Genomic DNA, 144,179 nt, shown 5'->3' with positions numbered 1-144,179 from the left:
TGAATAAAAGAAAATGCCTGTTCAATTTGTACCTCATCAAGTTGTTCCTCAGTGTAATACTGACATGAGTCCCTAATATGATTAAATAAATTAATCTCTGGATCCACATTATTTTCAAAATCATATGTATCACGTTCTATATAATCAACACTTGCAAAGGCTTCAGTCTTAAATGAGAGAGTCATGAGTTCCTTATAAGAGATCCAATAATCAAGCAGAAAAAAGGAATGATGCACTCACTATTGTCATTTGTACAGATCCAGGTCCTTCATTTTTCTCACCATAATCACCTTGGCTTGTTCCGGAGGTCCATTCGTACGAATGAAAACTTTTCCATTCCTGGTCCAAGTTGATTGAATTTTATTTTCCTTTTTCAGGGTACGACTGGTCCAAGCAATTTCTGCATTTTTCTTTGTCAAGTGCTCATTTAAATACACTCCGGTGCCTTTAAGTTTCTTAGCTTCCTTCAGGATTTCCACCTTATACTTTCTACTTACAAACTTGACAATGATTTTAGGTTTAGTTTTTTTGTCCTTACTTGGAAGAATATGACATGCTGAAATTTGCTGACTGTCCAGAGGAATGGTTTTGCTCTTCATGAAGCGCACCACTTGTTGCTCCAGGGTTTCAAGCTCCTCAGATGGTGCATCCTCACCTTGTTGGTCCCCAGATGGGCCTGTAGCCCGGGCATAACTTTGATGCCTAGTCTCTAGGCCGGTGATTACAAGGTCATCAGCTCTGGAATACTGTTCCAAGTCATCCACCCTTTGTTCCAGGAGCTCAATACGTTCATCCTTCTGTTGGATAATAGTTTTTAGTTGCCTGATCTCCTCCATGAGGCCTGTCAGTTTTCTTTGTTGTCCCACCACTTCACTTATTTCCTTTGACATAAAATTCAGGGAATTTTTAATTTCCGCCATTTCAGCTGCTATTTTTGCAGTATTGGCCATTGTACTCCAAACAGTCTTGACTTTTGTTGGATGTCAGTGCAATTTGATGATTTTAATGGATTTCATCAGGCCTTTGAGCAGAGAGAAACAGTTGCAGCCATCTTACTCAAAGCCACGCCCCCAACTCTGCATGTAATAACCTATTGTAATGGTTTATTTGGTGTTTTTTCTGCACGCTTAATAAACAAACTCCAGCTAGTCCAAAGTGCAGCAGCTAGAGTTCTTAATAGAACCAGGGAGTATGACCATATCTGTCAACACTGCAATGGCTCCTTATCAAACATCATATAGATTTTAAAATCTTGCTTATTACTTATAAAGCCCTGAATGGTTTAGCACCTCGGTATTTGAACGACCTCTAGTTACATTACAGTCCTCCACGTCACCTGCGTTCTCAAAATTTTATAATACCTAGAATAGCAAAATCAACTGCAGGCGGCAGATCCTTTTCCTATTTAGTGCCTTAATTCTGGAATAACCTACCTAACATTGTTCAGGAGGCAGACACACTCTTGCGGTTTAAATCTATATTAAGGACCCATCTCTTTAACCTGGCTTACACATCACACACTAATACACTTCTAAATTTTCCAAATCCGTTAAAGGATTTTTAGGCTGTATTATTTAGGTAAACCGGAACCGGAAACACTTCACATAACACCCGATGTACTTGCTACATCGTTAGAAGAATGGCATCTACGCTAATATTAGTCTGTTTCTCTCTTATTCCGATGTCACCGTAGCCAGCAGATCAGTCACCCGGATCCAGTACATATCCAGACCAGATGGTGGATCAGCACCTAGAAAGGACCTCTACATCCCTGAAAGACAGCGGAGACCAGGACAACTAGAGCCCCAGATACAGATCCCCTGTAAAGACCTTGTCTCAGAGGACCACCAGGACAAGACCACAAGAAACAGATGATTCTTCTGTACAATCTGATTTTGCTGCAGCCTGGAACTGCTGGTTTCGTCTGTCAAGAGGAGAACTGGCCACCTCCCGCCTGAGCCTGGTTTCTCCCAAGCTTTTTTCTCCATTCTGTCACCAACGGAGTTTTGGTTCCTTGCCGCTGTCGCCTCTGGCTTGCTTAGTTGGGGACAATTCATTTACAGCGATATCATTGACTTGATTGCGCCTCCCAGCTCTGCATATTTTACATGTCTCTCTTTGTTAACACATCTGATTTAGATGATCAGCTTGTTAGAAGTGATCTCCATGCATGAACTGTGTGTTCATTGCTCCCTACACCCTGAGCTGGGCAAATCTGTTGAAGTTTACTTCACTTCGGAACATTCATTCATGGATTTGCGCTGCGCAATGTCTTCACACACTGACAAGTGAGACATTATATACCTCTGTAAATAAATACACTTTAAATTCATTTTTCACATACTTCAATGCACTATGAATGGAACATATGTGTTTGCTTCGAGCTGGAATCATGGCAGAAGATCCTGTGATTTTCACTTACGCAGGGCACTTACATTAGAATAGAACAAACTTCTGACGCGATAACAGAAACATTCAAAATGTGCAGAGCAGGGGGGCGCGAGGACTGCAGTTGAGAACTTTATACCGCCTTTTTTTGCTTTGCATTGCACCATGTAAACATAAAACCATGTCTGCATTTGTGATTGGAGAAATGACAAGCGCTACTCTAAACTGCTCAGAACTCGCGTTTGAATCATCAGTGGCAAATTCTTTAAATATGTAAATGTAAATACAGACTGTGAGTCAGAACAGCATGCATTGTAGTCTACTCTTCCAGGATCAGGAAACAGTCCTCCATAAAATGAGCTGCACACATCTGAATATTTGGGTTAAACTGTTCTTGAACAGTGTTGTAAATACAACGTAACCAGTGATTTCTAGTTGTGTCCTCTTTTAGAAGGCCAAACAATTTTTTTTCACTTTCACAATGAACCTGCATCTCCACATGATGGCAGCGGTGTCAACAGAGAGAATAAAAGTTACACCTTCCTTCTTTGCTAGGATATTCGGGCTGTGTTATGCAAATCTTACCATATCGTGACATAGACATGTTGGTGCATGTTAGAACGAGATGTTTTTTTAATTTGAAAGTCGCTTCATATTACCCCTTTAACAATGAACATTCATAATAGAAAACATAAAAAAATGGGTTTGCTTACATAATTGCATGAGAATATATACACCGAAAAAAATAAAAACATAAATCGTCTTTGAATATAAAATTAAAAGGGGAGGGGGGCAAATGTTTGAATGGCTAGTTAAAGATGTAAAGGGAACTGCCCTACTATAGTATCAATTAAAAATAAAATGACATTAGGAATCAATCATTTGTTCTCCTTATGTTAATATATGTGTGTTAACACAATTCAGCTGCAAATGAAGACTGACGCCAGGATGTGGTTTTTCAAAAAAAAACATTTTTACTTTGATTTCAGTTTTATAAGAAATAATTGAAGTCACACAAATTACTGTTTACACAACTCACTTATATTACACTGCTCATTTATATCACATTCCTCACTTACATTACACTGCTTACTTAAATTACTCACTTATATTACACTGCTCCCTACTATCCATATGCATCATTGCTCTTTCGTGTTTTTTCATCTTCTCCGAGAGTTCATGCATTTCAGTGACATCTGTAGTTGTCCATACGATGTCCATCACGCTCTCGCGATGGAACAAAATGCAGCGGTAAATTGGCAGAATACCACATCCTCGAAAATCCTAGTTTATACGACTTCCCGCCCTTTGTAGATACTTGTTTTATGTTTAAATTTGGTCTTGTTTGTCCTAATTCTTTAATTTCCAATTTATCCTTATTGCTACGTTGAATTAATGGTTTTTATTTCAATGACACGATAGAATTAATCTGCGCTGAGATAATGTTCACCGTTATGTCGATCAAGTTCAGCTGACAAAGGCATAGGTGTCCCTGTCTCTCTGTTTTTGTTTTTGTTTTTTTCAGAAATCGCCCAAAAAGGGGAGGTACTACACAAAACGAGACTCGACGTGGATTGGACTATTTAGGCAGCACAAACAGTCTAGAATAGTGAAAGCTATTGTAACACTGTGGTTGAATGTAAAAGAAGAAAAAATCCCTCCCTTTCCTTTGGTGGTGAGTCGCCAAATCGCCCTAATGGAGAAACCGCCACTGTCAACCCAAAATGTATTGTTTATACTGCAATCACAATAATAATGCAGCTGTTTGTCCAACAAGTTTCATCAACGTCAAAATATTTACAGATAGAGGTATTAAACCTGTTGCTCATATATTTTAATTTGTTGCGCTTGTAACACATTAAGTCACATGATAACGTTGACATGGCAGATGATGTATGGATCACATTCATACTCTGCAAGATTTGGCTGTAGGGTAAGTACTCTTTTTGTGCTCGTTAAGTAAATACTTACTGAGATTGAAATTAAGTACCTACTCATTGAGTATGCCTTTTCATACACAGCCATTTTCTTTGTATTTGCAGGGTTTATGAGTGAATGAGATGGGATCAAGGCTGGAACAGAAGACAAACAGGACAGAGAAGGACCGCCCGGAACCTTGCAGAGGTTAGTAGGGATGGGTGAACATTTAAAATTGACCATGAACATTAACCATGAACATTTTTGCTGCTTGTAAACGCTGTCCTCTGTTGTCAACAGCTCACATTGGCTAGAAAAATACTGCAAAATATATTAATGCAAAAGCTTTGAAGCATCAACGCAGTTTGTTGTAAAGCCTCACTGCTTCAAAAGCCCCTCTCGGCACATCCCTAGAGTTCAGATTAAACCTTAATTAAACACACCTGATCCAGTTAATGAAGTCCTTCAGGCTTATTTGAAAATTACATGTGTGAGCAGGGTTGGAACAAAACTTTGCAGGGCTTCGACCCTCCAGGAACTGAGTTTGACTTGAGCCCAAGACCCCACCTTCGAACAATGAGACCAGACAAGGGAGAAGTGGAGAGTGACTGTTTTTATGCCATACTTGAGGCGGTCATCTGTGGCAGGTTTGGTGATCGCTGACTGTGTGCAAGTGTTAAACAGAAGGGAAATGTAGTTCCAAGTGGACTGGGCTGGTGACTGAGGATAGTTATAAGACTGGTGACTGGAGATTTTGACCATTAAAACATTTCACTGATCTTTATTTTAATTTATTAATTGTAATTATTTTGGTCAAGAGACTGTCTATGCTGCTGTACTTTCTAAATGTATTCAGGGAATTAATTGTCATAATGTACACAAGATATAGAACATTAAAGTTTTCTAGATCTTAGAAAATGTGTGTACATTTGTGTCATTTTAATGTAATGCATTTTGTACTTTCTAATATACCATATTAGAATGCTGAAAAATAAAAAAACTAATATTGTACGGTAATGCATTTCTAATGAGCTGAAATGCTATTGAAAATGTTCTTGAAGCACATTAAAGTTAAGCTTAAATATATATATATATATATACTAACTCTACTTCTAGTGAAACTATACTGTGTGAAAGTTAAGATATGTTGTACATTTGAACACAATGCAAAATCTATACACTAGCAACACAACTGCATGAGATCGCTCCTGCTGTAATCATTTAAGGCGTGCGCATTCCAGGATTCTGGTTTTGTCACTTGCTATCTCAAAAAGAACCCAATGAATGCCGTGGCTCCACCCGAAGTGAGGTACACCTCTCCTTGAGAGAGCACTTAACTTGTGCTCACTGTCCACAATCAAATCACTTCATCTCAAGACCAAAAGAAACTCAACAGGTGAAAGTACTCATTTTAACTCACCTGGACGGATATATTATGGATTTTATCTAAATTATCTTGTAAGATAACAGGTAAACTTTGTTTTGTAACACAGCCAGACATTTTAGTAATATAATTTTGATAATTTTGACTTGTTAAATTCAACCAAATATAGGCAAAAAAAAATTGGAACAAAATGAAGGATTTCTTAATTAATATAAATTAAAGGATTTATTAAACATTAATGAAAATAATGTAAATTCAATATAGTGAGTCTTTTTTAAGACACAGAATTCTAGTGTGTGTGTGTGTGTGTGTGTGTGTGTGTGTGTGTGTATATATATATATTAATATATCTTTTGCATTAATATATATATATATAATGCATGTGTGTGTTGTTGTTGGGATTGAGGGATACAAATTTAAGCTTACCCTACAAAAGTTTGGAAAAATTAAAAATGTACATACTTTTTAAAGAAGTATCTTATGCTTACCGAGATTGCATTTATTTGACCAGAAAAACAGTAGATCAGTGCAATATTATTCAAACTTTACAAAAAAATTTTGTTAAATATTATTACAATTTTAAAGTCGTTTTCTATTGTAATATATTTTTACATTTAATTTATTCCTGCGATAGCTAAGCAGAATTTTCAGCATTCATTACTCCATTTTCAATTTGAATTTGAACAAACATGTATTTGTAGTTGCTCAAAATCAAATTGATCTCTTTCTTTTCAATGATCAGGAGCTGAGAGCAACAGCAGACAGGATGAGTTGGGGAGCACTTTATGCCCAGCTGGGAGGGGTAAACAAACACTCCACCAGCTTGGGAAAGATCTGGCTTTCTGTCTTCTTCATCTTTCGCATTTGCATCCTTGTAATAGCCGCTGAGAAGGTCTGGGGGGACGAGCAGTCCAGCTTCACCTGTAACACACAACAGCCAGGCTGCAAAAATGTCTGCTACGACTACTTCTTTCCAGTCTCACACATCCGTTTCTGGTGCCTGCAGCTCATCTTTGTGTCTACACCAGCTTTGCTGGTGGCTATGCATGTGGCATATAGCAAACGCAATGTAAAGAAAGGACTTTTGGCCAAACGAGGTGGCAAAGTCAAAGGGGATGACCTGGAGAGCTTGAAGAAGAGGCGTCTACCTATCACTGGGCCACTGTGGTGGACCTACACCTCAAGCCTGTTCTTCCGGATCCTTTTCGAGGCCGGATTCATGTATGCTCTGTATTATGTCTACGATGGGTTTCAGATGCCTCATCTGGTGAAGTGTGAGCAGTGGCCCTGTCCCAATAAAGTTGACTGCTTTATCTCACGACCAACAGAAAAGACACTCTTCACCATATTTATGGTGGGTTCTTCTGCCATTTGCATTTTGCTCAATGTGGCTGAACTGGCCTACCTGATTGTCAAAGCACTGCTGAGGTGCTCAGCCAGAGCCAAAGGAAGGCATGCTTTTGTTCACCAAGACAAAATGTCAACAGAAAAGGCTCACATACAGAATGAAAAGAATGCAAAGTTGATGTCATCTGCTTTGGACTCCTCAAGCAACAAGACTGTTTAAGATTATACCTACATCCAGTGACTAATTCTAGTAACATGGTAATGAGCTTGAAAATACATTTTTATTTTTTTACTTTTTTAATGCCACCAGGGCACAAATTACAATTACAATTAGCCTATGTTGTGTACCCTGTTTTTGACAACATGCCCTGAGAATAAAACAAAGCCACAAACCTGTCAGCAGGTTTCAAGAATGCTTCATTACAAAACTGACATTACTCCCCCAAAAGACAATTAGGGCATATGACACAGTCTGAAAAAAATGTTGGAGGTTGTTGAACTTCATTTTCCACATTCCTCAAGAGCCTGTCACATTACTCTCTAATGGCATTAAAAAATCCCAAGAGTGACTCCTAGTGGTCACAACGACATAAATGAAGTTTAGAGACCATCATTGTATAAAATAGTGTCCTTTATTGAGGGGTCGTTTACAAGATATTGTATTGTATGTAAATGTCCATAAGAGTCCATAAGATACAATCTAAATGGAATTGGTTATGGGTCATCTGAGCCATGCTTGTCCTTCATTAAATATTTTCCTTCCAGGAAACAGAATATGACCGATTATAGAAGAAAATACTGAGACAAAACCTAACCTCAGAAATGGCTTTAGAGTTCAATTCATTAATTTTTTTTTTTTTTTTTATGTATTACTAGTATTTTTAAAGTGTAAGTTTTGTGACAAATACTTGTTCCACTGAAAAAGACAAATGATAAATGTAATGTGAAAGTCCCAATTAAAGTGAAAATAAAAACAATCTTTAAGTGGAAAGACCTTTTCTTGATTCACCCCAATGATTCACCCCAATTATAAATTAAACACAATTAAACATCTAGAATAATTACATCTGATAGCCCAGCACCAAATCTTTTTCATTAATAGACTTCTGTAGCATACAGTAGGCTGCTGTTTTATCTTCAAAATAAATTTGAAAAGTGTTAGATTTTTCAGTAGATTCTAGTAGATTCGATAGTAGATTTCAGCCTATTCTAATGTTATCACCATCAATTATAATCTATCTTTAAAGTGAATTATTCATTCATTTTAGTTCAATAAGCCCAGTTAAATACAAACTAAATTAGCCAGTTAAAAATAAAATTAAAAATACCGTAAATCCCCAAATATTACACAACTATAGCATAAAAATGATAAAATGTGTTGTCATGTTACATGAAAAATTACACTTATGTTACACAAAATCTCGGATCTTTGAAACTACAGACATTGTTATAACCCTTACGATAGGCTTTCTAGACAAGGCCAAACTTGTTTGTAAACTTGTTTACCCTTAAATGCATGCCTTGTGTCTTTAGCAAACCGAGAGATCATTCACTATTTCTCCCTCCTTAATTTTTTTATAAATGTATAAATTTATATTGAATATATTCATTATAAACAATATAACAAGAAAAAAAAAACAATAATAGAAATCAATGCCTGTTTTGTTTTAGTCGCTAGAGATATGTAAATGTGTAAGTAGCCTATATTTTTCCTGCTGAATTATAGTTCCATATCTGGTGACTCCAATGCATCTTTTTTCCTTGACGTGGCACTGTTTGATACACAATGATGACGTGATGTTTCACTCATAATTACCACAGGCATAAAACAAAAGACTATCATCAGCACAAATTGAACTGGTTTGAATGGCTTTTCTACAGAGGAATTACTGTACACAATGAAATATGAATGTCACTGTCATTTGATGGTGGATGTGGTGAATAAGGTGCCAGTGATCAAAAATTTGATTTGATTTTAAAGCCATTGAAAACAATAGTTTTGAGAATATGGTTGAGATTATGAATATGAGTGTACTGTGGAAGTGCAATCTGATGATGACAGTGATGGTAACATCACTCAAATCAAATCCTTCCACATTTAAAAAAGGTAACAAAATAAGCTTTATTTTATTTTTCTGAAATTGAAGAGAAGTTCCATCTAAAATTGTCATCTAAAATTTTATCAGACTCCAATATTTATGTTTAGTTCACTTTACTGGTGCAGAAAAGGACCTTTATATTGTCATTAAAGTAAACTTACTAGCACTTACTATAGCACTTTTTTACGATACAAATCATTGCAAAGCAACTTTACAGAAAATTAAGTTTTTCTACAATATTTAGTAGTAGCTTATAAGTGGTGACTGTCAGTTTATGTGCATATGACAGAAATTTTCAGAAAAATTAATACAAGACGTACTCAACAAGACGATGAACATTTTTAACAGCAATTATTATATGAAGTAATCACACTTGTAGCAATATTTGGTTGTTCTGTATGTTTTAGGGTTGGCATCATCTCTTCTCAGGTGTTCTGGATCCAGACTGGAGCTTGTGTAAATCCCGTGGGATGTAAATCCTGTGGCAAAACAGGGAAACAAATAGAGTCATAATTAGCGTAGCTGCTGTTCCAACCAAGTCAAATTAATTAGTTTAACCCAAGCTAAAGAATAATAATGCACATTTGATCAAATACAACTGCAGTCACAAATTATGAGATGCATTATTCAAATGCTTGGTGAAAGATATGTGTTTTTAATCTAGATTTAAACAGAGAGAGTGTGTCTGAACCCTGAACATCAGGAAGGCTATTCAAGAGTTTGGGAGCCAAATGTGAAAAAGCTCTACCTCCTTGAGTCGGACTTTGCTATCCTAGGAACTACCAAAATATTGTAAGGACTTTAGCCTCTGCATTTTGGACGACCTGTAGCTTGTTTATTGAAGATGCAGGACAACCAACTAGAAGTGCATTACAATAGTCCAGTCTAGAGATCATGAATGCAAGAACTAGCTTTTCTGCATCAGAAACAGGTAACTGTTGCAAATAAATGCACAGACACTATTTAACTGAACAGAGATGACATCACTGAATTCAATGATGAACTGCATTATTGACAGACTGTTTTCCTAATGAATGTTGTTCAGTTGCTTTGAAGCAATGTATTTTGTTTAAAGCGCTATATAAATAAAGGTGACTTGACTTGACTCTATGACTTGAAATCTATAATAATGTGAAATTTTATGAATTTTCAGTAACAATATACAATACTATACAATTCAAAAGCTTGATGTAAATAATATAAATGTAACAAATAAATGTAACTGTAACAAATGTAACAAACAATGCTGTTCTTTCAGCAATCCCCCCTAAAAAAACTGGAAAAAATATTCTCAGCTCTTTTCAACATTAATAATAATAATTATAATAATAATAACAATATATATATATATATATATATATATATATATATATATATACTTTATTTTTGTAGAAAATAAGATTGTTAAAAGGATTTCTGAAGGATTGTGTTACTGGAGTAATGATGCAAAAAAATTCAGTTTGAAAGTCAGCTTTGATTGTTCCTAATAAACTGTTTAACTGCTCCCCCAAGTGGATATTAAATTATGTTGTGGGATAATTAAATATATTCTAAATAAACTACAAATATAAAGTTATATAGATTTATTTTGTCCTCACATTATTTCTTGTAACTCCTCCCTCTCAGCGGCACAGATGACTGAATGGCTCATTATGCAGCTCATTATGCAGGTCTTTGTCTTCTCCGGTGTAAATCACAATGATATTCATGATAGTTGACGCCTACTCGCATATGACTTTTACCAACAAAAAGTGTCTTAGAAAATTTAAATCAATATATTGTTCAATATATTGTTCAATATATCGACTTATAGTCCAGTGCGACTTATATGTGTTTTTTTCCTCATCATGACGTATTTTTTGGACTGATGCGACTTATACTCAGGTGCGACTTATAGTCCGAAAAATACGGTAAACAGGATGATTTTCACATAATTTAGAAAGAAAAATTCTAGGCTACAAGCTCCAGTTCTAAACAATCCTGGGACCCAATGTTCTGTATGTGTTTTATGGCCTTATTCAAGTGATTTAACATTTTTTTTACTAACCACGCATAACATTTTTTTTTCTCAAAAACACAATCATGTACATACATGCTGCTCACATATTATTATAGCCCAGTGTGTGCTGATTACAGTGAGATTAGACTTTAGCCATTTAGATATTTATAAGCAACTGAAAAAAGCACAAATGTCAGGGCATGACAAAACTTCTCCAGGCCCCAAAAATACCCTTAGACTCCAGGGGTTAATCTAGCCACTGTGCTAAATAAAAACCTTGGATTGTTTTGGTTATTTTCAATAAATTTGTGGATATGCTCGGCCTTGGCAGTTTTTAGGGCCTGTCTATAGCTGGACATACTGTTTTTCCACGCAATTCTAAAAACTTCCAAGTCAGTTTTTTTCTCCATTTGACTCAAGACTACGAGTTTCTTTCTTGAGACAGTGAGTATTACTGTTATACCATGGCACAGTATGTACATGCACTCAAATTTTTATTAGATTTTATTTCGTGCAGCAAATATTAAACAGGAAGATATAATTGATTCACATGCCGCTTGAAAGAAGTCGAATATCTCACTACAAATTAAAGAGCATAAAAAACATTTATTGTTTGTATTTTATCTTAAAATTGACAGAAGACTTTGTTATAATAATAAGTAACAAAGCCCAAAGCTTATTGCGATTAAAACATTACATATTATTTTCAAGCATTTATACCATAATTAAAAGCTTGTGAATAGTCACAAAATTTTATTTACTTCTGAAAAATCTACTTAACTTAGAGTCAAAAAAAATAAAAAGTTAAATATGGACGGGTAAATATTTATGGTTATCAACCAGTGAAATATTATTATTTTTTTCTTTCAACAAATAACAAATCATTTTAATGCAGCTAGCTCATAATCACGATTTAATATGTGGGAAACATGAAGTTTTTCGCTCAGCACAGTGTAGTGCATCGTTTTTTTTTTGTGGTTTATTATTTTGAGTCATTTGGGACAATGTGACACAGAAGACCCTCTCACAACATATTGCTTTATAGATCTGTTGTGTTTGCCACTCAGAAATGTTCACGCATGCTATCAGTAGTTCCTGCTCCGGCGCAGTTAGCGCTCACACTGCATGCATACCTCACCCTAATTAAACTGAACCACACTCTTGCCCACCTCTTCCAACCAACAGCATCTGAGCGTTGCACAGAGCGAGCGAACCGGACTTTGGGGGTCAGATGCATTCGGGCACGGTTCACATCCTTAGAAAATAATCCCATAGCCTAATCGATATTCTGTAATTAAAACAACTAATCGAATATTCGAAAATCGTGACCTATCCCTAACAAATACAAATTATTTTCTGTCTCTATTCGAGTTGTCTACATACTCTGCAAAAAAAAAAAAAAAACCTGTGTCAATAAAATTGGCCCTGATAAATGCAAGATTAGTACTGAAAAAAAAAATTACTTAATGACTTTTTTTCTTCAAATAACCTGGACTTTTATGTTTATTACTGAAACTTGGCCCACTGAAAATGAAGAACTTTCAGAACTTTTCAGAACTTTCTCCCACAAACTGTGGCTTTTTTAGCTCCCCTAGAAACTCTAGGAAGTGTGGTGGAATTGCTGTCAATTTTAAAAACATATTTAAGTCAAGTCAAGTCTGTCACGGCTTATGCTGCTGGAAGGAACACGGAGCCGAGGGATAAACAAAACAAGGATTTATTAAAAAAAAAAAAAAAAACAAGGTAAGTCGTAAATAACAGGTGGCAAGAGGCAAGTGGCAAGTAACAGGTGACAAGTAGACAAGTTGACATTTAGACGAGTAGACCCGACAAAACAGAACTGAAAGGACAAGGCTTTTATAGAAGGGATAATTGGGGAAACACAGGTGGATGGCATGACTAAATTAACAGGGACATGGAACACATGGGGAAATGACTAGACACACCTGGGAACTAATCAAAACCACACACGGAAGACAGAAACTGGGTCACAGGGGAAAAAACACACAAAATAAGTCCAGGTGTGTGACAGTACTCCCCCCTCCCGGTAGGTGCGTCCTCGCACCGTAGAAACAACAAAGGGAGGCGTGGGTGGGAACTTGGGAGGAGGTTCCGGTGGAGGACAGCCTCCCAGGAGGGGGCCAGCAGACAGGGACCACAGAGGAAGGAGATGACGGAGGGAGGAGCCAGGGAGGAGACAGGAAGGATGTGAAGCAGGAGGTACCCAGCAGGACCCAGGGCCACAGCCATAACGGCCCAAGGTGGGGCCGACGGTGGAAGGAGCCATGGAGGAGGAATGGTCACTGACTCCAGGGACTCGACCCACGGCAACGGAGCAAGTGGAGGAGGAGCCCGAGGCGGAGACGGAGAGCCGAAGAGCCAGGGTGACGGGGAGGAGCCGGAGGTCCTAGGCGGAACAGATGGCTCTGGTGACTGACGCGGCGATGTGGATCCGGAAGGCCGCGGTGAGGCCAGAGTGACCGAGGACTGAGGTGTAGCCGAGGGGATGAAGGAGCCTGACGGAGCCGGAGGGACGGAGGGATGAGGCGAAGCCGGAGGAGTGGAGTCCCGAGGCATAGGATGGACGACGCCAGACCAAGGCGGAGCCGGAGGGACGAGGGAGCCAGGCAGAGCCTGCGGACTGCCGGGCCATGGCGGAGAGGAAGGAGCTAGGAGCCATGGTGGAGCCGACGGGTCAACGGGCCGAGGCGGAGTCCAGGCCTCAGAGGCTGGAGGCGGAGGTGAGGGAGACGCCGACCAAGGCGTCGCTGGAGGATGGCGGTCCCGCTGAGCTCGCACCACAATGATGGTAGGCTGAGGGCGAGCAGAGGGGCAGCCAGACGACAGCTGAGGAGGAGGCAGGAGTGGGTGGGAGGGTGGGAATTTTGGAGGAGCAGGCATTGGAGTAAGCTCTGGGGCTGGAGCCCTTCCTGGGCTTAACGGAGGATCAGGAGCCCGTCCTGGGCTTAACGGGGAATCAGGAGCCCGTCCTGGGCTTAACGGGGAATCAGGAGCCCGTCCTGGGCTTAACGGAGGATCAGGAGCCCGTCCTGGGCTTAACGGAGGATCAGGAGCCCGTCCTCGGCTTAACGGAGGATCAGGAGCCCTTCCTGGGCTTAACGGGGGATCAGGAGCCCGTCCTGGGCTTAACGGGGGAACAGGAGCCCGTCCTGGGCTTAACGGGGAATCAGGAGCCCGTCCTGGGCTTAACGGGGAATCAGGGGCCCGTCCTGGGCTTAACGGGGGAACAGGAGCCCGTCCTGGGCTTAACGGGGGAACAGGAGCCCGTCCTGGGCTTAACGGGGGAACAGGAGCCCGTCCTGGGCTTAACGGGGGAACAGGAGCCCGTCCTGGGCTTAACAGAGGATCAGGAGCCCGTCCTGGGCCTACAGGAGGATCAGGAGCCCGTCCTGGGCTTAACGGAAGATCAGGAGCCCTTCCTGGGCTTAACAGAGGATCAGGAGCCCGTCCTGGGCTTACAGGAGAATCTGGCATAGGTGCATTGGAAACCCCCTCATTTTGACCCATTTGGCGCTCCATATTTTGCTCCCTCGTGGTGGGCAGTGTCGCCGGCTCTCGCACCTGGTCTGACGGGATGCTCTCTGGCTCTCCGTCATCGGTGGACTCGGGCTTATGCCTCGTACCGTGGGGAGATTGTAGGCTGGGCTCTGGGTCCAGAGTGGACCTGGCGAGATCCTCCATTGGGCCGACCGTGAGAGGGGACCCATTTCTCACCAGATTCCACTCTATAAATGCGGCGAAATCCTCCCGAGGACCATCTTCGGGCGACAACGCTCTGCACCTAGGGTTCAGGCTGGCGTGATAAAAGGTGCAGAGCGCGTGGTCCGGGTAGCTGGTGGCATTAGCTAGCCAGAGAAACCGTCTGGTATGGTCCTCGAGAGACAGTCCCTCCTGCTCCAGCAGGAGGAGGAGGTATTCGGGGCGATAGAGGGGATCCATGAAACACTACGGAAAGAAAAAAGACTGTGAAAAAAAACGGAAAACAAAACGGAGGGAAAACACGCAGTTTTTAACTTTTTCAGGTCGGGTCTTCTGTCACGGCTTATGGTGATGGAAGGAACACGGAGCCGAGGGATAAACAAAACAAGGATTTATTAAATAAAACATAAACAAGGTAAGTCGTAAATAACAGGTGGCAAGAGGCAAGTGGCAAGTAACAGGTGACAAGTAGACAAGTTGACATTTAGACGAGTAGACCCGACAAAACAGAACTGAAAGGACAAGGCTTTTATAGAAGGGATAATTGGGGAAACACAGGTGGATGGCATGACTAAATTAACAGGGACATGGAACACATGGGGAAATGACTAGACACACCTGGGAACTAATCAAAACCACACACGGAAGACAGAAACTGGGTCACAGGGGAAAAAACACACAAAATAAGTCCAGGTGTGTGACAAAGTCAAGTCACCTTTATTTATATAGCGCTTTAAACAAAATACATTGCGTCAAAGCAACTGAACAACATTCATTAGAGAAAACAGTGTGTCAATAATGCAAAATGATAGTTAAAGGCAGTTCATCATTGAATTCAGTGATGTCATCACTGTTCAGTTTAAATAGTGTCTGTGCATTTATTTGCAATCAAGTCAACGATATCGCTGTAGATGAAGTGACCCCAACTAAGCAATCCAGAGGCGACAGCGGCAAGGAACTGAAACTCCATCGGTGACAGAATGGAGAAAAAAACCTTGGGAGAAACCAGGCTCAGTTGGGGGGCCAGTTCTCCTCTGACCAGACGAAACCAGTAGTTCAATTACAGGCTGCAGCAAAGTCAGATTGTGCAGAAGAATCATCTGTTTCCTGTGGTCTTGTCCTGATGGTCATCTGAGACAAGGTCTTTACAGGTGATCTGTATCTGGGGCTCTAGTTGTCCTGGTCTCCGCTGTCTTTCAGGGCAGTAGAGGTCCTTTCTAGGTGCTGATCCACCATCTGGTCTGGATACGTACTGGATCCGGGTGACTGCAGTGACCCCCTGATCTGGATACAGACTGGATATGGTGGCTAGGGTGACCTCGGAATAAGAGTGAAACTGACAAATATTAGCGCAGATGCCATTCTTCTAATGATGTAGCAAGTACATCGGGTGTTATGGGAAGTGTTCCCTGTTCCGGTTTACCTAATTAATGCAACCTAAAAATCCTTTAACGGATTTGGATATTAAAAACATATTACTATGTTATGTGTAAGCCAGAGATGGGTCTTTAATCTAGATTTAAACTGCAAGAGTGTGTCTGCCTCCCGAACAATGTTAGGTAGGTTATTCCAGACTTTAGGCGCCAAATAGGAAAAGGATCTGCCGCCCGCAGTTGATTTTGATATTCTAGGTATTATCTAATTGCCTGAGTTTTGAGAACATAGCGGATGTAGAGGATTATAATGTAAAAGGAGCTCATTCAAATACTGGGGTGCTAAACCATTCAGGGCTTTATAAGTAATATTTAAGCAATATTTTAAAATTTATACAATGTTTGATAGGGAGCCAGTGCAGTGTTGACAGGACCGGGCTAATATGGTCATATTTCCTGGTTCTAGTAAGAACTCTTGCTGCTGTATTTTGGACTAGCTGTAGTTTGTTTACTAAGCGTGCAGAACAACCACCCAATAAAGCATTACAATAATCTAACATTGAGGTCATAAATGCATGGATTAACATTTCTGCATTTGACATTGAGAGCATAGGCCGTAATTTAGATATATTTTTGAGATGGAAAAATGCAGTTTTACAAATGCTAGAAATGTGGATTTCTAAGGAGTTTTTAGGTCTTATAATTAACACCTCTGTTTTTTCAGAATTTAGCAGTAAGAAATTACTCGTCATCCAGGTTTTTATATCGACTATGTATTCCATTAGTTTTTCAAATTGGTGTGTTTCACCGGGCCGCGAAGAAATATAGAGCTGAGTATCATCAGCATAACAGTGAAAGCTAACACCATGTTTCCAGATGATATCTCCCAAGGGTAACATATAAAGCGTGAAGAGTAGCGGCCCTAGTACTGAGCCTTGAGGTACTCCATACTGGACTTGTGATCGATATGATACATCTTCATTCACTGCTACGAACTGATGGCGGTCAAATAAGTATGATTTAAACCATGCTAATGCACTTCCATTAATATTAACAAAGTGTTCAAGTCTATGCAAAAGAATGTTGTGGTCAATATTGTCAAACGCAGCACTAAGATCCAATAAAACTAATAGAGAGATACACCCACGATCAGATGATAAGAGCAGATCATTTGTAACTCTAAGGAGAGCAGTCTCAGTACTATGATACGGTCTAAATCCTGACTGGAAATCCTCACATATACCATTTTTCTCTAAGAAGGAATATAATTGTGAGGATACCACCTTTTCTAGTATCTTGGACAGAAAAGTGATATTCGAGATTGGTCTATAATTAAATAGTTTTTTGGGGTCAAGTTGTGGTTTTTTGATGAGAGGCTTAATAACAGCCAGTTTGAAGGTTTTGGGGACATATCCTAATGACAATGAGGAATTAATAATAGTCAGAAGAGGATCTATGACTTCTGGAAGCACCTCTTTTAGGAGCTTAGATGGTATAGGGTCCAACATACATGTTGTTGGTTTAGATGATTTAACAAGTTTATACAATTATTCCTCTCCTATAGTAGAGAATGAGTGGAACTGTTCCTCAGGGGGTCTATAGTGCACTGTCTGATGTGATACTGTAGCTGACGGCTGAATGGTTGCAATTTTATCTCTAATAGTATCGATTTTAGAAGTAAAGTAGTTCATAAAGTCATTACTGCTGTGGTGTTAGGAAATGTCAACACTTGTTGAGGCTTTATTTTTCGTTAATTTAGCCACTGTATTGAATAAATACCTGGGGTTATGTTTGTTTTATTCTAAAAGAGAAGAAAAGTATTCGGATCTAGCAGTTTTTAATGCTTTTCTGTAGGATAGGTCACTTTCCCGCCAAGCAATACGAAATACCTTTAGTTTTGTTTTCCTCCAGCTGCGCTCCATTTTTCGTGCTGCTCTCTTTAGGGTGCGAGTATGCTCATTATACCATGGTGTCAAACTATTTTCCTTAACCTTCCTTAAGCGTAGAGGAGTAACTGTATTTAAAGTGCTAGAAAAGAGATAGTCCATAGTTTCTGTTACATCATCAAGTTGTTCTGAGGTTTTGGATATGCTAAGGAATTTGGATACATCAGGTAGATAACTTAAAAAGCAGTCTTTTGAGGTAGAAGTGATGGTTCTTCCATACTTGTAACAAGAAGTAGAATTTTATTTAAGTGTAGGCTCGGGCTCTTACCAGTAGACAGTTATGAAAAGGGAAAAACATCCAGTATTTGGCAGTCCTGTGGGTGAAAATGCCTTGTATCTTGATCTTTACCAGGATTACTCATAAAGAAATTCATATAGATGCTTTTCGTATTATAAACTATATGCAGCAGCAATGTCTTGAAGCAGACAACAACACCTACCGGATGTTGTTTCCCCCTCCAATAATGCCATTCAATAAAGGCAAGTTGATATTTCATTGTCATGTTACCCCTATAATGGTATACTTCACATTTTTAGGTTCTCCATGCACGTTCTAAGAACTCATGTTCGTGGGTGCACGAAGAAACGACTGTGGTTGACCTGATAATATATAAAGCCATACTGACTAAGTCTTCTATAAGCTATATTTAACCCCTTGAATTGATTTTTAGTGGTATTGACTATAAAAATTGAAAATGACTTAGACTAAAACTGCCAGTGTTAAAATCAATGATTCATTCAGGACTGAAGCAAGGGGTTATCTTTATAAATGGATTAAATCATTAAATCATTCACTCGACTGTTCAAAAAATGAATCCAGTATTTGCTTATTTTGCTACTGTCATATCAGGAACAGGTAAATATATATATAGTTTTTTCTTTTTTTTAAAGAGGTAACAACAACTTTATTGAAGGAGTTTTATATAAAGCAGTCAACAGACGACCTTATAAAAAATAATAAATCCTTTTATTAGTTCGTGGATTTGCTTGAGCTAGAAAGAGCTATTGAACACAAATAAAATGTGCAAAAGGATATTGAAAAAATACCCTTAGAATTGGGTGACCAGATGAGATTGGCTTAAATTCGGGATGGGGAGGGGCTGGGTGGGTAAGGGTCTTGGGTGACGGGATGGGGGGCTTATGATATTAGACTTTGTAGCCTATAATAAAAGATAATGAATTTCAATCATTAACTAAACACATTTTTATTCAAAGATCAACCATTACTCTTTAGTCTACCACAAGAAAAAACAACATTAAAATCATGAACTCAAATGTCATTGTAAAAAAAACAAAAAAAACAATGAGTGCGTAAATCAGACCTTTCTGTAACGCTAACGCTAATGAGCTTAAACTTATTTTTTATACACAGTGCCGCGAACTGTCAATCACTCCTGTACGCGTGCATCACTGTCCTCCTCGCAGCTGCATCAACTTGCGCTCTCTTCATCAAGATTTAAAACATTGAAGTATTGCTTCAAATCTTCCCTTTTTGTTCTTTCAGCTTGGCAAGACAATGGGGAAGCGAGCCTAGGAACAGGCTGCTACGGAGACCACATCCTACCCGTAGGGAGGTGACATGTGGAGATACTGATATGGACTGACCCAGGGGGCAGTATTACATATGAAAAGGGGTCTCTGAGGCAGGTCCTACCTTAGAGTAGGGATGGAACGGCTGGCAGAAGAGACTGACAGAACGGGTCTGTCAAGGCGAGACACGTGTTTGACAAGAGAGAAACCTTACTGTGGAAAAATACACATATGGGATTACCTGTAGGAAATCAAGCCATATGGACTTCTAGCCCAGTACAGGGGCTGACCGGAGCTCCGGGCATGCTAACACCAGTACTGGGCCTGGCGACAGACTGCTCCGCCAAGTCTGACTGCCGAGGGTGCTGGAGGATGCTCAACCAGGGTGCGCCAACTGGGGAACTCTACTGGGAGAAGAAAGGCGCTCGCATCCCCGTGTTAGGGGGAATGGCGCAGCAAGCGTGACATCCAGCCAGCCCTTCCCGCCAATTTACCTGTTACCCAACACACAGGAAGAAACTGGCTCTACACGAAGGTTGTAAAACCTTGCAAAGGGGTTAGGTGTCACCCAGCCCGCAGCTCGACAGATGTCTGCCAGAGAGGCGCGGTGCGCCAGCGCATAGGAGGAGGCCACACTCTGTGTGTATTTGGCCCTCACCCCCAGGGGGCACGGCTCGCCTTGGGAACGCTACGCCAAGGTGATGGCATCCACTATCCAGTGGGCCAACCCCTTCTTGGAGACAGCCTTCCCCTTCTGCTGACCTCCAAAGCAGACCAGGAGCTGCTCAGAGCTTCTAAAGCTCTGGGTGCGGTCCACGTATATGTGCGAATCGCTCTTACGGGACACAGCAACGGCAAGGCTGGATCTGCCTCCTCCAGGGGCAGCGCTTGCAGGTTCACTACCTGGTCTCAGAAGGGAGTGGTGGGAACCTTGGGCATGTATCCAGGCTGGGGTCTCAGGACAACGTGAGAGTAGGCCGGCCAAACACAAGGCACTCTTCACTTACCGAAAATGCTTGGAGGTCCCCGACCCTCTGATGGAAGTGAGCGCGACCAGAAGCGCTGTCTTGAGAGACAGGAACTTAAGCTCGACTGAATCCAGCGGCTCAAAGGGACCCCTCTGAAGTCCTGCCAGGACAATAGAGAGGTCCCAGGAGGGAATCAGGGGTGTCTTAGGAGGATGTAACCTTCTGGCACCCCTCAGGAACCTAACGATCAGGTCATGCCTCCCCAGGACCGGCCGTCCACTGCATCGTGATGGGCTGCAATGGCAGCCACATACACTTTCAGGGTGGAGGGTGACAGGCCACGCTCCAACCTATCTTGCAGGAGAGAAAGCACGACTCTGACCGGGCATCTCCAGGGGTCTTCTCGGTGAGAGGAACACCAATTTGTGAACAGACTCCACTTCAGAGCATAGGCCTGCCTCGTAAAGGGGGCTCTAGCCTAAGTGATAGTGTCAAAGTCAAAGTCACCTTTATTTATATAGCGCTTTAAACAAAATACATTGCGTCAAAGCAACTGAACAACATTCATTAGGAAAACAGTGTCAATAATGCAAAAATGATAGTTAAAGGCAGTTCATCAATGGATTCAGTTATGTCAGATCTGTTCAGTTAAATAGTGTCTGTGAATTTATTTGCAATCAAGTCAATGATATCGCTGTAGATCTATGACCACTGGTGGTAGATCACTTAGGTCTGCCGCGTCCCGTCCAGAAGCCACACATGGAGGACTCAAAGATCTGGACGCGGGTGCCAAATGGTGCCAAGCCCCTGAGAGAGGAGGTCCCTCCCTTTAAGATCCTTTCCCTTTAAGAAAGGAGAGACGCGATCGCAGCGTTGCCATGTTCACACAAGCAGTGCGTGCATGAACCATCCACGAACGCGCCTTCAGCGTGCTAAATGCCCAGACACGGAAGACAACGCTCGTGGCCGTTGTAAGAGAACAGGAAATGACCGCATCCAGAAGGATGCGAACGAAACGGTGTCTTTAAAAAGGCACGAATCATTTGTGATTTGCTCTTTTAGGAAATCTGCTCTCTTAGTTGAAGCGCCCAGGGGAATCAATGAAAGGAACACAGCTTTTTGTGCCGTACCGCCAACCAGAACAGCTTCCCGACAGACAGCAAATGAATGGCTTTATGGAGTATAACAGCTTTCATACAACCACTCGGCTCCGAAGCAAAAATCTAATGAGTGGATGCACCTGTCGCTCTATTTATACCCGGTGGCACGGGGAGTGGCTCAGGTATGTTAAATCCACCAGCCAATTTTCATTGGTGTTTTCTCTTAAACTCAGAGATGATTTGCCTCCCAAGTGAGACCCCATATGTCGTTCGACATAACTCATAGTGACCGACAGATAGGGAACTATTTTTTTTTTTTTTTTTTAAAGCCAGAAATAAACCCTTTCCATTATTCAGCTGAATAAGTGTGATGAACTTATGAACATATTGTAACGAGGAGGCTGAGGCAGAATGTGAATCCATTTGCAGGAGTTTATTAAAGGAAGATCTTACAGTCAGAGTCATATAACCAGGAGTGTCAATACCGTAAGGGTCAACATACACAGGGGATCCGTTCTTTCAACATACACAGGGGTTATCCAGTAGACAGAGACGAGTAGGCAGGTGAACAGGTCAAACACAAACAACAGTCCAATCAAACAGTAAATCCAAAGGGGCAATCCGAGAGACGTGAACAAGGTAACAGGCAGAATCGTGAACAAACAGGCAGTCAGAATACTCACAAGGAAAACGCTTGGTAAGGCAGGTTAACTGGCAATACTTTGCAGTGAAGTGACATGCTGGCACATGTTAAATAGTCCCAAACAGGAAATGACTGTAGAAGCAGAGGGAGTGGTGAACAGTCAATACTCTGGTAAGGGCTCCCTCTGCTTGCTGGCGTTACACATATTCCTCCTCTTATAGCAGTTAATCATAACATTCACCCTCATAACCGTTTACATGTACTTGACTATATACAGTACAGTGGTGTAAACTTTGTTTATTAATGTGCCTTCCATGCTGTGCCTTCCATACTTTTAAAGTAAGAATAATCCAGATTTATTAAACTTTTCTGAGATCTCTAGAAGGACCAGGAAAATGTTTTGTAATTACTGTAAATCTACAGTAGGTGATACAGTCTCAGTGCCACCTCCTGTCTCTGGTTCACCACAAGTTGCACCGACGGCAGTTGCAGCAATTGAAAAACTCAAAGAAGGAAATAGACTCCTGAAAGAGGAATGGGATTTTCTTCAGGAGCAATTGAGAGGTTCCCTCAATAAAAGACAACTAGGTAAGTCATTGTTTACCATCTGGCCCAGTGTTTTTTTTTATGTTTTTTTTAAGCCAAACATCCACAACAAACAACAAAATCACATGCGATCTGGTGTTCAGAAACCTGATCCGAATGGAAATGGGAAGTTAAAGCATTAAAGCTATGCTGGAACAGCATCTCATTCTGTCCTAGAATAAACTTCTTTATATATTTTATGCCATAAAAATTTATTGATATATTTATAAAAAATATATTAAAACTACATGTATTTCATATTAAGTATTGTTCAAATTTATTTACATATTTACTGACATATAATTGACATATGGTATTTAAATATGAATATGTAAACAATGGATACAAATTTATTTTGGATGTGATTAATTACAAATGTGTCTTTTTTTTTACTTGAATACTGTTTTAGGGACAAATAGAAGAATACAAAATGATTCAACTTCTGAGTCAGAATCAGCGGACAACTCAACATTCTCAGACACATCAGATTCCTCAGACAAGCCTCCAAAGAGAAAACACAAAAGAAAGCAGAAAGTCACAGAAGACAAAGATACCTACATTCGAAGAGGCAAGTCAGTATATTATAGGACCTGCAGTATGGTATACACATACATACATACACACACACAAACACACACACACACACACACACACACACACAAATATATATTATTATTACATTTATATATATATATATACATAGTATATATATATATATACTCTGCAGAAATATGCAAAAACGTGCAAGGAATGTCTTGATGCAAAACCAGACGTCATGAGTAAAATCACTGAAAAGAAACGGAATAGTGAGCTCCTACCAATTGGGTATAAATTCAGAAAAGAAGACAAGTAACTGGCTCAGAAGTATAAGATGTCTTGTTCAGTGCAGCAGTAGCATTTATACAGTGTTATTTTAAGCCCATTTTATTGATTAAAAAATAAAGTGTGAATGTTCCCCTCACTTTGTTGTATTTAAGTTGACCCTGTCTTATGTTTCTAGATAAAATATGTTTTATAGACAATGTGTAACTTTGTACTAAATGGCTCTTTTAAGTTTCTTGATCTAATATGTTATTGACCTTATTTATGCAGTTGAAAAAAACAAAATGGTAATCAAATAAAGTAATTATTTTAATGCATTATGTATGTACTGTACTGTATTATGAACTGTTAATTCTACATTGCTTTCATGTCATCCTTTACAGTCCTTACTAGTTGATATGCCGTATAGTGGTGTACCGTATTTTCCGCACTATAAGGCACACTTAAAATCCTTCAATTTTCTCAAAAAACGACAGTGCGCCTTATAATCCGGAGCGCCTTATATATGGATCAAGGCGTTCTGTAAAAATGTTGACACTCCCTTTAGCACAGCACCATCTAGTGGATGCATAATGCAAACCCAGTCAAACGTTTGACTGCAGTATCTTTTTATTCAATGCGTCTTATAATCCGGTGCGCCCTATATATGAAAACAGTTCTAAAATAGACCATTCATTGAAGGTGCACCTTATAATCCGGTGCGCCTTTTAGTGTGGAAAATACGTTATATGCACTAAGCTTATAACAAATTTGGAAGAACTGGTAATTACTATGTAATGTTTATGTAAAATGGTGCACTTTATTTTACAGTCCTATTTCCATTTACTTACTATGAACGTACTGGTGAATGTACCTATTAGTTCATGTATAAGTTATGCATTACTCAAGTTGGGGGGTATAAACATGGACCAAGATACTTGTTGAGTAATTGATGGAAAATGCCATTGCAGTTAACTTACCTCCATCTTTAATGTCACTGATTCTCTTAACTGGTTCAACAGAGATTTTTGATGGTGTGCATTGCTAATAATTATACATGTAGACAGATTTTACTTTGGACTTATACAGTAGCTACTAGACTCATATTAACACTTACAACTTATCATGTGTCGAAATCCCTATTTAAAAGGACTGTGCCTGCTGAGTATTAACATTATGCAGTGCTGCACAGTTATTGCAGTGTTCCTAACCAACTTCAAAAGCATGTATGTAACGATCGGGACACAGGAGACGAGAGATCCAAGAGCAGTGTGTGTTTATTGGGTAATCCAAAAATCAGAATTTAGTTGTGTTTTTTGTTTTTATTTGTGCGTGTCAGTCGCCGTGAGGGGCTGACGCGCTGTCTTGGCTTTAATTTGTATTATTAAAATGTCGTTTGATTGTCCGCCGGTTCCCGTCTCCTTCTTCCGGATGAATATTAAGGTTTAATTCGTTACAGTGGTGCCGAAACCCGGGAGAAGGAGGGACGTGCTGCTGAAGATCCCTCGCGGCGACTGACGCGCACAACTAAAAGCCCAGGCCTGGTCCTCTCTCGTCCTTCAGTGTCGTCGCTCCAGTTTTAGATCCTTCCATCTCCTACGTGGGACTCGAGACTGGCGGTGGGTCGCAGGTGTCGCAGATTTCCCAATCATTCTGCCGGCCTCACTCCTTGTTCCCACGTCCCTCGGCCCCGCCCCACTCGCCACAAGCATATCTGTAGAAATTGGAAAATTTTCATCAGCCCCTATGCCAATCACCTGTGGGGTACCGCAGGGTTTGATTCTGGGTCCAGTTTTATTTTCTCTTTATATGCTCCCATTGCACTCAATTTTTGAGCACCATAACATCTCCCATCACATCTATGCAGATGATACATAGCTCTGTTTACCATTAGATTCTGGTAGTGAATCTGTCCTAACTCTGACAAATACAATGGTCAGTCAAAAAATATAATATAATAAACAAATAAATTCAGTTGTCAGGGCAAGTTTTTTCCAGCTATAGTGACTACAAAAGTCAAAAGCCCCTCCTCACCTTTCAGGATTTGGAGACTGTAATCCACGCTTTTATTTTCACAGGGCTTAATTATGCAATGTGTTGTATGCTGGAATCAGTCAGTCATCACTCTCATGATTACAGATAGTCCAAAATGCTGCAGCTTGTTTCTTTACTGGGGCAAAAAAGAGAGAGCATATTTCACCTATACAGGCCTCTCTCCATTGGCTTCCAGTGAAATAAAGAATTGATTTCAAGGTTTTAACATACGTTTTTTTAAAGCTCTATATGGACTTGCCCCTAACTATATATCAGACATTTTAAGTTTCTATTCTCCTCAGATATCACTTAGATCTTCAGTCCAGCTGCCTTTTTAAGTCTATGCTCCAAAACTTGGGAACACACTACCCTTAACTATCAGAGCTTCATCTACATTTAGCCTTTTTAAAGCATCAATCAAAACCTACCTCTTTTTCAGGCTTTTTCTTAATTTGGTTTATATTAAATTAAATTATATTATTATATTATATTATATTAAATTATAGTGGTTGTAGTTTTTTTAGATATAGGGTTTGATATCTTTTTCACAATAAATTACAATTTGGTTTAAATTATCTTGTTATTTTTGGACTTAATATTTTTCAATTCTGTTTTATTCATGTATATTTGCTCCGCTTATGAATCACTTTGGTCAACATTCTTACAACTTCTGTGGGGTGTGAAGGAAAAGTAATGTAACTAGTAGTGTAACTAATTACTTTTGCCAGATAGTAATAAGTAATAATATTACTTTTAAAGGAGTAACTAGTAAGGAGTAATAAATTACAATTTTGGAATAACTAGTCCAAAAATGGTGTTTGATCAGGGTTGGAGCTAAACTCTACAGAATGGTAGCCCTCCATGGCAGGTTAGACACCTCTGTACTACCAAAAAATTAGCTGTGTGAAGCTGTGCAAGAAAAAAAAAATATATATCTATTTAAATGTTAATAACAGTCCCCTTTCTTTTACAGACCTAATTAATTACAGACCGATTTTGAATATACCTTTTCTGTTCAAGATATTGTAGAAAAGGTAGTATCCTCACAATTATATTCCTTCTTAGAGAAAAATTGTATCTGTGTGGATTTCTAGTCAGGATTTAGAACGTATCGTAGTAATGAGACTGCTCTCATTAGTTACAAATGACCTGCTCATATCTAATCATGGTAGTGCTACAGGATCTTAGCACTGCATTCGACACTATCGACCACAAAAATTGTTTGAGTAATGTAGAAAATGTAATAATAAAATTATTAAAAAAAGAAAAGAAAAAAAACACGGAATGCATAGTAAATATAAAAAACTGGATGACGAGTAATTTCTTCTAAACGCTGAAAAAAAGAGATGTTTTAATTATCGGACCTAAAAACTCTGCATGTAATAACCTAGAACACTGTCTAAGACTTGATGGCTGCTATCTCAGATCTTCGTCATTAGTTAGGAACCTAGGTGTGCTATTTGATAGCAATCTTTCCTTTCAAAGCAATGTTTCTAGCATTTGTAAAAGGGCATTTTTCCATCTGAGAAATGTATCTAAATTATGACATATACTCTCAATGTCAAATGCAAAAACGTTAATTCATGCATTCATAACCTCATGGTTAGATTATTGTAATGGTTTGTTGGGAGGTTGTTCTGTGCGCTAAATAAACAAACTCCATTTGGTTCAAAATGCAGCAGCAAGAGTTCTTACTAGAACCAGGAAGTATGACCATATTAGCCCGGTCCTGTCAACACTGCACTGGCTCCCTATCAAGCATCGCATAGATTTTAAAATATTGCTTATTACTTATAAAGCCCTGAATGGTTTAGCACCTCAGTATTTGAACAAGTTCTTATTGCATTATAGTCCTCCACGTGTACTGTATTTTCAAAACTCTGGCATTTTGATAATGCCTGGAATTTTCACCTGCGGGCGGCAGATCCTTTTCCTAATTAGCGCCTAAACTCTGGAATAACCTACCTAACATTGTTCCTGATGCAGACACACTCTGTCAGTTTAAATCTAGATTAAAGACCCATCTCTTTAACTTGATTTACACATTAAGTACATTTCTAATAATTTGGCAAGTGCCAAATTAAGTCTCCGAGATGAAATGGAGTTGCAAATAGATTCTGATACATGCAATGACTATCCATTATGGCATGTAGGCATTAATATATATATATATATATATATATATATATATATATATACATTTTGTCTCCTAGATGGCCACTGGGACAAGACTCAAGGAACCAGATAAGTCCTCTGCACAATGTGATGGGTTTTACCTGTTTCCCTTCACTTGTTCCCAGTGTTTTTCTGCTACCACAATGAACGTGCAGCTGCAAGTACCATACAGTAACTGTGACATCTACTACAAAATGATGCGTTTAATGACTTCCTGATGACTCAGTGTGGAATTTCCCTGATCTGTGGAATGTGTTGCTCTGCAGATTTGGTGTATCTCATTTGCAAAGGCCTTACAAGGGTGTATAGGACAATGGCTGTTTTCATCTGCATAATTGTGTCTAATGTTATTGGTTATTGTAGAGTTTTAGGGCTTAGATATTATAGTATGAATCTTTGAGCATATTCAATAAAATACTATTACTTTTAGTGTAGTAGTAGTGTTGCTCAGGTAGAGTGTGTAATACTCTCCACCCTCAATACCATGACTGAGGTGCCCTTGAGCAAGGCACTGAACCCCCAGCTGCTCCCCGGGCACTGCAGCATAAATGGTTTATGGTGTGTGTGTGTTCTGTGTTATGGAAAGATAAGGACCCAAAAGCGGTTATGCAAAATGAAGCTCCTTTAATAGAGTAGCGTTGCAACAAAACAAGTCTTATAATAGGAATAAACAACAAAGGCAGCCGATGAGCCGGTACCCAAACAGTGAACACAAAGTCTTTCACGTAAATCAGCAAACAGAAAGTTCTCGTCGGTAAACGGGCCGGCGCTCGGGCAGCGTGCGGAGATAGGCGTTCGCTGACCTCCTCTCTCCCTTACGAGATTACATCAGGTGGCAGGTATGGTAACTGTCCAGAGTACTTGTCAGCAACAGTAGGACTGGACAGAGAGCAGAGCAACAGGTTAACTCAGAGCACCGTTAGATCTGACCTGAGACTGGAGCACGAGAGGCAGGGTAGGACCCGACACGACAGGACAGGATAGTACTGGCACAAGATGATTGTGAAGCTTCTGCATCTACAGCAAACGAAATAATCAAGGAGAGAGCACAAAAAACAGGGAACTAGAAATAGCCAGGATGATTAGGGAAAAGAGAGAACAGGTGTGAATCTATTAGCGAGACAGAGGAGAGATAATGAGAAACAGCTGAAGAGATGTGTGAGTGTAGCAAAATAACCAGCAGAGGAGGGGGAAGGAGAGAATGAAAACCGAATCCATGACATGTTCACTGCTGTGTGTGTACGCTTTGGATGGGTTAAATGCAGAGCACAAATTCCGAGAATGGGTCACCATACTTGGCTGTATGACATGTCACTTTCACTTTCATGTTGGACATTAGTGAAAGTGAAGTGACATTCAGCCAAATATGGTGACCCATACTCAGAATTTGTGCTCTGCATTTAACCCATCTGAAATGCACACACACAGAGCAGTGAACACACACACACACTGTGAGCACACACCCGGAGCAGTGGGCAGCCATTTATGCTGCGGCGCCCGGGGAGCAGTTGGGGGTTCGATGCCTTGCTCAAGGGCACCTAAGTCGTGGTATTGAAGGTGGAGAGAGAACTGTACATGCACTCCCCCCACCCACAATTCCTGCCGGCCCGGGACTCAAACTCACAACCTTTCGATTGGGAGTCCGACTCTCTAACCATTAGGCCACGATTTCCCACGACTTCCCATTATAACCTGTTCATCTATTGTGGAGATCTCCCGTGCTGTTCATCTATATCCATCATATGTTGTACCCAAAAGGCCTACATAGATACTCTAAAGTTTCTCAGAGAAAGGAGTAGATGTGGATCTATTTGCAGCTTTATTAAGCATGGAAGAAAATACAAGATAAAAGGTAAAAAGAACATTACGTCCGAAAGAACAGCAAAAACACTACAGATTGACTAGCTTAATGAAACATGGCTACATTTAAAAAAAGAACAGACAATGAACAGAACGAATCAGAGGATGTGTCCGAAATAACACCCTGTAACATTTTAATAGGGCATTTTTCCTTAACTACTGGAGCTGCCAGTTTGCTAGGTTTCAAATAATTGTTAAAAAGCAAGCATAAACTACAGAAAGCGGCAGCCCTTCCAGCACACTCAGTGTCTGAATATACTTCACTCTTCATTCACTCTTTCAACCGTACTCTATCAGATGACTAATGTGGGGAACAGTGTATGAGGACACACACACATCCAGAGTGTGTATGTATATAGAGACCAAGACTAAAAGCAGGTGTGCATAAACAGTAAAAATGGGAATAATTGACAATCAAAAACCAAGGCAATAAGGAACCAGAAATTACACAGGGGAGGAGGATACACCAACAATAAAAACTTAAAACATGCTCTAAACTAAAAGTCAATAGAACACAACATAAACATGACAGATAATGGATAATGGATGAGGGAATTTTGTCCCTGAACAAGTATTCTTTCTCCAAACTCTAGCTGAAAGACATCACGCCACCCTTCCTTGCAAGCCAGATTACTTATCCATGCAAATTGACTCCAGTTAAGTGGTTATTTCGAGACATTTGGACCTCGGTTTTCATTTAGACTGTCCAAGAGTCTTCAACATCAGTAAAAATGACCACAAAGCCCTGAAAGAGAGTTACAAAGTGAAAAACTAATTTAGACTACCACTGAGTTGCTTTCTAACAACTTTTCAATAACAAACACAATTCAAACTCTTAATAGTAATAGTAACTTAATAGTACTCACATTTTTTATAAGCAATTTAGAATTAACCAAGCTAAAGTGCTGCAGTGTGGGTAGACAAAAGCCAGTCTTCAGGTAATCTACAATACAAAGTACAATAATAATGATGATAAACAAAACAATTCCAAGTGGGTCCTCGCATCATCAGTGCTCGGGCCGTAATAACAATAATTCCCAGACTTTCTAAAACCAAGTTTTCAAAGTCTACACTTATAGCCAAAAGTTTTGGCTGTGACATAAATTTTGTGATTTGCAAAGTTTGCTGCTTCAGTATTTGAAGATTGTTTTTCCACGTTTCTATGGTATAGTGAAAAACAATGACAAGAATATCATACGTTTTAAAGGCTTTCATTGACAAAACAAAATATGAGTCAATATTTACAGTGTTGATCCTTGTTCTTTATAACCTCTGCAATTTGCTCTGGCATGCTGAATATCAGTCTCTGGGCCAAATCCCGACTGATGGTGATCAATTCTTGCCTAGTTAGTTAGATCTCAGAGTTGATCATCTGCTTGTAAACCGCCTTCTGAGGACTGACCACAGGTTCTCTATGGCATTGAGATCCGGGGAGTTGCCTGTCCATGGATAAAAAATTTCAGTGATCTTCAAGCCACATCTTTATCACTTTTGCTTTGTGACATGGTGCTCCATAATGCTACAAAAAATGCACTGATCATCACCAAATTGCTCATGGATCGTTGGAAGAAGTCGCTCTTGCAGCATGTTTTGATACCATTCTTTATTCATGGCAGTGCTTTTGGGCAGAATTATGAGAGACCCACTCCCTTGTTTGAAAAGAAAACCCACGCATGGATGTTCTCAGGACGCTTCACTGTTGAAACATCACAGGACTCATGGTAGCGCTCAACTTTTCTTCTCTGAACAATCGATTTTCCAGATGTCCCAAACAGTCGGAAGGGAGCTTCAGCTTCAGAAAATAACTTTGAACCAGTCTTCTGCTGTCCAATCCTTTTACTTCCTGCAGAATTTCAGTCTGTCCTTGATATTTTTCTTGGAGAGAAAAGGCTTCTTTGATGCCCTTCTTGAAACCAGGCCGTAGCAGATGCTCTCACACCAACCTGCTGCCATTCCTGAGCAAGCTTTGTACTGCTGGTGACACGATTCTGTAGCTGCCACCTCAGGAGGAGACGGACCTGACACTTGCTGGACACTCTGGAACTTCATGAAGACTTCTTCACTGAAGTCTGACCGCTCTCCTTGAAGTTCTTGATGATCTGGTAAATGGTCTCTAAACTCTTTGTAGCAATTTCCTTGCAAATGAGGCCAATGTGATGCAAAGTGATGATGGCTGCACGTGTTTCTTCCCTCCTTTTATAGCAATCAGTCTGCTCTTACAGTCTAATTACTATGATAGTGATTAATCTGACTAGTACTCATTCACACTTTCACATGTGCTGCTGATATGATTAATCAATTAATGTTAGCTGGTCATTTTATGTCAGGATACAAAACAGTCAAATTAGTTTTTTCGTGAAAAGTAATTTTTTTGCCAGATGAAGCTTTTAGCAATTATTTAAAATGCATCTGATCATTCTACACAATAATATAGGAACACTGTGAATGAAAACCACAACAGTTTAAGAAGCAGACTTTATAAAGCACAAAATTTATGTCACTGCAAAAACTTTTATCCATGACTGTATAGTTTCCAAACTTTTCTTTGGAAGGAAATTTACACACTTATGGATACTTTAAATAATGAAACAGATTATAATAAATGCAATATCATTCGAAATGTTTACCATTTAGTTTTGGAATTGCAAAACTGTTTACTGCAATCACTAACATTTGCTCGATCATGGCAGTCTGTGTACATTGAAACATAACACAAAGAAAACAAAACGTATATTTATTTTGGTAGATCAACGTTATATGAAATGAATCATCAGTGTCTGGTAATTGATTATTATATTTCCTTGGATCTTACCTTGAAATCACCAATCTCAGATGATCCAACAGTCAGTGTTAAACTTGATTCAGAATTCAGGGAAAAGGAAGATGCAGAGTTTTACAAACATAACATTTACATTATGAGTGGCTAAGTAATCCATCAAGTTGTTAATATATAAGATATTACTATTAATGTCATATAAAGTTTATAATATAATACAGTTGTGCTCATAAGTTTACATACCCCATGCAGAATATGCAAAATGTTCATAATTTTAACAAAATAAGAGGGATCATGAAAATTGCATGTTATTTTTTTATTGAGTACTGACTGTCTTGAATAATTATGGAACCACAGTGTAAGTCCACGTTGGTACATAGTATGTAACTGCTGTAACATTTCTTCAACTACACACATGTAACAACCCTCGTGATGGATTGTGTAAGTACAAATGTGTAACATGACATTGGTAACAACACTTTTTTCACTTCCCTAAGAATTTGTTTAACAGGAATTATATAACTACATTTTGTAACAACAATATAAGAGTAATTGGAACCATTTGATCCAGGGGGTGGAGATGGGTAAGTTTAGGGGTGAGAATGGGATCCAGGGGATGGAGATGGGTAGGTTTAGGAATATGTAAAGTGGGAGTTGGTGCACCATTGTAATACCAGTGTACTTACATGGTAACTCCTCAGTAACTGTCCACTTAATATAAAGTGTAACATTCTGGACACCAACCACAATTAATATGTAAAGCCTAACTTACTGGCCACTGCCGTGTAACATCAGAGTAATTACATGATAAACCTAATATAAAATATAACACTTTCTTTACCAAAACATGCTGTTAGTCCTGTTACACATTTGTATATTCACATATCAGTCAGAGTTACATCTGTGTAGTTACACAAACATTACAGCTGTAGATACTATGCACCAATTTGTACCACTGTGGTTACATACTATGTACACATCTAGTTACTATGTATGTACACAGGCATTAGGGACACAATATAAAGTGGGACCCATTTTTTTTTACATTTTTGGTATTCATAGTGTAATTTACCCCAGTAGCTACACTACACATAAATAAAGTTAAGGAAGTTTGTTCTACAATCCCGATTCCAAAAAAGTTGGGACATTGTACAAATTGTGAGTAAAAAGGAATGGAATAATTTACAAATCTCATAAATGTATGTGTTATTCACAATAGAATATAGATAACATATCAAATGTTGAAAGTGAGACATTTTGAAATGTCATGCCAAATATTGGCTCATTTTGGATTTCATGTGAGCTACACATTAAAAAAAAGTTAAGACAGGTAGCAATTAAGAGGCCAGAAAAGTTAAACGTCCAAGGACCAATTTGCAACTTATTAGGTCAATTGGCAACATGATTGGGTATAAAAAGAGCCTCTCTGAGTGGCAGTGTCTATTAGAAGTCAAGATGGGCAGAGGATCACCAATTCCCCCAACGCTGCGGCGAAAAATAGTGAAGAAATATCAGAAAGGAGTTTCTCTGAGAAAAATTGCAAAGAGTTTGAAGATATCATCATCTACAGTGCATAATATCATCCAAAGATTCAGAGAATCGGGAGCAATCTCTGTGCGTAAGGGATTAAGGCCGGAAAACCATACTGGATGCTCCTAAACTTTGGGCCCTCAGACGGCACTGCATCACACTGAAATAACAACATGGGCTCAGGAATACTTCCAGAAAACATTGTCTTAAACTCTATAGGTCAAAAAAGAAGCCATATCTAAACATGATCCAGAAGCGCAGGTGTTTTCTCTGGGCCAAGGCTCATTTAAAATGGACTGTTGCAAAGTAGAAAACTGTTCTATGGTCAGACGAATCAAAATTTGAAGTTCTTTTTGGAAAACTGGGACGCCATGTCATCCGGACTCAAGAGGACAAGGACAACCCAAGTTGTTATCAGCGCTCAGTTCAGAAGCCTGCATCTCTGATGGTATGGGGTTGCATGAGCGCGTGTGGCATGGGCAGCTTACACATCTGGAAAGGCTCCATCAATGCTGAAAGGTATATCCAAGTTCTAGAACAACATACTGTATGCTCCAATCCAGACGTCGTCTCTTTCAGGGAAGCTTGCTTTTTCCAACATGACAATGCCAGGCCACATACTGCATCAATTACAACATCATGGCTGCGTAGAAGAAGGATCCGGGTACTGAAATGGCCAGCCTGCAGTCCATATCTTCTACCCATGGAAGACATTTGGCGCATCATAAAGAGGAAGATGTGACAAAGAAGACCTAAGACAGTTGAGCAACTAAAAGCCTGTATTAGACAAGAATGGGAAAACATTCCTATTCCTAAACTTGAGCAACTTGTCTCCGCAGTCCCCAGACGTTTGCAGACTGTTAGAAAAAAGAAGAGGAGATGCCACACAGTGGTAAACATGGCCTTGTCCCAACTTTGAGATGTGTTGATGCCATGAAATTTAAAATAAAACTTATTTTTCCCTTAAAATTATACGTTTGCTTAGTTTAAACATTTGATATGTCATCTATGTTGTATTCTGAATAAAATATTTAAATTTGAAACTTCCACATCATTGCATTCTATTTTCATTCACAATTTGTAGTGTCCCAACTTTTTGGGAATCGGGTTTGTATATTAGTCCAAAACACACACACACACACACACACACACACACTCCTGTGTCAAACAGAGTGAATTTGAGCTGTGCTCATTCAGAGAAAAAGAGATATTGTTTTGTCTTGTACCTTTTGGATTGTTCAAAAAATATTTTTAAGCTGCTGTTTTTGCTTCTTTAGTCTTGTTATAACATATCCTAGCATATGTTACAACCTGCCCTAGTAGTGTTGTGTTGTAGATTGTACCAAAGGTACAGCATGCATGTATTTGACATCACTTGAGGTGGCCAATCAGATTTCTATTAGGCCGGTGCCACACCTGGCCACCATTTAGACCCACCCGTGAATAGATCCCAATTGCTTGCGAATTTAATTTAACAAAATCAATATTACTCACTTTTTCATTTTAAAATCTCCAGTCAGGTGTTTATTGTCAATCAAAGCACTTCCACTGAAGCTGCCATCCTGCGGGGAGAGTATGAGAGGAACACTTAAGCTATTAAATTTTAAGCTGAATTGCTGATATCTTTTACACAAATCACATTTTGACCAATTCAGTGAATATATAATCTTATAACAGTTTTCAGCATCTATTTACAGTTGGTTGCAGGTGTTGCCAACTAGCATTTGTACAGATTTCTTTTTATTTTATTTATTTTTTACAAATATTAGCAGCTGCAGTACTAACTGTTACTTTTTGTTTGTTTGTTTTTGTTTGACATTATTTTATCCAAAGACAAAACTCACCACATCCAGTCTGAAAAGAGGCACCAGCATGCCATCAGGTTTAACAACTGAGAACTTGGCTGCAGCAGATACGTGAATGTCTATCATCCCTGAACTGAAGGAGAATAGTGGCGTCTTACTGGCGTATAAAAGCACCTGCATCTCCATGTTGGGATATAATGTGCGCAGCTGAACAAACAATTTTTAAAGAAATCAAATTATTCATCTGGATAACAACTTGTAGAAACTATAGAACATGTAACAGACAGAGATGTACACATAAGCCTTAATTGCTGTTTCATCAACATATGCAACCATGTGGCTGTATTATGTGTAGTTAGTTTTGAGATATTTGTATAATAATGACATATCAATTAATATTACTTCTGATTAGTACATTTTTGTTACTAAAAGTTATTTAAACAGTATATTATATAGTAAGACAGATTGAAGCTTGAGATGTAGATCATTTTAATCATGTATTGTTTGTCAAGTTATTAACATTGTTTTACTTTATAACATTATAGCAGTTTATAACAGTAACTTTGAACTAATATATTCAAAACAAACAAAGAATGTTTCAGGATGCTGGCATCCTTGCGCAGGTCAACAGGTTCAATTTTTACTTTCAATATCACAACCTGTACACACAGCATACTGACCTGTGGAATGAAAGCACCAAACTGGCTGGTGTTCAGATGGAATGGGAAACTCTTCGGTATCTATGATTGACACATAATAAAAGATGGCTGAATGAGTGACTTGATTAGTAAATCTCTTTATCTCAATTTATTTTAAATTAATACCCTTAATTTCTATTATGTTCAGTTTCATATAAGGCGTCACAATCCCTTGAAGGTCCATCAAGGTACACATCTCTACCAACACAGATGCCATCTTGTTTTATGTTTCATTTGATAGAAGTATGTATTTATTTATTGGTAACACTTTAGTATAGACACCAATTCTCACTATTAACTAGTTGCTTATCATGGTTATTATTAACACATTGGCTGTTTATTAGTACTTATAAAGTCATTAATTCTGCATGACCATATTCTACAGTAGGTGGCCAACTAAAACATGGAATACCGCTGCAGGGCCATGGCGTTAACTGCAAGTTGGTCGCCGTTATTTTGCCAAGTAAGACATGTTCCTGGATCAACATCTTTTGATGATCCTGGATCAACATTATTGTCCAAAAATATAGATTTAACCCAATCCCTACCCCTAAACCTAACCCTACCAATAATTTATTCCTAAAATCAGTGGGAAATTATAGCTGATTAACAAGGGTGAAGAAGCACCTAACCCTGATTGTAAGCCTAAAACAGTTATTTCCTGAAAATACATCTCTATTCTGATTGGTTGACAACAAGGATGTTGATCCAGGAACATATTGTACTTGGTGAAATCACACTCACCGAAATGACGCTTGCCCTGCAAGTCTGTCTTGTGTTAAAGTCGTTCACGAAACTACCACTAGGTGGCGCAAAGGGACAGTTTACAAACTAACTGCAATTATATTTTGTTTTGTAAACGGAGATCAAATAACAAAATAAAACAAAACTAACTTTATAATATAACATTATAACATCCTTAAAAATCATTAGAAAATGTATTTATTTAGTTAAGTTCAAAACATTGGTGCAGCCCAATGCACCAAAATAAAATGTAATTTACACAAAGGCTGTTGGTTATTAAACAATGATTATGAACCCATTAAAACCACACAATTTCCTTATGTTGTATTAAGAGGTTTCATTTAGATCTACAGGCTAATGAAAATTTTTCACGAAAAATCCTGACCCTGGCCGTTGGTCCACTGTACAAGCATACATATATATGTGTAGAAGGCCGCACGTTCATGAGACATTATTTGCACCATAACAACAAAATAAAATACCTTGAACAAAATAATTTGTGAGAAATCAAGGATAATAGGCTTAACCTGCGATATGAAAAACTAGTAATCGTACAAAAATTGGGTTATTAACTTTAAGGATGTGTGCATTATGCCATAGAAAAAAAACATTGAAAAGGTGGTTTATTGTTGCGTGTTATAGGCTAGGCCTATTTCTAACACATTTAGGCACTATAGTCACATTAATGTCACAAACTATGAAAGGCTTGATACTTAATTTAATAATTTGCTTATTTATTTCAGTAAGTCACACATATTTATTCATTATCTGGCCTTTTTTTAACACATTTTATTCCTATATACAGAGCTCATGACATGCCAAAAATTATGTCCACTTATTAAGAAATGTATCACTTTTTATCGTTACTTTGTATTAATTAAAACGTGTTCAAATAACTAATCCATTTAAAATAAATAAATAATAATAAAGACAATAATAATAAATGAATTAGACAACATAATACAACTTAATAATTTTGGCATTTAATTAGAAAACAACCCCTGATTCACAACATTAATTTCCAAACAAAGAAATCAGGCACACACATAATAACACATAACACTATTAATGAGTCCAGGGGTGTGATACCAGTATCCTCGGTCCGTGTCCGACTGGAGCCCGTGTCTCTTTTCTCTCTAGCCATTAAAATAGTTCAGTTTTGTTTTTAATTGAAACATTATATTTCTTATAGTTTTGTTTTTAATTAATTTAGAAAAAAGTTTGGAACTTTATTATTTTGATTACTTTTGATCAATTTAGCCTTCTCAAATCATCACGACTTGCTTAAAATAAAATCTGTAAATATTTGAAACACTTTAAGCATATTACAATGTTAGTCTGAACATTAAAAAGTGCAATGTTAGGCGTATAACTAAGCGTTTGTGCTGAGACTTGAAGTTAATGTACAGAGACGCCAGTACGATCCCTTCAATCTGTTCTTTATAACAGTGGAAATAACTTGAAGTACACCGTCATTTCTGCTCATACAAATAGGACTAATATTTTATTCGGAACTTTAAATGGTGTACCCTTATTTTTGTGTACACTCACATGAATATCAACAAAATGATGTGCTTCTGTAAAATAGAGAAAATACACTGGTATGCGCTTTCTGCCATCTCTGTCTGTGTGAACATGTGGAGCTCAGGATGAAATGCAGAGCTCTAAAAGCAGGTGCAGTTTAGCTTTCCTTTGTCAGAAACTGCTGGTTTATATTTACAGTAAGCTACATTTAATACATATTAGACTGAATCCATTAAGGGCTAATAATGACAGTAAAAAGTTAAAGAGCAGGTTATATGGGTTTTCGAAAAAAATATCTCTTTTGCAGTTTATAACATAGCTAGCCTTAAATTAAAACAATCTGCAAAGTTGTTCATCAAAAAAGTGCATGATAAAGATATTGTCTCTCAAAAGACAGATTACACTCGGAGTCGGCTTAATGAGTCATTAAATTTTCTAATCTTTTGCCTGTTACCGGTATACTTCACTGGGTAACACATTTGCATAATCCCCGCCTGCCCACTATGTAGAGCCCTGAATAAATATTTGAATTTCTGAATTTAGAGGTGTGTTTAAAAGAAAGCCAAAAGAGAATTTCACCATTAGTATTTGTTTATTCCATATTCATTTACATAATTTAAATATTTCATTTTTATGAGATCACTGATTTTTGCATACATACGGGTGCAAGTTAGATGTTGATGGACTTTGATTTAAATATGTTAATTTAAGACATTTAAAAAAAAGATTGACGTGTATGTGTCGAAGAAAAGTCATACAAGGACTTCAATTTAGTTGTATTTTCTGAGAATGTCACTTCATCTAATGAGAACAGTGGATTTTGACCCCTCAAGTTCAAGAGGCGGGGAAAGGTTTTTTTTTTTTTGGCAGAGTCAGAGAAGTTCGGTGAAAAAAAATAGTTACTTTCACTGGTGGAAAAAACTCACAGTTCACGGGTGTTTTGAGTGGCAGGTTCGGTGGAGAAAGTTTATTTCAGTGTAAACGAATCATGCATCAGTTTGTAGCTCACCGCAGGAGAGAGTTGTGACGATCGCGTTCCAGACTCGACTCTGGAGGGTCCACGAGAACCTGACTCGACTCTGGAGGGTCCACGAGCACCTGACTCGACTCTGGAGGGTCAACCAGAACCTGACTCGGCTCTGGAGGGTCAGCGGGAACCTGACTCGACTCAGGAAGGTCAACAGGAACCCGACTCGACTCTGGAGGGTCCACGGGAACCTGACTCGACTCTGGAGGGTCAACCGGAACCTGACTCAACTCTGGAAGGTCAACGGGAACCTGACTCGACTCAGGACTGGCGGCCATCTTGGGCAGTGGCGTTGGGCCGGCAGCCATCTTGGGCAGTGGCGATGAGCTGACGGCCATCTTGGGCAGTAGTGCTAGGCTGGCGGCCATCTTGTGCTGTGGCACTGGGCTGGCGTCCATCTTGCATCGTGGCGCTAGGTTGGTGCCCACCTTGTGCTGTGGCGCTGGGCTGGCGGCCATCTTGTGCCATGGCGCTGGGCTGGCGGCCATCCTGTGCAGTGGCACTGGACTTGCGGCCATCATGGGGAGTGGCGCTGGGCTGGCGGACATCCGGGGCAGCAGCGCTGGGCCGGCGGCCATTCCGCGCAGCAGCGCTGGGCTGGCAGCCATCTTGTGCATCGGCCCTGGGCTGACGGCCATCTTGTGCAGTGGCGTTGGATCGGCAGCCGTGCGCTTCCTCTCCCCTCTCCGTCCGCCATGGTGAGAAGGCGGCCCCGATCCATTCCACACGAGCCCAGGGTCGAAGGGGGGCCATGGTGGAGAGCGATGCCGGACCTCCTCTCGACCACTAACTCCTTTGCGACCTCCCCTGGTCCCACAGAAAACAATCAGGCGGGTTCCCTCAAAACCACTCCTATCCTGCTCGGTGGCTGGGGAGGAAACATGAAAAGACATACCGCTGGATCTTTAGGGGATGGAGTCCTTCTGTGACGATCGCGTTCCAGTAAGAACCAGGGAGAGAGATAGATCCAAACAAAAAGTGTAATACAAACGTAATGAAAACAAGCCAGGGTCAAAACCAGAAAGCAGTCCAAAAACAAACAAACAAAGGAAGGAACAGAAAAAGGAAATGGAACGGGAACTCGGAAAACGTAGGACGAGAAGACTTAACGAAGAATCTTGGAGGACGAGAAGACTGGGATATGAAAGGAAAGGACTCCATACAGACAACATGAAAAGACTGGTAAATATAGGGAGGCTAATGACAATTAAGTGAAGGCACCTGGTGCAATTAGCAGGAGTGCAATTACTGTGATGAAAGGACAAGACTATTGGAATTCTAGTACCTACGGTGAAGTGCCTAAGGGGAAGTGAGCCCACTAGTGGACACCCAGGGAAACAGAGAATAGACAGCGTGACAAGAGTGCTGCGAGAGAGTTCAAAGGAGTCCGCACACACACCAGCCTCTCGTGAATTTGCTGCTGAAGAAATCCAGCATGAGGATATTCCATGTGAGGAAGTCTGTTTTACGGTTCGTAATGACTGTTTTGTTGTTGTTGTTGTTGTTGATTTTTATTATATTATAAAGTTGAGAAATTATCCGGAAGAATATTCTCATGTTTTATTTTATCCAAGTTCAGTGTTACAGTTAGGGATGTCCAGATCCGATCACGTGATCGGAAATCGGGCCCGATTGCGTGGTTTCAGACTCGATCGGAATCGGACGTTACCTCCCGATCAGGACTCGGATATATATATATTCTCATTAATTTTCAACACATCTTTTGTTATGCGGTGGCACAGAGTTAGACCCTTTTGACTCCACACAGAAACAGCAACGCGTGCGGCATGACATCACTTTGTTTTCAAGAGCTGGTGTGAATAAATATAGATTCAAACTCAAAGAGACATGATAGTTTGCGCATGACCTGATATTTCATTCGGACCCAGGATACAGCGAGATGAACATCACAGAGCGCTAAACTCTCATGCAGTGTGTGTCTCATTCATACTCGAAGCCGGAGCGCGCTCTCGCGCTGATATCAGGATATTCCTAATATGGACAAAAGCGTCCAGCTATGCTGTGGTGCTCACAGGAAAACAGAAACTTATGCAAACACGAAGACATTAATATACGATGACGACAATAAATTGTTCTTCAAGTCATCTCCAGCAGGTGATAAATAAAGTATGAAAAATGCAGTGCTGATTGACATAGTATTTATTACAGTATAGAAACTATTCTGCATTATTATGTGATAAACAGTGTTTGTAGTATATAAACAAATCATTATTATTTGTTATTGTCCAGCATTTATAGATTTCTAAGCCAATTAAAAGCTAGAAATTAGAGAAAAAATAAAGTTGCCTATACTACCAGTCAGAAGTTTTTGAACAGTAAGCTTGTTAAGGTTTTTTTTTTTTTTTAAGAAGTCCCTTGTATTCACCAAGTCTGGATTTATTTGATCCAAAGTACAGCAAAACAGTAAGATTTTGAAATATTTTTACTAGCCTATTTAAAATAGCTGTTTTATATTTGAATATATTTATTGAAGATCTTGGATCTGTTTTTTCGCTCTTCTTTATTCTTTTTTTATGTATTATAGAAGTATCGGATCGGGACTCGGTAATCAATACCGAGATACTCAAAATCAAATGACTCGGACTCGAGGACAAAAAAACCTGATCGGGACATCCCTAGTTACAGTTACAATGTAACTGGTGGACTTCGTACTTTTTACCTTTTAATTAGCAGAGACAATAGGGCCTTAATGTGTGATGGTGTTTACTGTGTGCATGAACATATTTGCACTCTGAATTGCAGTGGTTATTCACCGTGTGTGTGCATCAAATTTGTAGTGGGTTTTGTTGTTGCTATTATTTAATCTGCCCTACTTGACTCTTTAGACACCCGCACATGGACAAACCTGGCAACCCGCTTCCTGTTTTATTACTACGCCTATATTTGGACTGTGCTTCTTCCCCTGCTAATGTGACTTAATCTGTTATTAGAACTCGTCATCATGCACCACCTTTCTGCCCATATTTGGTTGATACTTCCTGTCATTGAGTAACTTTATTATTGTCTGTGCCTTGCTGCTGATGATTGCAGTTAGCGACTAATTGTCTAACAGTTGGCCATGCATGGGTTGAAGGAGATAAAAACTGGTTCTTTGGAAGAGAGAGAGAGGGGTTTGCCTGGTGGCTGTTGATCTGCTGCCATTGAATTCAATACACTCTCCTGCTTTGCAAATGAAGCCCAGGTTCCCAGGCCTCTCTGTATAAACACCGGTGTACAGCAGATGGATTTTTTTTTCAACGCTCTCTAATGTCGCCTGAAGGGCCATAACTGTATTTTACTACCACACAGTGTGAATGTGTGTCCCTTTGCTATCTATGGTGTCTGTGTTCATTGTGGTTGCTTGCTTCTAGCCTCAGCAATACCCATACTGTAGTTCCAGTGTTTGGCGGTGTCCTGAAGAATGTGTGGCTATCCTCGAACCTCACTCAGCACTCGTTATTGTTGCCTAAAGGGCCATAACTACATTTTATCTCATTATAGTGTGTGTGTGACATCTGCTATCTGTGATGCTGGTGGTCATTCTTGGTGCTCTTTTCTAGCTTCTGGCTTATCCATTTTGGGGTTCTGGGCCTTGTTTACACCAAAATCTCCCTCAACGCTTGCTGTTTGCTGAGTTTTCTCCTGTGGGTCTGACAACTGCCGTGACCCTTTGGACGTGTACGCTCGACTGTTTAAGGGAGGACAGCTGGAGTGAACTACAGAGAAGCCACCCAATCACGGAACCTTAACCTCTCTCTAAAGGGTTTCAGAGACTTTATTTTACTGAACTTTCCCCCTACGTATTCGTATTTTCTATTTAGTGCTTGCTGGCCCATTAATAAAGTGTATTTTGTATTTCAAACTTGACTGTCTGTTGGTTTTCTGTGGCTGGGACCCGAGTCAATTATTATTTAACGTTGGTCAGTAGGTGACAAACCATGTTATACATTTGAAATTCGGAAGAAGAGACCCGTGTTTATTTTAGAATCAGAATCAGAATCAGAATGAGCTTTATTGCCAGGTATGTTCACACATACGAGGAATTTGTTTTCGTGAAAGAGCTCCGCAGTGCAACATAACAGCGACAGAACAAAAAACACAATAAGGAATAAAAAATACAAAAAAATACAAATAGGTGGGTAAGGATTGACAATATACAAATTGACAATGTATGGCAGGTAAATTAAAAAGAGCATTTATGTATGTACATGTATATTATGTGGAAAAATTGTAACTGTACGCTAAGTATGTGTGTTTGGATAAATAAGTGTATGTGTATATAAATATAAATATAAGTAGTATAGTGTGTTCCATGTATGTACATGTATATTATGTGCAAAAGATTTACGTGTACGCTAAGTATGTGTGTTGGATAAAAAGTGTAGTGTATATAAATATAAATAGTGTAGTGTGTCCCACAGTTATTATCAGCTGTTCATAAGATGGATTGCCTGAGGGAAGAAACTGTTCCTGTGTCTGGTCGTTCTGGTGCTCAGTGCTCTGTAGCGTCGACCAGATGGCAACAGTTCAAAGAGGGAGTGTGCTGGATGTGAGGGGTCCAGGGTGATTTTAACAGCCCTTTTGCTCACTCTGGATAAGTACAGTTCTTGAATAGACGGGAGGGTTGTACCGATAATTCGCTCAGCAGTCCGGACTACCCTCTGTAGTCTTCTGAGGTCCGATTTAGAAGCTGAGCTGAACCAGACAGTTACTGAAGTGCAGAGGATGGATTCGATGATGGTGGAGTAGAACTGTTTCAGCAGATCCTGTGGCAGGTTAAACTTCCTCAGCTGGCGAAGGAAGTACAACCTCTGCTGGGCCTTTTTCACAATGGAGTCAATGTGAATGTCCCACTTTAGGTCCTGAGAGATAGTGGTGCCCAGGAACCTGAATGACTCCACTGCAGTCACAGTGCTGTTCATGATGGTGAGTGGGGGGAGTGCAGGGGGGTTTCTCCTGAAGTCCACGATCATCTCCACTGTTTTGAGCGTGTTAAGCTCCAGGTTGTTGAGACTGCACCAGACAGCCAGCTCTTTAACCTCCTGTCTGTAAGCAGACTCGTCACCGTCCTGAATGAGGCCGATGAGTGTGGTGTCATCTGCAAACTTCAGGAGCTTGACAGAGGGGTCCTTAGATGTGCAGTCATTAGTGTACAGGGAGAAGAGCAGTGGGGAGAGAACACAGCCCTGGGGAGCTCCGGTGCTGATTGTACGGGTGCTGGATGTGTATTTTCCCAGCCTCACTAGCTGCTGCCTGTCTGTCAGGAAGCTGTTGATCCACTGACAGACGGAGGTGGGCACGGAGAGCTGAGTTAGTTTGGGCAGGAGGAGGTTTGGGATGATCGTGTTGAAGGCAGAGCTGAAGTCCACAAACAGGATCCTCACATAGGTCCCTGGTCTGTCTAGGTGTTGCAGAACATAATGCAGTCCGATGTTTACTGCATCGTCCACAGACCTGTTTGCTCTGTAGGCAAACTGAAGAGGATCCAGCAAGGGTCCAGTGATGTCCTTCAGGTGGGCCAGCACCAGTTTTTCAAATGACTTCATGACTACAGACGTTAGAGCCACAGGCCTGTAGTCATTTAGTCCTGTAATTTTGGATTTCTTTGGGATGGGGATGATGGTGGAGCGTTTGAAGCATGAAGGGACTTCGCACAGCTCCAGCGATCTGTTGAAGATCTTTGTGAAGATGGGGACCAGCTGGTCAGCACAGGATTTCAGACAGGCTGGTGTAACACAATCTGGGCCTGGTGCTTTTTTCCTTTTCTGCTTCCGGAAGACCTGGCGCACCGCATCCTCGCTGATCTGTATTGCAGGTGTGGGGGAGAGGGGGGATGCAGGAGGTGTGAATGGTGAGAGCGCTTGATTGGAGAGGTGATCAGGATGGGTTGCAGGAGTTGTGAATGGTGAGAGCGGTTGATTGGAGAGGTGATCAGGATGGGTTGCAGGAGCTGTTAATGGTGTGAACGGTTGTGTGGAGAGGCATTCAGGGTTGGTTGCAGGAGCTGTGAATGGTGTGAACGTTTGTTTGGAGAGGCATTCAGGGTTGGTTGCAGGAGTTGTTATTGGTGTGAACGGTTGTGTGGAGAGGTGTTCAGGGCAGGTGATGGGTGTTCTTTCAAACCTGCAGTAAAACTCGTTCAGATCGTCTGCCAGTCGTTGATTCTCCACAGTGCTGGGGGGTGGTGTCTTGTAATTGGTGATCTTCTTTAGGCTTTTTCACACTGATGCGGAGTCGTTCGAAGTGAACTGAGTCCTTATTTTTTCAGAATAATTCCTCTTTGCCACTTTGATCTCCTTTTCCAGTGTGTATTTAGCCTGTTTATACAAGACATTGTCCCCCTTCACGTAAGCATCTTCTTTGGCCTGACGGAGCTGTCTGAGTTTTGCAGTGAACCACGGTTTGTCATTGTTGTAATTTAGTTGAGTCTTGGTAGGAATACACATATCCTCACAGAAACTGATATATGATGTTACGGTCTCTGTGAGTTCGTCCAGATCGGTGGCAGCAGCTTCAAAAACACTCCAATCAGTGAGGTCAAAACAAGATTGTAAATCCTGCTCTGCTTCATTAGTCCATCTTTTTACAGACCTTAATACAGGTTTAGCTGATTTTAGTTTCTGCCTGTAGGTCGGTATAAGATGAACCAGAAGGTGATCAGAATGTCCCAAAGCTGCTCGTGGAACAGAGTGAAATGCATCCTTTATTGTTGTGTAACAGTGATCCAATATATTACTGTCTCTTGTGGGACAAGTAACATGCTGTCTGTATTTTGGCAGTTCACGGGAGAGATTGGCTTTATTAAAGTCCCCAAGAATGATTAAAACAGAGTCTGGGTGTTGTTGTTCTGTCTCTGTGATCTGCTCAGCGAGTTTCTGTAAAGCTGAGCTCACGTGCGCTTGAGGAGGGATGTAAACACTAACCAGAATGAACGAATGAAACTCCCGCGGCGAATAGAACGGCTTGCAGTTAATGAAGAGCGTTTCGAGATTTGAGCAGCACGTCTTCTTTAACACAGTTACATCTGTACACCACCGTTCATTGATGTAAAAGCATGTCCCGCCGCCGCGCGATTTCCCCGTTGATTCTGCGTCGCGATCCGCTCTAAACAGCTGAAAGTCCGGCAGATGGAGCGCGCTGTCCGGTATGGTGTCATTCAGCCAAGTTTCCGTGAAACACAGAGCAGCAGAGTGGGAGAAATCTTTATTTGTCCGAGAGAGCAGAAGCAGTTCGTCCGTTTTGTTGGGTAGAGAGCGGAGATTTGCCAGATGGATGCTAGGCAACGGCGTTCGAAATCCGCGTTTTCTGAGTCTCACGAGCGCTCCCGCTCGCTTTCCCCGCCTGCGCGTCCTCTTGAAGCGTGTGATCAGGGCAGCCGCTCCGCCGACAAGAATGTCCAGCAAAACATCAGAATAGTCGAAAACCGGTGAAATATCGGGAGATGTGTGTTGCCGAATATCCAGCAATTCGTCCCTGGTGAAACTGATTGCAGGAATATAACTAAAGACAGGACAAACTAACAAAAACACAAAAACAACTGCAGAGCACGTCACGGAGGCAGCCATCCTGTATCGGGGCCACTCAGAGGCCACTCAGATTAATGTATTACATTAATTTAATGTAATACATTAATATAGTTTATCCTATTCTTTCCTCTTAGTATATCAGGACTGCAGGACTGCAGTTCATAATGAGACCCAAGAAAATCACCTGGAAGGAATCTACAAAGATAATTTGGTGTAGAGTATCATGGTGGTCTGTGTAGTTTTGAGTTTGTCACATGCGTGATAATTGTTTCTTTTGAGGCTCAAAGAGTTGTGGAAAAGACTGTAGGAGACATGAATTTGTTGGAGGTATTAGTCTACCTGGATGACCTCATCATTTTCGGAAGGACATTAGAGGAGCATGAAGAGAGGCTACTCAAGGTGCTGGACCAGCTGCGAAGTGCACCTTCTGTCAGACCTCTGTCAGTTATGTTGGACACATTGTGACTCAAGAAGGTGTTTCAACAGATCCCTCAGAGATTGAAGCTGTAAAGTCTTGGCCTTGACCACAAAATGTGTCAGAGCTACATTCTTTCTTTAGGCTTCTGTTGATACTACAGAAGATTGTTGAAAGACTATTCTAAAGTGTCATACCCACTAAAACAATTGTTGCAAGGGTGTCTCCTGACTACGAGCTTGAAGAAGATAAAAGGAGGACCCCTCCCAGAATGATTAGTGTACAAGGGTTCTGATCCATTTGGGTGTAGATGGACTGATGTTTGCGAAGCTGCTTTTAATGAGTTGAAGGTGAGACTTACCCAGGCTCCTGTGTTGGTCTTTTCCAAGCCTCAGCTCCCATACGTCCTGCATGTTGATGCCTGCTGTGAAGGGTTGGGCGGGTGTTGTATCAGAATCAAAGACCTGGGTTACGACCTGTGGCGTTTGTCAGCAGAAGTTTAACGCCTTCTGAAAAGAACTATCCAGTCCATAAACTTGAGTTCTTGGCGTTAAAGTGGGCAGTTGTTGCCAAGCTACATGATTATTTGTATGGAGTTCAATTTTTGGTACAGACAGACAACAACCCATTAACTTATGTACTGACAACAGCCATGCTGGATGCTGTAGGACATAGGTGGCTGGTGGCCCTCTCAGCATACGATTTCAGTCTAAAGTATAAGCCTGGGAGACAAAATGTCGATGCTGACGCCTTGTCGCGTCGTCCTCATGGGACAGTGAAAGCCCAGAAATGGATGAATATCTCATCCTCTGGAGTGAGAACTTTGTATAAGCTACCAAGTCAGGACATGTCCAGTTGCCTTGCAAGTGCCGGCAGGATTGTCACGTCACTAGGAGGATCTTCTAAGTCAGTTCCTAAAGTGTACTGCAACTTAGCTATGTTGGATGACTTTAGAATCCCAAAGTTGAGTGCTATGGATCTGTCCTGTGCTCAGCAAGATGATCTGTGTCTGGGAGAGATATGGAGAGCTTTGAAGAAAGGAGATATGTCCACAGTCTGGAAGGAAGCTTATAAGGACCTTTCATTGATCCTGAGAGAATGGGACCGATAAGTGCTGGATGATGGAGTGATGTTTCGGTGTACTAAAGCCCCAGACAATTCTCATCGATGAAGGTCGATGTGGAGAAATACTGTCAGACATATGCCAGATGTGTAAAAGGAAGACAAATGTTGAAGAGAGCTGCACCTTTGTCACATTTGTCCAGTGCTGGACTGATGGATCTTTTGTGTAAGGATTTTCTATCCATAAACTCCAGAAACATCTGTAATGTCCTTGTAATCACAGACCACTACACAAGGTGTGCACAGGCATTCCCGACTAGGGACCAGAAGGCGTCCACAGTTGCAAAAGTCCTGTGGGAGAAATAGCCTGATGCACTTGGACCAGGGTCAGGATTTCGAGAGCAAACTCATCCATGAGTTGTTTGAACTGTTAGGAGTGGAGAAGTCCCAGACAATGCCATACCATCCCCATGGTGATCCGCAGCCCGAGCGGTTCAACCAGATGCTCTTGTATATGTTGGGGACCCTGGATGCAAGTCAGAAATCATACTGGAGCCATCACATTGGACATCTTGTACACGGGTAAAACTGCAGTCGAAATGAAGCAACTGGGTATTCGCCTTACTGGGTATTTGCCTTTTTTTTTTTTTTTTTAGGAAATAAGAGGGGATATGATCAGTAATCTCTGATTACTCTTATCTGGTTCCTGGAGATAGAGTCCTAATTAGAAATCTTGGACTGCAAGGAAAGCATAAGTTGGCAGACAGATGGAGTATTGAGCTTTATGTTGTCCAGAGTCAGATGCCTAACTTGCCTGTGTTCTGACTTAAGCCAGAGAATTGAACTGGACCAGTCAAGATTCTGCATAGGAATTATATTCCTATTTGACAAGAGTTGAAACAAAAAGTTCCTCACAGTGTCCCAAAACCCAGAAAGAGGGTTCTGAGATGAAGGAAGAATGTTGAAAAGAGTCAGAGTTCAGAACAGGAAGTTAAAGATGCACCTGAAATGCAGGAAGTAGAAACCAGAGCTAATCAGAACACTGTGAGTTCTGACAGTGAGGATGAAACCTATGGAGTATGGTTTCCAGAACCTGAAGATTGTTAGCGGTTCAACCAGATGCTCTTGTATATGTTGGGGACCCTGGATGCAAGTCAGAAATCATACTGGAGTCATCACATTGGACATCTTGTACATGGGTACAACTGCAGTCGAAATGAAGCAACTGGGTATTCGCCTTACTGGGTATTCGCCTTTTTTTTTTTTTTTTTGGAAATAAGAGGGGATATGATCAGTAATCTCTGATTACTCTTATCTGGTTCCTGGAGATAGAGTCCTAATTAGAAATCTTGGACTGCAAGGAAAGCATAAGTTGGCAGACAGATGGAGTACTGAGCTTTATGTTGTCCAGAGTCAGATGCCTAACTTGCCTGTGTTCTGACTTAAGCCAGAGAGTTGAACTGGACCAGTCAAGATTCTGCATAGGAATTATATTCCTATTTGACAAGAGTTGAAACAAAAAGTTCCTCACAGTGTCCCAAACCCCAGAAAGAGGGTTCTGAGATGAAGGAAGAATGTTGAAAAGAGTCAGAGTTCAGAACAGGAAGTTAAAGATGCACCTGAAATGCAGGAAGTAGAAACCAGAGCTAATCAGAACACTGTGAGTTCTGACAGTGAGGATGAAACCTATGGAGTATGGTTTCCAGAACCTGAAGATTGTTAGTCAACTCCTACGAGAACATAAATTTCTCAGAAGGATGCAGTGGTTACTGAGAATGTGGAACTGAGACAATTTAATCTATAGAGTCTGGTTCAAGACTTCTATCAGAAAATGACTCTGAAAATTTACAAGATGTGAGTCCAGTGTCAGATTTTTATGATACTGTTACCAGTCCTCTGCGATACCTAGTAAGTGTCAGTCAAAGAGATGTAAATCAAACTATCTCTGATGTACCTGAAAATGGTAGCAGGTCTCAGAGAACAAGAATTGTTCCAAAAAGGCTTACATATGATGCTCTTGGGATGCCGAATGTTGAGCCTGTCCTTACTCAAGCAAAACCTGTAAACCTTGTTAGATAGTGTTCTACTGCATATTTATGGTTGAATATGCCCTCGAGAAAGTTGAGTACTTGTGCAGTTACTTTAAGCCCAAGACAGTAGTTTGAATGAATCTGTAATGTTCGTAGGTTGACTCATATATGCTTTTATTTTGCTCATATGCCTGGAGAGATATGTATTGTGCATATGTGACTGATAATACATTGGGTTGTAACTTGTAACTCTAAAAAGAAAATAAAGGGTTGATGTTTTAATATAAATGTCATCATTTTGCAAATGTTTGTTCATTTATATATATATATATATATATATATATATATATATATATATATTTCCCTCGTTATGAGGACATAACGATTCTTGTTGGGGGCAGAATGTAGAGCCCTGAACAAATTATTGAGGTGTGTCTAAAAGAAAGCCAAAAGAGAATTTCACCATTTAGTATTTGTTTATTCCATTTCATTTACATAATTTAAATATTTCATTTTATGAGATCACTGATTATTGTGTACATACAGGTGCAAGTTAGATGTTGATGGACTTTGGTTTACATATGTTCATTTAAGACATTTCTGAAACAGTTCCAGTTCTTTTTTTTGGTGGAGTCAGAGAAGTTTGGTGGAAAAAAAAGTTTCACCTGGGGAAAAAACTCCCAGCTGTGACGTTCACAGACGTTTTGAGTGGCAGGCTCGGTGGAAAAAGTTTATTTCAGTGTAAACGAATCACGCATTAGTTTGCAATCCAGCATGAGGATATTCCACGTGAGGAAGTCTGTTTTACGGTTCATAATGACTTTTTGTTGTTGTTGTTTTTTTTAATTAGATTAAGGATGAGGAAGAATTATCCGGAAGAATATTATTGTTTTATTTTATCCAAGTTCAGCGTTACAGTTGTAAGTCGTTATTCATTTGGAATTCGGAAGAATATACCCGCGTTTATTTTAATAATTTGGTGTAGAGTATCACGGTGGTGTGTGTAGTTTGGAGATTGTCATGTTTGATAATTGTTTCTTTCGAGGTTGAGAGATCGTCGAGTCAAGATTAGGAGATGGAAGAGGATCTTCGTGGATTCATCTGACCTGTTAGAGGAGGAAGGAGTTAATTGGATTCACTCAACGTCATCGTGGGGAGGTGTCACGAAGGCTGTGCTTTTCATCTCATTGTGCACTGAGGATCAGTGAGTATTATTCTGCAAGTGAAATCTTGTTTCTGTTGGATTCTTGAGTAATTTTTTTTTTTTTCATCGAAAGAGCTCCAACTAGCGCGCCAACGGTGTACTGCAAATCCCAGCAGGAGAATGTTGAGGTGAAATCTGAGTAAAACCAGAGTATTACTTTCGGTTTATTAATTTTTTTTTGTTCATTTCTTTTTGATTATGATGTTTATTGTGATTAATAAGGTTGAGACTGTGTGAAATGAATAATTTAGTCACTCATGTGACACAAAAGAGAAAACACAGTAAAAAAAGAAAGCTTACCAAAGGAGTTCCTGGAAATAATAAATCCAAATTTATTTATCATCATTAACTTTGTGTGTTTTTCTGTGTAAAGTCTATAGATTTGTATTCTCAATTTTAAAAGTAACAGTTTTTGTGCTTAAATTTCCAAATAAGAAACAACAATCTGACATAACTAAGTGAAAATCTGAGACCTGGAATATATAATTTAAATACTGTACTTCACTGGGTAACACATTTGCATAATCCCCACCTGCCCACTAAATACGAACAGAATCTGATCTGCCCACAAACACTTCCGCTATAAGTTTTTTTTAGATAATGTTGAGATAACGCTGTGTTCAAGGATACCACAGAAATACAGTTGAACCTTTTGTTTTGTGCTTGTCCTTTTATCAATAACTGCTTCTCTAATATTGGCTTTTATCTTCGTTGGCATCTATAATCTTCTTAATTTGGACTAACAAGCTCTCCGAACCACAACCTGTAAGTAGTACGATTGATATGTTATATGTATATTTTCTACTGAGTGCTCAAAATATCAAAACATGTTTTTGTGCTAATATGTGATGTATAACTAGTGCAGCTTTAGGTTTCCATGTAAAGCATATTACTGTTTTACTGAAGTAGTTCGGATAATTCGCTAAGAATGTGTAGATTAATGTAAACTGACATTTTTCTAATTTCTAATGTAGTAGCACACAGACTTTACAATCATTCCAAAATTGATGTTTATTTTGCTGCACCGGCAGTTATAGGGTTAATGTGGGAGAGACGAACAAATTATTTAAGGCTGGTGCTCCTGTAATACAGCTGTTCTACATTCTGATTAAAAGTTCAGACAGTGTCTTATCGTTCTTCAAACATTACAGTAGACATTTTTTGGTTTACAAACTTTGGTTTCATCAGTTAGTCATGTTAGCACTTGGTTAGCATACCCATCATTATTGTTTTAAGTGTTCACAGTTTAGCAGCTAAACTTTAGCTGTGCACACGATTCACTTGCTTAAGTATTTTTGTATTATGTCATTATTATAAGAACAGATTGGAGCACTATATTATTGTTTTATGTGAAGGTTCTTTGTCTTTGGTAGTGTGAGAAGGTTATAACTGCAGCCTGGAGATCTCCAAAAAGGAGCGTGAACTCCAAAACGGGGTGGCAGTTCCAAAATAGGGAGTGGCTTCCTCCGATTGAGAGACAGGCGCATGACACGCATGCATTTTTATTGGTTGTCAGTTAAAGTGTTTCCTACACTGTGCAACAAAACATGCTATCCCCTAAGCCTACCCCACACTGTACCTTAACCATTGAAATTGATGGTGATCATAGCTCTGTGTAGCTGTTTTTTTCCCTCTAGAATCTTTGTCTTACTATCACTCTCTGTTGTTTAAAGTGATAAAATATAACTTAATTCCCACCATATTTCTGATATTATTGATCAATCTAATCAGACTAATTTTGATTGTTCACTTTTATTTTATATCCATGAGTGCAGTGAATCTGCATTGCGTTAGCACTCGTTAGCTTGTCATTAGCGTTTCCATTCCTACCTATCGCTGTTTTCTTTTCTCCTCTATCTCGCTACTCTCTCTCTCTCTCTCTCTCTCTCTCTCCAGTTTTTCACAAGTTCATCAAACAATTGTGGTAAGAATATTTCATCAAGGCACAGTGAGTAATGGCTTCTCCTGCTATTGTTATTTGCACCTCTTGCCACATGAACAGTTTATCTATCTCTGTCGCTGATGAGGGATTCACATGTGATAAATGCAGGGAAATAGTTAGGCTGACAGAAAAGATTTCAGAATTAGAGACACGCATCCAAACTTTAATTGAGGACAGTAAGAATGTGAGGGCTCTAGATACGTCTTTGGATGCGTCTAGCTCAGGAGTCCTGTACATTGTTCGGTTCCGGCAACAGAGCCCCTGCAGCAGGGCAACTGGGTGACAGTGAGGCGGCATAGTTACGGGTAAAAACACTGCTGTTCTGTTCCGATCAAAACATTAAACTGGTTCTCCCCACTCAGTGAAGCACCCACTGCGAAACCTGATGAAAGTGCTCTAGTTATTGGTGATTCTATTGTACGGAACATGGATGTAGAGACACCAGCCACCATAGTCAAATGTTTACCGGGAGCCAGAGCGCCTTACATCCTGGCAAATTTAAAAGTGCTGGATAATGCTAAACGTAAATACAGTAAGATTGTTATTCATGCCGGCGCTAATGATGATCGACTTCGCCAGTCGGTGATCACCAAAAATAACATTTAAAGAGGTGTGTGAACTTGCAGGAACAAGTGAACACTGTGACCTCACGTTCCTGATTTAAAAAAAAATATAGCACAGCTGGAGGAAAACAAAACTAGAGGGTATTTCGTATTGCTTGGCGGGAAAGTAACCTATCCTACAGAAAAGCATTAAAAATTGCTAGATCAGGTTACTTTTCTTTTCTTTCATAACCCGAGGTATTTATTCAATACAGTGGCTAAATTAACGAAAAATAAAGCATCAACAAAGTGTTGACATTTCCCAACATCACAGCAGTAATGACTTTATGAACTTCTTTACTTCTAAAATCGATACTATTAGAGATAAAATTGTAACCATTCAGCCGTCAGCTACAGTATCGCATCAGACAGTGTACTGTAGATCCCCTGAGGAACAGTTCCACTCTTTCTCTACTATAGGAAAGGAAGAATTTTATAAACTTGTTAAATCATCTAAACCAAAATGTTTGCTATTCCATCTAAGCTCCTAAAAGAGGTGCTTCCAGAAGTCATAGATCCTCTTCTGACTATTATTAATTCCTCATTGTCATTAGAATGTGTCCCCAAAACCTTCAAACTGTCTGTTACTAAGCCTCTCATCAAAAAACCACAACTTGAACCCAAAGAACTAGTTAATTATAGACCGATCTCGAATCTCCCTTTTCTGTACAAGATACTAAAAAATCCTCACAATTATATTCCTTTTTAGAGAAAAATGGTATATGTGAGGATTTCCAGTCACGATTTAGACCATATCATAGTACTGAAAATGCTCTCCTTAGAGTTACAAATGACCTGCTCTTATCATCTGATCGTTGTTGTATCTCTCTATTAGTGCTGTTGGATCTTAGTGCTGCGTTTGACACTATTAACCACAACATTCTTTTGCATAGATTAGAACACTTTGTTGGCATTAATGGAAGTGCATTAGTATGGTTTAAATCATATTTATATGACCGCCATCAATTCGTAGCAGTGAACGAAGAGGTATCATATTGATCACAAGTGCAGTATGGAGTACCTCAAGGCTCAGTACTAGGCTGTTACTCTTCACGCTTTACTTGTTACCCTTGGGAGATATCATCAGGAAACATGGTGTTAGCTTTCACTGTTATGCTGATGATACTCGGCTCTATATTTCTTTGCGGCCCGGTGAAACACACCAATTTGAAAATCTAATGGAATGCATAGTTGATATAAAAAAACTGGCTGACAAGTAATTTCTTACTGCTAAATTCTGAAAAAACATAAGTGTTAATTATAGGACCTAAAAACTGTATGTAATAACCTAGAACACTGTCTAAGACTTGATGGCTGCTTTGTCAATTCTTTGTCATCAGTTAGGAACCTATGTGTGCTATTTAATAGCAATATTTCCTTAGAAAGCCACGTTTCTAGCATTTGTAAAACTGCACACAGGTCAGACTTTGCTTAGACAAAAGTCACATCTTTAAAGGATTCAACTAATCACAGATTAGAGCATCACCTGTGACAAATACTGTAATTAACACATTCCCAGGTGTGTAGAAGAAGAACCCCAGCACACCCAACCTTCATTTGAAATGCTGTCATATATTGCCTTGCATTGCCTTGCCTTGTTGTTCCTACAACTTGGACAGGTGACAAGATTTTTGTCAGGATATGTGTATAGCATATTTTATTTTAGATTAACTAGAAACAATGTTTAATTTATAAAGTTTTATTTTGAAATGTAAGTCAGTAACAATTGGCTGAAGCCACAGCCAATGGTGAAAGTCTTTGCGAAAGGAGACTCCCAATTTTGGAGTTCACGCCCCATTTTGGAGATCTACGGTCTGCAGTTATACCTACTTGGGTAGTGCTGGCTAATTGGCTTATGGACTCCTCTCTATGCCAATTACAACAGGCTTGGCCAGCTGACCAATCAGAGCAGATTTTTATGGAAGGGAGGGGTTTGCTCTGAACTCGCTAGGAACTAATCATTTTGGAATCATTAGCATATGACTCTAATTTTAATTGTATATTCTGAGAAAATTACAATGTTTTCTGACATTAGCTGCATTAACACCTTTGTAACAGTGTTATTACCATTGGTGCTATAATTCAGTTTTAAGGCAAATTCATCAAAGGCAGCTTCAAAATGCAGCTTGCTTACTGGCAGTCCAGTACACACACAGACACACAGACCATATACACACTATATATATATATTTTAGACAGAGCATGTCCATTTTACTCTAAACAACCAGTAGTGTGTCTGAATTCAGTTCAGCTGGAGGGGGGTGGGGTTTGGGGGTAGTTCTGTATTGCTTGTGGGGGTTGAAATAAAAGTGTGAATCTCTTGCTTTTCATTTGGAGAATATCTGATCAGTATTTAAAGCTTGCCGGTTTAGGCAAAGTGTCTGTTATAGGATAAATGCCTTGATTGGTTTGGCTTTTGCAATTTTTTCAATGGCATAAAGAGTATTACATACAATGTAATATGGTTTGTTTGGTCACAGAAGACATGAGGCTCCTCTGAGAGAGAAACAAAGAAACTGATGAAAGAGATAAGGATCTACCAAAGAGAAAAACTTTTGTTCTGATGTCTGGACTCTGTTTGGGATTTAGAAAAACATAATGTTAGAATTTATTTCAGGTTTTCATTGAATTTCATGTCAAAAATGCTGGAAATGCCCAATAATGAAACTTAAAATGATTAGGCCTAATGTCTCGGCAATAGATTTATTATATTATATTTATTATATTGCCAAAACGACTGCAGTGTTGATGCGTACAATTAACAGTCAGTTGGTGCAAAAATGGAAAATGGTACAAAGCAGCTTGTTTGTACAGTGTTACAACGACATTCACGGTGCTGACTCTGTCCACATGGACACACCTTTCGAGAGAAATGCAACCTTCACAGATTACATAATCAGGGAGCATTTGTTTTCATTTTGAATTGGTTAGTTTAAAAGTAGAAATTTCATGCTTTCTGTTGATATATTTCTCATGTATGTGAGGCACCTCAATTTTAAGTTATTTCATTATCAGGAAAAATTCAAGTGATCACGAGGGTGCCTCCCTGTAATGCATGTTATTAATTTTCTGCACAAGCACTTGAATATGAATAGTAATAGAGCACATTTCTTAGGTTACAGTATGGGATCCGCATTAAAAATAAGTCTACAACTGAGACAAATAGCCTTCAATTTCCAGGTTATAACTGCATCTGAGTTCTGAGTCTCCTCTTAATATTCACTTAATCAGTAATATATTTATCATTCTCTACCTCACACTGACATACTGAAAGTGTCAACCTGTTTGCACATTCGCCTCTTGTACATTCCTGTGTATCTTAATTAAGACTACAGTATAATGCACATATGCACATTTGTCTCTTGTACATTCATGTGTATGTTAATATTTAAGACTACAGTATACTTTCATACACATTATTTTCTATTCTATATTTTATTATTTTTTTATATTTTATTATTATATTTATACTTTATTTCATTCTTGCATACCTATATCTGTGTTGTATTCTTAAATAATTGCACTGTTCATGGAGCGGACCTGACTCACATTTCACTGCTCATTATATATGCTCTATAATCATGTATGTGATGAATAAAAATCTTGAATCTTAAAATTATCTAATGGCAGATTTTGCTCCAAATAATTATAAAACACGCAACAATTTCTTAATCAATGCAAAAAACAGATATCTTTTTCTGGAGTAGTTATCTGTCAAAATATGAGACAGGTTACAAATAACAAAGTATGTGTGTGTCAAAAATGTGTTTTATTAAAGGAATTACATTACATTACAAACTTATTGTTTGCTGCAAATACTAAGCAGAAACTGCTTCAGATTACTATCTGCGATTTAAGAAAGCATGGGTTTAGGAGTCTAAACTCCTAATAAACACTGTACCAAAGGCATTGTTCATTTACATTTAGCTGATGCTTTTATCCAAAGCAACTTACAATTGCTATATATGTCAGAGGTCGCACGCCTCTGGAGCAACTAGGGGTTAAGTGTCTTGCACAGGGACACATTGGTGTCTCACAGTGGATTCGAACCTGGGTCTCTCACACCAAAGACATGTGTCTTATCCACTGCGCCAACACCACCCCTTACACATTTCTGAATATTATGCAAGACAAGTAAGCACAACTGATCAGGATCACAACCAAAAATTGACTCGATATTGAAATAGAAGCAGCTGGATAGCTCCGGGGGGTTTGTGGTCAAAACTGAAACTGCTATGTTTACAGGGCATAAACCACAAAGGAGTCAACACGACCCGAAAGCCCCACTTGACTCAGTCAGTAAGGTCAAGAATTAAGTGTTATCACTGCGCGCAGGAAGGTCATGTTCAACGAGATTGCAGAAAATGGAGAAGTCAGATGCAAAGAGATCAGATGCAATGTAAGCCTAAAATAGGTCAGACACAGCAGAGAGGCACATCAGTAAATGCCCCATATCCTAATACATGGCACAATGAACAACAATGGGGTGCCTACAGATTGATGTCGATTCCAATTTATCTATGACAACCCTCACATTTTCGAATAATAATAAAGACAGTACAGCTACCCTCCGAAGTGGCCATAGTAAATGTAAAAGGTCACGCAACAGGAGACGAAGAACAGGCTGTAGGGAATAGACAGGCTGATGAAGCTGCAAAAGAAGCAGCCAAACTCAGATCAAATGGCTATTTGATATGGCTAACAAGAATCAGGTAACGTGCTTTATTTAACTTTATTTTTATTATTATTTGTTTACATGCCCTTATTGTATTGTGTATTGTATAGTTGTATTTTATTTATATATATTTGATCTAGATATTTAGGCTGTACTGTTAAGTGTTATCTGTATGCATCACGGGTCTGACAGTAACGCAATTTCAATTATTTGTATGTATGTACTGTATATCTGGAAGAATTGACAATAAAGCAGACTTGACTTGACCAGCATTTTATGTACAGTAACAACTTGCAGATTTATGTATCTGCTCGAACCAAGAAAAGCATTATGTAGGAATGTCAGATTGTTAGAATACCATAACTCTGAATCCATCTGGTGTAAATATGAATCATCACTGTGCTATTAAGTACTATAATCAGACTACTGAAAGTTTTGTCACGACCGGGATACAGGAAAACACGGTGAGAGATCCAAATGCGAGTATGTCTTTTATTAGGGGTAATCCAATCATAAACAGTCCATGCAGGGGTCAAAACCAAAAAGCAATCCAACATAAACAGACACGAACACAAGAGCAAGAACACGACTAGACTTTGACGGGAACTTCAACAAGGACTCCGTGACACCTACTAAGACAGACAGGGTATAAATACACAGGGAGATGACAAACGTTAAATGGGGAATTGACTGAGTGCAATGATTAATGATTAGTGAGAGCTGAGTGTAATGCGAAGACAGAGATCGTGAGGAATGTGGTTCAGGAAGTGACAGACACCGTGGGGAAGGAACACATCTAGTGGTTACCCAGGGAAAACAACCCAGACACTGTGACAAGTTTCAAGTGTCCGTTTTCGTATCTTGATAGCTCTCCAGGTATAATTTGGACCTGTGGAGGAATGGCATATTACCACTTAGATGAATGAGACTGGCGTTGATGCTGCTACCCAGCTCTGCTCTCTATAGGAACTACAATGTTAACACAGAAAGACATTGATAATAATGATAAAAAGGTAAGACAAGATCAAAGGAAACAAGATATACATAACATGCCTGATCGTTATAATGGTTACAAGACAGTCAGTCTACGGACAATTCTATGGGAAAATGTAGGATGTTCTTCAGCTGGTTTCTTTACATGAGTAGGGACCACAACTGCTTTCAGATCAATGGGCTAGCCTGGCAGGTTTTGTCATTGGAAAATGATACTGCCCAAGCACTAGGTCTAATTACAGAAGAACTGAAGAAGATGAAAGAAGCTGTTGTTCAGAATAGACTTGTCCTTGACCTCTTGACCTTGCAACAAGGAGGAGTTTGTAAAATGTTGGGAATATCTTGTTGTTTTTATATTACAGATAATTCAGACAACATCTTGAACATCGTAGACCATATGAAAGAATCTATTCCGAATTACGGTCCTAGTGTTGACAAGGTCTGGATTCCAGACATAACTGGTCCAAGTCTTAGTCAAGTTTATTACCCATAACTGGCCCTGATTTGGGCCTGTTATGGCCCATGTGTGGCCCTTGTCTGGAATCTAAACCTGGTCTACACTTGGACCATATATCTCATTGCAGGATGTGGGCCAAGCAAAAGCTGATTGTGTGGGCCAGAGCTGGGCCAGAGAAAAATTGCTATGTGGGTACTTGCTCTCCTCTGCTGAATAGCCCAACCAGAACCAGAACTTATATTTTGGATCTCGAAGGGTAGAATATACTTTTATTCTAACACTTACTAACTATTGATAAGCAGCAAACAAGGAGTTTATTGAGGCAAAAGTCATAGTTAATGGTATGTTAATAGTGAGAATTCGACCTTAAAATAAAGTGTGACCTATTTATTTATTTATTTACTTATTTACTTATTTGTGTATGTGTTTAATTATTAATCTACTAACTGAATGAGAAAAGCTTATTTATATTTCCTTACCATGTTGTCTGTAATGTTGATTTGGAGAACCTCAGAGCTTAGGTATGCATAAGCTGCTGAATTTACATGGAACTCTGATGCAGCCAGTGAAAGCATGTAGTTTTCCGCATAGGGAACGAAAAATGCACTTGCAGAGAAAGGTGGTTCAGATGGAGAACTGATGCTGTAAAACTCCCCCTGTCACAGGAACACACTGAAAATCACTGGCGGGTCAAAGTAAAAATTCAAAAGTAAATAAAATCTATAAAATCAAGAAATCTACTCACATACTAAATATATTCAGAAAAAAAAAACAATAATAGTTGTAACTGAATGAATTTTAATAAAACAATAATCATTATTACAAATACTGAATAAAAATCCTTACCTTAATATCTAATTCAAAGCTTCGATCGGTCACAGCCGGGGAGGATGTGAGAAGAATGCTTAGATATATATACTGATCCACAGGTATGTTGACTAGAAAAAATGAATTTGAGAATGAATACATATACACTTAAAAATGAGGACAAAGGAATAAGATTTTTATAGTTTTTAATTTTTAAATTTGTTTTATTTTAATATCATTTTAAAAGTTGCAATAAAATTCTGTTTAGTTTTAATTTTATTAATATTGTTGTTACTTTTATTTTTTTATTTTGAGAACACACATTTATTTAGTTTTTATATAGTTTAGTTTCAGTTTTATTTAAAGTAAAGCAAAATTAACAGATCACTTCCAGAGCGCAGTCCAAAGAACGACATAAATTAGCCTTAGTGAGGCAAACATCTAGCGACACAAAATGAACGCATGCTGAGATTGTTTAAATTGTAAAAGTATAGTAGCATATGCCAAAATGAAGCAATCAAGCCTTTTTATTAAATAAATCTACACAAGTTGTGCTTAATGTCATATCTAATGATGTGTATTGGGATATTTAATATGACAACAAATATAGCCTAATTTGGTTATGGTTACTCTTGTGTCTTGCTCACTTTTCCGAGAACAACTGCACATAAATCATAACTGTACTACTGAAATTAACAATAAACAATAAAGGATCATACAGGTACATCTAAAAGAAAAATGAATATCATTCAAAAGTTCTTTATCATTATTTTATTTTTTTTAATAAAAAAATAAAAAAGCTAACTTTCTTATATTCTAGATTAATTGCAAACTGACAACCGCAACTTTTTTTACAAGTTTTTTTACAAGTTAGTTTTTTTTTTTTTTCTTGAAATATTTCAGTTTGTGTGCAATGAATCTAGAATATAAGAAAGTTTGCTTTTTTGAATTAAATTACAAAAAATAAAGAACTTTTCCATGGTATTCTATTTTTTGGAGATGTACCTGTATTTGAAGACGTTATTTTCAATGATGAAGAATTAAAAGCGTGTGATTGATGTGATTTAGCCTATGCACGTTTGTCCAAAAACGTTTGCTTGCTTTTGTTACATGAGAAAATAAATAATTTTGCCTACCTGATGTAATAGATTTAAAGGAGTCATATGATGTTGCTAAAAAGAACATTATTTGGTGTATTTGGGGAAATTAAATGTTTTTTAATGCGGTTTAAGGAGAAAACACATTATTTTCCACATATTGTACATTATTGTTTCTCCTCTATGCCCCACCTTTCTGAAACAGGGCTCATTGTTCTGAAAAATGAGGTGTGCTCTGATTGGCCAGCTATCCAGTCCATTGTGATTGGCTGAATGCCTCAAACATGTGATGGTAATATTACGCCCCATAGCCATACTGCAGTAAATATTGCGATGTGTGTCCCGGTAAGAACAATGGCACGACAAGACGAAAACATTAAAACCATTATAAACAAGCTATATGTTGCATCCAGTGTGGACATAATTACTGATTATAATGACTTATACTGTGTTTTTATGCGTTACGTTGTGTATTGTGCAGCATAAACATAAAACATGTCTGCATTTGTGATCGGAGAATGGACAAACAACAAGCTCTACTCTACACTGCTCAAAACTTGCATTTCAAAACTCAAAAGTCAAGTCAGAGTCTGCTTTTTTGTCAATTCTTCCACATGTACAGCACATACAGAGAATTGAAATTGCATTACTTTCAGACCCTAGGTGCATACATATAACACTAACAGTAGAGCATTAAATACAGATAAGTACAGATTAATATAAAATACAACTATACAAATGTACAAATAAGGACATAAGTAAAGTAAAGCAGCACGAGGCACATGGGAGATAGAGTACAACCCGATGACATAAACAAATAGTGCAGATATACTGATTGTAGTGCAAAATAGCTTATTCAGTCTGATTAAACTGGCTAAAAGCTCAGAGAGCAGTTCTTTATTTAAACTGTCAGAAGAGGTACTTAAATGAGGTCAGTTCAATACTGAATGCGGTAGTGTGCATACCAATGCTGCACAAAGTGATTGGTGCAGGTTACAGTGTGATAGTGGGAGGGGGGAGTGGAACGACCTTGTGGGAGCTTGGGGTGTGGTCTGAGGGTAGCATTAAAGAAGGTGGAGCTAAGGGTAACATTAAAGAGGTGTGTGAACTTGCAAGCATGATATCAGACACTGTAATATGCTGTGGTCCCCTCCCTGCTTACCATGGTGATGAGATACATAGCAGATTGTCATCACTCAATGACTGGATGTCTAAGTGGTGCCCGCAGAATAACATAGGTATCATAGACAATTGGATGAGCTTTTGTGGCAGACCTGACCTGTTGGACAGAGATGGTCTTCATCCCTCCTGGGGTGGTGCCACTCTTCTCATTAGAAATATAGTACATAATCTTAGAGTTTATACTTGACTAACTGGAGCCCAGGTCAGGAAGCAGACAGACTGGCTAAACCGAGCATCTGTTAGACAACTCAAGTCACAGAAGTCAGTTAGAGACTCTTTCACCTAGATATCACATTATACAAATTGTGTCTGTTCCCCGACCTAGAAAATAAAACAAAAAAAAAGCGTCCAGACCAATTTAAGACTAACAATTTAATTGACGTTCAACAAATAATAAACAGATGCAATACGGATAAAAAGATTGACAAAAGACAAAGATTGGCTTACTGAATATCAGGTCCTTTTCTACAAAAGTACTTTTTGTAAATGATATGATCACTGATCATAACCTAGATGACTGGCAGCCATATCACCCTGGAGCCCAAGACCGGTTTCCCACTGTAGATAAGCAGGGCTTAGCCTGGTCAGTACCTGGATGGGAGACCTCCTGGGAAAACTAGGTTGCTGCTGGAAGAGGTGCTAGTGAGGCCTGTGTAAGTCCTAGTGCCCCAGTGTAGTGATGGGGACACTATACTGTCAACAAGCAGCGTCCTTCGGATGAGACATTAAACTCAGATCCTGACTCTCTGTGGTCATTAAAAATCCACAGTCGTTCGAAAAAGAGTAGAGTTGTGACCTCGGCATCCTGGCTAAATTCGCCCATTGGCCTCTGACCATCATGGCCTCCTAACAATCCCCATATCTACTGATTGGCTTCATCACTCTGCCTCCTCTCCACCAGTAAGATGGTGTGTGGTGGGCATTCTGGTGCACTATGGCTGCCGTCACATCATCCAGGTGGATCCTGCACACTGGTGGTGGATGAGGAGATTGAGTGCCTAGAAAAGCACTATGTAAATGTAAGGAATTATTATTATTATTATTATTATACAGTAGATGTGCTCTGTTTGAAAGAAACCTGGCTAAAACCTGATGAATACATTATTTTAAATGAGTCTATCCCCCAAGATTACTTTTATAAACATGAGCCGTATGCACGTATTTCACTGCACAAAAACAAAACTCTGTGAATCCAGACATGATATTTAATGGCGAAGCAATCAAATTTGTGACACATGTTAAATATTTAGGAATAATAATAGACCAATACCTTTTTTTTAAAAAAGTAAGTAAAAAGGGTTATAAATAATGTTAAATTCGATTTGAATAATTTTAAAAACATCAGGCACCAACTCTCTGAATCAGCTGAACATCTTCTAGTACATACTCTGATTCTCCCTCACTTGTCGTATTGTATAACAACATGGTCACAAGCAGATGTAACTACACTTAGGCCTGTGTACTCCCTTCATAAACAAATCATGAAAGTGTTAGATAAAAAACCAAGGGACTACCATCATTGTACTGTTTTGAAAAGGTTACATTTTTTAACCTTTTCAGTTAGAGTAGTGGGGTTTTGGAATTCCTTACCTACAAACATTTGAAGCCTCAAAAGCTTCAATAGCTTCAATAGAAGAATATTTCATCAAACACGGTGAGTAATGGCTTCTCCTGCTATTGTTATTTGCACCTCTTGCCACACGTACAATTTATCTATCTCTGTCGCTGATGAGGGATTCACATGTGATAAATGCAGGGAAATAGTTAGGCTGACAGAGAAGATTTCAGAATTAGAGACACGCATCCAAACTTTAATTGAGGACAGTAAGAATGTTAGGGCTCTAGATACCGCTTTGGATGCGTCTAGCTCAGGGATTCCTGTACATTGTTCGGTTCCGGAAACAGAGCCCCTGCAGCAGGGCAGCTGGGTGACAGTGAGGCAGCGTAGTCGTGGGTCAAAACACCGCTCTTCTGTTCTGATCAAAACATTAAACAGGTTCTCCCCACTCAGTGATGCACCCACTGAGAAACCTGATGAAAGTGCTCTAGTTATTGGTGATTATATTGTACGGAACGTGAATATAGACACACCAGCCACCATAGTCAAATGTTTACCGGGAGCCAGAGCGCCTGACATCTTGGCAAATTTAAAAGTGCTTGCTAATGCTAAACGTAAATACAATAAGATTGTTATTCATGCCGGCGCTGATGATGTTCAACTTTGCCAGTCCGAGATCACTAAAAATAACATTAAAGAGGTGTGTGAACTTGCAAGCATGATGTCAGACACTGTAATATGCTCTGGTTCCCTCCCTGCTTGTGGTGATGAGATGCATAGCAGATTGTCATCACTCAATGGCTAGATGTCTAAGTTTTGCCCACAGAATAACATAGGTTTCATAGACAATTGGACGAGCTTTTGGGGCAGACCTGACCTGTTTATAAGAGATGGTCTTCATCCCTCCTGGGGTGGCGCCACTCTTCTCTCTAGAAATATGGCAAATAGTGTTGAAATTATTCAGCCAAGTAATGATATCTCAGATCATTATTTAGTTCTGTGCAAACTTCATATAACCAAAATTGTAAATTCTACTTCTTGTTACAAGTATGGAAGAACCATCACTTCTACCACAAAAGACTGCTTTTTAAGTTATCTTCCTGATGTATCCAAATTCCTTAGCATATCCAAAACCTCAGAACAACTTGATGATGTAACAAAAAATATGGACTCTTTTTTCTAGCACTTTAAATAAAGTTGCTCCTTTACGCTTAAGGAAGGTTAAGGAAAACAGTTTGACACCATGGTATAATGAGCATACTCGCACCCTAAAGAGAGCAGCCCGAAAAATGGAGTGCAGCTGGAGGAAAACCAAACTAGAGGTATTTCGTATTGCTTGGCGGGAAAGTAACATATCCTACAGAAAAGCATTAAAAACTGCTAGATCCGATTACTTTTCTTCTCTTTTAGAAGAAAACAAACTTAACCCCAGGTATTTATTCAATACAGTGGCTAAATTAACGAAAAATAAAGCCTCAACAAGTGTTGACATTTCCCAGCACCACAGCAGTAATGACTGTATGAACTACTGTACTTCTAAAATCGATACTATTAGAGATAAAATTGCAACCATTCAGCCGTCAGCTACAGTATCACATCAGATAATGCACTATAGAGCCCCTGAGGAACAGTTCCACTCATTCTCTACCATAGGAGAGGAAGAATTGTATAAACTTGTTAAATCATCTAAACCAACAACATGTATGTTAGACCCTATACCATCTAAGCTCCTAAAAGAGGTGCTTCCAGAAGTCATAGATCCTCTTCTGACTATTATTAATTCCTCATTGTCATTAGTATATGTCCCCAAAACCTTCAAACTGGCTGTTATTAAGCCTCTCATCAAAAAACCACAACTTGACCCCAAAGAACTAGTTAATTATAGACCAATCTCGAATCTCCCTTTTCTGTCCAAGATACTAGAAAAGGTGGTATCCTCACAATTATATTCCTTCTTAGAGAAAAATGGTATATGTGAGGATTTCCAGTCAGGATTTAGACCGTATCATAGTATGATCTTTTTTTTCACATCTTATGATCTTTTCTTATCATCTGATCGTGGGTGTATCTCTCTATTAGATCTATTGGATCTTAGTGCTGCGTTTGACACAATTGACCACAACATTCTTTTGCATAGACTTGAACACTTTGTTGGCATCAGTGGAAGTGCATTAGCATGGTTTAAATCATACGACCAAATTATATGACCGCCATCAATTCGTAGCAGTGAATGAAGAGGTATCATATCGATCACAAGTGCAGTATGGAGTACCTCAAGGCTCAGTACTAGGGCCGCTACTCTTCACACTTTACATGTTACCCTTGGGAGATATCATCAGGAAACATGGTGTTAGCTTTCACTGTTATGCTGATGATACTCAGCTTTGAGGCCCATCGAAACATACCAATTTGAAAAACGGAATGCAAAGTCAATATAAAAAACCAGATGACGAGTAATTTCTTACAGCTAAATTCTGAAAAAAACAGAGGTGTTAATTATAGGACCTAAAAACTAAGAACCTAGAGCACTGTCTAAGACTTGATGGCTGCTCTGTCAATTCTTTGTCATCAGTTAGGAACCTAGATGTGCTATTTGATAGCAATCTCTAGCAATCAAAAATTTGACTGCATTTTTACATCTCGAAGAAATATATCTAAATTATGACCTATGCTCTCAATGTCAAATGGTTAGATTATTGTAATGCTTTATTGTGTGGTTGTTCTGCACGCTTAATAAACAAACTCCAGTCCAAAATGCAGCTAGAGTTCTTACTAGAACCAGGAAGTATGACCATATTATCCCGGTTCTGTCAACACTGCACTGGCTACCTTTTGAACATTGAATACATTTTAAAATCTTGCTAATTACTTATAAAGCCCTGAATGGTTTAGCACCTCAGTATTTGAATGTGCTCTTGTTACATTATAGTCCTCCACGTCCACTGCATTATCAAAACTCTGCCAACTTGATAATACCAAGAATATCAAAGTCAACTGAGGCCGGCAGGGGGGCAAAGATGTCATTCAAGGGGGCAAGCTGTCATTCAGTCTGCTGGTCCTGGCCTGGAGACTCCTCATTCTCCTCCCTTATGGCAGCAAACTAAGTAAAATGTGTGTCAGGAGGGTGGGATCACCTGCAATGCAGAGGGCTTTGTGGGTGAGACAGGTGTTGTAAATGTCCTGGAGGGAGGGGAGAGAGACACCAATGATCTTCTCAGCTGCTGATCTTCCCAGCTGCTCTCACTATGCGTTGAAGGGTCTTTTCGGCAGGACGTTGCAAGTGCCATACCACACAGTGATGCAGCTCTTCAGAATGCTCTCGATGGTGCCTCTATAGAAGGTGCACATGATGGGGGCCAGGGCTCTGGCTCTTCTCAGTTCTTCTCAGATGCTACTGTGCTTTCTTGGAGAATGTTGCAGTGTTGTCAGTCCAGGAGAGGTCCTCTGTGATGTGCACAACTAGGAACTTGGTGCTGCACTCTCTCACATTCACACCATTGACGGCCAGGGGAACATGATGAGTACGCACTCTCCTGAAGTCAACAATAATCTCCTTCAACCATTCTGACAGGAGAGAAAGAAGCTGCAGTGTGTGCACGTGCCCCCATCTTGGGTTTGAATCGTCAGTGGCAAATTCTATAAATATGTTAACATACTTACAGACTGTAAGTCAGAAAAGCCAGTATTGTAGTCTACTCTCCCTGGATCAGGAAACAGTTCGCCATAAAATGCCCTGCAAACATCTAAATATTTTTGTTGAACTGTTCTGGAACAGTGTTGTAAATACAACTTAACCACTGATTTTTAGTTGTGTGCTCTTTTGGAATGCCAAACAAAGTATTTTCGCTTTCACAAAGAAACACAAAGCGTCTCCAAACAACCTGCCCTCCAACAAATACGTTTGTATAGGTCGTTTGTCCAAATCCCTGAAATATGACCCATCAGAGCGTATACTACAATTGTGCCCCTACTGGCAACAGGACGTTTTCATATTAATGTTTTGTACTCTTGTATTTGCGCTATAACTCAGGTTTCGTGTAGCTCAGTTGGTAGAGTATTGCAGTATACGACTATATGTAATCATGTGATCAAGGGTTTTAATCCCAAAGAATGCACATGCTCATAAAATGTATATGTTCTATAAATCATAATTTTGCATGATTTCTGTGAGGGGTATGTTTAGGGGTGGGGTTAGGTGTGGTCATTCGAGCGAACAAGCCACCTAGTAAAATATGTACAAAGTACTGTGAGATCGGTGTAAAAAGTCCACACATCCCATTTAAATAAATGCACATTTTGATTGGTAATTACGTTATTTCATGACGACAGATGCAACACGATTCTGGCATAATTTTTACACTTGCTAGAGAGTAAACCTTAAAACGTAAATATAGGTCATAATAAGGTGCTTGCACAAACGACCTATATGGTCGTTTTTTGTTGGAGGACAGGCTCTCTCCACAACATGGCGCATTTGGACCTCGTTATGTCAAGTCTTCCCACATTATAATACTGATGTGATGTGTGTTTAAATGAGGTGTTTTAGGAAGGTGTGGACGAGTCTAAACTTTTATTAAGAATATCTCTTTGGATTTGAGACTTTAGTCTTTGCAACTTTACAGATCTTCTTTATGCACCAAGAGCTTGTAACACTCTAAGGAGAAAGGAAAACTTGAAATCGCATTATATGATCCCTTTAATGCAGGTGCGGTTCTCGTTGTGATTCACTGTCTTTAGAATGTCAAACAGTTCTGGTCTGGTAGGCTACAGAATTGAATTAGTGATGCTGTCGGATAACGGGTCGAGTGTTCTGTTAAGTACTGCTGGTACACGTATTATTTTATTTCAGTTATTTTTTTTTTTCAATTTACAAAATTGTTTTTTCATCAAACATTTTCGTAACCTTGCAATGGAAGCAATCAAAATCAACAAAAGAGTAATGAAATACAAGTGTTATAACAAGTCTCAGTTAGCCTGACGATATATATATATAGTCCTAAAAATGTATTTTGTACAGAACATATAAATTTGAAAATTGGAAATGTTTTTGAGCCAGTACCAGTTATTTCTTGTAGATTATCCTCCAATTCACGGATTGCTTGTTGAATTGCAGGACAAATCTAAGAAAAAAAAAAAAAAACATGAGACACAATGAGAAATATTACAAGCAGCAGGTAGAGGTGTTGATTTGGTTCATCTGTTTTAGAAATAAAAAAACACATACCCTCACATGTATCATCTCTGAGATCTGTCCTTTGAAAGAACTTACGAATGGCTGGAAAAAAAAGCTGCAGCAAAACAGAAGCATAAAGGATGGTTCTTAATACTTGATACAGACCCTTTGATGCATATGATCACACAGCCGTGATCACTCTAGGCTGGTCCCTGGAGCATCTGATCACAACAATTTGATTAGAATGTTCAATGTGTCACATGATCAGCTGCTAAATTCAGATTTGCTTTTATAGTAAGAGGATATTATAATAGTAAAAGAATATATATATATATATATATATATATATATATATATATATATATATATATAACAATTATGGAAGTAGCAATAATAATAATTTTGAGTCATTTTAAATACAACTAGAATGATCTACTAATACTCTAATGACTGGTAGCTGACATTTGTTATAGTCAACAAAATGTCTAAATAGAACTATGAAAAGAAAAAAAAAGTGTTACCAATATACTGATTGGGTAGGTAACTATATAGTTTAGTGTATTTGCCCCAGTTTACCAGTCATTTCCTTCTATGTCTTTTTGGAGAAGTTAATTTACGTGTTGTAAATCAGACAGCTCAGATTTCCTGAATGGCACCACAAACTAACATGGCAGTGCCCATCATGCATTATGGGTGAGCTAACATGATCATTATAAAGGTGTTTAAACATCAAAATAACTTGTGTTTGAAAAACAGAATATCAGATATTTCATTATGTAGTTAACAAGTCAGGAATTATTTTAATGAAAAAGGAAAAATTACATCAAACCAATAACAACAATGCTCTACATGTCATACAGACCTATTGTGGCTGCAATGTGCCACGTGGCAAGTGTAAGAATTACAGAACATCAGACACTTTGATCTTCTGAGACACTCAAAAGATACACAGTGCATTAACATATAGTCATCTGTTCCCACATTTCACAATAGAAAGTGCGGGAAACGCCTCTCTCACATATCTTATCAGTTCCTTCTCATCCCCTTCCTTACTCATCCTCCCTCCACTTGGTTTCAATCTTACAAAAGTAGACTAAAAGATAATACAGAGCCAAAGAGTTAAGAGATATTTTGATTACTGTAATGGGAGTGCCCTTTCCCAGGGTCCTGCATGTAAATTACCTTCTCTTCCCATTGAGTTGTAAACGCACGTCCTGATTTTGCTGAGTTAGATGTGTTCCAGGGTCAACATATTTTGTTGACCCCGTAACAACATTTTACTCCAAAAATATATTCTTGAACATATCCCTACACCTAAACCTAACCTTAACCATGAGTACTCCCTAAAATCAGAGGAAATTATAGATTAATGACACTGATGTACAAGCACCAAACAGTGATTTTAAGCATAAACTTCACAAAATCTATAAACTGGTTCTTCAAATCTGATTGGTTAATCACAATGTTGTTCCAGGGTCAACAAAGATGTTGTCCCAGGAACATGTCTCACTTGGTAAATCAGGTTCTGCGTTGTAAACCACTCAGGTTTGGGACCTGAGTTGATGCAAATTCCAATTGTTAGTTTCTGTCTCCATCTCGGGGGATGTTTGTCTTAGTCTTAGGTACTTAAGCAAATATTGCAAAAGGATCAGGGCCTTCTGTAGCCAGAATGAGCCCACGGTATAATGTGTATTCACACACTTCATACTGTGTATTTTGCTAAAAGTCAGGTATGCATCTTTTACTCTTAGATTCATTTTTGAAATGTAATTGGAATAATACATATTTACCTGACTGATAATAAATTGTTACATTTGTTTTTATTCTGACTTACTTTGAAATTACTAGATTAAGTGAAGGCTATGTTTCCACAAATCTGCGTCCAGGGTTAGTACATATTAAATGTCAGGCTAGATGGAGCATGAGGCATATCAGGTTAGATTATATGCATTATTGAAACACTGTTTTCCTAATGAATGTTGTTCAGTTGCTTTGACGCAATGTATTTTGTTTAAAGCGCTATATAAATAAAGGTGACTTGACTTGACTTATAGATTTCTGTCTAACTGCTCGACATTAGGCAAGGCAAGGCAAGTTTATTTATATTGCACATTTTGTACACAATGGTAATTCAAAGTGCTTTACATAAAAGAAAGAAAATAATCATGAAGAAAAATAATAACAAAAATAAAACAAGCAATTTTAAAAATGTTAAAATGATTAAAACATTTACCTAAAATGAATTTAAAAACAGTTAGAAAATGATTTTACATAAAAAAATAATAAAGTAAAATAAAAAAACAGTAAAAATATAGTGCAATCAGTTCGGACATTGCACAGTGCTCATTCAATAAATGCACAGCTAAACAGATGGGTTTTGAGTCTAGATTTAAATGTGACTAGTGTTTTAGCACATCTGATCTCTTCTGGAAGCTGATTCCAACTGTGGGCAGCATAGTAACTAAAGGAGGACTCCCCTTGTTTTGTGTGAACCTTTGGTATTTCTAACTGACTCGATCCTAATGATCTGAGAGCTCTGTTAGGTTTATATTCAGTGAACATATCTGCAATATATTTCGGTCCTAGGTCATTTAGTGACTTATATACGAGTAAAAGTACTTTAAAATCAATCCTAATCCTCCAGTAGTTAAGTTGTTATGCAGTTGCATTAACTATGGGAGGCTAGAGAAAATACTATTAAATTATTAGCATGGTATGGATATATTTTATAGTACTAGCCATAGCCTCTGGTTATTGTCACACTATATTGAAGTTGTTATATAAATCTGGGTTTTTTTGTTTTTTTTAGCCAAATGATGGGTTGAGCCTTTTGGGTAATTTTTTGGGGTTATTTTTTCAGTGTTTGGGTAGTTTTTGTATTACTCAGATCCTGGGTTAAACTTAACCCACCGGTTCAATTATTTATCGTGGGGATTTGCTTCTCTTCTGGAGAGAGCATTTCTTAGCGCCATTGAATTGACTCATTCGTCAGTAAAATGCAGGGTTTTTTTTTATTATTTTATGTTATCTGTAAAATCATTACTGTGCTGAATAACATTCAATTTTATGCAGAGCAACATAGTCAGATATTTAATAGACCGCCTCATGCTTGTCATTCTTTAAATAGTGGTTCTGTTTAGCCCCCTACAGTCACCTATGTAACAACTTAGTTAAAGCTCAAACAAAAATCAGAGGTTATGGCTAGCACTATGAAAAATGCTTTTCCAGTCGTGTTTTACCTAGCCCCCTATAATTAATCTAGGAAAGATGGAAAATGATTTTTTGACATAGTTTTGGAACTGCGAGCATCTAAAAAATGAACAATAGAAAGAGTGATTTTTGTGTTAACTGAGAAAAGCTGGGACAAATATTATCAATGTAGATATCGTTTCCAACTAAGATACCTGCTCTCTGCCAAATATTAAATGCTTTATCATTAAGTGAGGGGGGAAATACCAGATTACGATTAATAGGTGAAACCACTGGCAAACGTTGAAGGCAAAAATGGGTTCGAAATTGGGACAAAATTCGTAAAGAATGGTTGACTATGGAATTATCGTAAGGAAAATGTGAGACGGCAGTAAGAAGATTGAACCCTTTTAAAGAACCCTTTTAAATACTGTCCCAAGCTACGACCAAATCTCAGAGCCCAAAATGACCCTGAAACCAGAATGGTGTAGAGTGTATATTTGCCAAACATTAGTAAAATGGGAAATTAGGAAGGACAAAACCACCATCAACCTTTGGATTCTGAACCATTTCCCTGCAAATTCTGACAGAGCGCTGCTTTTATAATCTCTAAAAGACATCTCAATTCATTGCAATCTTACAAATCTCTGTTATAACCAGGGCTCTAAACTGGTTCAAGGAACGAAAACAAAAACAGGAAAACTAATGAAATTTTGGCAGGAACAAAACCAGAAACAGAAACAAAATCACATTTTATAGTTCGAAAACAGAATCGAAAATTTGAAATGGCCATTACCCGGTTAATAACGTTATTTTATCGTTCCATTTAATATTTGAAATTTGCTGTCAACCAATCACGAATTCCAGTAGTACATCCTATGCAAATGTGACGCTGAAGCCAACGAGTGAAATGTCCGCTCAGCTGTGAACTCATCATAGGTTAAGTCACAATGGCAATGCCCCGCCCTTAGAGTTTATCAGAGGATAGTGTGAGATGAATTTAACAGATCACATGCACCTGCAGCACTTCTGTGAATGGAGAAAACAGAAAATCTATAGGGTTACTTAAAAAGGAAGGCATATACACTAAATATATTTTGCTTAAATCATAATGACAGATCAACGAAACGCAAGAAAAAAATGTGCTAAATTACGTTTCATTGTGACACGTTCTAAAGTTTTCGGAAAGGAAAACAAAACAGCAGAGAGTGGGGCCCTAGTTTTCTTTATTTTGATAAATCTTTACAATTTGAATTATTTTGTAAAAGCTTGACAGCTTTGAATAATGTCTTGCTTCTGTATAACCAACCAGCCTTACGCACACACAACATAATTTTGCTATATTGAAGCATGTTCATTATCAAAATAAAAGAGTTAAAGAGACAAATGAAAAAGTTACACTGCTCCGTTGTTCAAAATGATTGTGGTTTTGATGGTGGTTTTGTCCTTCCTAATTTCCCATTTTACTAATGTTTGGCAAATATACACTCTACACCATTCTGGTTTCAGGGTCATTTTGGGCTCTGAGATTTGGTCGTAGCTTGGGACAGTATTTAAAAGGGTTCTTTAAAAGGGTTCAATCTTCTTACTGCCGTCTCACATTTTCCTTACGGTAATTCCATAGTCAACCATTCTTTACGAATTTTGTCCCAATTTCGAACCCATTTTTGCCTTCAACGTTTGCCAGTGGTTTCACCTATTAATCGTAATCTGGTATTTCCCCCCTCAGCGTGACCGCGCCTAACTGTGCTGATAAAGCCGATGTGAAGGATGATGTTTTATGTCAATGAAAGTACAAACACTATATAATAAATCATATTTTAGCATACAGATACTCGGGAATATGGAAACATTTGGATTCGTGCCGAATGAGAGAGGTAGACATCAGCTTCACCTTAATCTACGTTTCTATAGCCTAAACTTTAGAGGATTTGTTTTGGAGAGAAACTAGTAACTGTTTTTTTTTTTTTTTTTTACTCTCAAAACGCAATCTTATACAAGTATTATTATTTTATTTATTTATTTATTTTTACAATGCAGCAAACTTTATTAAATATCTTTAATATACTTTAATGTCTTTGAAGTGTTTAGAGATTTGTTTGTTTGTTTCTTTAGTAGCTGGTATACATTTGGCCAAAATCTTTTGGAACGGTAATAATATCAGAGGAACGCTAGAAAAGAAACGTTAAAATATCTATTCTGCTCTGAGTGAACCAATTGATTTTTTTTTCAAGCCCTGGTTATAACACAATAAATATATGCATAATGAATATTTCATGATGTCTATAATTTGTGTGTTATAATGAGAGGAAACGTGAGCATGCAAATTTTAGCACTGCATTGCCTAACGCTGCAAACACGTATTATAGCCTAAATAGAAACTCTGCATACACTTGCTCCTGCTCATAGTTTATATTTTGTATTAGTTCATGTTGCTTTTGTGCAATAGATGAATAACAATTTATTTGTTTCAGATATTTTATGTTTAGATATTTCTATTTTACTGTCCCGTGAATCATTTTACTCTCCCAAATCCCGTACATACACACACAAGTCTCTGCACTCGCTTATCAAGTCTTGTCCCACGCGCTGCACTCTGTTGCATCAGGTCTCGCGGGAGATGGTCTATACTCCACTGGCACTTGACTTGACAGTGCGTGTGCTACATCCTTTTTACAATCTCTAGATTATAAAACATTGCATTCTGTCAGCAATGTAACACGGCAGTAACATATAGAGACTTCGGCTTGTAACTATACTCTAATTACTATTTTGAAAATTATAACCCGTTAGAATACTCCGTTACTAAAATGGTAATCAAATTACAGTAATGCACGTGTTACTGCCAAAAACTGATCTTCAGACAGATATATTATAAGGGTCTAATGAAACTGCCCAGATCCCAGAGAGTGTGCTATATACTTACAACTGGCACTGTCTATGCCGAGGCTCATGGAGACCACTACTTAAAACTCTAGGCAGGGGAGCAATCATTGAGCAGGCGCATAGCTGTCCTCAGATAGCTAGGCTTAAGGAAAGGGGACCACTGCAATTGCCTAAACCAGACAGCACTCAGACAACGATGTTTTTAGGAAAGAACTAACACAGCTAGCCTCAGATAGCTGTATAATGTAAGCTTGTCCTGCTATAACAATGTCTGAAATATAACCAGCCTTTGATGTCTATATTATGCAGGTCTCCAATCAGTGTAGTCCCATAGAGGCTAGCAACTATCATGATATTGATCAGCAGCTCACATGAGCTTTTTTTTTTTTTGCTAAAGAGCGAACACATAAAACATCATTAGTCCACGATCAAAGCCTGATGTATGCAGAAGCCATTACACTAGAGGGCTGGACACAGCTATCCTTGAATAGCAGTTCCCTCAGATAAGGCTAAAGACTGCCCAGACCATGGAAGTAGGCCATCTCCTTAAACTGCACAGTCTAGGCAAAGGGCTCAAGGACACTACTACTTAAAAACCCTAACAAGCAGAACATTCTCAGAGCTGGAACACAGCTATTCTCAAATAGCAGATTCCTAGACAAAGACTTCAGTGCTTAAGTCTTGAGAGAGCTTGTGCCAAAGGGAACCCAACCTAGTTATAGAAACCAGGCTAGAACACATCTGGCCTCAGACCACTACGTATATTCCAAAGCAAAGTAAGTTTGTGCTAGAGCATAACTATCCGCAGACAGCTACACTCTAAGCAGGGGTGTTCACTTAAAGACCTGAAGAGGTCTACTCAGCTCAAACTTAATAATCGTGATTCAGAGGGACTGCCTGATTAAAAATACCCAGAAGGATGGGGAGGCAGCCAACTCCTAAACCCACCCGGCTCAACACAGGAAGGAACATTTTCCCATAACCACTCTAGATCACTGGAACACCCAGTGAGATAAAGCTCACAAGCATATATCCACAGATAATTTAAATTGATTCACAGCACTCCACACACAATAATATGCATACTAGAGAGGAACGGTCGAGTTGTATATAGCCAATCCCACGATCTCGCAAGAAACAACTCCATGCTCACACTTCATTGTCCCCAAATACTGTCTGCAGCATCTGACAACCCAGTGGAGAGGATGTGCCACGTCGGAACCAGGCCGCGAGACACAAATGCTTTAATATTGTGACTTATCCGAATGCGCTTAACTCAACTCAACATAGCACTATGTGGGATTCCAATAACACTAAAAAAGAGTGTCTGTAACCTGTCAAGTGCTCAAACTTTAGCGGAAGCCTTCAAAAGGTTCATATCCTTCTCAAACTTCTCTGCAAGCTTGATCCAAGTCTACACCCTGCCTTGGCAGAGGCATAACTAGAACTGTAAGACTCAGATGCTTGTCCTTCATATCTTGAGAAGAGGGACAAACACGAACAGAGCTTTCTCATTGGAAACAATCAAAATGAGCACATCGAGCACTGAACGTCAATCGTGTGTATAAATCGTGTGTCTCCAAGTGCCTGCAGGCACAGAAACATACACTTTCTACAATGTTTACCTGCCTTGGTCTTTCACACATACTTCAAAAAGACAGCTCCTGAAGACAACAAAAGTTAGTGATGTATTCAGCAGGTGCCCTTTTATACTCCCGGGCACTCGCCTATGAAGTCACGGGTCATGTGGTCTAATCGGATTGGCCTTTTTTTTTTTTTTTTTACACATGCTTACACGTCATGCTGGTAGCAATCCCCACAGTGTCCGCTAGAGGACACAGCATGAGTTCCCTAAAAGGGGAATGCAATAACTTTCTTCTTTCTTGACAAATCTGAGATTTGTAGAGATAACACACAACAAAAACCTTCTATCTGTAGAACTTTCACAGAGAGCTCAGTAACAATTGTGAAAATAGGGAACAAAATAACAAAATCAACAATGTATAATCATTAAATATTTATAGAGCAGAGAGTCAATACAGGAGAGCAGGTGTTAACTCCAAAACAATTACAGGCATGTTTCCGGCATAATCAGTTTCATCAAGAACAGGGGAAACGTGCCTGGGTTTAGTCACAGTAATGATCAAAACAAGCTCCAACTAGCATTAAAGTGTTACTTAGTGTTGTAGACATTGTCTTAGATCATTAAAAGCATTAAACGTTCCCATTAACTATTAAAAAGTAGCTCCCAGACGTGCCTCAATCCCTCAACTGCATACCGGTGATTCAAGATTATAAATTCTAAAATAATAGTCACCTTAAATAATCCAGTTTAACGGAGACATATGTAGACGACTGATAATGTAAAGAAGTGGCACCACTGTTACCAATGGATGAGATGGTGTCGAGTAGTGTTGAAGTTTCCATTTTAATCAAAATGCAAAGACAAATTCTAATGATGCATTGAATGTGTTATGATCCGCCGTTGACCAATGTGAGATCCACAAATCAAAGAGGTTCTCTATCAAATTTTTTTTAACTGTTTAAATTATTATTCTATGGGAAAATGGCAACAATTACTATAATTAACAGCTTTATTAGTGGCAGTCACAACTAAGTCATGACAGATAGTCACAGTTGTTGTGCGTATCTTTGGGTAGCATTTCAAATCTTAGTCTTTTATGTTTTGGTAACAAAAGTTTGTTTTAAAAACTGGTCTTACCTTGCACCTCCATGGAACTGAATGTCCACACCTCCTACATTATCACTACAGGAAATGGTAGTGATGGAGAGTCGACCAGCATCATCTCCTAACCCCAGGAGGGTTTGGATTCGGATATTGTACACGGCCAGATCAAATGAGCCACCATCATGGCTGCAATCATAGAACAAAAGACAATCATTTTACTAATCAAGGAACTACTTAACTCCTTGATGTTGCAAATGACTTATTAACACGTCTTATGGATGGCATGAAAAGCAGATGGTGAAAGCATAATGGTTAATTTGTTGATTATATGCATGAGAAACATAAATTACTGCAAAACCATAAATAACAAGCATAGAAAAATCATTCTTCGGAACACAAATTACAATTTTTCTGATGAAATCCGAGAGCTTTCTGAGCCTTCATAGACAGCAAGGGAACTACCACGTTCAAGACCATGAAATATAAAAGTATTCCCAGAGAGTCTCCTCCACCATTCACGAGAGTCTTGTGAATGGTGGCAGAGAATAACCCGTAAGAGAAGAATTGTTGAATAAAGTAATTATTTTTGTTTTTTTGAACACAAATGTATTCCTGTAGTTTCATAAAATTATGGATGAACCACTGATGCCACATGGACTATTTTATACTTTTTCCTTACTAAGTTTCTGGGCCTTGAACACGGTAGTTCCCTTGCTGTCTATACAGGATCAGAAAGCTCCTGGATTTTATAAAATATATCATATTTTTTTTTTACTTTTTGGTTCATTGTTACCCCTGATTTTAGGGGATGAATTATGAATTAAATGTCCAAAGTGAGAATTATTATAATGCACCTCTGCACATCATCATCCTTGAAAGGATTTAGTTTAATGGCCCACATAGTTCTGGAGTGTGGATTTGAGGCTTCTTGTGGAATTCTGCTTATTGCTTTACCTTTGCACAGCTTTGATTAAAGCTTCAATGTTTCTCTTGCATATATTTTATTAAAAATGACTAATAAGCAGATATTCAAGAGAGGCAGTACTGTTGCCTCTGCCTATAATTTATTTGGATCAATGGATTAATGCTGATGGTGCCAATTTGTGTGCCTCGGCAGAAATGTATATTTATTAAAGTGGGGATTCTGCAGAGGTGTGAAAAATACTCAAAATTTTTACTGTGAAAGTGCAAGTACTAAGTAAACATTTTACTCAATTAAAAGTACAAGTATCTGGTCAAAATCATACTTTAAGTAAAAGTAAAATAGTACAACTTCAAATTGTACTGAAGTATTAAACAAGTAGACATACTTTTTTTCTGACAGACAATACAGAAGTATGATTAAAGGGAGAGAATGAAAAAAATGCAGTGGCACAGGTCAAACATGTATATTGAATTCAACAACAACAATTAAAATGAAACCCAGCAGAACCTGGGTTCCACCAAAAATAAAAAGGGATTAAAAGGAAACTTCATCATTTCCACCCTCATGCCATACTATATGACTTTCATTTATCAGATGAACACAAACTAAGAGTTTTAGAAAAAATAAATAAATAAAAACTTTCTCTTTATATAATGCAAGTTTATGGGACATCCAAAAATTACACTTCAAAAACTATACACAAAGAGAATATGACAGTAACTCATGCAACCACTGTTAATGTATCGCTGTCTTCTTAAGTGAGACGATAGACATATGTGAGAAAAATACAAATTCAACGTCACTGTCTAAAAGGACAATTAATCTTTTAAATGTTTATTTGGGGCATTCAGAGGTTTTTTTTTTTTAATAAACATTGATAAATAATTATTTGTGACTAATTAGATTAATTAATGAAAAAAGCATGTTATTATTAAGATTAAAAAAAATATTCACTGACAGTCCTAATTCCTACATAATGATTCATATAATGACATTGTAAATACAACTTAACCACCACCTGGTATAAGAACATCACTAAACATGAATTACAATTAATTTATCATATAATGTTTATTTAAACACTTTTTTGGAGATTTGTAAAATAAAAAAAAATCCCACAAAAATATTAATTGTATTTAAATTCTCATCACGGATTTTATTTGCAATCAATTTTGTGCATTCAGCTAATATATTACATAGCTAATGGCTCTATCAAAACAGAACAAATAATGAATAAACTTTTTTGGCCGGGAAAACGCAACTTTGCTGCTTCAATGTGTTTCCTCAGATTTGATGGTGAACTTTTGAAGCCAGACATTTACCTGATGAAAGTCATAATTTAAGTAGAAATGTGTGTTTGATCCATGAAAACTATGATCATTAGTTTTCACATCAGGCACACGAGTTTGAGCTTCTGTTTAACATATTTAATGTGTATAAGACAAAAAATATAATGTAATTTCAAGATGAAATAAAATTGTAAGGAGTAAAAAGTACTGTTTTTTCTTAAGAAATGTAACCTAGTAAAAGTACAAGTAGTCATTGTAGTTGAGTAAAGTACAAATCCCCCAAAATAATACTTAAGTACAGTAATCAGGTAAAATTCCTCAAGTATTTTACACCTCTGGAATTCTGATATGCTATTCTGTTCACCACAATTGTAAAAAGTGATCTAAGTTACTATATCCTTTCTATCAGTTTGAAGTAGTTTGACAATTCTCTGTTCATCAACAAAGTGTTTCTAACCATAGAACTGTTCCTCGTTTCAAGCTTACAGATAACACATCTCAAAATTGGCAATGATTTGGCTTGTTCAAAATGACAAGGAATAAAGTTTTAAAGAAATTTGTGAGAAAAAAGTATTTTGGAATGTTCTCAAAATAAATATAATTTTAATGCACAGATACTTAAAAAATTTTTTACAGTAACAAAGTAAAAATTCTAAACAAAAATACTTTGTTGCTACCCACTACTGATAGAACATGTTTTATGCTTTCAAGATCACCTGAACAGTGAAACTGATATGATTGCTAGGGATGTAAAAATTAACTGCGAGACGGTTGAAAATCGATTAAAATATGTGACGTTCAATTGATAGTTTTCCCGTGACATCACACACTCATAGGATTGCCCAACTGGCGGGCAAAATGATGTTCTGCTCCACTGACCGCCAGTTATTTTTACACAGTGTGCATTAAATAGTAATGTAGTAAAATGCAGATATCAAAAGGTGAAATTCAGTATACACCTTATTATGTATATTTTGTACAGGCAAGCATATGAACCCAGAATATAAACACAATGTACAAAGTTTCACATACATTTTTTTCCCCATAGAAAACCATTATAAGGAAAACACTGAACCATTAAGCGGATTGCATTTATATTCCGGCATCATCTGCTTGCTTATGTAAACTATGTATCATTAATATGGTGATTACTGAATCTGATCTTTTAATATTACTGTTTTAAATATATTAAGGCACTTTAAGTGCTTTTACAACGTTTGTCACACTGTTTAATGATTACAATATTGAGTCCTTAATATGGATTGCAAATGGCCAACACTTGCATTTTGTTCACATAACTTTGTTTTATTCTTTTGAGAGGTAATCTAAATATTTGCAGCTGTGAAACAGATGGAAAATTTCTAGTTTTGTGCTGCAGTTCTATGGATGTTTTGCCCTCTAGGTCTTCAAGCCGGTCACGTGACTAAAAGCTATCAATTTGGGGTAGGAGTTTATATGAATGAATGTCTGAGGGGAACCTACTGTCTTTAGAAAAGTTGAGATGGTATTTTTTCTTTTCATCTTGCCTCTTTATAAAGCATATTAAAGTGCAACTATGCTTTGTTTACAGCAGAAACCATGGAAACGCTTTAAGCTCCACCTGCTGGCAGAGACTGTTATAGGCATCTCATGAAGCTCGTCTGCTGTTTCTGTTTCATGCAGATATTTCTTATGTATAGTTTCACAAAACTGAAGTCAAACAATTCTGTTTTTGCTTCAAATTTTGAATTTATACAATTTAATTTAGATTAAAACTGCTCATGTTGCATGTACTGTATACAGCATCTTTGTTTGGATCATGATTAAAATGGAGTGGTTGCCTCTTATTTTAAACGGAAAGAGTACAGACAAAGCCTTATTTTGTTTGTATTAAGAGATTTTTTTGTTGATGCTGTTACTTATTTGTTTGATTTGGGGCTTGTTTTAACATTTTAATTTATAGTTTTGTAATTTACATTTACATTATATACTAATTTTGTTATTTAGCAGATGTGAAAATTGTGAATTGAATCGATTGTGAAATTAAAATCGTTACATCCCTCATGATTGCAAATTATTTCACTCTTTACTTACATGATGCCAAACTGTGTTGACCAGCTTCCTGTGACGGCTAATGAGAGTTGATTGACCTTCACAGATACACCTGTTCCCTGTTCAAATTCCATTGATGGGCCTGACATTCTGCACTGCACAACCTGCATGCTAGGGACAAAAACAAAAACAGATTCACAACGTTTTTTTGTTGTTGTTGTTGTTTTCTCTGTATGCTTAAACAACTGTTCAACGCGTGATGCATTTGTTCAGTTGGTTTAATGGTTTGTCAGTGTACTGTGTACTGACTTTGAGATGACATAATGTACAGTGCCGATCCCAATGTCCACCCCACCCCGGATCTCTGGGATTTCAATACTCTTCAGTTTGTTTTGTATCCAAACAGCCATCATTTGAGACACTGAACACATAAAAACATAAACATCACCACATTTTTGACATCACATAAAATATTCACAAGTTTATTCATACAAAGTAATTCATCACTCGCAATAAGAAAACAGGGTTCCAGTGGTGATTCTGCCAATTCTGACATTTTCTGGAAAATGCCAGTTGAGCCTCATGGTGCTGGACTGTGAGCAAACATCCCATTACAGGATGTCAGGCTCTCATGCCACCTTCATAGAGTTTCAATAGTTTGGTCAGAATCTTGCATTCCAGTTAGTTTTTTTATGACCTTCACTCCCAAACTCCCCTTCGTCTCGTTTACTCAGATGCATGTCATTGATTACATTGCATGAGTGCTCACTTCCGGAACCCTTGGAATGGGCTGAGTCAGAACGTCCTGAGCCCTTGATCACTTAGGCTCCACTACAGAGTTTGTTTATTGTTTATATTTTTCCAAATTTGTTTGGTGGAGCATTCTATATGTATATAGGTTGGGCTGTTAGAAATGTTTAAAACAAAATGATTGATATATTATAGAGTTGTTTGGAGTGGAGATAAATTAAATGCGATCTGTGATGACATCAAAATCATGTAATATTTGTTTTTTTTTTGTACCCCAACTACCTTCCTAACCCCAAATGGGAGATAACAGTTAAACAAAAAATGTCCCACCCTCCCTACAGCAACCAGATAAACAACGTATCAATCAGTAAAGTAACTAACAAACAAATCACAATCTAATAACAGTAAATCATAACATTAATCTCCAAACTTAACTGCAAATGTAAATGCAGGAGACAATCCACACAATAGAGTTAGAGTATATATAGAGATATAGTTTTATTTTAACCACTACAAATGCAGTGGACTTTTTATTGCTCAGCTTTCAGCATTCTGTTCCATAAACGGAGGTAACTCTTAGGTTATGTAAGTAGCCATAGCAAATTATTCCATGAACATAACCTACTCCTGAGTAGTTTAATTCAGCACATGCGTGACCTTATAATATTATACGATTACAATATATATATATATATATATATATATATATATATATATATATATATATATATATATAGTATACAGTGCCCTCCATAAGTATTGGAACAGTAAAGACAACATTGCTTTCTCTGCTGTGGAGTGAAGACATTTGCAAATATGATTAAAAGATGAATATAAAACTACAGAATGTCATATTTTATTATTAGGTCTTTCGACACATATGTTTTACCAAATAAAAAGGACAGCACTTTTAGAGTTCATCCCACTATTTGATGTGAGCATAAGAATTGGAACAGTTGAATTTAAGGAACTTCAAAGATTAAAAGCTAATATTTAGTTGCAGGTCCCTTGCATGCAATCAGAGCAGTGAGTCTGCAACACACAGACATCACCAGACTCTTGGTTTTCTGCTTTGAAATGCTTTTCTCCAGCCTTCAATTCAGCCAATTCCAACTATTGCTTGTTTTGGGGAGTTTCTGTCTTTAGTCTCCTCTTCAGCTGCTGAAATAAATTTTCAATCGGATTTAAATCTGGAGATTGATTTGGGCAACTTAAGACTTTACATTTCTTGCCCTTATAAAGTCCTTGACTGAACTGGCAGGGTGTTTTGGGTCAGTGTCCTGATCCAATATAAAGTGCTCTCTAATGAGTTTAGTGTCATTTTCTTGAATATTGGTAGCCAAGATGATGTTGTACCCTTCAAAATTAATTCTGCTACTGCCATCAAACATTAAGTGATCATTAAAATGAAGAGGTCCTGTTCTAGAGACAGCCATGCATGCCCATGCCATGACACCACCTCCACCAAGCTTTACAGATGAGCTTGTATTTTTTTTTCTAAGCAAACAAGCTTGTATGAGCTTGTTTGCTTAGGATCATTTGCAGTTCCCTTTTTTTTCTCCACACTTTTGCTCTCCAATCACTTGATAAAGGTTCATCTTTGTCTCAATGGTCCATCAGTTCAGTTCCAAAACCCTACTGGCTCACATTTGTGAAGAATCTTGCCTTTCTATGTTTGGTGCTGATCAGAGTTTTGTGTCTTGCTGTGTAGCTTCTGTAATGCTGTGTCTCTTTCTCCTGCGGACTGTAGATTGACAGAACATCACCCCAGCTTTCTGGAGGTTGTTGGTGATTTTACAGACATGTAGGGCTCATTTATGATTTTGTCTGTCATCAACTACTGTTGTTTTTCTCAGCCGATCAGGTTGTTGTTGGTTGCTGATGTTGCCGGTAGTTTCCAAACTCTTGATTTCTCCATGCCCTTGGTTTTTCCTATAGTTCTAATTGACTTCATCTTTTCTTTTAACATCCAAATTGCTTGCTTATCTTTCAGAGTCGGCTTCCTCGTCTTAACCCTGGTTTGTGTGTGTCTACGTCAAATGCGAGACCTATTTTAACGACCTAAACACAAAGTGTAAAGCGCACGGAGCAGGTGCACTCAGGGAGTGTCCAAATCCACTGTTGCTATTTTAAAGACAGAAAAACGGTCTGTGCACTGGGGCGCATTTTTGGAATGGGTTGTTCCTATTCTATTAATAAGTTATGGGCGAAATGTTCAATAAACCAATCAGAGTGTCATCTCCCATTCCCTTTAGTGCGAGATGCGCTCGCGCCATGGGGATCACTATTTACATGACAGAATTTGTTGGTGGAAAAGCTGAATGTAGAAACCGATCTGCTCATGCACAACGTTAAAGCACGCAAGCAGATCATCTATGGGACAAGCAGGAATCCACCAAAGCTTCCCGAGGTGAAGGCGGCATGGGATGAAGTAGAATTTCATTCATCATTTTAAGTAGTAATAGGTTGAATTGCAAATAGGTAGCCTAATTCTAATACCCGCAATGTCTATCCATCATTACATTTTTATATTTCTGGAGCCTACACAATAATATTATTTTACACTGTAATCCTTTTGTTTTTAATATTTGGCATGTTTTGTGTGATGCACATCCCTGTGTATAATAAGCAAAGTCAACGCGCACTGTGGACCCGCCCAGAGGCGCATTTTCTACCAACGCGCTCTCTAATTAACAAAACAATATTGCGCCATTGACTTTAGACTTTAGAGCAGGTTTGAGTTGGTCTATTTTCAGCTCCTTAAAATAGCAATGTGCCAGCAATGCACCTGAACACACCTCTTTTTTAGACCAGCACGCCCATGGGTGCACAAATGGTGCTTGACGGGAAAATGCGAATGGCGCAGGACTGAAACTAGCAAACACACTTGCGCTGTGCCTTGCGTTGCATTGTGCCGGGTGTATGACCGGGCCCCTAGAATGCAGAAGCAATGGATATAACAGATAAAACACATTCCTTGCTTTTAATATCTGAAGAATTAATGCAACAGGACACAGCTGAACATTTAGAAAGACATGTAAGGCAACTGTTCCAATTCTTCTGTTCATATCAGATAGAGAGATGAATCTCTAAAACTGCTGATCTTCTTAGCTGGTAAAACATATTTGTGTTAAATCACCCAATAATAAAATGTAATTTTGTCTCATGTTTATCTTTTAATCATATTTACAGATTTCTTGACCTCACAGCAAACATAACAATTTTGTCTTTATATATATAGCTATAGTTGTATGAAATGTTAATTATAAAGCACTATTATAAATTATAAAGCACTATTATTAGGTAACGATATGCAGTAAATAATAATGACTCGTTGATTCGTCACTCTATTGAGAATGTGTTGTGCTTTAACCGTGAAAATACTCTGAGTTGTTTAAACTTACTCCCGGACATGTTTTTTAAAACCAGTATACCACAGGTAAGCCAAGTTTGGGTTAATCAATCTAGAGTTCAGGGTAAATGTGATTTATTTTTTTTATTTTTTTTAAAGTTAACCTTGCTTTCTACACTGAAAATGAATGGGATTTGCTATCATTGCATGTCACTGGCAGTGTGAATGGGGGCATTACTCAGTTTACTTTTGTCCACCTCAACCAGACAATGGTGAGTGGAGTCTGGAGTGAGAATTACCTTTGTCAACAATGCTGGGTTAGTGTAAAAATGAAGCATAGATGTAATCAGTGCAGTGACTTTCATGTGTTTGTGAAAAACTTACCATCTCTGAGACCCTTTTCTGACAGAACAGCTTTTAATGCAGGATAATCTGCATATGTGTTTGTCAGTATCATCAGGAAGAAAATTACCAGCTGCATCCCTCAACTCCTGTTGTGTAAAACAAAATATTTTACATATGAGATTTATGTGTCTTGCAGCTTTACATGGTATGATTTATCTGCATCCTAACACTTCTTTTCCATTCATTCATTCATTCATTCGTTCATTCATTCAACTGATACTGCTTTCAACAATATATTATGTGTGCTCCCTTTAAATGGAACCCATGAGCTTAACATTGTTTTACCAGAAGTTCACATCAAATGCGGATGCAAATGTGTCTAATGTCAGTCACAGTCCCTCTGTACAGCTGCATAAAAATCACTTCCTTAATTTATAGAGAAGTGAAGCTAAGACCAGAACACATCTGCTTATCTGAGGACCATGCTCAGATGAATATATAAAATTAGCAATTTGTTTATGACCACAGTCATGTTTTAGTTTGTCTTAACGTAAGTTGCCTTGCCTTTTTATTTTAATTTTATTTCCCCTAAAGCTACACAAATATAGTTTTAACACTGCTCATCTGTTTTAACAAGGTAATGAACAGTGGGAATGAACAGTGGCCATTTGTTAATACATTAACATGGCAGGGGTTTAATTTCTTCACTTTCTAAAAATGTGTATAGTAAGTTGTATGATGAGCTGATGAAGGTTCTTCAGTTTGTGTTGTGTATTAAAAAACCTGCATCCTTCAGAATGTTAGAATCATCAAAGTCTTTTACAAATGTTTGCCTTTTGAGTGGCACAGCAGAGAAGAAAGCAGCAATTTTATATAAAATCAGCCAATTTATATTTATTAGTTGAAAAGCCGCTATTATTTGAGGTAGCAGTTTTAAGGTATATATTGATCAGCATGTATATGTCTTGACAATCAAATGCAAGACCTTGGCATTCAATTTACCCTTTGAGCTTCAACACATTTATCTTTCATTTACTTATATTTATGACTTAATATTTATAACAAGATTCCAAGTAATAAATAAATCAATTACTTATCTAGTAAGTAATGCTAAAATATAAACAAATTGTAAGAACATACCTCACAATGTACCGAAGAGCCAGATGTGTGTTTCAGGGAAAGTGTTTCTGTGTAAGTGTTTCCTCAAAAGCTGCTTTAAAAGATCTCCTTTCTCAAGGAGGAAGGGTGTTTAGTTCCTGCTTTGGGTCTTTTTAAATAATAAAGGATAAGTACTAGGGCTGTCAATCTATAATAATAATAAAACTTAATACAGAACTTTAATTTAATTTATTAATAAATAAAAACTTTTAATCTAATGCTAAACTATGTACTTTGGCCCTCTAATGGCTGAAAAATAAAACCTGCATGCAACTTGCTGAAGAACATTGTCATTTTTCAACTCTGCTCCTCTGCTTGGAAGCGCGTGGTTCATTCATCATCATCATCATCAAGTATATTTTCTGGAAAACATGGCCTTTCAGCCCATAGTTTCACAAAATCACAGTAGCATGTCATGCTTGATGTCTTGTTTTTATGCATTCCGACATCTACCAGCCATAAGATTTGTTTTCTTTGCATTTTATTTTTAAGAACATCAATTTTCCACAGATTTTCTATGAACAACAAAAAATGTTATGTCATTTAAATCTTCCAATCAATAGAAATTAAATTTGAATATAATGAATGGGATTCCGTGCTGTTTCATGCTACATTCCAAGCTTCAAAATGAATCCAGACACACCAAACACATAATAAAAGTAGCCAAAACAACTGGCACAATTGTCCACGTTATACAATATATTTGGACCAAACTTTAAGTGGAAAAGAAGAAGAAGAATCGCTGAGTCAAAATGGACAGGGCTCGTTTCCCGCGGTCACAAGCAATGTCGTTATTAGCGATGCTTTTGGGAAACATACCTCAGGGATTGCAAAATTTCTAAATACTTTTAAAATATATATATATTGTAGGAGCCATACATTTGGGTTTGATTAGACTTATGATATTTCCTCTTTTCTATACTGTTGTGTATGTGCACGCTCATAGTGACGTTATTGGTTACTGTGGGTGTCACCGGGGGTGTGGTGTCTGTATTAATGTGTGTGTGTGTGCTCACCTGTGTGGGGGCGGGTGTTTGGATTATGGCTGCAGAGTGAGCGGTGGAGAAACTTTTCGTTGACCATCGCCATCATCATCATCTTCTGTTACTGCACTGTCTGAGGTACCTTTGCACAGCTTATGAAATGCATCAATTCAAGTAAGTGTCAGTTCTTGCTAAGCTTGTGAAATAGAACAATAAAGACGTCCCATCATGTGCAATGGTTCAGCGTGACGCGTCTTCAGTGTAAACCCACACGTCTTAGCCTGCTGCGGCTTTGGATTAGTTTTATATGCTGCAATAATTTGTCAACAGAAAGTCTTGTTGAAGCGGGAAACATTTTGTCTGGATAATACTGGATGTTTGAGATTGCTTTTTAAAGTTGTAGCTTATAAATGATAGACGTGAACGCTCATTGAACCATTCATTAACAAATCTGCTGTTACAATTCCTATTTGGTCATCACAGTCAACTCTATTAAAAGGTACACGTTTATAAACGTGGTGCATTGTTTGTCAATGAAGGATTGCATTTCCTGCTAGGCTCAGCAGTACTTTTGCATAAGGTGATTGTACTGGTTTGTTTGTTTTGGTGCTTTTGGTAGTGTTTTGGTTCGTGCGTCAAGCGGGTGAAGCATTGTGCTTGGGAGTGCTGCCATAGTTCTGGTTTTAAGACGGTTTGTCTGGTTCGAGACTATCGGTATTGAGGTACATAAATACCCACCGCTAGTATGCACAGAAGACTAGGGTTGAGTTTAGCTTAGCCTCTGTGAAAGTTAGGGGGAATCAAAGACAACGCATTGTACTTTGTTCACGTGGAAACGCTGTGTTTAGTGTCATTAGCGGATATATTTGTGATTATTGGATTGTTTGTAGATAAAAAATGGAGTCGAATGATACCAGGTCAATTGAGAAAAGACAAATAACACTTACACCTAGGGCCTTTGAATATAAATTGGAAAATCTCCAAGAAGAACGCCAAGTAAAAATGGGAAAGATTAAAGGTGCAATAAGATAAATTAAAGATCTAAAGCAAAGTCATCCTCATAAGAGGATTTGAACACAACATTGAAGGAAGAACACAAAGTCAGAAGGACTGTTTGTATTACCTCAAACAGTATACGAGAGGTCAGCCCAGGGATTTGATCTGAAGCTGTCAACATCTGCCTCCATCCAATGGATACACTAAGGCAAAGTCACTACTTCAGGAGTATTTTGGCGATCCATACAAAGTAGCCTCTGCCTACATGGATAAGGTGCTTTTATGGCCAATGGATAATGCTGAACATATCAGTGCTTTAAGTGCCTAAAGTTTATTGTTGCAGGAATGTTGCAACTCTATGGGAGCCATTGTAAGTGACCTGAACGTGCCTACAAATATGCAAACCATTGTGAAAAAGCTGCCTTATAAGCTGCGAGATCATTGGAGAAGTGCAGCCTGTGATATTCAGGAGAAGTTTTGTTGAAGAGCTACATTTTTGGACATTGTGGAGTTTGTTGCGAGACAAGTCAAGATAGCAAGTGACCCTCTTTTTGGAAATATACAAGATACTCTTGTGACATGAGGAAAGGAATTAAAAATGGTCAAGTCTCACTCTCAAACTAGTTCAAAGGCTGGAGGCAGTAGTTTTGCCACTACTGTAATACCTGCAGAGAAGAAAGTGGAGTCTGGGAACAAAATGGAGAAGAACTCACCAGTGAAAGTTTGTTTGTTTTGTGGAGTTGGACATTCGTTAGATGTATGCTTTCTTTTGGATAAAAGGACACAAGATGAAAAAAAAATCTTTTTTGAAGGAAAAAAGGAGAACCCCTTGGTCTTAAGCCACCACTGTAGGGGTCTCATGTACAGCAGGCCAATAGTATTCACGTTGGACGCAGCTGCCATCAGACCCAGCAATCTCCGTGACTGCTTGACAGTGAGTGACCGGCCTACTCTCACTCTCGCGACTGCAGTGAGGATCGACTCGATCCGAGCAGGTGACATACGTGCCTGCATCGTGGTCGAATCCCACACCATGCCCAGATAAGTGGTTTTCTGAACTGGAGAAACCACACTTTTCTTGGCGTTAAGTCTTAACCCCAGCTCTTTCATGTGAGCGAGAATGGCATCTCGGTGCAGAACCGTCATCTGCTCAGATTGAGCTGATATCAACCAATCGTCAATGTGGTTGAGTCGTGAAAGTGTGGGGTGAGAGTGCAAGGCCAGTGGAAGATCCGTATTGGTAGGTTTTTGCCCCCAAAAGCAAACCTCAGGAACTTACGATGAAGAAGGATGGAGATAAGTGCATCTTTTGATAGATCGTGACAAACCAGTCCTCGGACTTGGCCTGTGCAGGCGTGCTAAACTTCAGTCCCCTGGCTGAGAGGTTCAAAAAGCACAGATCTAGAAAAGGACACAACACCTCATCCTTCCTTGGAACAGTGAAGTACCGGCTGTAGGACCCGGACTCTGCAACCCAAGGAGGGACCACATCGATGGTCTCCGTCCTCAGAGAGAGTCTAGTTCTGTTCCATTACCAGAGCCTGCTTGGGGCCCACCAGAACTGGATTCTGTGGCCTCTCACTACAGTGTGCAGGACCCATTGAGACAGCCAAACTAGTTGCTCTGGAAACCTCCCAGGAGGTCGCGAGCCTCTTAGCACCGCTACGTTTCCGGGCGGTAACTGAGAGAAGCGCTCGCTGGAGACCGCTGTGCCCTAGAACACCGGCAGGGTTGGCAGATCGATCTCCTGAGGGCACTGAGGAGAGACGGGCACCGTGTAATGCAGTGTATACCGCTCTTCCCCAGAGGGGCCTGCCCTCCGAGGTCCTGAGCCGCAGCATCAGGACTCTCGTAGCTGAAGTCTCCTAAAACGACGGTCCTCAGACCCACGTCGTCTGCTAGGAAGACTAGACCAGAGCCTGCTCGGGGCAGGACCCCGTGAAGTACACTTGGCAAGGGCTCGTGCATGTCTATTTTTTTTTTCTTTTATATATGCTACTCAGTCACACAGACAACATCGATCTCCTCAGAAAAGATGAATGCTGCAGCGAGCTCTGCCTCCGAGGACGAAGAAACCACAGCACGGGTTTCCAAGCCTCGAGACCGAGCTCTAGATCTAGTGAACACGGGTGGAGATAGGACGAGCCGTGCAAAGATTGCAGAAAAAATCTAATATGTAGAGTATGCAATTAAAGGCACCCCACATTGTTGAGAGTTCAACTCAGGCCAATGGTGGCTTGGAATTGGCCAGAGGAGGTGCTGTGATGTCTGTTCAGTCTAGTGGCTTGACTGGGGCCGGTAAGCAGGACTGTACACTTTCTATTTTGCCTGTTCAGGTAAAATCCAAAAGGGGAAAAGAGACCTTGGTCACATATGCATTTCTGGATCCGGGGAGTACCGCCTCGTTTTGTACAGAGCGACTCATGAACCGACTCAATATTACAGGGATGAATCCTCCTATTCTCCTATGAGAAGGTGGTGGATAGTTATAAGCTGTCAGACTTGGAAGTCGCAGGGTTGGATTCGGACAACTTTTGTGACCTGCCTGAGATTTTTTACTTAGAGGAGCATGCCTGTTCATAGAGGTAACACCTCTATGGTAAGACCTTCAAAGATGGCTGCACCTGAGACACATACAAATACCAGAGATCGATGCTGATGTGGACCTTCTGATCGGCACAAACGTCCCTCAAGCTCTGGAACCATGGGAGGTGGTTCGTGCAGTGAACGGGGACCCTTATGCAATCAAGACAATTCTGGGTTGGACAATGAATAGCCCACTCCGAGAAGATTGTCGGATCAATGATCTGTGTTTGCAGCCCGACATCACAGTCAATCAGATCTCTTTGGCAAGGCTTGATGAGCTCTGGGAGAAACAGCTGAAGGTGGATTTCCCTGAAACTCTGCAGGATGAACAACCTGGTCTGTCAAGGGAGGACAAGCACTTCATTGAGTCAGTCTCAGAGTCTGCCAAGCTCATTGATGGTTACTGTAGTATTGGTTTGCCGGTAAGACAAAGATACATCAAAATGCCAAATAATAAGATCGTTGTAGAACAGCGTGCATTGAGTCTTAAAAGGCGTTTGCATAAAGATCTGTCTTTTTGCTACGATTACATCACATTCATGTCCAGAATGCTGACTAATGGTTATGTAGAGAGAGTTCCAACTGAGCAGCTTGCCCGTTGTGATGGAAGGGTGTGGTATATACCCCATCATGGGGTGTATCATTCTAAAAAGAAAAAACTGTGGGTAGTTTTCTATTGTGGGGTTACGTTTCTGGGGACTTCTTTGAACTCAAGGCTTCTTCAAGGACCAGATCTCACAAATTTGTTAGTGGGAGTCCTCACAAGATTCCATAAGGAACCTGTGGTGCTCATGGCAGATATTGAGGCCGTGTTTCATCAGGTCAGGGTGCCGGCTGAAGACTCTGACTTGTTGAGATTCCTGTGGTGGCCTGATGGAGATTGCAGTCAGGAGCTAGTGGAGTACAGAATGAAGGTGCATCTATTTGGTGCTACTTCCAGGGGCGGACTGGGGGCATTAAGGCTGCTTATGCATAGGGCCCGGGATCTTGTGCAGCGCCCCTGGCTACTTCCTCCCCTAGCTGTGCCTGTTTCGCATGTTGAAGACCATCGAAAGTGTTTCAGTCCTATGGCAGTTAACACTGCCCTGCACCATTTCTACGTCGATGATTATTTGGTGTCTATTGGCTCTGAAGAGGAAACAGTATCTTTATGGCAAGAGCTTGTTGCCTTGTATGCTAAAGGCAGTTTTAAGCTGACGAAATGGATTAGTAACTGACGTACTGTCCTCGCTACTATCCCTGAGGAGGAGCTGGCCAAAGAGGGGAAAAATCTGGATTTGGAAAGTGATGCCTTGCCTGTAGAGTGTGCTTTGGGTGTGCAGTGGTGTGTCCAATCTGACTCATTCAAGTTTAAAATCACACTTAAACCCTTCCCACTCACAAGAATTTTTCAATTTATGACCCTCTAGGTTTCTTGGCACCTGTTGTATTACCTGCCAAGAAAATCCTCCAAGATCTTTGCAGGAGACGTCTGGGATGGGACGATCCTTTGCCCTCTTCGGTTGCTGGAGAATGGATGGCTTGCTTGGAAGACCTTCATGACTTTAAAAATTGGAGGGTGAGTAGATGCTTAAAGCCTGTGGATTGTGGTCATCTTGTTTCTGCTCAGCTTCACCACTTTTTAGATGCAAGTGAGGTGGGGTTTGGGACTGTGACTTACCTGTTGCTTCATGATGATTGTGGGCGAACTTTCAGTGCATTCGTAATGGGAAAGGCACAAGTAGCTCCACTAAAACTTGTCACCATTCCCCGTATGGAGCTGACTGCTGCAGTGGTGGCTAGCAGGATGGATACGTTGTGGAGGAAGAAACTGCAAATTGACCTCCAAGAGTCAGTCTTTTGGACAGACAGCACTTTTGTTTTGCTTTGTGGTCCTGACTTTCTTGATGAGCCTGAGAGCAGGTGGCCCAAAAACCCTGGGAGACTCTCTTGTTGTAGACCCGGAGGTCAGGGCTGTGGTAGTGAACACTGCTCAAGTTGAGTATGTCAGTCCAGTGGAGAAGCTCATTGATTAATTTTCCTCCTGGTGTCGACTTTAAAGGGCTGTTGGTTGGCTTCTCAAGTTTAAGACCTTGCTTTTGTCCTGGACGTGATATCGCAAGCTGCTGATTGAAACCCTTTCAGGATCAGACATTTGTGCCCAGTGTTAAGCTGGGGAAAGCACTACAGGTCCAGATGGAAGGTGTTAAGGCTCAAGTACCAAAGGATGTTCTGTCCATGGAGGATATGGTTGCAGCGGAATTAGATATTATCCGTTTTTGTCAAAAAAATAAGGTTTCCGTAAGAACTGCCCAACTTGAAGAAAGGAGAGTGTGTAAGGAGGACGAGTCACCTCTACAAGCTTAACCCGATCCAGGATGGTGATGTCATTAGGGTTAGGGTTAAGTTATATTGCCTAAAGATCAACACATCTCCAATCTTAATCTCTGTCATGTACACCAAGAAACAGGCCATGGTGGACGAAACCATATGCTTTCTCATCTGCGTCAGAAATATTGGATTCATGGTGCCTGTGCTGCCATTAGAAAGGTTTTATCTAGGTGTGTTATCTGTCATAGATTGTCTGCTTCACCTGGACATCAGAAAATGGCTGACCTTCCTTATAATAGAATAACTCATGATGAGCCTCCTTTCAATCGAGTTGGTTTGGACTACTTTGGACCGTTTCAGGTTAAATGTGGAAGAGCTGTGGTCAAGAGGTATGGGCTCCTGGTTGTTTTAGGCAATATGAAAATCCTGGCCGGGACGTGTCCCGTATGGACGGTGCATATGGCCACCCTAGTTCTGGATGACTTGATCGCTCCATGGTACAGTGCATGAGCACAAAGGCTAAAAGCCCAAGGGTCAGCAAAAATCAAAACAAGCGAAGAATCTGTTCGTGCCATCTGGTTTTAAAGCAAGCCGATTTGGTCCCTCCCAGAAGTGGCAGTCCCAATTGAATGCTGTTGCAGGACTTACCCACGCCCCGCCCCACCCCACCCCGTATTGTTCTTTTACCATGCATAAATTAAAACAATGTTTAATTCATCACTGTGGAAGAGTCTTTTGAGTGTTTTGTTAATCACTCCTATAAAGTTTCTAAACGTGTGTACGATTCCAGATTTCACCATTTCATTCATACCAAAGTAACACAAGCTTTCATTCAACACTAAACTTTCCATATCTTACATATATTTAATTGCTTTATCTATAAAAATAAGTTATAAAACATTGGTTAAACTTGCACCGATTACATGAAACACATCAAGCATATATTTAAGACATAATATATTATTTGAGAATCTATTATTTGACCTTTCATACTTTTAAATGATTGTTTTTGAACTCATCTACAGTATATGAGTTCATTTGTTTGTACAAAGTAATTTTTTCTGGAATGTAGAGAAAGGAGGGGAAAAGTGGGGACAGTCCTGAGGTGTCTGTCGCTGGAACCTTTTAGATACAATGTTAAGTAAAGGAAGGGTGGAGAAGCTCATAGTCCAAGTTGCTTGAAGTCCAGTGTTAAGTTTCAGTGTTAAGAGTCTGTGATTATTTGGGGTGCAAAGTCATCTGCTGGTGTTGGTCCATTGTGCTTTTTGAAAACCAAAGTCACTGCACCCGTTTACCAAGAAATTTTGGAGCACTTCATGCTTCCTCCTGCTGACCTGCTTTTTGAAGATGCTGATTTCATTTTCCAACAGGATTTGGCACCTGTCCACACTGCCAAAAGAACCAAAAGTTGGTTAAATGACCATGGTGTTGGTGTGCTTGACTGGCCAGCAAAATCACCAGACCTGAACCCCATAGAGAATCAAATGCTGACCAAAAAATGCAGATGAGCTGAAGGCCATTGTCAAAGAAACCTGGGCTTCCATACCACCTCAGCAGTGCCACAAACTATATATATATATATATATATATATATATATATATATATATATATATATATATATATATATATATAGTTTTTTTTTTTACTATTATTATTGGTCTTATGATGTATTCTATTATGTTGAGATGTGAATTAGTGTGTTTTTGTTAAACGTGAGCCACAATCAATTAAAAGAACCAAAGACTTAAACTACTTCAGTCTGTGTGCATTGCATTCATTTAATATACGAGTTTCACAATTTGAGTTGAATTACTGAAATAAATTAACTTTTCCACAACATTCTAATTCATTGAGATGCACCTATAAACAGTGGCATGCGAAAGTTTGGGAACCCCTTGCAGAATCTGTGAAAATGTGAATCATTTTAACAAAATAAGAGAGGTCATACTAAATGAATGTTATTTTTTATTTAGTTCTGTCCTGAGTAAGATATTGTACATAAAAGATGTTTACATTTAGTCCACAACACACACACACACAAAAAAAAAATGAAATAATTAATATAACCCCATTCAAAGGTTTGGGAACCCTTGGTTCTTAATACTGTGTGCTGTTACCTGGATGATCCATGGCTGTCTTTCTGTTTTGTGATGGTTGTGCATGAGTCCCTTGTTTGTTCTGAACAGTTAAACTGAGAACTGTGCTTCAGAAAAATCTGATTCTTCAGTTTTCCAGCTTCTTTCGCATATTTGAGCCCTTTACAGCAGTGACTGTATGATTTTGAGATACATCTGAGTACAATTGAGGTACTCAAATACAACTATTAAAAAAGGTTCAAACATTCACTGAGGCTCCAGAAGAAAACAAGATTAGGGCTGGTAATTTAACACGTTAATTTGATTGATTAATTATGAAGAAAAATAATACGTTAAAATTATTTACACATTTGACGCACTTGCCCCACCCCCAGACCTACGTGGAACATCTGCCATTTCATACAGTCGATTGATGAATAATATTAGGCAGGGCAACAACTTACTGCATGACGGAGCCTAGAAAATGTCCCTAAAATTCAAGATATGGGGCAAAACGCCGGTTTGAGAAGTAGGCTATGTGCAATATCACACTAGTGCAAATGTGATACTTATCTTATACAACAGTTCATTAAGAAGTTAATATTGTGTTATTTTAGACACAATGTTGTCTGTTTTGCTCAATTCAACCAACCAGAATATAAAGACAAAGCAGAACTGTTCATTTCCGAGCAACCCACAGCAGCAATTCATTTCTTTATCTACATTTTGAACGAATTTGTTGCACCATTTGGAACGTTGAACCAATGGCTATAGTCGCGTTGGATTTGAAGTGGTGCTGCAGAGACCGATCGTTGTATGACATCAAAGTACCGCGAGAGTGATTCAAAAGCACAATGAGTCACCTGCTCTCTAAAGCTCTTGTGGTTCTTTGATGTCACACACTCGTCGGTCTGATGGTGATGATCCGCTTCAAGTCGAACAAGCCTATTGATTCAATGAACCATTCATAAAGAACCATTTACTTCACTCCTGAATGACATTTGAACGAATCAATCGAATGAATAAATGACTCGGTGACTTAATCATCAAGATATTTACCACCACCTGGCAGTTTTAGTTTATTATTTAGAGTATAATTTCATTAAATAAATAATTTCATAGTAATAACAATACAAAAATTAAATGATTAAAGTTATAGTTCACCCAACCAAAAATCACACATGGTCCAAAAGAGTAGGCTACAGTATATGTAATAAATTTTATCAAACAAAAAAAATATTGCTGAACCTACTTTTTGTAATGTCTATTTGAAGCTTTACACAACAATGATTTTAAATGATATTTCAGGAGTAATTTTTGATATGCGATTAATATGGCGTTAGTGAAAATAGCTTTTGCCAACAATAGTAAACAACCAAGGTCTAAGAGTGTATTCATACCCAGAATTGGAAAAATAGTAAATGTCTGCATATAGTAATCTCCTAAAAGTTTGCTGAAGTTCATATCTATTAAAAAGTCTCTTCCCTTCATTAGTGAACTGATGGCTAACTCTTTTTTTATAAATAGCAGCTTATTCCTTAGCATACCAGAATGTGAACTGACTTAATGCCAAAGAGCCATAAGGGGAAATCTAGGGACTTTTACAGTGAGGTTGTTTGTTCAGTTTGTTAAAAAGACATGCTTCCATAAAATGAGGAAGAAATACCAACAATGCCAACGTAAAGTAATACATGACAGAGTAAAGAAACAAAATCATGCAGATATAGTTTCTACTTGCATGCTTAATTATTTTTTAAATATACATTTGAGGTGTTGTGTTTCTATGCACAGCTGATATTGAAATTATTTTAGTTTATTTATACAATTTACTCTACGTTGCTATATCTGATTGTCAAAGATGTTTTAGTGTTTGCCAACAGGCGAGTTTTTTTTTTTTTTTTTTTACATAGATTTTGTTGCATCAGAAAGATTTTTATACACTTTTATTTGGGTAGTTGATCAGTTATCTAAAATACACACTTTCTAGTGTATTTATATCTTATAGGACCAGTAATTTCACTGGTGAATTGTAAAAATCATCCATGAAACAATATGAAATCTTTGACAAATTAGTCACTTACCATGTATATTTGTATAAAACAGCACAAGCATACAAACACTATAAATCTGTCTGTAAAACAATACTCACGGAAAACTATTCCATTGTGATTGTTTTCCTCATATTTTCATCTTGTTTGCTCAAAGGCAAAGCCAAATTTTTTTGGCACACAATAAAAGGAAAAGCTTCAGTTTCCAGAAAACCATCTAAATGTAAATGAAGTTAAACCTGCTGACTGATGTTTTTTTTTTTTTTTTTTTTTCCTTAATGTTCATCATTCTGACATTGCAAACCAGGTTTTGCTTTTCATAGTTTAAAAACAACTGGCCTGTAACCATGTTTATTTTATTGACCAAAGTTAATGTTTTGGTGTTTGGCCAGCGATTATTTTGAGACCTGTTTGCTTGTATCAGGTGATTATCAAAGTTTAATGTACTGCATCATAAACAACTATGATGAAAAATCACCTTTCATTCTCATGGTCATAGTGGTTATGGGTTTGTATGCCGAAATTACTTAAGAAATGTTAACAGCATAATAGTATAAAACAGTTTTATCTCTTGTCTGTCACTACTTCTGCTTGTCCTACTAAACAATGGCAGAAATAAGTTATTTATATGATGATTCTGTGATCTTTGTACTTTTAGAGACTATTGCATCATTTTGTTTGTTTCCCCATAATACTCACATCACTAATCTTGAGCACTGTGCAGGTATTTTCTAATTATTTAAATCCTGTTTTCTGTTAAGATTGGCCTTAATTCTTCATTGGGTGGGGTCACATTGGCCAAAATGGTTGTGAATACAGTAATAGTTTTGTAAAAAAAGTCTATTTTTCTTTCTTACCATGTAATCTGAGCTTCTTCCTTAGCATACCAGAATGTAAACTGACTTCATGGCAAAGAGCCATTAGGGGAAATCAAGGGAATTTGTGGGCTGGGGCTGTCGAGAACTTTGCCCAGATGTCTGATCAGCATTGCTTTCTACAGGAAGGGTTTGAGCGAAGGCTCTCCCCCTCTAATCTCGAGGTGTATCTTGCTGCTATCGCTGCACATCACAATGCAGTAGACAAGTCCTTGGGGAAACACAATCTGGTCATCAGGTTCCAGAGGGGCATGAGGAGGTTAAACCCTCCTTGACCTCTCCACTTTTCCTCTTGGGCTCTCTCTCTAGTCTTAAGTGCTTGGCAGAGAGATTCCTTTGAGCCCTTGCAGCCAGTTGAGCTTAAGTTACTTTCTCTTAAGACAGTGCTCCTTACTGTGCTTACAGTTGTGGCCAATAAGAATGTGCGTTCAGAGGGAAAAGGATCACGTGTTGCACGCGGGACCACAGGGAATGCTTAACACAGGAAAGACAAGATCAGTAGGGGGCAGTCATGTTACGTACTGTACTGTACTGAAGCAGCAGAACGCCTTTAAACACGAGTTTCCATAATCTTTCATGTTAAGCTTTTTCTCCTACAAAGAGTAAAAAAAAAAAAATACTTACACTAAACGTGCAAGAGTGCCAAACTAACAAACCCTTAATATAAAAGTAATGTTTAGATGTGCAATGATTATTAATACGTAACGGTCAAATTAATTTTTCTTTGACTTTTTTCTTTATTTCACTTTTTTTCAGTTTTATCAAATGGCCTACAGTACACACCTTGATTAAAAAAAATGCCATTATTTCCCATTATTTTCATTCAATAATTGCCATTATTGCCATTATTTTCATATGTTTTTCTGCTTGGTCGATGTGTTTGAGGTGGGACTTTTATTTTGACGCCGCTGAGAGTGGCAGCGCCTGAGCACCCACAGTGCTCACACTCTCTCTCTTGTCCACTGTTGTTGTTACCAGCTCTGTCTAACACGGATAAAAGTCTGTCTAATAATCAGATAGAATGGTTAAACAAAGGAATTAATGTAAACAGAAAGTATTATAACGATTGCTTTTATATTAGGCCTATTATTAATAGAAAAGGCAAACATTGTCCCAGATAGCACACGTACGTCTGCAAGATGTACACCTGCTAATTTCAACAGCTAGTAATATTGAACTGTTCTCACTGTAAGAATGGGACTTTATTAGTGCTGATCATTGATTTGAGTAACTTTTTTGACATTTGATTATAAAGTGTTTTAATTCTACAATATATGGTGTAAAAACGTCTGAGTGCTGCCCTCTTCAGGTTGAACGGTGGCTACTGCAGTTGATTTTTCCTATTGGTTGTTTGCGATGGTACGTGACGTAAGCGGTGGCAGGTGACGTAAGCAATTTCCAGCTCACCACGGGGGGCCAAGATGGCGTTCATCTGTGCAGACACGTTTTGAGCGTGTCGTCAGGCAATTAAGAGATTAACATGAAACTACTTCTGAAAACCCCGATAAATTTGATTGATTATTAGTTTAGTTCTTCTTCTTCTACTGTGTGGTTTGTCAGGCTCATATGGGTAAGAAAAGAAACAGGGATAAGGCTCAGGCTAATACAGACATGGCGACTGACAAATGCAAAAGTGTCGACGAGATGGACACAGAAGAAGAATTTGAGACTTCTTTTCCATGCACTCCGAGTAAAAGTCCACCGGGGAAAAAGGGGAAATTAAAGATGAACATTGATGAGAATATTGATTCACTCATTAATGCTGTCGCTGAACTCACATCGAAATGTGACGGTACATTTCAGAGGGTCTAGTCCATGGAGAGGGTCTTGGAAAATACAGCTTCTTCTATTACCTCTCTTTCTACCACCGTAAGTGAACTGTTACGTGAGAGCAGATCCCATAAAGAGAAGATTCTGAAACTCGAAAAAAATGTTGCTGCGTTGCAGCAAGAAAATAAGCAATTGAAGGAGGCGTGTATGGGGATGCAGAACTGCAAAAGAAGATGGGATCTCAGGATTTACGGGGTAAAGAAAGTAATCCAGACAAGGAGAGTAACACACGAGATATTGTTATCAAGATCCTTTCCAAAGTATCTCCAAAGATTGCGCACAAACTTCCAGATGTGGTGGATTCAGTTCATAGACTGGGACAGAGAAGAGGTGATGGTCACCCCAGAGTGATAATTATTCAGTTCGCCATGCGTCTTTATCGAGATACAGTGTGGAGAGATGCCAAAGACAACCACTATCTGAAGGAAAACAGGCTACACATCAAAGAAGATCTGTCTTTGGAGGAACGAGCCACAAGAAAAAAAGCATGGCCACTGGTGAAACGTGCGAGAGAAGAGCGCAAGAAGGCCGGCTTTCGAGGAGGATTTGCCTACATTGAAGGCGTGCGCATCAGTGTTCCTGACATTACCTGAGCGGATGGCGCCCGTCAGCAGTTATGGATACATATCGGGGTCAACGCAAGTGTTGTGATTGACGTAATGTTTCATGCTTTCTCAGTTTTCACTTTCTCCAAATGTACTTGTTCTATACTGGTTAATTAGTTAGTTTGTTGTAACGGCTGATTACAAGTTTGGTAAGTTCAATTTAATTTCTTTAAATGTTCGAGGCATTCGTGATGCTGTTAAAAGAAAAGCTATATTTCTTTTTGGGAGACATACAGAAGCTCAAATACTTTTTCAAGAGACTCATTCTTGTGACTCTGATTCGAATTTTTGGAAAACCCAATGGGGAGATTATGCAATTTTTTGTCATGGATCCAATCACTCAGCAGGTGTCGCAATTTTCTTTAACAAATTCAAAGGCAATGTTTTGGAGTCTATTCGTTCAGACAATGGAAGATGGATTATACTGACTGTTAAACTGGACAATTCCACTTTAATAATTTGCAATGTCTATGGATTTAATGTTCGAGTACACAATTTAGAAATGTTTAAGAAGATTTGTGAAACAATAACAGGTTTAAAGAAGAAGTATGAGGATGGATATGTAATTATTGGTGGTGATTTCAACGATGCTCCAGACGATTCTGTTCACCGCTTTCCACCCAAACATAGTGCACGAATTTCAGACTTATTTGACTTTATAACTGACACATTACAAGTTTCTGATGTGTGGAGATATTTGAATCCCAATTGTTGTGACTATACTTGGAATAATAGCACTTTTTCTTTAAAACAAAAATAGATAATCTATATATAGAACTAGCTAAAGGTGCTTATGTGAGATCAAGAGCCAAATGGTTTGAGGAGGGGGAAAGGAATACTAGTTATTGCTTTTCTCTTGAAAAAATAAATTATACAAGAAACTCTATTTCATCTTTGAATATAAATGAAAGAATCCCTAACAATCCTTCAGATATAGCATATTTTGTGTATTCCTTTTATGAAAAACTTTATACTTCCAGTTCTGACAATGGAAAAATAAGCACTTTTTTACAAACAGTTAAACCTTTTGTTCCAACAGTTTCTAATGATTATAGTGAATATTGTGAATATGATATTTCCAAAGCTCAAATCTCTAAAGCTCTTTTTTCAATGAAGAAAGGAAAATCCCCTGGATCAGATAGTTTAACTGTTGAATTTTATAGTGCCTTTTGGGATCTGATAGAAAGCCCTTTATTTAGCATGTATAAAGAATGTTTAGAACAGAAAGAAATGAGCACAACAATGAAACAAGGTATTATCAGTTTAATTCCAAAACCAGACAAAGACCCATTGATCATTGACAACTGGAGAACAATAACATTATTAAACACTGATTATAAAATTTTAGCCTTAGTTTATGCTACTAGATTAAAGAGTGGTTTAAATAAGATAATAGGAGAATCTCAAACTGGTTTTATGGCGAAACGGCATATAAGTTCAAATACTAGGACCTGTTAGATTATAACCAATTTGTTAATTCAAATGCACTCATTTTATTTCTTGACTTTTATAAGGCGTTTGACACAATTGATCACCAATTTTTATTACAGAGTTTACATGCATTTGGTTTTGGAAATAAATTCATTCAGACTGTTAAAATATTTTACAAAGGCATTAATAGTTCCGTTATATTACAGAACAATACTTCTAGAAGATTCTCCATCAACAGAGGAGTGAGGCAGGGTTGCCCAATTTCCCAATTTTTGTTTTAATTGTTGTGGAACTATTAGCGATTAGTATAGTTAAAAATTTACATGGTATAACATTATTTAATAGAGAAATAAAAATATCACAATTGGCTGATGATACAACTTTATTTCTAAAAGATAAGACTCAAATAAAGAATGCAATCAAATTAGTTCAAACTTTTTCTGATGCCTCAGGTCTCCAGTTAAATATTACAAAATGGGAAATACTTCCAGTACATGATTCTTCTGAACATTCGATGTTTAACATTCCAGTGAAAGAATACGTTAAATATTTAGGAATTTATATATCTAAAAATTTGACAATTTTGACAGCATCTTAATTTTAATAACAAGATTAAGAAAACAAAAATGATTTTTGACAATTGGTTAAGAAGGGATTTATCTTTTTTAGGCAGAATCTTATTAACAAAAGTAAAAGGTTTATCCAGATTAATTTTTCCTGGGCTGTCTTTATTTGTTCAAGATTCTACTGGTAAAGAAATTAATAGGTAATTAGTTAATTTTTGCTGGAAAATAAGCACCACCATCTTAAAACAAACATATTAGTTTTGAAATGCTGGATTATGTAGATATGAACAATACTTTTAAGATTAATTGGATGAAAAGGTGTGTTATTGATACTGATTCAATTTGGTCTTTTATTCCACATAATATTTTTAAGAAGTTCGGCGGTCTTAAATTTCTGTTAACTTGCAATTTTGTACCATCTAAATTACCTATAAAACTGTCTAAATTCCATGAGGAAATTGTGCTTTGTGCATAATTTTTCTCCTCACAGAATGAAAAAATGGAACAACGAATTGATTACAGTGAAAGGCAAGAGTTTATTTTTTGAGATATGGTTGGATCACGGGTTAATGTATTTAAGTGATTTATGATTCATGATACAAGAGGCGGAAGCAAAAATGCAAGTGAACTCTTTATTTAGAGTAGAATAAGTCACAGAGAAGTACTGGAGCACGGGTGGGCTGGTGGTGCAGGGACCAAATGGTCAGCGTGCTGGTGAAGACAGGTGATGGTGAACATCCAGACGAGACGACGAGAATCACAAGGACAGCGAACAGGAACTAGGAACCGGAACAGGACTGGAACAGCACACGACGAACACTGTGGACAATGATCTGAAAAAGAGAGGAGAGTGCGATGAGTTTTTGTAGGTGAGTGAATTGGCAGCAGCTGGTGCGGTGAATGAGATCTGCTGGCGTGCTGATCAGTAGCAACGAGCGGTCACGCCCACTCACACACAGAACAACAAATACACGGGACACAAAGAAACCAGTGAATTCATGAGCCGTGACAGTACCCCCTCTCCTAAGAACGCCTCCTGGCGTTCCTTACCTGTTGATTGTAATCATCAATAAGGGAGTGATCCAGGATGTCTCTAGCAGGAACCCAACTTCTCTCCTCTGGAACGTAACCCTCCCAGTCCACCAAGTACTGGAATCCGCGTCCCCTCCGCCTTGAGTCCAGAATACGATTTACCGAATATGTAGGTTCCCCTTCTATGAGTCGCGGCGGGGGGGAGACCGGGACAGGCAAATTAATATGGGAGTGAAACACAGGCTTTATTTTGGAAACATGGAAGGCGGAATGAATCCTCCTGTACACTGGAGTTAGTTTGAGGTGGACTGCCACTGGGCTAATGATCTTGGTGACAGTGAACGGGCCGATAAATTTGGGAGCAAGTTTTTTAGAGACGGAACGGAGAGGAATGTTCTTGGTAGAAAGCCACACTTTTTGACCAATGATGTATACGGGAGGCCTAGACCGGTGGCGATCGGCTTTAGCCTTGGTGCGCGCTCCCGCTTGGAGTAGAGTCCCGCGGGCTCTAGTCCAAGTGCGATGACACCTCTGGACGGAGGCGTGAGCAGAGGGAACCGTGACTTCAGATTCCAGACTAGGAAAAATAAGTGGCTGGTAACCTAGACTACACTCAAACGGAGATAGGCCCGTGGATGATACTGGTAAAGAATTTTTGGGGGCGTACTCCACCATTGACAGTTGTTGACTCCAAGAGGAAGGATTCTTGGAAACCAGACATCGCAACGTTCTCTCTAAATCCTGGTTGGCTCTCTCAGTTTGCCCATTGCTCTGGGGATGAAACCCTGAGAACAGACTAACAGTTGCGCCCAGTAATCTACAAAACTCTTGCCAAAATTTGGACACAAATTGAGGTCCTCTGTAGGAAACCACGTCCGGCGGGAGGCCATGTAACCGAAAGACGTGGTTAATGACTGTTAACGCTGTCTCCTTGGCTGAGGGTAATTTGGGCAAGGGAATGAAATGGACCGTCTTCGAGAACCGGTCCACCACGGTCAAAACTACCGTGTTACCCTGAGAGGGTGGGAGGGTGGTGACAAAATCTAGTGTGATGTGGGACCAGGGTCTCGAAGGGATCGGCAGCGGTTGAAGGAGCCCATCTGGGGGTCGATTGGAAGTCTTACCAGTGGCACAAACTGAGCAAGCCAAAACAAAATTGTGAACGTCGCGAGCCATACGTGGCCAACAAAATTGTTGCTTGACTAAAGATGTCGTGCGACTGACTCCTGGATGGCAAGCTACATTGGAACAATGCCCCCACTGAATAACGTCGGACCGTAATCCCTCTGGCACAAATAAATGGTTTGGTGGACAGTCGACCGAGGGCGTTACCCCTTGTAAGGCCATCTTGACCTTCGATTCGACCTCCCATGAGAGTGTGGAGATAATTAGGGTCTCAGGAAAAATGCACTCGGGAGTAGACGTGCGATCGGAACGGTCAAAAATGCGTGATAATGAATCGGGCTTGATGCTTTTGGAGCCCGGGCGGTACGAGAGAGTAAAGTCAAAACGTCCAAAAAAAAGTGCCCTCCGAGCCTGCCTGGAGTTCAATCTTTTAGCAGTTCTAATGTATTCCAAATTCTTATGATCGGTCCAAACGATAAAAGGTATCCCCAACCCTTCTAACCAGTGACGCCATTCCTCCAACACTAACTTGACTGCCAACAACTCTCTGTTACCAATATCATAATTACGTTCGGCAGGGGACAAACGGTGAGACAAAAATGCACACGGATGCATCCTGTCATCTGCAGGAGAACGTTGGGATAGCAATGCACCTACCCCTACCTCTGACGCATCGACCTCCACCACGAACTGACGTGATGGATCGGGGGTAATTAAGATGGGGGCTGAAACAAAACGGCCCTTCAGTTTGGCACACGCAGCCTCCGCTGCGTCTGACCACCTGAACGTCGTTCTGGGGGAGGTCAAGGCGGTCAGAGGCAAGGCTAGTTGGCTGAAATTGCGAATGAACCGCCGGTAGAAATTGGCGAACCCCAGAAACCTCTGTAGGGCCTTACAGTAATCTGGACTTGGCCAATCCACCACAGCCTTAACCTTCTCAGGATCCATACGCATTCCCTTAGATGACCCGATGTACCCTAAGAAAGGGACAGACTGTGCATGAAAAGCGCATTTCTCCACCTTGACAAAAAGCCCATTCTCTAGCAGCCTCTGAAGTACTCGTCGAACGTGCTGCAGATGCTCCTGGAGAGAAGAAGAAAAAATCAATATATCATCCAGGTAGACATATATGAACTGATCGACCATATCTCGCAGCACGTCATTGACGAGTGCCTGGAAGACTGCTGGGGAGTTGGACACGCCGAAGGGCATGACCAAGTATTCAAAGTGCCCCCTGGGGGTGTTAAAAGCAGTCTTCCATTCATCTCCCTTCCTGATGCGGACCAAATGATAAGCATTACGTAAGTCCAATTTAGTGAAGATCGATGCTCTCTGCAACCTCTCGAAGGCTGAAGACATCAGCGGCAAAGGATAAGTATTCTTTACCGTGATGCTGTTCAACCCCCGGTAGTCAATACAAGGTCGCAGAGATCTGTCCTTCTTCCCCACAAAAAAGAACCCCGCCCCCGCTGGAGAAGAGGAAGGGCGAATGAACCCTGCTGCTAGAGAATCAGAAATATATTTCTCCATAGCCTCTCTTTCTGGAGCAGAAAGTGAATATAACTTGCCCTTAGGCGGAGATGTACCTGGCAATAACTCTATGGCACAGTCATAGGGACGATGGGAGGGAGAGAAGCAGCTCGAGACTTACTGAAAACTTCCCTCAGGTCCTGATACTCCGTGGGCACGTTTGACAAATCCACTGCTTTCTCCTGAAACGCAGAAACAGAAACAGAGGAACAGGCAGACACAAGACAAGACTCATGACATTTACTACTCCACTCCAACACTGATCTCTGCTGTCTGAAGAGCCAAGGGTGTCCTAAAACAATGGGTGCAAGGGGGGAGTTCAGAATGTGGAAGGAGGTAGTCTCAGTGTGGTTGCCAGATACGATGATTGAAATGGGTCCAGTGGTGAATGAAATGTCAGGTAGGGCTTGGCCGTTAAGGGCGTGAACAGAAATGGTGCGGGTGAGAGGTAACGGGAATCTGAATCTTGAGTGCAAATGTGTAGTCCATGAAGTTACCCTCTGCCCCGGAGTCCAAAAGATCTCTCTCAGGATGCGGTCAGCCAACCCATGCAGGAACATGTCCCACTGCGCCTCCTCGTTCCACTGACACTCTGCCGCCAGAGTCCGGAACTCGATAGCATAATCTGATACAGATCTTCCACCTTGTTTGAGGTCTGCAAAGATCCGTGCCGCTTCTCTTCCCGCGACCGCGCGGTCAAACACCCTCTTCATTTCGGTGGCGAGTGTCTGGAACGAGGCACAGCATGGATCTTGGTTCTCCCACACCGCCGTCCCCCATAGCGCTACCCTCCCAGTCAGTAGTGTAAGTACGAATGCCACCGGGGACCGGTAGGTGGGGCTCTGACTGGGAAGTGCTCTGTGATGGTCCTGAAGGAGCGGCCGGTGTGGGTGGGGCAGTGGAAGCTCGTAGATGTTGCAATTGCTGGGTGAGCTCGGACACCTGCACCACAAGGGCTTGAATGGCCCGACCCGACTCAGTCATGTTCATCTCCTGGGCATCCATCCGTGAAATGCTGGCCCTGATAAATTCCTCCAGAGGAGAAGAGGATCCGCTTGCTGCTTCCATCGTCTGGTCAGATCGTTCTGTCATGATACAAGAGGCAGAAGCAAAAATGCAAGTGAACTCTTTATTTAGAGTAGAATAAGTCACAGAGAAGTACTGGAGCTCGGGTGGGCTGGTGGTGCAGGGACTAGATGGTCAGCGTGCTGGTGAAGACAGGTGACGGTGAACATCCAGACAAGACGATGAGAATCACAAGGACAGCGAACAGGAACTAGGAACCGGAACAGGACTGGAACAGCACACGACGAACACTGTGGACACCAAAACAACGATCTGACAAAGAGAGGAGAGTGCGATGAGTTTTTGTAGGTGAGTGAATTGGAAGCAGCTGGTGCAGTGAATGAGATCTGCTGGCGTGCTGATCAGTAACAACGAGCGGTCACGCCCACTCACACACAGAACAACAAATACAAGGGACACAAAGAAACCAGTGAATTCATGAACCGTGACATTTATTTGATTCATCTTTAAAAATTCACTCTTATGATTCTTTTTTGTCCAAATTCAACTTTCCTATAAAATGTAAAGAATTTTCTGTAGTAACCAAAGCTATTCCCTCTGGGCTTATTAATTTAATGTGCAGCCACCTGACTTATTATAAAGTTGAAAATAAAGATTACGATCTCCTTATAACTGGTAAATATATTTTTGATAAAAAATGTACTAACAAAGATATAAGACAAGTATTTAATGAACAAAGGAGAGTTACTCCAAGAGGGAAATTTTACTGGAATTCGATTTTAAGAGATGTTAATTGGAGAAAAGCATGTCTGCTCCCTTACAAATTTTGTATTTCTAACAAAGTAAGAGAAATTCACTTGAAGTTCTTACACAAAATATATCCAACTAATATGTGGCTTTCTAATTTTATGGATATTGGGAAAGAATGTTCCTTTTGTAACAACTGTGAAGAATCTTTAAATTCAAGTCAAGTCAAGTCACCTTTATTTATATAGCGCTTTAAACAAAATACATTGCGTCAAAGCAACTGAACAACATTCATTAGGAAAACAGTGTCAATAATGCAAAATGATAGTTAAAGGAAGTTCATCATTGAATTCAGTGATGTCATCTCTGTTCAGTTTAAATAGTGTCTGTGCATTTATTTGCAATCAAGTCAACGATATCGCTGTAGATGAAGTGTCCCCAACTAAGCAAACCAGATGCGACAGCAGCAAGGAACTGAAACATCTGACCAGACGAAACCAGTAGTTCAATTCCAGGCTGCAGCAAAGTCAGATTTTGCAGAAGAATCATCTGTTTGTTGATTACCAGAGTGTAAAGTAACTTTGGAAAGATTGTTTTTTTACTTTTTCAGTTAAAACTAATCTAATGATAACACTGAATGCGAAAGAAACTATTTGCTACTTTAATTTTATCATCCTGAATGGCAAATTTTTCATTCATTAATGTAGATTGCCAAACTCCTCCTTTATACAAGGTTTTCTATACGAACTCACTCTGTTAATGAAGTCTCTTAAAATTGTAAAAAATTCAAAAGCTATGTCTATTGTAAGATATTATGAATCTGTATTTGGCGTCTTGTGAATGTCTCCTTTTATCATCTTTATCATCATTTTAATCATCTTTGGAGTTTTTGTTTTTGATGCCTGTTTTTTTCTGTAATATATATATATTTTTTTTACATATTTTCAATAAAAATAAAAAGAAATAAAAATTCCAGCTCACCACACCCTTGGTACAAGCTAGCACGCCCCTGGCAGAATAAAACCATTAGGCGCCAGTGGTTGCATGCACTTGGCCTGGAAGACCGCGGGTTCCCGCCTAGCGCTATAGTGTGCAAACTGCATTTTACACGGGATTGCTTCTCCAACGCAGTGGAGGTGGAAATGGGCTTCTCCACACAGCTTGTGCTGAAAAACGATGCAGTGCCGTTCGCGATGCGGGAGTTAAGATCGCAGTTTGAGCCAGCGGCTTGAATTGATATGGCTCAGGCCCTGGCCTTGTGTCCACAGACACCTCGACACCCTCTACTTCAAATGAACGCTCTGTTGCAAAGCTACTTGCGTCACTACAGTCACTCTCCATTTTAGCGACTCTGGCAGCAGCTGCCAATTAATCCGTCACTGTGGGTCTCAGGTTCACGCCCCACCCGCTCAGCCCCGCCCTCGGTTTGTCCCCTCTATTGCCAGTGGGTGGAGCCAGGCTCTGACCAGGTGTTTAGTTACCCTTTAAGTGGAAAAAGTGCCTGTGAACTGATAGGAAATATTAAGTAACATTTTGTATTTATGCTCAACCAAGGCTGAATAAGTGTGGATATTTTCTGAAATGTGTTTATGTACCTTGTTTGGTTGTAATGTTGTTCCAAATTTTTTTTTTAAAAAGTAACATTTTGTATATTTTCATCTCTACAAACATTTAACATCCACATCTTTAGACTACTTTAATGTAATTGTGAATTATTTAACAATTAGAAACCCTAGTTTATGTATCGTTTACTACCCAAATACCTTTTATGTATAAAGTGCTGGTTCAAAATATTCAATTAGCTTGGAGTAATTTAATTTCCAATACAAGAAATCATACATGATAACTGAAGTCAAAAAGTGTGCAAAAGCTTTACAGCTACAGAGGTTGGAGTCAATGGTCCTTATCATTTTTGTTATAGAGTGTTTGACAGCTATACACCGCTTCAACCGCTGGTTCGAGCCCCCTCCAAACTGATTCTGTTTATTTGCTGTTTAACAAACAAATATACAGTGACCCATTGCTTCAAGCCCATAGCAAGTGAGGTCTTGCTATGGAAAGCTATGCTATGCTAAGTAAATTTTTTAAAATGTGTCGCTGCAAGAAGCTTCTGAAGAGAAAGAGTCTTCAAAGAGTTTTGAGTGAGAGTGTGAGACCCAACTTTGTTGCCAGATCCAGCTATCATAAGAGTTTTTCTATACTATACATTTTAGAAAGTAAATAAGTAGCAAGTTGCAGTTTAGGGTCAGTGATAACTTTATCTTATCTAATTTCCAAAATATTTGAAATAATTTAGGGTTATTTTATTTTATTTATTTATAGTTGTTTTCTTAATAGCAATATCTGGGAACTTTGCATCGACGACATTAGTCTGCCAGTGATCAGAAAAGTCAGTGGCTATTTACACAAGTGAAAATAGCAGCATTTTTTAGTTATAGTCTATTTACACTAAGTGCAAATAGCTATAGATTCTATTAATACTATGTTAAAATAGCAGGATTTTCTGCTATTTATACTACTTATTAATAGTGCTATTTATGTCACAGAAAACTGCTATTTATACTACTTAATAAATAGTGGCAATTATATGCACCTCAGTATTGTAGTAAATTACATAAAACAGTATGCAATAATTAATGAGTGTAAATTTTTATTTAAATTAAAATAATTAAATGGATGCCCTCCCTACAACTACCATTACCCTACCCAATACTTTATTTTCAACTTTTATGATTATTTACTTAATTATCATTGAAAATAAATGCTTTTCTGGTGTGAAATGAAATTTGAAAAGGGAGAATAAGTTTGCCAAAAAACCTGGTCGATCACGTCAAAATATGTATGACACAGGTTTTACCTTCTGCGCCACTGGAACTGACGGTTAGGGAAAATAGCACGTTTGGTGGGTAAAGTAAATAGTCACTCTGATCAAAAAGGTCCACGCCATTCGGTGAGAGAAAAAAATGATATTACCTGTCAGAAACTTTATCAACGCTGTCTAACACTAGTGCAGATATCTGTAGAACAACTTACAGAGCGAAATAAAATAACACTAGCCATTAAGAAGTGCCAAGTCATTCAAAACAGTAGTTAAACTCAACGATATCGCTGTAGATGAAGTGTCCCCAACTAAGCAAGCCAGAGGCGACAGCGGCAAGGAACCGAAACTCCATCGGTGACAGAATGGAGAAAAAAACCTTGGGGGAAACCAGGCTCAGTTGGGGGGCCAGTTCTCCTCTGACCAGATGAAACCAGTAGTTCAATTCCAGACTGCAGCAAAGTCAGATTGTGCAGAAGAATCATCTGTTTCCTGTGGTCTTGTCCTGGTGGTCCTCTGAGACAAGGTCTTTACAGGGGATCTGTATCTGGGGCTCTAGTTGTCCTGGTCTCCGCTGTCTTTCAGGGATGTAGAGGTCCTTTCTAGGTGCTGATCCAGCATCTGGTCTGGATACGTACTGGATCCGGGTGACTGCAGTGACCCTCTGATCTGGACACAGACTGGATCTGCTGGCTACGGTGACCTCGGAACAAGAGAGAAACAGACTAATATTAGCGTAGATGCCATTCTTCTAATGATGTAGCAAGTACATAGGGTGTTATGGGAAGTGTTTCCGGTTCCGGTTTACCTAATTAATGCAGCCTAAAAATCCTTTAACGGATTTGGATAATAAAAGCATATTAGTATGTTATGTGTATGCCAGGTTAAAGAGATGGGTCTTTAATCTAGATTTAAACTGCAAGAGTGTGTCTGCCTCCCGAACAATGTTAGGTAGGTTATTCCAGAGTTTAGGCGCCAAATAGGAAAAGGATCTGCCGCCTGCAGTTGATTTTGATTTTCTAGGTATTATCAAATTGCCTGAGTTTTGAGAACGTAGCGGACGTAGAGGATTATAATGTAAAAGGAGCTCATTCAAATACTGAGGTGCTAAACCATTCAGGGCTTTATAGGTAATAAGCAATATTTTAAAATCTATACGATGTTTGATAGGGAGCCAGTGCAGTGTTGACAGGACCGGGCTAATATGGTCATACTTCCTGGTTCTAGTAAGAACTCTTACTAGATAGTCTAAGGTTATTTGTTTTTACCCACGAAAAAAACCATCTAGCTTAATTTATTTTTTTCCGTTTCTCAACAAATGAAATAACAACAACAACAATAGGCTAATAATTATAAAATCAAAACGTTTGTCATTTCTCTTTACTACCTTTTTGTTGTTAGGCACTCAAATAAATAAAATATAAAAATTAAATATGCAAAAGTTATGCATTTTAAAATGAAAACACATTAGTGTTAACGTAGCCTTAAACAAAACGAGAGAAAAAAAATCAAGCTGTTTCTCATTTCTCCTTATTAGAAAATCATTACCAGAAGGTACACAGATCAGACCTTGAACACACCTTGAACTGTTACAGTCAGTGGGTGATGTGACATCATTGCAAGATGTTTGTCTAAATATAAGTCTTCACAGTTACTTTGGCTGCTGTTGAACTTGTACAATAAAAGGACAATTAAGTATTATTCATATGAAATGTTATTCATCTGATCGAGTGTTTTAACTGATAAATAAAAATCCATAATGCTTGTCTAGGCATTTTACTTTTAAATGAATCTTAGGTTTAAAATGTATTATTATTAATATTGATACTATTTTTTATAATTTTTTACTTTTAAATGTATCAAATTTTAAATATACCTCCGTGGAAGTTTCCCTGCCTTCATTTGCATGTGTGAGGTGGAATTTAATGTTCCACAAACCGGTTTTGTCAGTTTTTCATTTTGTTCCTTTTTCCTTAAACAATGACTAGTAATCAGACAGGTTCCAGCTTAATAGTACAAAAATACAGCAAAGTCTGCTTTATTGTCAATTCTTCCACAGATACAGTGCATACATACAGAGAATTGAAATTGTGTTACTCTCAGACCCTTGGTGTGCATACAGATAACACTAACAGTAGAGCATTAAGATACAGATAGATACAGATTAAATAGGAAATAAAACTATACAAATAGGGTAATGTAAAAAAAAAAATATATAAAATATATATATATATTTTTTTAATAGAACGGCTGCATCTGAAGCAGCAAGCCATCAGATTATGTTTTTAACTTATAGGTTATAAAGTTTTGTGTAAAGTTTAGCCAGTTTTGAAATGTTGTGAGGTCTGGGGTGATGTTAAGAGTCCTGTAAGCAATGACCTGTCTGTGGGCTCTTTTGATTACTGTCAGAGTTACAATGTTGCCAGATATAAAATTATGGGGAGGAAAAAAAGCAAAATTACTTCAAATCTTTTGTAAATAAATAAGATAAAGATATTGCTAACCCTAAACTGCAACTTCCCACTTTATTAACTTTCTAAAGTGTCAAATTACTTGGAAAAGACAAGTATAATATCTGGATCTGCGCCCTCACTCACAGCTCTCTCAAGCCTCGTTCACTCATTCACTTCGGCAGCATCTCGCAGTGATCATGTTCATACCAGGGACACTAAACGTTCTCGCACATTCTGTCTAAAGTTAATTATACATGCACACATGAGAAGTTTTAATCAGCAGATTAGGCATTAAGATAACAAATTTTATTTTTGAATGTGATCATTTACAGAGGTCCTAAAAAAAGTCCTAGCTTCTCTTTTTTAGACTACATGATTTGCCGTCTTGTCAAAGCGTGAAATAAACATCAGAGATGCTTTGCCACAAGCTGCAACTGTAGTACTATACTAACTATACTAAGGTGATGTAGATCATCTTCCGAGATGGTATTTCTCAGGGTCTCAGGTGTTTCGCCCCTTTAACTTGAACACCTCGCCTGAGTGGGGCAGCGACGACTAGTCCTCACCTACAGAAGGGTCTTGAGCTGGACTCAGCTGCTGCAGCTATATCCCTGGTGGCTTTCTTCAGCTGTTCAGACTCCAGGCCCAGCCGCTGGGGGAAATAGTGCACAGATTTTTTTAGCGATTTACATAAACAAATAAAACATCAAAATACACCATTAAAGATGATAAAAAAAGCAAAAAGAGGAGAAATACATTCAAAACACTTGAAAATAAAAAAATATGGAAATAATAACATAATTGTCAACCAAAAGAAAGGTGAAAATTATTCAGGGCAACATATCGACCATGATCCTCAGAAAAATCCTAAAATAACATTACAACCACAGTTTTGGAAAGGAATTGTTTATTTATTTGTTATGCAATATTGACGTTTTTAAAAAGGCCACTCAGTCACACCTGACTGAGTGGCATTGTTATAAAATAGCATTAGAACTTAAATTGTTGTTTTTGATCATAACTGTAGAACATCATTCATATAGGTACTTTTGTATATTGACAGCTTAAAATGTGAAAATAAACCATCAAATCAAAAACAAAATATGAAACTATCCAAATATGCACGAATGACCACTTTGGCATCACTCAAATAATTATACAGTATTTTAATTAACTTTTAGTAAGAATACTGTGGCGGGGGAAGCGTGGTTTAGCGAAGTCTGCAATGGGAGAGCGAATAAAGAGACGAGCGGTGGTAAGTGGTTCAGGTGAGAGACAAGTAACAGCTGGATCTCGTTGCAGTGATTGGCGTGGGGAACCGGTATTTAAGCCGCACGACATCCGGAGAAGGGCGAGAGACCTGAGGACTCGGGGAAGGACGCAGCAGCAGAAGCAGCGCTGAAAGTGAATCCTTAGTGACGAGTGAACGGACGTTAACGGGAGTGTTTATGCGCATGTGGCGCGACTTTGTTTTCTGTTTTGTTTTCTTTTTAAAATAATACAATCTTCCTCGAGCCTCAGCAAGCCGACCCCGGTCTCCTTCCTCTTTGATCACTGAACCTTGCTACAAATACGTAAATCAGCTTGTTGACCTGACTAGCTATATACTGTTTATACTGTAATGGCCAAATAATAAAAACATAATTGGATTTTCCAAGTCCTTTTTACTGAATATTTGTGTGAATTATATTTTAAAGTGAGATTCTAATATAAAAAAGGCTATTTTGTGTTATAAACTATCAGACACCGGCGGCAGTGGCTCAGTGGTTCATGTAGGTTGTCTACAAACCGGAAGGTTGGTGGTTCAATCCCCGGCTTCACCTGACCAAGTGTCGAGGTGTCCTTGAGCAAGACACCTAACCCCAGCTGCTCCCGACGAGCTGGATGGCGCCTTGAATGGCAGACACCGCAGTCGGTGTGTGAATGAGTGTGTGAATGGGTGAATGTGAGGCAAATTGTAAAGTGCTTTGGATGGCCATGTGGTCTGTTGAAAGCGCTATATAAATGCAGTCCATTTACCGTCAGAAAACTAATCCTCAATTAAAGCAGTCTGATCTGCAGCAGTGGGTTTCAACCTGTGGGCCGCGGTGGTATTGCAGGTGGGCCGCCAATTACTATTAAAAGAAATAATAATATTGTTAATATATATAAAAATGTCTAAGTCATAACATAATAACATCATTTCATATATATAATTAAATAACAAAAAATAAATATTAAACTGTAACTTTGCTTCCACTATTCGAGCTCGCTGATTGGTTTAAGAATAAACCACCAATTTATATTTTTGTTGCATATGCTACAGAACAACAAATTTAAACATGGATAAATGGCTGTCATGTTTCCTCCTGACTGCTAGCTCCGATGACTATCTATCCTCTGCCGAGCTCTGCTTGGATCTGGTTTTCCCGTTTTGCTGAGCGGTGCCAGCCCGAGTTATTTTCTGTTCATTGCCAGTTCATTCTAGGGCTGTGCGATTAATAGAAATAGTCAAAAAATCACGATTTGAGCGTGATTTCTAAATTGCTTTATAACACGATTATCCGCGGCTCTGACCTCCCGCAGTATGCTCTCCGATCCAATCAGAATGCAGCGCTCCTACAGCGAGAACAGAACAGGCCGGGCACACGCCTAACTCCAGGGTCACACACTGTCTGTGATGCGCTTTTTATCCGAGCCCATGTTAATGGATCAGAGCGTTCACACTGCACGCGGTAAAAGGCTAGAAATAAAAACGTAAAAACAATAGTGGGGTCAGTTAATTTTTTGCAGTGGGCCACGCAAACATATGTGTTTGGTTGTGTGGGCCACGAGTTGAAAAAGGTTGGGAACCACTGATCTACAGAATGTTGTTCCTTGCACCACCTAGTCGATATTGTGTGAAGCGCAATATTGTTTTAAAAAAAACTGAAAGCACCTGCAGGTCACATGTGACAAATTGCAGGATGCTGTGAGAAAAAATGTGCATTCTTAATGGCCACTTCTGTACCTCTATCAACAAGGTGGGCAACCTGCAGGCATTTTCGGTCAACAAATCATGCCTGGACTTTGGGCCACCTGACTCTCAAGTAATCCTGAGACCATGGCCAAAGTGAGAGCTCATTCCATGTGGATTCTTGCCTCCTCCTAGGCATTAGTACATGGTGCCTGTATGACAGACAGGTGGAGCCGGTCTCTTCGCGAGTGTTGCGAATTGGCTTGTATTCAGGGAGAGCAGCTCACTGTCTCATTTGAAGCACCACTCCCCCTCTGCGATGGGATACGAGTGCTTATCCTGTTCCCCAGCTAAGTTCCCCGTCTGGCAAACCCTGGGTGGATTTCCTCCATCACCCTTCCGTATTCAGATATGCGAAGGTATCTGACACCAGGCTTATTACCTGTGTGTATGCTCATTTGGTCACGCAAAGGTGATTGGGGCTCTCAGGCAAGACACCAATTTATCAGTCACATCCTAAAGTCTCTGTTCCCTCCTTGAGGAAATGAAGGTTACATATGTAACCAAGACTTTTCTTGTATACATCTTACGTGAGCAATAATTTTAATGGTGAATTATAAAAATCAGCCATGAAACTATATTTTGCGTTATTTCTTTGACAAAGGTGACCTGAACCACAAAACAGTCATAAGGGTCAATTCTTTTAAATTGAAATTTGAATATCGTCTGAAAGCTCAATTAATAAGCTTTCCGTTGTTAGGTTTTTTATGTTTTAATATTTCACCAGGAACATTTTATAATAGACCTTTTCACATTTTCTCACATTTTTTTCATACAGGTGCATTTAAAAAAATTAGGATATCATGGAAAAGTTTATTAAAAAACTTTATTTTTGTAATTTAATTTTAAAAAGCTAACTTTCATATATTCTAGATTCATTGCACATAAACTTAAATATTTCAAGAGGTTTTTATTTATTTATTTTTCTTTTTTTTATTTATTTATTATTTTATTCTAATGGTTATGGCTTACAGCTTAGTAAAATTTAAAATTCAGTATCTCAAAAAATTTGAATATTTTCTCAAAGATCAATCAAAAAAGCCCAGTTTGTTTTGATAGCAGCCTTCAGCTCCTCTGTATTGTTTGTCAGATGTTACTTATCTTCCTCTTCACTATATAGGGGCTGGTCATATAATTAGAATATCATCAAAAAGTTGATTTATTTCACTAATTCCATTCAAAAAGTGAAACTTGTATATTATATTCATTCATTACACACAGACTGATATATTTCAAATGTTTATTTCTTTTAATTTTGATGATTATAACTAACAACTAAGGGGAATAAATCAATTCCAAATTCACAACAGTATAAGGGCTGAAAAAATACTTAAACTGTCAGAATTTCGATTTAGAGCATTTTCTATTTTATCTTTACTTGGATACAGTGACAAACATCATCGGATCTCTGAAGCAGTTCTGTCCTTGCATGATACAGCACTGTATATAAGCATTTAATTCAAATAGTGGCATGTGGAGGGCAGTGACAAACCTAGAAGTGTCTACACTGCTAGAAATATAAAGAAGAAGAATCTGACTGTCGTTTGTAACTGACCTACAGGTGGCGATAATGAGCTGCGGACACGAACAATCGGTGACGAAGAAGCCTGTTTATGTTGTTCAGGACCATGAACGATAAACGCAATGTTTACACTTTTGAGGATTATAAATGTTCGCCCGATCCAGTATTCTCCGTGGAGAGGGAATGTCTGGAGCCTTGTCCTGCGCCGATAGTAGTGGATAACGGCTCGTTCCAGTGCCGCGCGGGATGGGCGAGCGGTGTTTCTCCGCTGGATCAGCCGCGGCTCGTGTTCAGATCGGTAGCGGCGCGCAGCAGAGGAGCCGCTCGCAGTGACGCGCACGTGGGGAACGACATCCCTAGCCTCGAGCCGCTGCGCTGGACTTTCAAGAGTGCGTTTGACCGAAACTTGGTGGTTAATTTTGACATGCAGGAGCTCATCTTTGATTACGTCTTCACGCACCTCGGAATAAGCACACAGGTAATGTAGATGTTTATCGGTGCAACCTACTATGCCATGTTCTGTAAACTGACAGGTGTTCTAAGTGTTTTGTGTATGCATCGATGCACACATGCGTGTTTGTGTACTCTGACGAGAGATGACTGTGAGGTGGATGAAGGATTTGCAGAGATAAACCGGTGGACATCTTGTTTTTGTCAAGTTAAGTTATTTTGTCTCTTTTAGGGCCCTATAAAATTCCCCCCCCAAAATTCCATTATTTACGTTTTAAATTTTCTCGATTCCGGTGTTTTTTTGTTTGTTTTTTTCGTTTAAAATTTTCTCCACTTCTTTTTAATAGACTTGTCCGGCATTGCTGGTAACGCCCACGAAAACGTCATAACCGTTTATGACGTGTGGGGAAAACAAACTATTCGAATTAACGCGCGGAGACCTTTAGGCGCTTGATCTTTTGTGAAGATTTTGATTGATATGTTATAGAAAATGTAAAAAGTAAATTTCCTTTTCAGTAACATAACACAATGCCTCCATATATTTTCAAAACCTTCTAGTTCTAATTTGTAGCTTTATAAAAATAAAAATAAAAATCAATTGATTGAAATTTGAATTGCCTTGATTTAATCATACCTGTAAACATCAATTACAATATTATAATCACATTTTTGTTCAATTTTGTACTTCCTCTGCAGTGATCGGTCATTATTAGTCCTGTCCCCTGCACAGTGACCATCCTTCATCACAATTAAATACATCTCACTCCCTGATATTTTGGGATGTCATAATCTATTAACTTTTGTTTAATATTATTATACACAATTCCTCATGGAAATTAGCAATGATATTACTATAGTAATTATAAAAGTAAAGTAGGCTAGCCATGTTTTTATTACCATTCGTAGCCTATAACCAGTTTTATTACAAATATCTGTAACACTTTAGAATACTGTTTCTTACTTCCTGCATAACTAATAAGGAATTATTGAAGAACTAACAGGTGATTATTCATTAACACTTAACTCACCCATGTTAGCTACTAAGGAAGATGTTAACTAATCAGTATGTAATACAATTTTATGATTGTGTTAAGTAACAGTAATCGACAATAACTAATATATTCTGTCATACCTCCTGAAGAACTACTATTAATTATCTACTAGTTAAGTTTCAAGAAATATAACTAGGAAGTAACTACTAATGAACACTTATAAACACTTACATTGAATTGTGACCCTTTCATATAAATGTTATTAGCAGAAGTAGAATGAACATTAGGGCTGGGTGATAAAATATAAAAATGAAAAAAGTTTTACGACATTCGGTATATATCTCTATGTTTGCATTTAAATAATAATAAAGAAAAACATGATTTTCTTTTGCCCATCAAAAAAACAAAACGAAACCACTACAAAAACAAAAACAATTTAGATTAAACAGCTAATTTTAAAGGTAATGTTCAAGTTAAAAATCTAAACCAAGTGATCACTTAGTGCTTTTTATTTAATGAACACATGTAGGTCTATATGTAACTGAAGCAGTGCAAAACAAGTACAGAAAGTGCATTCTGTCACCTTTTTAGTGCATGCAATTCACAATTTAAACTATGCAACTGGGTATTTTTAATTTTTATTTTATTTTACAAGTTGTTTTTTTAGCCAAGAACACAAGTCTGAAAACTGTCTGTGGTTTTAAGAGAAGCTCTGTGGCATGAAACTATGTTCCCACAGATGGGGAAACTGTTGCTGAAGCACACAGCTATTCCTTATCTATAAATGAATACCAAAGACTTTTGCACTCTCTCTGTCTATATGATGAAAACTGGTAAATATAACAGTGAAATTCCCTAATAGTAAATCCAAATGGCCTTATGTTTCTCTATTCAAACATCAGCGGTCGATTAAGTGCATTTATTCAGCGATCACAAACACAAACAATACAGCCGACAATGATCTGATCAATGATCAATGATCTGACCTCAGCTGTATTGTTTGTGATTGAGATTACTGAAACATAGACTATGGCCAGTTGGATTTACTATTAGGGAATTTCTTTTTATATTTTTGGTTATATTTACCAGTTTTCATCATATAGACGGAGAGAGTGCAAAAGTCTTTGGTATCTAAGAGGGTTTTAAGTGTCAGTGGGAACAAAGTTTCATGCCACGAGCCTCTTCGAGCTTCTCTTAAAACCACAGACAGTTCACAGACTTTAAAAAACGTGTAACTTTGTGCTATATGTGTAACTGTGACGCAATGATAGACGATTGGAGAGCTGATGAGTATGTCACTGAGTCCGACTTAAAAAACAAAACACATCTTGAGAGTCTAGAAACACTTGGATCAATGAAAGAAAAAATAAATATCAGCACATAAATATGCTAATAATTTTATACAACAGTGTAAAGCAATGTGTTCCATTCCTTGAATTAATCTGTAAGTGAATGAATCAACAGTCCATTCACTAGTTTCGTTTATAATTGAATCAGCTGTATTTATTGTCAATTGGAAATAATTTAACTGCTACTACATAAGGAATACTGCTGTAAAAAAGCACACCTTATTTGTTAAAACTGTTTGCAAACCTAATGTTACTGCACTTTTGTTCATATAGCAGCACTTTTAAATGAAAAAAGTGCACAATACAATACTTTTGAATGCATTGTTAGTTTTGTGCATAACAATGCAATTAATCGCAATTAATCACAGACTATAAGGTGATTTCATCAAATTAACTAAATTAGTTTTGGAGATCTGAAACAGTGACGTTAACTTTGTGTTTTGTTAATTAGTCTCAGCTTTCAAAGTCTGTCAATTTAATCATATTATACAAACTATAAATGTGGCTTTGACTCTCTTTAATGTGCTGTGTCTGATCCCTGTAGCTGCTTCATTTAATCTTTTCCTCTTTACATCTAGTATAGCATTAAATAAACATGAAAAAAAGAAACCGCACAACTTGCATGTTATTATTACATTCAGAAATAATGTAAAATATCAGTGAGTGAAATGTGTACAAACAACAAAGTAATCGTAATGAGGAAAACTGGCTATAAAGCTAGCCCAGGTTAGCATTAGCCCATATTTATATAAAAATATAATAATAATAAAGGAAATGAATTAATTGGCTCACTGTAATCCAGATGAGTTAAACCGATCAGAGATGTGTTATTACAGGGGTGTAAAGTAACTCATTTCAAATACTCTCATTACTGTAACAAAGTAGTTTTTTTTTCCAGAAATGTTACTTTTTAAAGTAGTTTACGGATGGTCTACTTTTACATGAGCACTTTTAAATGATGAAACTGTTAGGGATGGGCGTTTTCCGCAAATATCACATTCGAATATTTGAGCTCACAAAAAACGAATATTCGAATATTAGTTTATTTAAATTAAGTTTAATGAGACAGACGTTATTTTTCACACAATAAGCTTGAACATTACACATCGTGTTTTGTAGCTGAAAACCTTTAACAATGCGTGCAAACAAACAAAAGTACAGATTAAAAGCAAAAAAAAAAAAGTGAACAAAGAAAAAACGTAAAGCAGCCTGCAGCAATTAGGCTGTTGTAGAACGTAGCCTACACTTAACTTTGAAACTGTCAGCAAATCTTGTTTGCTTTTTTTCTATCGTTTCAAATGTTCTTGTTAAGAAATACGGGCATGTAAACATGATCGAGGGAAAGTCGGCTCCTTAGTCTGTTAACAATAAGGCCGGCCGCGGAGAAAACGCGCTCTGACTGCACAGACGTTGTCGGGACTCACAAATAACGGTGTGCTAAGAGAATACGTTTTGTGAAGCGCTTCGTGTTTTGGTTTCACCACTGAATGGGATCCTCATCTGGTGGAATACATGGCTCCAGCAAGAACTGTTCCCACTCGTCTCGGCTGGACTCTCTGTAATCATCGCTGGAGAACTGCCTTTTCAGACGAGTGGGCATTGCATCTTCTTCATCGTTGGTGACGTACCACTCGCATCAAGGAAAATGTTCTGATAATGTTCAATAAAGTTTTTTTTTTCTTACTTCTCTCATGTTTTCATCGAGAAACCTGAGATGTTTGTGCCAAGGGTCTAGGGCAGATGCGAGAAGAGGAGTTTTCACTGCATTCTCCAAGTTAGCGGTGTTTATTCATTGCATGAGAGATGCTGCAACAATGTTCTTGAATTCGGTCACTTTCTGTGATTCTCCACGGCATATTTGAAGTAGAAGACCGCAGTTCTTAGGGCCGTTCACATATCGCGTCTTTTGCGCGCTCAAGCTCGTTATTTCCAATGTAGGCGCGCGGTATGCGCGCTCATAATGGAAGCGATCGTGGTGCGACGCGGTCCCGTTTTTTCCAGGCGCGTCCGCACCGCATCGAGTTAAAAACATCACAACTTTTCAGAGAGCCCCAAGCGCAGCGCAGGTCATGTGACAAGAACTAAACATTCAGCTTCATCCTTTCCCGTGACAACGTTGAAAGCTCAGCTAAGATGAAGGAACAGCTGATCATAGCTGTATATGGATTGCCATTTTGAAATAAATTTAGTAGCAGAGCTACTGAAAGCGATTTTTTTTGTGCTTCAAATCCATTTATCCTTTGCTGAAATTTCCGCGTCTTCATGAAGAGAGCGCGTCATTGTTGATTAGCAACGGCAGACGCCTCAGGAGCGCTTCTGCCCAAACGTTTGATAAGAAGGAGAAAGCGGCGCGCCTGGCGTTTTCAACGCGTTTTTAGGCGCGATATGTGAACGGCCCCTTATTCATTAATTAATTATTTTTTGCTTGCATACATCTTCAAATATGCCGTGGAGAATCACAGAAAGTTTGCGAAATTCGAATATCATTTTTATTTATCGAATAATTAGAGCAGAACGAATATTCGAATGTTCGACTATCCGTGCACACCCCTAGAAACTGTATAATGAAACTGTCTTTGTAAACGCTGCTATTTTGTTCAGTTTGTGCTTTCTTTTAAATCCATCGATGTGTTTGGCAATGGAAAGAGTAATCAGTCTTGTGGCTCCCATTGTATCGAATCACACATAGAAAACATTGAACTGTGGAAGAAGGTGCATACAACTGCTGTTAATCATAACTTTCACCTTTCTCACCTGTCAGTAATATTTTTTTCCCTGCTATTAAAAAAAAAAGATACATTTTAAAAGTATTTAACAAAAGTTGGCAGTCCAAACTAAAATTGTTCAGAAATGACCCGTTCACCTTTGTGCCCTCAGAGTCATGTGGATCACCCTGTGGTCGTCACCGAGCCGCCCTGTAACCCGCTGCACTGCAGACAGATGATGTCTGAGCTGCTCTTTGAGTGTTACGGAGTGCCTCGGGTGGCGTATGGTGTGGACAGTCTGTTCAGCTTCTATCATAACAGTGTCAGGGATGCAGCAGATCTGCCCTCTACAGGACTTGTGCTGTCATCAGGGTACCACTGCTCCCACGTGCTGCCCGTCATCAATGGCAGGTAACAACCCGTCACTGTCTCATGTCCGTTTAAATGTGTTCCTGTTCGGGAGATGAATTACAGGGAAGGGGTCTGTGGAAGAGCTGGCAACCATTGATCAGGTCGCAGAGCTTTAACAACACATTTCAGTCAAATTTAAAATTAAAAGGGATGATTATGTATAAAGTTAATTCAACTTCCTTTTTTTTCAAGATAGTGACAGTTGTAAAATGGGGAAGTAATTGCTGTTTTTGGAAGTAGCTAACTAAACTCACAGGTTCATTGTTCATTGTCACACAACTTTCATCTCTCTCTCTCTCTCTCTCTCTCTCTCTCTCTCTCTCAATAATAAATTCACATTAGTATTATAATTAATGCATTCAAATAAATGTGATCTTACAGCACTACTTCATCCCAACTTAAAAAAGTTAGGAGCACCAGCTAAAATTTTGGAGCACTCACCAAAGATTTATGAGCATCACAACTACAAATGATATATTAACAGATTTTATCCTTACATTCCTAACTTTAATGTAGATTTTATATTGGTTAATATTAGCTGGCCAAAAAAAGGGCTGAAGAAGAGAGAAAACGAAGAGAGCCCTGACAGATCTTCTTTGACGAGCTTTAGGATGGTGTACACTCAGCACGAAACGGCTGGCATCAAGGGGTGTACGCTAAAATTTAGTTAAATTAAAAAAGTCTTACAAAATTATTTTCTATTTAATAAAATAATAAATTAGCCTAATTATTAAAAAGCATTTTCTGGTTTTGGCTAAGTGCATTCAGAATTGGCGTTTTTGATTTCGACCCATAATTGTCTGCGTCCCTACTTAAAAACAATAAGGAGAGATAAAAATAACATGTTAAAATAATGCATTGAAGCACACACACTGCCAGTTTACCTCATGAACAGAAAATATTGAGTTTCAACAAGAAATGGGAATTTTTTTTATATAAAACTACCTTAGGCATTTAAAACATTTAAATGGCACATATCACTTGAATATGTATGATTTTAAATTGCAGACTGGATGCTTTCAATTGTAAGCGTGTGAATTTGGGTGGAGGTGAGGCCGCATCATACCTCCAGAGACTGCTGCAGCTGAAATACCCGGCGAACCAGGCTGCCATCACACTGAGCCGCATGGAGGAGCTCCTGCATCAGCACAGCTATGTTGCACTAGACTACCAGCATGGTAAACCAGCAGTCCTGCAATTCTGCACTTAAAGGTCACATAATGTAAACCTTTATGGAGTATTATTTTAGGTTTTGATGTCCTTAAGAATATATATTTGCGGTATAAGTACCAAAAATTGTCTAATTAATGTTCTTGAGCCTCTCTTCTGATTGGCCTGTTGTTTTCTGAGTGACACATGGCCAGGCCAACCACAGCTAGCTGTGGTCAGCCAACATCACAGCACTAGCTGGAAGTAGAAAACAAAGGGGAAACTGGAGACAGCCCATTCAAACCAAAATCATGGCTACTTTATGCAGGCTGTGTGCATTTTACTCTGTTTTGAAACGTATATGGTAATTAAATAGCCCCTGGACCTCAGTTATCGTGAAAAAAGCCAGGAGATTTCAGTTTTGACAATATGGGACCTTTAATTGCAAGAAAATTATTTCAGCAATTTAGAGGAAAACTTGCTTGGTCTGATGAGACTAAAATTGAGCCTTTGAAAAATGCTTTTGAAAAAGAAAAAAAATGCCTTTTTAAACTCAGTTTTTTTGTGTTAGTTATTACATAAATCTTATTAATTGATTGATTATAAATTAATTAGAATTTTGGTTTCTTTCAGTATAAAATTAGTTTTGTTGTTTCACTACATTAAGTGCTTTCTGCTTCTGATTTCATGCTTTCATAAATTGTGAGACAGAGCTGGAGAAGTGGCGAAGTCCTAGCTTTTACGAGAGGGAAGTTCACCGGGTGCAGCTGCCATTTTCAGGGCGGGCAGCTGGCGTTTGCGTGAGCGTTGAGGAGAAGAACGAGAGGAAAACGCAACAGCTCCGCCGACTACAGGAAATCAACAGTCGCCGTAGAGAAGAGAAACTACAAGAAGACCAGAAACGACTGGAAATGCTTCTGTCTGTGCAGGTATACACGTTTCAATACAGAGAGGTGAAATGAGCTCCTGTTTGCACACAGTAACAGTCATACTCCCATCAGGAGCTGCTGGAGGACGGCTCTCTGGAACTGTTTCACAGGAGTCTGGTGGAGCTCAACATGGACTCAGCTGAGGAGCTGCAATCTTACATCCAAAAACTTAGCATGAGCGTGGAGCAGAACAGGCTCATGAAGGCTGAGGTTTGTGGATGCAGACATACTTTTGTGTTTCTGACCTTGTGTTGTCTTTGATTCGAATGGATTACTGAATATAAATAATAAAACATGATAGAATGGGGGAGGGAATGATTATGTTTTGCAAATTTATTTTCGTGCAAAACTGTTGAATCAGACTGCAGAGGTGGAGCAACCTGCAGAAGATGTTGGTGAAATGGCACCAGATTTAAATCAGGACAATGATGAGTCTGGCAAAACTACCAGTGCCATCCAGGTAATCTTAGAGTAACGTCAACTCTGTACAGTATTCTTGAACACATCGAGATTTGTTCATAGTATTCGTATTCTTATATGCTCTTTTTGCTCTCTTTATCTATTTTGTGTTAGCCATTGTTAAACAAGGCCGAGTATCATCTGTTCGTGGGCACAGAGCGTCTGCGTGTGCCGGAGATCTTATTCCAGCCATCTCTGATCGGAGAGGAGCAGATGGGCCTGATGGAGACAATGCAGTTTGTTCTGGAACAGTGAGTACTTATTAACCCGATTTTAACATAAATTTTAGATGGCATTAATCATTAATTGATTAATCAGCACCGATGTCTATTGCTGGAACAATCGGTTATTGGCAAAAATCCATGTCTATAGTTTTCTGTTGCTGGAGCGGCTGAGAGGGGTATGTTTTCATTGTACAGTGCGAGAGCAGCCTCTAGTGGTTGAAATCACTGACAGCACGTGCCATTTGCTTAGACACGTGATGCTGCCTGCGGAACAGAGCAAGAATCTTCAGACCCGGATTTAACTGACAGAAAATCCTGGCCTGCCACTGAGCACCATTCACATAGTTTTCCATTAAATTACATTATATTCGCCCCGAATCGTTGTTAATGTAACGTTACATAATGAATGGTATATTGAGCATTTTCATCGAAAATCTTTCTGTTTGCTCCATTTTTTTAAACACCGAACTTCAAACTTATCTATGCCTCATTGTTCATTCTTGAAGTAAACTTTTGTCCGTTTGGTGAATAAATAAACCGTTAAAGACCGCTGCTCGAGTTGAACGCGGCACGTGCCAGAATGTGTGTGATACCGGTGAGTTCTCCTAGAACTGCTCTTTTGTTTTGATTAAATAATCATTAAGTATTCAAGGGCCCTGTGATTGTAGGCCCTATGATTTCTGTGATGTCTAAAACGCGGACGTAATCAAGGAATCCAGTTCCTGCTGAAGGATCTCCTCACGCTGTCCGGGGTCAGTGTCGTCGCCGGGAGGAGGTGGAGTCTTCCACACAATATTTCAGAATCAATCGTAACAAGTTGCCATAAATGCCGCGCACAATCACAAGAGCAAACAATATCGAATAATAAATAATAATTTAATGCTAATTAGTTTTAATTGTCATTTTTAGTAGAGGTTGACCAATAGTGGATTTCGCCGATACCGATAGCTTGGTTGGACCACACTGGCCGATACCGATTAATTAACTGATAGCTTGTAATATGGGTACTGAACAAAAACTAAAAAAGTTTAAACTTTTAAACTTTATTTATAAAAATAAAAAAAAGTAGTGAACCATACAAGTAGTAGTATAATAATAAAAGTAATACTAATAGTAATAGTAAATGTTGAAATCAGAATCAGTAAGAGCTTTATTGCCAAGTATGCTTGCACATACAAGGAATTTGTTTTAGTGACATAAGCTTCCAGTACACAGACACAACAACACACAGACGTTTTAATTTTAATACTGTAAATCCAATTTGTTTGCAAAAAAGTTTGCTTAATTTTCAGTAATTAAAAGATAAATGAAATGAATGTTTCATGCCTTGATTTGATAACAATACAAATGTAAATACACAATTTTGAGGGGACAAAATGATAAGGCTTCTTAAAGAAAAAAATAAAGTAAAATTGTTTGTGCATTCAAATAATTATACGTGCTAAAACACAGAAATTGGTAACAATAAAAAAAATATGGTAAGAAAAAATAAAACATTTATTAGGGCCATAAACATTATTTTTGTTCAACTTTTATAAAATTAATGTGAAAATGTATGTTTCATGGTTTTAATTAATTAAACTTGCATTTTGATTAATAAAGGAGTGGAGAAAAATTTACTAATTAGCATTTTACAATTTATTCTTTGTGGATTTGCTTGCTCAGGTGATTGTGCGCGGCATTTACGGCAACGTATTACGTACTCCCACAAAAGGAAGAAGAGAAAAAAATATGTAAACGCAAGTTCAATGCGATTAGGCTAAAGGATGTTAAATATAGAGATTGGTTAGCTGGTACAAGCAACGATTATGAGGCGACTTGCAAGATGTGGCAAAACACCTTTAAACTCAGGACAATGGAAGTTAAAGCGGTGGAGTCCCATATGAAATCGGAAAAGCACTGACGTTACACCAGTATTCGAAAAAGTATGATACGGTACAAAAAAAATGAAAATGTGACGGTACCAGGTTTCTGTAAGTACCGGTGGTACAGAGGACCCGGTCAACCTGGTTCTTGACGCATACAGTGCTATGATTTCCGCAAAGCCGAAAATGCGGACGGAATCTCAAAATCCAATCATGAAAATTAAACTTACATTTTAATATGGACAGTTACGGAATTAGTCAAAGTTAGCATAAATTAATCAAATCAAATCTCCGTATGGACCACTATCTATAAATGTTAAGTTGCAAAAGTTGGAAAAGTTGGTTGAAATATGAATCCTCAATGTCCTCTATGTCTCTGTGTGAATGAATGAATGGTTTGTTTACTACATAAACTGAAGCGCGTGACGCTTGCAGTAATTTCAGCATCTGCCGTCTCAATGAGGACATAAATACATAAACAACATCACCAGAACTGTTCTGAGTCACTTCACAAGCACTTTACCGTTTCATTTGAGTAAAACCAGTGTCAAAATATGCGTTTTTTTTTTTTTTTTCAAAATAAAAACCATTTTTACATAAAGGCATTGTGCTAGAAATATTAATATTATTTAGTAGAATGTATGTGATACTGCTACTACTATTGAAAAACTTTAAACATAATTGTAAATAAGTATAAAGAATGGCATTGGTTTTATTTTTAGTGAAAAAGTGTTTTTTTTTTTTTATTGGACTATTTTTGTGTTTTGCTTTGGTACCGAAATTGGTACAGAGAACTGTGGATTTTCACTGGTATCAGTACCGAATACTGAACTGGTATTAGTACCGAATACTGACATTTTGGTACCGTGACAACACTATTTAAAACGGTACTGGTGCCTAAACGGTGCCCGAACCAGAAAAAAAAAGAGCCACAAAAAACTATTGATGACATTAAAGAACATTTAAAATATTTAAAATAAATCCATAGCTTTCACATGTTCCTTGGATTAGAGCTGTAAACAGGTTTCGGCCCGAGACCGACAAGTGCATTTTGATTGACAGCTTTTTAAAAGCCCGAACCCGTTTACAGCCCGACATTATTCAAATGTGCGCACGCACACAGCTCTTTTGCCTTTTGTCAAGAATGAGTCATTTATACAGGTTTTATTTATACAGCAATATAACTCACCTTTCCACACCTCAGACTTTGCTTTAGTTGCTGGTGCAATCAAACCATAATCGCCAGAGGCAAGCCTCTGTTACACCTACTCAGCATACATTTTTGCATTTTTCTAATCAAAACACCTCACATGAACGCTAATTTACCTCGCAAACCGGAGCTCAAGCCTGAGCCCGTGTAAAATTATATAAATTAAGCCCGAACCTGACAAATCTTCAGCTCTACATTAGATGCTCTCATTTACCAAACTTTCCTTATAAGGCTAATAAATGACATGATCTGGGTCATTGTTTAATACAAAACCGCACATAATGTTTCTACTGTATCTGTCAATCACTCTGATATTTAGTTAAAATGAGTGCTGTCTGTCACTGTCTTTAATCAGTTCTGTAAATGACTGAATGGTCATTATTTATAAAGTAGCAACAATGTCGTTTGTAAAGTACAGTACTGTGCAAAAGTCTTAGGCACATTAGTATTTTCATCCCAAAAAAGGATTTTAAGCTAGTTATTTCTATCTTTTGCTGTAGTGCGTCAGTAGAAAATATGAGTTTACATTTCCAAACATCATTTAGCCATTAATTGTAATAATAATCTACTGAGATTTTGACAACAGCCGGTGCTCCACACAGAGATCTGATCTCACCATCACCAAATCTGTTGGTGATTACATGAAGAAACAGATGAAACTGAGACAAATTAAATGTAAACTGATAATTTCTACTGACACACTACAGCAAAAGATAAAAATCGAATATAAAAAAAACGAACACCATTATTTTGGGTGAAAATACTAACGTGCCTAAGACTTTTGCACAGCAGTGTATGTATTAAGTATAATAAAATTAAGTATATTTAAATAAGTATAATTAAAGTATGCATTCATATGTGTTAAGGGCTAGATTTTCGCTGGAGGAAACAGCTGTGGTGTGATGAGCGAAAACTTTACATTAGATGAGAAACAGATTGCTATCTCGTGACCTTTTGTAAACTGTATTTATGACAAAGAACTGCACAGTAGGGATGTTGCGGTGATGGATTTTTTTCCACCGGTTAATCGACTTGTAAAAAAACCAGTAATCCCGGTGTCACCGGGGTTGCGTGTCGGGGATTTCGGGTGGCCGAAAATGCGGTCGTGCAGACGTGCACACATCTCAATTTACTTTCACTTTAATTAGCGGCAATTCAGTAGCATTTGTTTGATTTAATCATGGGTTAATTTATTTTATTCTTAATAAAAATACACAAAACAATAAGACACTTGTATTACACACATCTTTATTGCAAAATGAATAATAACTTAACACACCATGCAAAAACTAAACAAAAGCACTTATGAAACACCTTTAAAGTGCATTCATTAACAAAACGAACCACTGCACACATCGTGCAAGTATCAAACAAGAAATTATATTAAAAAATTCACTATTCGTTAAATAAAGTGCCTGCCTTTTTCAGCAAAAAAAAAAAAAAAACACCGCACAACCAACCAACGAACGAACATCAAAAACTTCGTTAAATAAGGTAGCCTACCCGAATAATCACTGGACACTTGCAAAAAAAAAACTAATATAAAAATGAAACTCACGTTAAGCTGTTAAAAAAATAGGTAGGCCTATTAACTGCATACGCTGTATAAAAAAATTATAAATAGGCTAAATGAGAAATAAACGAAAAAACCTTCATTTTAAATTGCAACAGGGAACAAAACGTAATCACACTGCTTGTTGCATACATTCTTATACATTCATATTCCTGGCCAGAAAAGCCAACATATTTACCATTTCTGGTTTCAAAAGAGATCTTGTTGGGGTGATTATGTTTCCCATCGTGCTGAACACTCTCTCGGATGCGCAGCTTGTTGCACAAACACAAAGATATTTTTTGGCTACTTTTGCCAAAACGGGGAGCCTATTTTGATTTTCTTTCCACCACACCAGAGGATCTGTCTCAGGATTAATGGAGGACTCGGGCTCCTGAACATAAGTTGCGATTTCTGTGAGCACCCTTTCTGGAACAGTCTGTGTTGATGCAGCGCCCGTTTTTCTTTTTAATAAACTTGCTAGTGTTTTCCTCTTGTGCGGCGGCTCCTCGGCGCTTTCATCCTTATTTCCCCCTTCCTGTTCTGTCACGGGTTGCGCTGACTGTTCTCTCCTACCCAAAAGGACCGCTTCTTCCTCAATTATCCTCCTAGTCTCATCAACATTTGGATCGTAGTTAACCCGGTAGTGCGGGTCCAGGAAAGTCGCCTTGCGCATAAGCTCCTTGCTTTCTTCAGGCAGCGCTTCATATTTCTCATCTAAAATAGCTATGACGCCGGCTTTTAGGCTGGCTGTCAGTTGTCCATCCTCATTTGATGGGGCCAAAGTGTCCTCTTTAATGAGATGCAGCATAGGCAGAAGCGATGACACGGTAACATAGTTCTCGCCGGACAGGATGTCGGTGAACTCGCTTACTGGTTTCAACGCTTTATTTACCGATTGCAAAACATCCTCGTCTTGCCATGTGATGCTCACATTTGCTTTACGGTCATCTGCAAGATTGATGGCCGGCCTCTGCTCTAGCATCCTATCAATCATTTTCTGCTTATATCCCCAGCGAGTTGCACAGTCCTCATGGGAGAAAATAAAAACATTTGTTATAGCCAGTCGTTATAACCAGTCGTTTAAAAATGCAATATTACAAATCACTATTAAAACATATAAAAATATTAATAATTAAAAATATGGTTTATTATAATTATTTATTATCATTGTTTTAATGTTTTTTTTTTGTTAACAGATGCTTTTGTCACAAACTATTTGAGGCTACAATAAACTTAGCGTCACCAGCGAGTGTTCAGGAAGGCCAAGCTCGGCTTCTCCTTCTCCAGCTGTGGGAGAACATGCCGTTTATTGCACGACACACTGCTAGAGCACGGTCTGTGCGGGCTTTCTCTGTCTTGTCGATTGTGTTGGACACAGCTAGGTTTAGGTTGTGCTCAAAGCAGCTTAACCAGGGCCAGCCTAAATTACGAACAGCTGCTTTTACATTAGCTCCACTGTCCGTTGTGATACAAGATATTTTATTCTCGTCTAATCCCCAATCACTTAGGGCCTCCTGCAAAGCGTCGGCCAAGTTAGCTGCAGTGTGATCCTCTGGCAAAAAACTAGTTTGTAGGCATTTTGATTGTAGTCCCCATTCAGTATCAATAAAATGGACAGTCAGAGACATATAAGGGGTCATATTGGCTGTCGAGTGTGGTTATGAGGTCTCTGAAAGATTGCTTTTCAACAGTATTAAAAGACACCATTTCTTTGCATATGTATTTCGTCACTGCGTCAGTGCACGCGTTCCACCTCGCACTGTCCCTTTTATATTTTGTGCTTCGCGCAAATACACCACTTATCGAAGGCTGTGTTTGTGTGTCAGGCTTTTGTGGTCGATTTTTTGCCGCTGGACCCATCTTGGCCGCTTAATTTTTGTGGTGTGCTTGAAGATGTGCGTGTAAATTCGAAGTGTTACCTCCGGATGCTGCCACTTTCATCAGGCAAAGTTTACAGGTTGCCTCGTTAACGTTTTCAGGTTCCCTGTTGGCATTTGGTTTGAATCCAAAATATTTCCAAATAGGTGCTTTTGCATTTCGCTTCGAAACCAGATCTTCCGCCATCCTTTGCCAGTTAGCTCGCCTCACTCTCCTCAAATGATAAATGAAATCGTAACTTACACCTGCTGCTTTACTGCGGCGCTCGTTCCGCTTACGCTAAATTACGAAGGCACGTAGTCACAAACTGAATTAAGTGCTTTATTGCTATAGGCTAAAACTTCAACACTATGGGGACGGTGCCGGTGGTCAAGTGCTATGACCGGTAGGTGGGTTTAACACCGTGTATCACCGGTAACACCGACTATCGCAACAAGCCTACTGCACAGATACAGATATTCTAACAATCTGTCGATAAACACACACCTCGTGTCGTCTGTTTCTGTTTGAGTCTGATCGTGCTGCTCTGCCGTGGTCTGCGGATTGAAGAGCGCGCTGAAAGACGGGGAGGTCTGCCAACATTTTCACATGAATTTTAAGGGGAATGACTCTGAGGCGATCGCGAATTTGTGTACAGTTTATGGAGCTAAATGCTATAGCGCTGTTAAAAAAAAAGCCTAACGACACACATGCTTCTTGTGTACATTTCGGAGAACCAGGACAAATATTTCAATGAGAGTATTGTTATAAACCAAATGTTATTACAATTTTGTTCATATAGCAGTAGGCCTACTTTTAAATGGAAAAAGTGCACAATACACTTCTTTTGAATGCATTTTTAGTTTTGTGCACAACAGTGTGATTAATTGTGATTGAAAAGACTTAATTGTTGCCCAGCACTAAAAATTTATAGATTTTGAAGAATGTGGGTAAGAAAACAGTTGCTGGTCCCCACTGACTTCGATAGTAGAAAGAAAAAAAAAGAAAGTCACTGGGGACCAGCAACCAGGGTTCGAAATGACTTAGGACTCTCGGGGGGTCCCTTAAAATTTAATTATTAAAGGTTCTGAAGACTACCTTGCTACACGATATATTGTAGGCAATATTATATGGACCAGTGTTGAAGGTGGGATAATGGTCTTGGGATGTTTTCCCTTGCCCTGCTGCAAATATCTAGATACTTACATTGCCACCAACCCCTGCCATCCCACCCCTACAGGCACGTAGAGTAAAATGAAATTCTGAAAAACTATCACTTCTTCTTGCTTTACTACTCCTTCCTCTTCTTCCTGAAAACAATATCACCTGATGATTTGAGTAGCTCTTTTTGTGAAGTTCTAGGATGATAGGGGTAATTTTGTAGGGTAGGCCTAGTGCCTCTGCATAGAAAATAATAAACAAAGTACAAGCATTTATAAATGCAAAAGAACAAAAATACATGTGAAATAAAGCAGTGCTTTTGGTTTCTCGGGTAAATTAACTGTATTAAGTTACAGACATTGAATAATCAAATGTAAAATAACACTGCCTTCACTGTATACATTAAATATGGTTCATACTATTAATACAGTTTACCTTTAGCTACAAAAATGTTTTTTTTTTCTCTTTCTCTTTTTTTTTTTGATAAACTTTGGTGACACAAACAGCTGCAGGTATATTGGGTTGCTGTCCCTTTAAGACGAATGCATGTATCTATGGTAATGACACGCATCTATTTTCTTTCTCTGACTGCGTTTACGGGGAAACTCATTGAAACAGACACTTTGACTTATTTTTTCGAGCACATTATTTTTATATATTTTTTTCGTTCAAACACAAATTGATAAGAAATACAAGGGAATTCGGTATACACGCATTTCTCGTGCTGTCTGCGACTGCGTGGCTCTGTGCGCCGACAGACAGACCAGTCTACATTTGGATGTTTAACATTAATATATAACATACTGATACAGCAAAGACAACGTCGGCAGTATAGGGTTTATTCGTTCTATGTCATCAATGTTTACGGCGGCCATTTTATTGACATAGAAACCACGACAACTGTCAGTCTGTCAAAAAAAAGCAAGGCATCGTCGGTATTATCGCTGTATTTATTTATTTTATAATTTTCACAAAACACAGTTTCAAAAGTTTTTCAGATATTGTGGTATAGTATCTGAAGCAGAAACAGAAAGAAAGTATAATCACAACAAACGCAATAGCTTCAGATGTTATTCTGCAGCCTGTTGCACCAGCTGTGTGTAGGTTCAAAGGTAGCTTAATTACAATATAAATTATTACTAAGTTGTGATTTATGCTTCACTAAAATAAAATGTTGCACCACGGAGATAACAACTAGGGTCTGTAAATCATAAAATGTCATAGAATTCTAACGTACTCACTAATCTAAAACAGCCGTTTTTATTCACTGCATGTTGTTTTGCACGTCAGTAATCCAGTAGAGACCACATTTATTGATATGGCATTTCAATATCGATCTAGCTTACTACGATGTGCTACGATGCCAGTTGGCTTATTCCCGCCAGAACGCTAATGATGATGGACCTCTATCTTTGACCATTCATTGATTGCCTTATTTGTGACTTGAAGTTATGCCCCAAGTAATCGTGGTGTAACTAATTTTAGTAGCTGATGTAGTTACAAACTAAGTAGTACTCCTTGTTACTTTTTTTTGTGCATTTACTCCTTGTTTAAGGGCTATTGAATGTTTGATGAAATTTTTTTGTTTCGTCCTTCTTTCTTGTCAGATTGATTTAGCAGTAAAATTGGTCCCCTTCAAGCAAAATTCCTTACACACGCATTTGGGGATGATTTCGATTCAGAATTTAGCTCAGACAACACAGTTTGTCAAATTTCGTGTTTTTGGTAAGACTTTGGTTTAGAGACCAATTCTCATTGTTAACTAGCTGCTTATTAGCATCCATATCACATATTACTGCCTTACTTTGCATAATATTTTTAAGTCTCTTAATCCTACCCCATAGCTAACCTTAACTTCCTTGCTAACTATTAATAAGTATTAACTACTAGTTAATAGTGAGAATTGTTTCCCAAACTAAAGTTAGGAAAAATTGTTAGACTGAATGCAATGTAAGTTGCTTTGGATAAAAGCGTCTGCTAAATGCATTAATTTAATTTAAAGTGTGAACATATAGACTGTATAAATATAAATAAATATCTATATTTACACTCATGGTCAGAATTATTGGCACCCATGGTAAATATGATCAAGGAAGGTTGTGAAAATAAATCTGTAGTAATCATTTTAATTTTTTTTTTTTTTTTTTTTTTTTTTAGCCGATATGATTTTTTTATATCATTATTATTCATTTGAAATCATTTGACAATGGATTATTTGTCAAGAAATGGGTCACTGGCTACATAACCAAGCTTCTGTTATGGCCATTTCAAAACATCAAAATGATTAACAATTCAATTCAATTCAATTCATGTTTATTTGTATAGCGCTTTTTACAATACAAATCGTTACAAAGCAACTTTACAGAAAATTATGTTTCTACAATATTTAGTAGTAGCTAGTAGTTTGTGCACGTTTGACAGGATTTTAGAAAAATAAAAATAATAATAATAATAATACAAGACGTAGTCAGCTAGATGATGAACTATCAATATTATTAATTAATAGTAATTTATAGGATGCAGTCACACATGTAGCAATATTTGTTAGTTCTGTTTGTTGATTCAAGGTTAGCATCATCTGGGGTCCTCTGAGGGTCAGCATCATCTCTTCTCAGGTGTTCTGGATCCAGACTGGAGCTTGTGTAAATCCTAGTTACCACGGGATGTAAATCCCGTGGCAAAACATAGAAACAAAATAGAGACATCATTAGCATAGCTGCTGATCCAACAAAGTAAAATTAGTTTAACCCAAGCTAAAGAATAAAAATGCAGATGCAACTACACTCACAATTTAAGAGATACATTATTCGAATGCTTGGCGAAAGAGATGCGTTTTTAATCTAGATTTAAACAGAGAGAGTGTGTCTGAACCCCGAACATTATCAGGAAGGCTATTCCAGAGTTTGGGAGCCAAATGTGAAAAAGCTCTACCTCCTTTAGTGGACTTTGCTATCCTAGGAACTACCAAAAGTCCAGCGTTTTGTGACCTTAGGGTGCGTGATGGGTTGTAGCGTGGTAGAAGGCTAGTTAGGTACGCAGGAGCTAAACCATTTAGGGCCTTATAGGTAAGTAATGATAATTTGTAACTGATACGGAAATTAATAGGTAGCCAGTGCAGAGACTGTAAAATAGGGGTAATATGATCATATTTTCTTGACCTGGTAAGGACTCTAGCTGCTGCATTTTGGACGACCTGTAGCTTGTTTATTGAAGAAGCAGGACAACCACCTAGAAGTGCATTACAATAGTCCAGTCTAGAGGTCATGAAAGCATGAACTAGCTTTTCTGCATCAGAAACAGATAACATGTTTCGTAGCTTGGCAATGTTTCTAAGATGGAAGAATGCGGTTTTTGTAACATTGGAAATATGATTTTCAAAAGACAAATTGCTGTCCAATATAACACCCAGATTTCTGACTGTAGAGGAAGTAACAGTACATCCGTCTAGTTGCAGATTGTAATCTACAAGATTCTGTGTGGTGTTTTTTGGTCCAATAATTAATATCTCTGTCTTATTCAAATTTAATTGGAGAAAATTATTTGTCATCCAATCTTTTACATTTTTAACACACTCTGTTAGCTTAGATAATTGGGAAGTTTCATCTGGTCTCGTTGAAATATATAGCTGAGTATCATCAGCATAACAGTGGAAGCTAATTCCGTATTTTCTAATAATATTACCAAGGGGCAACATGTATATTGAAAATAGAAGGGGACCTAGGACGGATCCTTGTGGCACTCCATATTTTACTGATGATAAATGAGATGACACCCCATTTAAGTAAACAAAATGGTAGCGATCGGACAGGTAGGATCTAAACCATCTTAGAGCCTGCCCTTGAATACCTGTATAGTTTTGTAATCGATCTATGAGTATGTCATGATCTATGGTGTCGAACGCAGCACTAAGATCAAGTAAGACTAGAAATGAGATGCAGCCTTGATCTGACGCAAGAAGCAGGTCATTTGTAATTTTAACAAGTGCAGTTTCTGTGCTATGGTGGGGCCTAAAACCTGACTGAAATTCTTCATACAGATCATTTTTATGCAGGAAGGTGCTCAATTGAGCAGACACAACTTTTTCTAAAATTTTAGACATAAATGGAAGATTTGAAATAGGCCTATAATTTGCCAGTACACTAGGATCTAGTTTTGGTTTCTTAATAAGAGGCTTGATAACCGCCAGCTTGAATGGTTTTGGGACGTGACCTAAAGATAACGACGAGTTAATGATATTGAGAAGCGGTTCTTCGGCTACAGGTAACAGCTCTTTTAGTAATTTAGTGGGTACAGGATCTAATAAACATGTTGTTGGTTTAGATACAGTGATAAGTTTATTTAGCTCTTCCTGTCCTATATTTGTAAAGCACTGCAGTTTATCTTTGGGTGCGATGGATGAAACTGAAGTGTTAGACGCTGTAGAATCTACATTTGCTATTGTATTTCTAATGTTATCTATTTTATCAGTGAAGAAATTCATAAAGTCATTACTATTTAACGTTGGTGGAATATTTGAATCAGGTGGCGTCTGGTAATTTGTTAATTTAGCCACTGTGCTAAATAAAAACCTTGGATTGTTTTGGTTATTTTCAATGAGTTTGTGGATATGCTCTGCCCTAGCAGTTTTTAGAGCCTGTCTATAGCTGGACATACTGTTTTTCCATGCAGTTTTAAAAACTTCCAAGTTAGTTTTTCTCCATTTGCGTTCAAGACTACGAGTTACTTTCTTGAGAGAGTGAGTATTACTGTTATACCATGGCACAGTACGTTTTTCTCTAACCTTTTTCAATTTGATGGGGGCAACAGCTTCTAATGTATTAGAGAAAATAGTGCCCATGTTGTCAGTAATTTCGTCTAATTCATGTGTATTTTTGGGTACAAATAGCAGTTGAGATAGATCAGGCAGGTTATTTGCGAATCTGTCTTTGGTGGCTGGAACAATAGTTCTGCCCAGACGGTAACGCTGAGACATATAGTTAATATCAGTTATACGCAGCATGCACGATACAAGGAAATGGTCTGTAATATCATCACATTGGGGTACAATATCTATAGCAGTAAGATCGATTCCATGCGATATAATTAGATCTAGTGTATGATTAAAACGATGAGTGGGCCCGGTGACATTTTGCTTGAGTCCAAAGGAGTTTATTAGGTCAGTAAACGCAAGTCCTAATGTATCATTTGCATTATCAACGTGAATATTAAAATCTCCCATGATTAGCGCCTTATCAACTGTAACTAGAAGGTCTGAGAGGAAATCTGCAAATTCTTTTAGGAATTCTGTATACGGCCCTGGTGGTCTATACACAGTAGCCAGAGCAAGAGATACATTAGACTTCTTTTGCATGTCTGACAGTGTAACATTTAGCAGAAGTATTTCAAAAGAGTTAAACCTGTATCCTGTTTTCTGGGTAACATTGAGAATATCACTATATATTGTTGCAACACCTCCTCCACGACCAGTCTGACGGGGCTCATGCTTATAACAGTAGTTTGGTGGAGTAGACTCATTTAGACCAAAATAATCATTTGGTTTTCGCCAGGTTTCAGTCAAGCAGAGTACATCAAAACTATTTTCTGTGATCATTTCATTTACAATAACTGCTTTGGGTGTGAGTGATCTAATATTTATGAGCCCAAACTTTAAAAATTGTTTTTGTTCATTTACTTTACATTTTTCTGGTTTAATTACGATAAGATTTTTTCTAGATCCTACATTATATTTTGACCTCACTATTCGGGGAACAGACACAGTCTTAATAGTTTTTACAGCACAAGTACTTTTATCATTTAAGCGGGTGGAACAAAACTCATCATAATAGTTATTAGAGAATTGTCTTACTAGTCACATGGAGCGAAGTGTCCTGGAGATGTTGTCAGAGAGCAGCTCCGCTCCGATTCTGCTGGGGTGTAATCCATCAGCGCGAAACAGCCTAGGACGCTCCCAAAAAAGATTCCAGTTATTAACAAATAGCAGTTTCTGTTCTTTACACCATGACAACAGCCATTCATTTAAAGCAAAAAGTCTACTGAACCTTTCGTGTCCTCGTCGATACGTGGGCAATGGTCCTGACACGACGATCGTCGCCGCGGGCGTCGTGCTGCGAACCGTCTCGATCAGGCTGCTGAAGTCCCTCTTCAGCGTCTCCGTCTGCCGCAGCGTGGTGTCGTTAACCCCGGCGTGAAGCACGACCGCTCTGGGGCTCTCGTCGACCTTCAGGATCGCGGGTATCTGCGCAGAAACATCGAGAACACGAGCACCAGGCAAACAATGAGTGTGCACTTTACCTTCGGCTAACGTAGCACTTACGTGTCGGACGATGGAGTCTCCGATGATCACAGCGTCGCGTCCTGTCTCGCGGAGGGGAGCGAAGCGGTTCCGGATGGAGATGTCGAAGGCAGGGGGGGGGGAAGTCGTCGCCCGGGACCCGGCTCGCGTCCTCCGCTGTGGATGCACCCAGGGTCCGTGGTGTCCCGGCGTCGCAGTGAAGGACATCTGGGAAGATCGCGTCCTGGGTGCACCGGGCCTGTGCAGAGAAACACACGGAGTAGACGTGGTGGGACTGTTAGCAGATCGCTGTATACTTACCCCGGACTTGTGAGCGTCAGCCCGGGATGATTCCAGCGCTGTTCTCCGCTCTCTCAGCTGGGCCTGCCTTTCCTCCAGGTCGCGAATCTGCTTCCCCACGGCATCGAGCTCGAGCTGCACAGAGTGGAGACATTCATCCGCCATTAAAGCAAGTAACAGTGAGTACAGCAGTGGTAATGTGTGTGAATAGAGTATTAGCAATGTTAGCGCAACCACGCCGCTGATGCTAACGGGCTAAAAGCTAATAGCGGACCCGGGAGATCAAAATAAAACTAGTGATAGCGAGGCGCTCTGATTGTTTTTGTTGTAGAATACAATAGAGGATATATTCACACGTTATATAAACTGAAACGATGATGTATAAAATTGATTTTTGGGTTAAAAATAGTCAATGAAAAGAATATAGT

At 38.8% G+C, this 144,179-nt stretch overlaps 3 protein-coding genes across 4 annotated transcripts in view; 2 read left to right on the top strand and 1 right to left on the bottom strand.

Moving 5' to 3' along the window:
• Positions 1-5,654: 5,654 nt before the first annotated feature.
• On the top strand, positions 5,655-8,011 carry LOC132152356 (gap junction beta-2 protein-like). Its single transcript, XM_059561122.1, has 2 exons — positions 5,655-5,775; positions 6,432-8,011. The coding sequence occupies exon 2, from the start codon at positions 6,456-6,458 to the stop codon at positions 7,254-7,256; it is 801 nt and encodes a 266-aa protein (XP_059417105.1). The 5' UTR covers positions 5,655-5,775; positions 6,432-6,455; the 3' UTR covers positions 7,257-8,011.
• Positions 8,012-29,815: 21,804 nt separating this feature from the next.
• bpifcl (BPI fold containing family C, like) lies at positions 29,816-89,411 on the bottom strand. 2 transcript variants are annotated; one of them, XR_009436555.1, is made up of 17 exons: positions 89,293-89,411; positions 88,192-88,298; positions 84,015-84,126; positions 83,748-83,876; positions 79,494-79,646; positions 70,748-70,811; positions 70,583-70,643; positions 61,726-61,817; positions 61,359-61,535; positions 36,661-36,720; positions 36,020-36,187; positions 35,670-35,737; positions 32,682-32,724; positions 32,497-32,560; positions 30,736-30,812; positions 30,482-30,614; positions 29,816-30,445 (listed from the first exon to the last, which is right to left on the bottom strand). XR_009436555.1 is itself a non-coding variant. In XM_059561373.1 (16 exons), exons 2-16 carry the CDS (start codon positions 88,286-88,288, stop codon positions 30,567-30,569), a joined length of 1,413 nt encoding a protein of 470 aa, XP_059417356.1. In that variant the 5' UTR covers positions 88,289-88,298; positions 89,293-89,411; the 3' UTR covers positions 29,816-30,566. The 2 variants fall into 2 exon arrangements, 1 of the variants encoding a protein (XP_059417356.1); XM_059561373.1 differs by having other exon boundaries at positions 29,816-30,614.
• Positions 89,412-120,906: 31,495 nt separating this feature from the next.
• Positions 120,907-144,179, top strand: part of actr5 (actin related protein 5) — a 24,752-nt gene continuing 1,479 nt past the window's right edge. The window contains exons 1-7 of the mRNA XM_059561372.1: positions 120,907-121,342; positions 126,533-126,771; positions 127,780-127,949; positions 128,632-128,849; positions 128,922-129,059; positions 129,211-129,309; positions 129,423-129,559. Of these exons, the coding sequence (XP_059417355.1) occupies positions 120,956-121,342; positions 126,533-126,771; positions 127,780-127,949; positions 128,632-128,849; positions 128,922-129,059; positions 129,211-129,309; positions 129,423-129,559 (1,388 nt within the window). The 5' untranslated portion in view covers positions 120,907-120,955. The remainder of the gene's footprint in view (positions 121,343-126,532; positions 126,772-127,779; positions 127,950-128,631; positions 128,850-128,921; positions 129,060-129,210; positions 129,310-129,422; positions 129,560-144,179) is intronic.

This window comes from Carassius carassius, chromosome 11 (assembly GCF_963082965.1).
Source record: "Carassius carassius chromosome 11, fCarCar2.1, whole genome shotgun sequence".
Classification (NCBI taxonomy): Eukaryota; Metazoa; Chordata; class Actinopteri; order Cypriniformes; family Cyprinidae; genus Carassius; species Carassius carassius.
The sequence above is the reverse complement of the archived record's forward strand: the minus strand, read 5'-3'. Positions and strand labels throughout refer to the sequence as shown.

Excerpts from the sequence above, each read along its gene's own strand:
- LOC132152356 (XM_059561122.1), top strand. The coding sequence starts at position 6,456 with ATGAGTTGGGGAGCACTTTATGCCCAGCTGGGAGGGGTAAACAAACAC.
- bpifcl (XM_059561373.1), bottom strand. The coding sequence starts at position 88,288 with ATGCAGCTGGTAATTTTCTTCCTGATGATACTGACAAACACATATGCA. Across the intron at positions 83,877-84,014 it reads GTACATTATGTCATCTCAAA|CATGCAGGTTGTGCAGTGCA; the intron begins GTCAGTACACAG and ends TTTTGTCCCTAG. Across the intron at positions 36,721-61,358 it reads TCAACATTACAGACAACATG|ATACCGAAGAGTTTCCCATT; the intron begins GTAAGGAAATAT and ends TGTCAATCATAG.